We start from the raw sequence: 121,896 nt of genomic DNA, 5'->3' as shown, positions 1-121,896 counted from the left end.
AAGGAGTGCGCATGCGTGCGTATACGTCACCAGGCGGATCGCAGCCAACCACCAATCTCTGTTCCTCCTGCACCATGGCACGCCAGGCATGTCCCTGCCTCCCCCGCCGCCGGCCTCGAGCTCCTGGGGGCCGGCGGCGCGAGCTGCCCGGCTGCTGCTGAGGCCCCACCTCCCGCTTCCGCCCTACACGGCACTGCAAGACCCGGCCCTACAAAACGCTGAGGCCTCGCCTCCCGCTTCCGCCCTACACGGCGCCGCCAGACCCGGCCCTACACTCAGACCCGCGAGCAGGGTTGCCATGGAAACAGAGGGGATCAGGAGCTAAAGAGAGATTGAAAAAAACAAACAGTGGACAAGGAGAGAGACACACAGACACTCACAGAAGGACAGGGGGCTAAAGAGACAGATTGAAAAAAATAACAAAACACTAAGGACAGAGAGAGACACAGGAAAAAAATGACAAACAGACATACAGCAGCCAAGGAGACAGACAACAACAAAAAAATACAGACATATTTACATACAGCGTCCAAGTAGACAGACAGAGAGACAGTAGGCAAGGAGACAGCAAAAAACAAAAATACAAACAGCCAAGGAGACAAACGGAAAAAAATAAAAAATACAATGCCCAAGGATAAATTCAGGAAAAAAAGACATACAGACGTACAGTGGCCAAGGAGTTAGCCTGCAAAAAAGACATACAGACATACAGCAGCCAATGAGACAGACAGACTGACAGCGACCAAGTAGACAATCAGCAAAAAAAAACAAAAAAAAAAACCAGTGACCAAGGAGATAGACAGACAGACAAAAGTTAAGGAGATAGACAGCAAAAAAAAGAGACACAGCGGGCAAGGAGACAGAGAACAAAAAAATACAAACAACCAAACAACAGCCAAGGAGATAGATGGAAAAAAAAGGCACACATAGCCAATTAAAAAGACAGAGAGACAGTAAAAAAAACCAACCATACAGTGACCATGTCAACCGTGCCTCAGAGCGGCCTGCGAGGTTCATTACTGCCAGTAGGCTGTTTTAAAGAAGAGGAGCCGCATGCTGGACAGGGGGAGCAGGTAAGGAGTGCTGCTGGATAGGGGGCGCAGGTAAGGAGTGCTGCTGGACAGGGGGCGCAGGTAAGGAGTGCTGCTGGACAGGGGGAGCAGGGAAGAGGGTCAGGGGAAGAAAGTAAGGAGTGCTGCTGGGCAGGGGGAGCAGGGAAGAGGGTCAGGGGGAGAAAGGAAGGAGTGCTGCTGGACAGGGAGAGCAGGGAAGAGGAACAGGGGAGCAGGGAAGAGGAACAGGGGAGCAGGGAAGAAGTGCTGCTGGACAGGGGGGAGCAGGGAAGAGTGACTGGGGAGCAGGGAAGAAATGCTGCTGGACGGGGGAGCAGGTAAGGAGTGCTGCTGGACAGGGGGAGGTAAAAGGAAGGGAGAAGGCCTACTGCTGGACAGGTGGAACAGGCAAAGGGTGATGGTTGACAGCCGAGGAAAGAGAGAGACAGAAAGCGGCCAAGGGGAGAGAGAGAGAAAGAGAGAAAGAAAGAAAGAAAGAAAGATACACACATCTATTCTAGCACCCATTAATGTAACGGGCTTAAAGACTAGTATTAATATAATTGCAGTAGAGATAACAGCTGTTTTCACCTATGATAGGGAAACCTCAAGATCAGAGCAAGCTATTTCAATTACCAGATGTTGAACAGACAGACACCAGTGTTGATAAACCAATTCATTTATTTACATTAGCTAAAACTGGTCCCTAAGAGGGAGTCAGATGGGTTCAAGCTATTTAATGGAAAGGTATTTTTATGTTCCCTCACAGCTGTTTAATACCGGCATTTCTGGAAAGGATAGAATATGAAACCTATCTAAATTAGGGTGTTTTCTATTTCACAGTATTTTACAGAAGATTTTGCTTGTTAAATTTGTGTTTCTAGAAAAATAAGAAATAAAAACTCTATAAAAAAACCTCTGCTGTAATACATCTTAGATCCATTTATGATACATGCTTAGTCAGGCACATTGCTATCTATCTATTTCTTCCACAGGCGTTATGATTTATTCAGTCCTTAGAGCAAACTATCACCTAATTAGGGGCCCTTTTTACAAAGCCATGGAAGCAATTCCCATGCAGCAAATGCAACACTGCCCATTCAATTCCTATGCATAGCATTAAATTGGCTTCACCAGGAGCCATTACTGCAGCATTGTAAAATGGGCCCTACGCTTTCCCACTGACCAAAGGGTTTGAAGCATTTCACATGAACTCCAGATTCAGTTTTCTCAGCTATAAACCTTGTCTCCATGATGGAACAGCTCTACAAAAAAAAAAAAAAAAAATTTTAACATGCCATAATGAACCAAACAATGCAAACCAGAGCGTTAGAATGCAGAATTTGCTTTTATCCCTTACCTATGTGGAATATGCAGAAGTGGTCCTGAACCCGCTGACCCTGGATTTTTTGTCCTTTCTTCCCATCCCTTAGTGAGTTTACATAATCTAGATGCGTCTCTTTTTACATGAATTTCAACCTGTCAAAAGTTACAAGTTATAAGCTCACTATCGCAGCTGTCACTTAAATAAAATAAAAATTACCTGCATCTGTAAAATCATTGAAAGGAAACATACCACAGACTCCTATATAGGGTGAATATTTAATTCTCCCCAATTTAGACAATGCTTTGGAGTCTATGAGGTTAATTACCAATGTGCATTGGGAGAATAACCTATGATTCCTGCCAAATGATACATATTAACTGATAAAATCAAGCATTATTATTGCATGTTATTTTACTGTAACCTGAGCTAAATGATGAGATGTATAGCAACTAATGATAATGCAAATCAAGTAACACAGCTTGCATTTTAACTTCAAAAGCTGCACTATTTATAGAAAAAACAGCTTTAGCCAGAGTTAATAGAATTCTCAAATCCATCTCTAAACTCTCCCTAAAAGAGGCCCTCTAAAGACAACCCACCACCCCTGAAGAGAGAGATCCCCCCCCCCCCACTGAAGACACCTATTCCTAGTATATAGTATGTAGCAGGAGGGGGAGGGGAGCAGAAGCAAACGCTACTAGCATCAAAATGGTAACTGACCACGACTGCTAGAGGGTAAGTTGTCAGATAAAGGTGCACTCTTATTTGGCAGTGTAAACCCTAGTAGTACTAGACGGCTAGCATTAATGGTTAGAGGCACCTCTCATACACTGGTAGTCAATAAGGGAGAAGGAACAAGAATTTATCCTGCTCTCCTCAGCTAGACATCAGTGATAGGTAAAAAGGGTGGGATTTACTTCCAGAGGGGGGTGTGGGTGCAGGAATTACATTACCTCTATTCCCTTTAAAACATAGCAGGCCTGACTAAAGTATAACCTTCCAAAAAGGACATGTGCACTAAGTTGAATTTATGTGGTATAATTCCTAGCAAGTACTGCATGCTGATGGCATTAATGCATGACCTGAATTTTAAAGAAGTTGTAAATGCCCTAAAAAGTGCTGCTTTAGATTTGCGCTCAACACCTTAACACAATTTAGTAAAAGGGTTGTATATGCATTATTGCTGTCTTCTGACCTTATTAACATTTTCCTTGGATAAAAACCACAAGAATTGTTGATCCCAGAATGTACCTTTACCAAAGGAAAGGGTAGGCAATTTGCAGAGAGCCAATTTACCCAAATAAAATAGTTTTTGAAAACCATCCTTTTCAAATAAGCAACTAGAAAACTACTTATTTGATGCTACACATCTTAATCTTAAATCCTAAGTCTATTAAAACTTTTTTTTTTAAATTCTCTTTATCAAGCAATATGGTAGTTGCATTACCTTTTCTTTTAATTTTAAGAGTCTTTTTTCTTTCTCTGCTAGCTCCTCGTCTTTAGCCTGTTTATTTAGAGCTTTTAGCTCTAATTTACGAAAATCCTGAAACATATACCATGAAAGCAAAACTCAGCAAGATGTTCAGTGGGGAAATACAAGAGCAGAAACAGCAACACAGGAGAAAATGGAATTGTTCCAGTGGAGCCCTTTGAAAGTGGTGCACATTTTCAGGCTGAAACATGCTTCAGGTTGGAGAGTTGAATACCAGATGTGAATAGCAGCAGTATGGTATGTATTGGGTCCTCCAGACTGGTTCTGGTTGGAATGGCGACTCATTTTTCCTCTGAGATTAAACCATGTTCTTAGTATCAAGAAGTCTTGGTTATATAAAGAAAACAGAATATTAGCTGATACATGGAAAACCTTAAGAGTGGTGAACAATTTAACATCTAATCCAATACATAAATCAACAAATCAAACTATATGGCTCAATTTCAAGATTCAAATTGGCGGAGTTAAAGTCATCTGGAAGCATTGGATGATGGCCGGTATACGGATTCTAGATGATGTTATATCTACAGTGGTACCTTGGTTTAAGAGCATAATTCGTTCCAGAAGCATGCTCTTAAACCAAAACACTCGTATATCAAAGCAACTTTTCCCATAGAAGATAATGGAAACTTGAACAATTCGTTCCACCAACCCCCCCCAAGGCTACCGGCGCTGCTCCATCACCCCCTCCCCCCGCTCTAACCAGCATCGCAACCACACACACCCCCGCGAACGCCCCCCCGCGAGAACCGCAAAGCGCCCCGTGCTGAAAGTGGCATCCGCCCGCCCTTCCTCCCAAGCGCGGTCCTTACCCCTTCTGCTCATTGTAAGGGTGAATGCGAGCTCCTGCTTCTTGCCTAGGCTGGGCCTTGAGCATCTGCGCATGCTCAAGGCCTTCTGGCTCTCATTCTCTCGGAGATCTCAATATAGTTAATCAATATAGTTTGGAATTCTTATGCTTTCAGGTAGACTTCCTGGGACACCAGGCCGCACAATAGTATAAATTGATATCTGGATTTATGAATAAAAAACCTAAAACTGGTCTGAGAGACATTTGGAGCATTGAGATAAAGCATCAAATTACTGCATCTCAATGGTCACAAATTTGGTCTTGGAGGATGAGATGTACAATGTCAGCATCTATGAGACAAACTTGTTTTTTTCTTTTACATAGAGCATTCTGAACCCCTGTTCGTTTACAAAAATTAGATAGCTCTAAGTCTAATAGATGTTGGCATTGTCATCTCGAAGCAGGGACTCTAGATCATTTATTATTCTATTGTCCATTCATTTTGGCTTTTTGGAAATCGATATGGGGCCAAATAAACTGTTTACCGTATTTTCACGCATATAACACGCGCGTTATACGCGTTTTTACCTACCGCGCATACCCCTCGCGCGTTATACGCGTGAGCGCGGTATACAAAATTTTTTTTACATAGTTCCCACCCCGCCCGACGCCCGATTCACCCCCCCCAGCAGGACCGCTCGCACCCCCACCCCGAACGACCGCTCGCACGCGCTCCCACCTGCACCCGCATCCACGATCGGAGCAAGAGGGAGCCCAAGCCCTCTTGCCCGGCCGACTCCCCAACTCCCCGAAAATATCGGGCCAGGAGAGAGCCCAAACCCTCCTGGCCACGGCGACCCCCTACCCCCACCCCGCACTACATTACGGGCAGGAGGGATCCCAGGCCCTCCTGCCCTCGACGCAAACCCCCTCCCTCCAACGACCACCCCCCCCCAAGAACCTCCGACCGCCCCCCCAGCCGACCCGCGACCCCCCACGACACCCCCACCCCCCTTCCCCGTACCTTTGGTAGTTGGCCGGACAGATGGGAGCCAAACCCGCCTGTCCGGCAGGCAGCCAACGACGGAATGAGGCCGGATTGGCCCATCCGTCCCAAAGCTCCGCCTACTGGTGGGGCCTAAGGCGCGTGGGCCAATCAGAATAGGCCCTGGAGCCTTAGGTCCCACCTGGGGGCGCGGCCTGAGGCACATGGTCGGGGCAGTGCACGGAAAGTCAGGGCGGATGAACGGAGAGTCGGGACAGCGCACGGAGAGTCGGGGCAGTGCACGGAAAGTCAGGGAGGGTGAATGGAGAGTCGGGACAGCGCACGGAGAGTCGGGGCAGTGCACGGAAAGTCAGGGAGGGTGAACGGAGAGTCGGGACAGCGCACGGAGAGTCGGGGTGGCCAGAGGAGAGTCGGGGCGGGCGAAAGGACAGTTGGGCTGCATGCGCGGTATACCCGTGAGCGCGGTATACAAAAGTTTTTGTACATAAAATCGTGGTTTCTGCGCGCTATACCCGTGTGCGCGTTTTACACGGGTGCGCGTTATCTGCGTGAAAATACGGTACTAGAAAATCCTGTGGCTTTATCATATGATACTATATTATTTGGAATGTCAATGAGGAAAAAAAAGTCAAATTTCTCCAAATAATAATAAGTTATTACTTATTATGACAGGAGTAGCCATTCAACAAATTACATTTAATTGGAAAAATTGGAGCAGACTTAATTACAGTTTCTGGTGGAACTCTCTGTGTCATATATTTAAAAAGGAAAGAACTTTAGCCACACAAAAAGGAAATTTTAATAGATTTCAGGAGGTTTGGAGTCCATTAATGGAATTTTGTGATGAGTAAATATCATTTTTCCCATATTGGTACAATTGTAAAGTGAGGGGGGGAGGGATTTCGGATTTGTTATTAGTGCAAGCCGGTGTGGTAAATGCTCCAAGGCTCATAGAATTCCTAGGAGCATCGGAGCACTTATCTTGTCAGCCCGTGCTAAAACAGTTGATAAAAGGGGGTAAATAAGTTTGTTGTACATAAAGTAACTTTTTTTTCCCATTTTATTTATGTACAACAAACTTTTATGTACAACTGAAATAGATTTTCTTTCTTTTAAAATCAGTAACACAATATTTGGTGACATCATCTAACACAGTGGTTCCCAAACCTGCCAGTCAGGTTTTCAAGATATCCCTAATGAATATGCATGAGAGAGATTTGCATATAATGGAAGTGACAGGTATGCAAATCTCTCTCATGCATATTCATTAGGGATATCCTGAAAACCTGACCGGCTGGGGGTCCCCCAGGACAGGATTGGGAACCACTGATCTAACATATGAATATGATTTTCTTAAAATATATTTTTACATTATTCCACAAAAAGAAAAAGAAATTGAGATATCTTCCACATAATCCACTTTAAGGAGAAACTTGGATCAGTAATAAGAAATAAACCAAGAACAGAAGAGGAAACATCACTGTCCTATGAGGGTTAAATGAAAAGTAATGCCTCCATCTCCATAACTTTTGTTTAAATGAAGATATTGTAATGACTAAAAACAAATACTTGAAATTTGCTCTTTATTACATGAGTTTAATTTTCTATATAGTCACCGTCATTTACCACACATTTCTGTCAATAATGGACAAGTTTTTGAAAGCCATCACAAAAGAACTACACATTTGTTTCTTCAGTCAGTTGCTCACAGTTCTTTCCACCTCTTCATTCAAGTTAGCTATCCCTGGAGGTATTTCTTCAATTTTGGAAAAGAGATGGAAATTGCATGGCACTAAGTTTGGGTCTATATGGTGGATGGAGTAAGATTCAGATCTATTTTCACAATTGTCTCTGTATTGTGTGCTGTGTGAGGCCTAGCATTTTCATGTTACAACAAAAATTTCCTTCTTGTGCTTCCCAAACTCCTCTTAATTATTCTTTCAAAATTTTCAAGGTTGCAGTGTAACACTTTGAGAGATCCTCCAATTGTCCTTGAGGAGTCTTGCATAAGAAAAGTCCACTTCATTTTTTATGACACAAATCAGTCCTTTCCAGACCAAAATCTTTACATTTTTTGCACCAAAGATGCACAGCACTCAATCAGTACAATCCTCATTATGTTGTGGTGAATTTCAATTAGAGGGACTCCCAAGTCAGAAATTCTATCAAGGTTTAAATTGCTCCAAATACTCATAGCATGCTTCCATTTCACAAGCAGCAGCACAACAGCCTCTTCAAAGAAATTTCAAACTGGGCCACATAAATAGCAGCTTTAGAGCCAACCTCGTAAAACCAGAGCCTGGACATGGCCTGGCACTGACTATCTGGAAATCCAGCCAGTGGGCAGAAATAAAATCCTGATCACTACCAGCCGAATATCGGCTAGAGTAAGACTATCAACCTCAAAGTAGGCTCAGTTAATCTGGAAAACAGTTGAGTCAAGATTTGATGATGGAAGATGAAATAGAGTATATACTTTTCTTGGTGAGCTATATCATTTTGAGATCAGTTACATTTGTATGGTTACAGGACTACTTCCACTTCTACTGGATTTTGAAACATGTGAGGAGACACTCTTCTTTTTTCTTTCTTTTGTGGTTATTACATTTATATTTTTGTCCTCTAAATCAGAAAATTTGCATATATACACATACATATACACACACTTATATACATACATTGGAGCGGAGATACGATACAGACTTTTAATATCTATATGGCATAAATGCGCATGAGGTGAGTATTTTCATTTGAAAGGAAACTCCGGAATGAGGGGGCATAGGATGAAAGAGTATGGTGTAGTGGTTAGAGCTATAACCTCATCACCCTAAGATTGTGGGTTCAAACCATGCGCCATGCTGCTCCTTGTCACCCTGGGACTGGTAAATTAATCCTCCACTGCCCCAGGTACATTAGATAGACTGTGAGCCTGCCGCCACCAAGCAAATATCTCCTGTAGATTGAGTAGGTCTACAGGAACCTAATGCAACAGCCATATCTGATTCTTCGACCCTCTCAAACTCTTTTGACTCATCAACCCCCTCTTCCTCCATCTATTCCCCTCCATCAACATGTGATAGGGTTTGCACAAGTGCAATTTTTGTTAGAAAAAAGTTATTAAGTTCCTCCGCTGAGAAAATATAAGGGGGGGGTTCTCAGTCCTTCCATCACAACTTAAATGCCTTACTATTTGAAATAATTCATGTGGCTTATTAAATGCCCTCCTCCACCCTCTGTTGATAGAGCTGTTTCTTTGTTGACTTCACTAAGGCTTCAAAACTCATGAGCCTGCAACAGGCACTGGGCTTTTGCTTCATCTGTTTTCTTTTTCTGCCAATTACGCTCCCACTTTCTTAGCTCCCTACGCTGCTCTCTTAAATCAGCTGACAACCATTTCTGAGTCTTCCTCCCCTTATTTAACCAGTTTATTTTGCACCAGAGCCACAACATCCAAAGCACTCGACAGAGAGGCTTGCCAACCCCGCATTGCTTCATCTGCACTACCAAACTGTAATGCTTTTAATCGCGATTCCCACTCATTCCACAATTTCATACCATCATATGGTGGCCTCACCTGTCTCACTACCCCTACCCTATGCCGCTTTTCAGAATTTAATTTTAGCCGCAATCCAATTAACACAAACGCATGATCTGTCCAAGGTTTAAAATGAAGATGTATCGTCATCACTGCTCCACTGGCACAAACACTTGATCCAATACATTTCCTGCAACATGTGTCAGCTAAGATATATATTTTCTAAACCCCTAACTCAGTCATTGCATCACAGAAAACAGCAGCACGCATCCCTCCTATACCTAGATGCACATTGAAGTCACACAACACAATCGTCTTAGCCAAATTTAACTGCTGTTCCAACAGCACATGCAAAAGCCCTGAGCTATCCTGTAGCAACAAACCAGGCAGGCAATAAACCAAACAGAACACAAATTCCCTATTTTATACTACTAGCACATCCATTCCCTCTACTGTACCCTGGTAAGCAGTCTCCATTTCAAGCCGCTTCTTGTGAAAGAGAATCACCCCACCTCCCTTCCTCTCTACATACCCAATGCCATGCATTTAAAGGAGGACAACAATCATTTAATAAAAATAATAATAATAACTTTATTTTTGTATACCCCCATTCCCAGGGAGTTCTAGGCGGTTCACATCAATTAATCAGATTTACAAGCAACGAAGTCGTTAAGTTGAGCATGAAAGGAATGTACAAGTGCTTGGAGTTAACAGGTTGGGAATGAACAGGAATTTGCCACTTGCTCCCTGTCTGTCTCTGCATACAATTCAAACTCCTCTCACTGACACTCAAGTGTACTCACTCTGCAGCTCTTCAGTATCTCTCCTCTCGTATTATTCCCTATACCCCCGGGAACTCCGTTTGTCAGACAAGTCCTCCTGTCAGTACCCTTCTATAGTACCCTACCACCTTTTCAGCCCCCTCCAATTCCCTACTTGAGTACTAAGTTCAGACTCCCTTTTTTGTCCTACGTGATTCTGCCTCATCAGTCCTCCCTCAAATTCCCTATATGATCACTCCTTTTTGTCCTATGCGTCGTCATAATTAGACTGCAAGCTCTTTTGAGCAGGGACTGTCTCCAATGTACAGTGCTGTGTGTATCTGGTAGCACTATAGAATAACAAATTATTGTTGTTGATGAAGATGTTATTCAGAAATGGTGACTATTTGCAAACCTTATGCAGTCTCTATTAGAACTTATTTTAACATTAAGGTGGGGGGGTGTGAATCTATAAATGGCACTCAAATATGAGAGCCGGAAAATATCGGTGCTAAGTCTCATGCTTGCTGAAAACTGGTGTAAATCCTAGAGCCTAAAATGGGTACGATGACTCATTATTCTATAAAAACTGCATGCAACTTTTTGGAACGCCCATGACCGCATCCCATTTTGGCTTTTGCGCTTTGGGGCTCCTAATCAAAGAAAAATATGTCTAAAAACCCGTAAAAGTCAGCACTTGGACGACCTAAAAGACAGGTTGTCCAAGTGCCAATAATCGAAACGAGTTTTTAGACGTATCCAGAGACTTTAGGCCTCTGAATCCCGCTGTGTGCCCAAAGCTGAAAGAGGCATTTTTGAAGGAGTAGTTAGGGTTGGATGAGGGCAGGATGCTGGCCGACCTAGATTTAGTCATACTGTAGGGATAATCGAAAGTTTGATGAGACTGCCTAGACGGAACTTATACGTTATGACTTAACACGATCTAAAAACAGGTCTAAGTGCCCAGAAGTTATCCAAAGTGACCAGATAACTATTGCAAACACAAAGTACAGATCCTCACATGCTCCCCGTGATCACAGTTCCCCCCAACGCCTTAAAAATTGGAATAAAAACGTACATACATGCCTCAAGAACATCAGCACCTGGCATAAGAGCTGCACCTAGTAGAGCTGCACAGAGATGGCTTACCTGTAAGTAGTCTTGGGGGGGGGGTAGTGAATCATAGAGAGGAGGACCCAGGCCCATAAGCCACTCTAACAACATACTGACCAGCCTAAATACCGAGGCCCTCTAAAGTACCAGCTAATCCCATAACAACCACTATCTACCACTCACACAATGGATACAAGCACACCCAAACTCATCCTTGCTCTACTACTGCTATCCCTCTTCACAGACAAATGGAAAATAGCAGGATACCACACACAGCCAATCCCAATCATAACAGTACCACACAAATCCTATCTACAAACCAGGAAACTCCAAACCCCTAGAACACAGGTGTCAAAGTCGGTCCTCGAGGGCCAGAATCCAGTCGGGTTTTCAGGATTTCCCCAATGAATCTGCATGAGATCTATTTGCATGCACTGCTTTCAATGCATATTCATTGGGGAAATCCAGAAAACCCGACTGGATTCCGGCCCTCGAGGAGGGACTTTGACACCCCTGCCCTAGAACCTTGATCCTCTGTTCATCACCCAACCAAGTAAGCATACCCACAATCTGGGGAAAAAGACATACAACAAAAGCCAAGACAAACTCACAAAGACCTCAGACATCACAAAAAATACTATCAAATATAGCTCCCACCCCTATCCCTCTCATAAAAATCACATCAATAGCATGTTCATACTTAAATATACGATCGGTAAGTCCAAAAACAGAACTAATCAAAGACTGTCTGATCAAAGATGATCTAGGATGCCTCTTCCTTACTGAAACCTGGCTCACATCTGACACAGACCCTCACATTATTGAAATTTGTCCTAACGGATACAAAATTGAATTAGTATGCCGAGCTAATAGAAGAGGAGGAGGGCTAGCAATCATAGTAAAAAACAACTTCAACATCAAAGTCCTAGCCAAGCATTCCACAGGTAATCTAAACTGCCTTCTATGCTACATCACCCCAGGAAAATGGAACACCACTAAACAAGAACTAGAAGAGTTCATCCTCCAGAACTCTCTTTCCTCTACAAATAACCTGATCCTTGGTGATTTAAACCTCCACCTAGAAGACCACACCTCCAAACAAGTAGTAGATATTCTATCTTACCTCAATACCCTATCGTACCAGATTCTCGATCCTGAACCAACACACGAAAAAGGTCATCAACTCGATATTGCAGCATACTCATCCCCAAATCTCAACACACAAACTATCCAAATCACCAACGGTGCCTGGCAACCCACCCTATGGTCAGACCACTACAAATACAACTTCACCATCAACTGGGAGCATAACAAAAATAAACCCACTCCTCCCAAAACAAGCTTTATGATCAGACAGAAAATAGACCCCAACACATTCTGGAGCACAGTGGACCCAGCAATAGATTCCAGCAACCCTAGAGAATTCATAAACACCTGGCGATCTCTCAGCGAATCGACCTTGAACAAACTAGCACCACTAAAAGCAAAAAATAAAATATGTAGACAATCAGACAAATGGTTTGACACTGAACTCCTACAACAAAAAAGGAAATGCAGACAACTAGAAAGGGCATGGAAAAAACAGAAACAAGATAATACCAAAACAGAATGGAAAACCCAAATCAAGCTATACAAAATCAAACTGAAGGAAAAACGAAAAGACTATTACTCCAACCTCAAGGCACCGACAAACCAGACACAAAAAAACTTTTCAACCTAGTAAGAAATCTTACCGACACCAAACAATGTCTAGCCACCCAGGGAAACCTAACACCTACAGCCTCTCAATTAGCAGATCACTTCAAAAATAAAATCATCACAATCAGAACAACATTCAATAACTCACAAAACAACATAGACGAGATTCTAATAAAACCTACAACAGATGAAGCCATATCAGCAGACAGGTCCTGGACCAACTTCCCTACAACCCAGTGGTCTGAACTGGACAGGCTCTACAAAAAATATTGCAAATCCTCATGTGATCTGAACAACTGCCCACCATACCTACTAGCAACAGCTTCCACCAATTTCAAAGCTAGTTACACGCTGTGGCTGCAAACCACACTCAGGTAAGGCCAGTTCCCACTAGACCTTGGTGAAATCATAATTACGCCTATACTGAAAGACCCCAAAGGCCTAATAAATAACCCATCAAATTACAGACCAATCGCTTCTATCCCAACATACGTCAAAATAATAGAAGGGCTAGTAGCACAACAACTTTCCATGTACCTAGAAGCCCACAACATCCTACATCCATCCCAATCCGGATTCAGAACCAACCACAGTACAGAAACTCTTCTGGTATCTTTACTAGACATAGCTCGAAGACACCTCAGCCAAGGAAACAGACTGCTAATCATCCAATTTGATCTCTCAGCTGCTTTCGATCTAGTGGACCACTCCATACTTCTCCAGACACTAGACGCAATAGGAATCTCAGGTAAAGTTCACAACTGGTTCCAAGGCTTCCTTAAAACAAGAACATATAGAGTCAAGTCAAAAGACACTCTATCTGAACCATGGTCCAACCTATGCGGAGTGCCACAAGGTTCTCCCCTCTCTCCCACACTTTTCAACCTATTCATAGCTTCCCTAGGCACCACCCTGGATGCCCTAAACATTACTTCTTTCAGCTATGCGGACGACATAACCATCATCCTTCCATTCGACATCCATAACCCAATCTCCACAGGATGCCTGAAAACCACATTGGAAACAGTAGAAAAATGGATGACAAATCATAAGCTGAAGCTGAACCCAGACAAAACTTAACTCCTACTACTAGAGAAGGACAAAAAACCATCCCTAACAGAACTGGAAGCAAACTCAATCAAGTACCCAATACAGAGCTCCCTCAAAATCCTAGGTATACATTTAGACAGATGCTGCACAATGCAAACACAAATCCATAAAATCACCCAAAAAGCATTCCTCACAATGCGAAATCTAAGAAAAATCAGAAAATTCTTTAATAAAGACCAATTCAGGATCATTGTCCAATCCCTTGTGCTAAGTATCGTAGACTACTGCAACAGCCTCTACTTACCTTGCCCTACCAACACAATAAAAAAACTACAGACCATCCAGAACACAGCCCTCAGACTCATATACTCACTCAACAAACACGACCACATTACCAATGCATACTTAGAATCTCACTGGCTACCAATAAAAGCACGAACACAATTCAAACTCTACTGTCTCCTTTTCAAAGTAACCCACGGCACGGCACCCAGCTCCTAAACAACCGTTTTCACTACTACCTCTCACCCAGAAGAAGGAGAACACAGAACCTTTTCACCTACCCACCTCTCAACGGTACTCGTCATAAGAAACTTTACGACAACCTTCTGGGGACACAGGCAGCTAAAATTGACTCTGACATCTCAAAACTACTGACCAAAACAACAGACATAAAAGAGTTCCGTAAAGAAATAAAAACACTACTGTTCAAAAAATATCTCCCATCACTCTAACCACCATCCAAGGAGTTCCCAATCAACGCCTTTGGAAACACCCACCTATAGTATCTCTTTGTTTGTGATCTAGAATTACTGTAACTCTTTTACACCCCACCTAACTTAACTTGTTTCAGTTGATATGTATTATCTTCTGTGATATGTATTATCTTCTGTGATATGTATTATCTATGGTGATATATATTATCTTCTGTGATATGTATTATCTTCTGTGATATGTATTATCTTCTGTGATATGTATTATCTATGGTGATATGTATTATCTTCCGTGAAATTGAAGTATCATAATTCTTTACGGTTCCTGTAACTTACTCTTATCCTGTAATGTAATTCTACTGGAAATGCCCAGATATCTTCTATATTGTAATCCGGCTAGAACCGCAAGGCACAGGCGGAATAGAAATCCCTAATGTAATGTAATGTAATGTAACCACTGAATTCATGGTGAAAAATGTGAGTCCACCCAAACCCTACTGTACTGCCCAAGAAAAGGATCTGGGTATCTTTGTAGACAATGTGATGAAACCTTCCACCCTATGTGTGGCGGCGGCCAAAAAAGCAAACAGCAAACAGGATGCTAGGAATTATTAAAAAAGGGATGGTTAACAAGACTAAGAATGTTATAATGCCCCTGTGTCGCGCCATGGTGCGACCTCATTTGGAGTATTGCGTTCTATTCTGGTCTCCTTATCTCAAGAAAGATATAGTGGTACTAGAAAAGATTCAAAGAAGAGCGACCAAGATGGTAAAGGGGCTGAAACTCCTCTTGTATGAGGAAAGACTAAAACAGTTAGGGCTCTTCAGCTTGGAAAAGAGGCAGCTGAGGGGAGATATGATTGAAGTCTACAAAATCTTGAGTGGAGTATAATAGGTACAAGTGGATCGATTTTTCACTCCATCAAAAATTACAAAGACTAGGAAACACTTGATGAAGTTACAGGGAAATACTTTTAAAACCAATAGGAGGAAAATTTTTTTCACTCAGAATAGTTAAGCTCTGGAACACGTTGCCAGAGGATGTGGTAAGAACGGATAGCATAGCTGGTTTTAAGAAAGGTTTGGACAAGTTCCTGGAGGAAAATTCCATAGTCTGTTATTGAAAAAGACATGGGGGAAACCATTGCTTGCCCTGTATCGGTAGCATGGAATATTGCTACTTCTTGGGTTTTGGCCAGGTACTAGTGACCTGGATTGGCCACTGTGAGAACGGGATACTGGGCTTGATGGACCAATGGTCTGATGCAGTAAGGCTATTCTTATGTTCTTAGGTGCCACCTGCAGCCATAAGGGCTATTGGGGTTGTAGACAGGTGGGTATAGTAGGTTTTGGTGGTGTGTTTTTTTTTGGGGGGGCACTCACCATGACCTATAAGAGAGTTCTGTGAGATGTTTATGTGGCACCCTTTTTGTGAAGTTTACAACGGTGCCCTTTAAGGTGCCCCACTGATCTCTTGCTTTATCTGGGTGGCCATTCCATCACATTGCTGGCCCCTCCCATATCCAAAAGGTCTTGTTCTGGGCATTTGAGACTTAGGCGAATACTTTGAAGAGAATATGGTATGGTACTGGCGGTCTGAATGATGAAACGCCTGGACGTATAGATAAACGATTTTCGAAGAAAAAAAAATTTGGACGTATTTTTCGAGAAGGGACATTTTGGTGCTGCCGACTTTGGGCGACTAGCGCCCTACGTCCAAATGGGACTTAGATGTTTCTTTTGATTGTGCCCCTCCATTATAAAATAGCCAGACACATGCACAATCCTAAATTGGTGCCAATTAACATCAGTAATTGGTTGTCAGCATCCAATTACTTGCATAGTTCAGGAACATGCCCAATTTTAGGCACCGTATAAAGAACTTGGGGATAAATACCAAGTTACTGTCCTATTCAATATTGTAGTTGGTCAAATAATGTGTAATAATTGTTATCACTAGCATATGCCATAGTCTAACTTTACAATCTCTTCATAAAGGCAGTTAAATAAATCCCAATTCATACATAAACCAACCATTAGAATGTTCTGTTGACAGCTGAAACAACGTAACATAAAATCTATTTCTAGACCGCATTACCTTTAAGTACTATGCGGTTTACAAAACATTAAACTAAGAATAGCCATCAGAACTCCCATTCCCATTTGCGCAACATCTCTCACCTTTCAACAAGATAATACACAAATTAAGCTACTGCCAACTGAGTGGAACAGCTGCCTAGTGGTCAGTGGAGCAAGCTAAGAACCAAGGAAATTAGAGTTCAGATTCTGTTTCTCCCAATGAAGCTCCTTCAAAAAGTCATTTTCCCTCCAGTACAGAACTAAGGTCTGGAATTACCAGCATGCATTGATGTGAGTTTTTGTGCTCAATAAATAGGACCTACTAAAAATAGGGTTTGCATTAAATCATGTTAACACACAGCAGTAGTACATTTAGATGTTCAGACTGCAAGTCCTCTGGAGGCAATGATATATCTACAGGATATCTGACTATAATTCACTTTGAACATGAAGTTTGGAGAAGCAGGTAGTCAAATCCAAATGCAAAAGAATACATTTATAAAAATGTGAAACTACGGTGGAAGACCTACCACTACTACTCACCCTCTGCTGAAACTTGCAGATTCCAGCTGCTGCGCTTATCTTCCTCTCTTCCCTTTCTGCTTCTTCCAGTATTTGGTTTTCCAGCCTCATAAACTCCTCCTGGGTTTTCCTCTGCCGCGTATATTCCTCTACCAAAAGCTTCACTTCCAGTTGCCGTTGGCGCTCTTGTTTCTGCCTCCACTCCCTCTCCTCCTCTTCTTTTTTTTGGGCTGCTTGTTTCTCAGCAGTTTCCAACTCCTTCTGCTGCCTCCATGTTTCCAATTTTTCCTGCTGTCTCTTTCTCTCTTCCTCTAGCTTCTCCCTTTGGGCCTCTAACCGTGCTAGACGCTCTGACTCCAAAACTTCCTTGGATTTTCCATGTTCCATTAATAGTTTCTCTCTCTCTTGTATCTTCTTTAGCTTCCATGTTTGAATAGACTACAGAGGAAAAGAAAAGAAAAAGTATGTATACATTTTGTTTTCCCTAGTTTTCCCTTCTCTCAAACCCCTCTCTAATGTTTTTCCCATAAATGTACAGTAATACAGTATAAGAAATAACTTAAATAAGACTAGAATGGATAAACATTCCCTGATAAGGCCTCAGAAAAAAGCTTGACCTTTTTATAAATCACATCAAGTCTCTTAATTGGAAAATGGGAAGACGAGCTTAAAGTACAGAAGAAATGATGGTATGTCTAAACATGGGGAATCCATGAAGGTGCCAAGTCCTGGGGAATGCATACGATTCTATGTAAATATTTAAAAACCTAGCAGAGCTCTATTAATTAATGCTTGTATCAGGGCAGCCAATCAGCTAGCGGCTCTGCAAGGGCAGGAGTGAAAGAAAGTTGCTCCTGCCCTGGTTTACCGGCTGGACCACCAGGAATACTAACGGTATACGGGGGAGGCGGAAGGGAGGTAAAAATTATTAGAATCGGCTGGGACAGGAGGCGGGAGGGATCCCTCCTGTCCCGCCCACCACTGGACCACCAGGTCTCACAGCAGGCCCATCGGAGGCCTGCAACAGGTTTGAGAGGGGGGGGGCGGGTCAGCACTGACCTGAATATAAACCGACACCCCCATTTTTGGGCCATTTTTTGGCCCCAAACTCTCAGTTTATATTCACGTATATACAGTAGCCATCAATGAATACCTTAAGGACTATAATCAGCATATGAGTCCCCCCCAAAATGCACTATTAATGGTGCTCTGAGTCAGGCACCATTTACACAATAGCACATACCACAGGAACTGTAAATTAGGCGCTGACCCTTGAATTCTATAATGTGTGTGAATCTTTAGCAAATGGCCCAACCTGCCCATGACTCTCCCAGAGCCATGTCTCGTTTTCAGATGCACGCTATGAGAATTATTCATACATCTTTATAGAATAGCGCCTAGTTTCCTGTTACGGCCCGAGGCAGCAGCCCTTGTTCTCAATAGAGTATTCCCACCTGAAGACGCAAGCATGCGAAACTTGAGTCGAGGGACCGGGTTCATGGCCACCTTCGGGTGTGCACAGTAGTTAAATTGGGTGTTTTACACTGATTTTATATTCACTTTCACTAAGCAGCAGCACGCCAGACTGAATAAACTACCTCATCTAAAGGTAAGTACAGATTCTCTTATCTGGTGGTGGTATTGTTAGGACGAAGGCTAATCTTGGACTTGACTGTGGCAATGATGGTCCCGGACCAGCGGCCCCTGCTTATTTTCATTTAAGCACTGGGGTTTAGCAGATCTGAGCACAGTATTTATATCTACACAGATTGAACCAGCATGAGTAGTTTAAATAAGAATCAATTTTAAGTAATATAAATAGAAATAAAAAGCCTGTGAATTTGAATAGAATAAAATAGCGCCTAGCAAGGTGTATGCATAAATCCAAATTGTTTCTAATTAGTGCCAATAATTGATAGCACCCAATTATTGGAGCACTACTCAATTAAATTGTGCATGAAAATTGGGCTTATGAAACTCTGAGTGGCATATATAGAATCTAGGGGTAAATTTTAGATTCTGATTCTTTGAACGCTTACCTCTTTCTTTTTCTCCTCTAGAAACAAGAATTCTTGATACCATTTCTCATGTCGTTGGATGTCTTCCTGTGTTCTGCCAGGAAGATACTCCAAGGCCTCTTTTACGCATACCAGCTTTCCTTTCTGCTTTGTCAATACTTTAAGGAAATTCTGATGGTCATAATCATCCCAGCCTCCTTGACGCCCCCCTGTTTGCTGGAGGAACCTTTCAAAGTCCAGTACCTCTTTTGGTAAATGGCTCACCATTTCATTGTCCATAACAGCCTTGCCTGCGGGTAATTTATAACCTCTCTCTGCAGCTGAATTATCCAGCATCCATGTCTCTATTCTTTTTTCCAAAGCAGTTAGTTCATTCATCACTGTCTTCTCTTCTTTCATAAGTTCTTCATAACTACAATCAATGGATAAACACAAGTTCTTAAATTAGAAACAGATCAGAGAAGGACAACCAAAAATACTAAATGGACAAAATGGCTTCCCTATAAAGAAAGGCAAAATAGTTCAGGGTTCTTCAGCTTGGAGAAATGTTGGCTGAGAAGGAATATAACAGAAGTCTATAAAATTATGAGTGGGATGAACAAGTAAACAGGACATGCCTTGAAACTAGTAGGCTGCCCATGTAAAACCAGAAGCATTTTTTTTAAGCTTTGGAATTTGTTTTCCTGAGGGTGTTGTATAGCTTTTTTCCTCTGCAGGACTCTATTGAACGATGGCACAGGTACCTTGGGCTATCTTGTCTAAACAGGAAGAGCTCAATAGGAGAAGAGAGGAGCCAAAATGCTTCGGTAGCTCAAGCTCTTTGCATGCTGGACCCATGATATATATCAGGCCTCCTGTGAGTTTGTTCTTTTGTTCCACAATCTGCTGATGATCAAATTTATGTTTATTGAAAGCTTCTATATTGCTACTAATGACTGGGGAGTAAATTCAGAGTGGTTTACATGAGCTTCTGTAATGGTGCTACAATACATAAGCTTCTGTAAAGGTGTTATAATACAGAATTAGTGTTTTTTGAGATGGTTTTCAATAGACACATTTATATCACAATCAATCATCCTACGTATATACACATATAATACTAGTATCATGTACTATGTTCATACTGAATCCTACATAATATCTATATCGTGTTCTATGTTGTGTCCTAATGGGGACTAGCCAGCTATCTCCTCTATGTTGCTTTATTAGTTACAGTAGTCTGTGAAGAGGATGGTCTTTATCCCTTTCTTGAACTTTCTGGTGCTCTTTTCTAGTTTTAATTCCTTCGGAAGGGAGTTCTACCACCTTAGAGCCATCACAGAGAACATTCTTGCTTTTTTATTTGATGTCACTGAAGGAGGGTATTTCCAACAGGTATTCTTGGCTCAAGCACAGGGCGCATGCTGCGCAGGGTTCCCCCCTATCCCCCACTCTGTTCAATATCTACCTGGCCTCCCTAGGCAACCTCCTACTTACCCTCAAGCTCAAATTTTTCATCTATGCAGACGACATCACAATACTCATCCCTTTTACCTGTTTCTCACCAGAAATACTTGATTACATTACAAACATCCTCAACCAGATTGAACTATGGATGCTAGCATTCAGGTTGAAACTAAACTCCGACAAAACAAAATTCTTCCTCGCCAGCCCCAACGACAAAATCAAGGACACCACAATTCAACTGAAAGGAAGGACTTTCCCCCTCGAAAACACCGTAAAAATTCTAGGAGTCACGCTGGATAAAAATTTATCCTTAGAAACTCACACCGACATCATCGTCAGAAAATGTTTCTCGGTACTCTGGAAACTACGCACCATAAAAAAATATTTCAACAACACCGCTTTCAGCCTGCTAGTGCAATCTGCCATTCTCAGCATTCTAGACTATTGTAATATTATCTACCTGAACTCCACAAAGAAAACTACCAGGAGACTAAAACTGATCCAAAACACCGCCGTTCGTCTTATCTATGGCCTAAAGAAATGGGAACATATCACCCCTTTCTATCACCAACTCCACTGGCTGCCTTTCGAATCCAGAGTACTTTTCAAATTTGCATGCTACTGCTACAAATCGGTAAATGGCCTCTCGCCAAGATACATCAACCCCCTCTTTAACCTTTACTGCAACAACAAGAAATCCCGCAGAATTCAACTGTTCGCCTACCCCTCGCTAAAACTTTGTCATCTAAAAAGATTCCTAGACAAAACTTTTGCCTTCCTAGCAACCAAGATGAACCCATGGCTTGCCCAAATGATACTCGAGGCCCCCACTTACCTCGGCTTCAGAAAAATACTCAAAACTTACCTATTCAACAAACAAGACCCGTAACCGCCCCCTTCCAGCATTACCTGCCCCAAGTTCGACCCTCCCCCACCTTCCTAAACGCTTTCTTCCCTCTCTTCTACCCACTCCCTTCTTCATCAGCCAAGTTCGTCTAAATTGTGTTATTAATCTAATAAATTGTTGTAAATCGGCATGTCAATGCGAATCCTAATGTAATTGTTGTGAACCGCCTAGAACTCGAAAGGTATGGCGGTATATAAGAATAAAATTATTATTATTATTATTATAAAAAAAGAGGGATATGATATGTCTGCTAGACCAATGTGAATACACTAGCAACAGTTTTTAAGGATGAAGGAAATTCCATTTTTAATAATTTACTCACTTTTCTTACTATATGTGTCTAAGTTTAATTTGCTTGGTTTTTTTTTCACTTCCTTTCCCTAGCCTCCTTGATTCTATCCATCCTCTTTTTTTTTACCAACTGCACACTCCACAGCTTCAATTTCTATGTTAATGTGTAGGCAACCTGGTTGGACATATAGGTCCTTCTCCAGCAGCTGTACAGGAAGTAGGAAGGTGCAGCAGAAGGACGCACCATGCAAACTTGTTCTCCTTCTCAAGGTTGATTAAAATGTCCTGAACTGGCACCTGTCTTTCTCTACAACACCCTGGACTGCAGAGTGGCAACACATTACCTTGCCACATCAGGTTGCACCACCATTTTTTTCTTCCCTTCATTACCTCTATATTGCTATATTTTCTTGCCCTGCTGGGCTGATATCACACAGATCTCTTCCCCTGGCAGCCCATACTGCACCATGCTAGGACATTTATCTTTTTTTCATTGGCAGTCTGCATCATGTCACACTTAATTGGTATCTCTTATTCCCATAGACATGCAAGAAAGTGTGTGTTCAGCAGGAGGAGGCTACAAGATCACATCTTCCCGAATGCAACTTGGCAGGCACTATCAATAATTAGCATTCAGAATCTTTTCCATTCATTCTATCCTTAATTGCCTTTTCTTTGCTATCTTTCACTTCCTGTGCATCTTTCAAAACGTCTGAAATACTTTGGCCTTTATATATATTGGGCAATCTAATTTGTACTGATTCTGAAGATTTTCATGTACAAATTATAAAGATTTTTTTTATTTTATTTTAAAAGGAACAAAGAAGCTTACACCAGTCGCTGTTCTTCTTTGAATGTGCTTATTGCAATTTCAATTTCTTCCATCATTTCCCTGAGCTTCTCAACAACTATAAGGAACACAAATCAAGAAGAAAATTAAGCGGTTCAGTATGGTCAAGATAATGGAAGATTAGGTTCTTCCCTAGATAATCTTCTTTCCGTTAATACACATAGGAGTCTATACTCTAGGTGAATATCCTCTGGTCATGAACTGTTGCAGAAGGATGTCCATCACATCTTTCAGTTCCTCCTCCTTCCCCAATGGAATATAGTGCCCTTTTCAGTTTGTACCAAAACAATCAATATCCACTATAGCAGAGGAAAGCAGGAGGAGGAGTACGGGAAACTTCCCCGAAACAATAGTACATTTTTGTTCTGCTCTGTAACTCATGAAAAAGAACAGTAGTTAGCATGAACTAATAAGATAATAATAATAAGTTTACATACCGCAGTAACGTGAAATTCTATGCGGTTTACAAAAGATTAAAAGCCATTACAAGTTGATTTAACTTAAAAGAGGTGAAAGAAAGTGGTTAATAGGTCAAAATAACCGTATTGAGGAGAAAAAGATGTACGGGTCAGCTGTCTAGATATTTCAGGAACAGATATGTTTTTAGGCGCTTCCTAAATACCTCATAAGTAGTGGGCGAATGCAATTTTTCTAGATCTTTACCCCATAATGCTGTCTGATATGAGAGAAGTTGTTCATGGTGTTTGAGCATGAGCTTCTCTTGTGTTTGTTGGCTGAGAAGGAGAAAAGGTCAGTTATGTATTTAGGGGCTAGTCCGTATAGTACTTTGAAGCAGAGGCAAGCGAACTTAAATTTTATGCGTGCTTCCATCGGTAGCCAGTGCAACTGCCGGTAGTAAGGTGTCACGTGATCAAATTTCTTCAGTCCAAAGATCAGTCTGACCACTGCATTTTGCATTAATTGTAAACGTCGCATATTCTTTTGGGAAATTGCTAAATAGGCGAAGTTACAGTAATCAAGTTGACTTAGTACGAGGGATTGTACAAGGATTCTGAATGCTGGCGTATCAAAATATGATTTGATGGATCTAAGTTTCCGGAGAGTGAAAAAACCCTTTCCGATTAAGGAGTCTACCTGGTCTTTCATGGTTAGGCATTGATCCAGAGTTACACCCAATATCTTCATGGTAGACTGAATAGGGTAACTAAGTTTATTGATGCATAGTGGTGTTTTGGTGTCAAGTTTGAGCTTGAAGTCAGTCATCCATTGCTCCATCAAAGTTATAGGTATACCAACTGTTGTATGCAACTAACACAAATAAATATGGAGCTCAGGAACTCAATAAACATATTGCTTTATTAGTCATATATGATTACATGCACTTGTAGCACAGGAGAAAACCTCCAGTTCTGGACTATGGATTATATGAGTCAGAAAGCAGACACATTGAAACTAAAAGGGAAGGCTTTATAGACTCCTGTGTGTATTAACAGAAAGATTATCTAGGTAAGAAACTAATCTTCCATTCTGTTACATAAACATAAGAGTCTATACCAAAGCAGTGGCAGACGCCTAAGGTGGGACAGATGAGCTTGTCCGCAAAAGCAGCGTCCTCCCTAGTTGCCACATTCACTCTGTAAAATTTGGTAAAAGTATGGAAAGTAGACCAAGTAGCTGCTCTACATTTCTTTGGGCAGTACTGCCCTGGTCTCCGCCCAGGAGGCTGCCATGCTTCTAGTCAAGCTTTTAGAGAAATAAATGGCTGTTTGCCATACGCAATGTATGTTGACAAGATTGCCATACAAATCCATCTAGTAATAGATGCCTTAGAAGCTGGTCTGCCTCGTCTTGATTGACTGGTTAGAACAAAAAGATGGTCAGAAAGATGAAAGTCATTGGTCCATTTGACGCAAAACTCTCTGTACATTCAGTCACTGCAATATTTTATTCTGCCTGGCCAAACCCGTAAACTGAAAATGTGAGTAGATAGACCGCTTGGTTGACATTAAAGGCCAACACAACTTTTGGTAGAAAGAAAGGTACCATATGTAGGACAATTCCTACCTGTGTGATCCTGAGATATGGTTTTATGCACAAGAGCACCTTCAATTCCAAGACCCTTCTTGCTCAGACATATGTCACCAGGAACATGGTCTTCACCATGAGATCCAGAAGGGACGTCTCTTGAGCGGGCTCATATGGAGGCTTACAAAGTCCCTTCAAGACGATTTTAAGATTCCACATTGGAAAAGACTGGCATAACGGAGGCCACAATCTGAGCACCCCTTTCAAAAATCTGGTCACATCTGGGTAAAACCTTTCCCACTCAGGCTTGAAAGCATGAGAGACCTGCCACCTGTACCTTGAGAGATGCCATTGCTAAGCCTCCCTCTAGTCTGGCATGCAGAAAGTCAAGAAACACTGGAATTGGAGCCTTGAAAGGCCTTTCAGTCCTTAGCATAGGCTGCAATAATCAAAGGATTTTTAGCTTGAAGGAGAGTAAAAATGACTACCTCCGAATATCCTCTCCCTATTAACCATGCCATAAGATCAAAGTGGTATGGGTTCTCTGTATGAATTAGACCCCGACTGAGTAGCCCTATATGAACCAGTAGCTTGATGCATCTGTCCCGCTGAAGCTGAACTAGATCTGCATACCATGGCCGTGAGGCCAATCTGGGGCTACTAGGATCACAAGTCCTGGGTGGGTCACAATTCTGCGAATGACCCGGTCCACCACGGACCATGGCGGAAACACATAAAGCAACTTGTCTTCACTTATCTAATTAATCACTTCATACTCTCTACGAACTCTACGACCCAGGCAGAAAATCTCTCTGTTCTCTTTCCCTACTCTAAAAGTGTGTATTCTAAAAAGGTTTCTGGACAAAACTATCTTACCAGGCCAGTACGTGGAGCAACACCTTAAGTGGTCTATTTGTGAACTCACTACCATACCAAATGTAGAAGAAATCTGTGAAATCTTATCTGTATGATAAATTTATTTTAAGAAATCTCAGCCATACAAATAATATAATTCAGAATTGTATTTGTTTTGACAAATCTGTTTAAGAACTTCAGCCATGCAATTAATGTAATCTGATATGTAATTCATCTGCATCTGGCAGATCCTTTTGCTGTAAACCGTTCTGAACTGTCAAGGTACAGAGGGGTAATAAATAAATTTGAATCTGAATTCCAGCCAACACTGAACCAACATATCCAACCCTATGCTTCCTGGTTCATCTCTTCAGCTGTAGAAGCGAATCACCTTCATGTTCTTGGTTGAAGCCATCAAGTCCATTGCTAGACTTCCCCGGCGTTGCACAATGAGATGGAATGCTCTTCGAGACAGTGACCACTCTCTCGGGTCTAACGTGTGCCTGCTGAGAAAGTTGGCCTGCACATTTTCCACTCAGCTATATGGGCTGCAGAGAGCATCTGAAGGTGTGTTTCAGCCCACCTGAACATCATCTGAGCATCTAGATGTAATGGGACACTCTTGGTGCCTCCTAGTCTATTCATATATGCTACCACAGTGGCATTGTCTAAAACACGCTACCTTTCCTTCCAGATCTTTCTCCAAGGACCTTAAGGTTAGCCGATCGGCTCTCAGTTCCAGATGATTTATGGATCACTTTCTCAGATGGAGGAGACCATTGGCCCTGTACTGGATACCCACCGCAATGGGTCTCCCAGCCTGACAGGCTGGCATCGGTTATTAGGATCACACATGGGATTCAGAGTGGGACGCCCCTCGATAAGAAGTCTTCTAGGAGCCACCTGTGCAACTTGTTCCTTCTTCCACAGACCAAGGAAGCTGCATCTAGAGGGAATGATGCTGGGGGAACCACCTGGAGAGGAGGAACTTCTATAGGGGATGTAAGTGCTCTCTCACTCAGGAAACCACTTCCAGAGTGGCTGCCATCAAGCCCAGGACCTGAAGATAATGCCAGGCAGTGGGCTTTGCATCACTAAGAAATCTGCAATCTACTTCCTGAGCTTCTGTTTGCGTGGCTCACGAAGAAAGATGCAGCCCTTCGCTGTGTCAAAACAGATGCCCAAACACTCCAAGTATTGGGTCAGCTCTAGAAGACTCATCTTGAAGTTGACTATCCAGCCCAAATCCTGAAGGAGATCTACAACTTGCCACACCGCCTCCTCTCCCTCCACTTTTGAAGGGGCTCTGACCAGCCAATCATCCAAGTAAGGGTATACCTGAATTCCCAACCTGAGAAGGTGAGCTGCAACCACAACCATCACCTTGGTGAAGGTGTTAACCTAAAGGGTAAAACCGCAATCTGGCAATGCCTTTAAAGGACATGGAACCTCAGGTATCTCCTCTGGGCCAGGAAGATAGAAATAGGAAGGTATACCTCTGTCAGTTCTAGGCAGGGTAAGAATTTACTTGGTGCCAGCGCCGCAATTACTGAATGGATCATCTCCGTGTGGAAGCGTGATACTTTCAGGACCGCATTCACAGATTTCAGATCCAGAATCGGTCTCCAGTCTTTAGTGCCTTTCTTGGGCACTATGAAGTATATGGAGTATCTGTCAGATTCCAATTCTTGTTGGGAACTGGTTCTATGGCTTGAATGTCTAATAGTCTTTGCATCATTGCTTGGACTCTGGCCTCCTTTGCCGGCTGGCTAGCTAGAGAATCCACATACAGATCTGGGGGAGGGTGATAGAACTCAATCTTATGACTCTCCCGAATAAGATCTAGAACCCAGCGGTCCAAAGAAATTTGCTCCCATGACTTCCAGAACACCAACAGTCTCCTGCCAATGTGAAGGAGCACATCTGCTGCATTGGCATCATTGCATTTTCTTGGAGGCCGGGCTGATGCGAGACCCCAAGGGTTGCCAGTGTCTGGAGCTAGAAAATCTCTGTCTAGATCCCTGATAAGATCTCTGAGCAGAGGGACCTGTGTAGTACTGGTGATAACATTGTGAGGAATGAAAATTGCCTCTGCTTCCCCTGGCGGATCAGCATGGTCTGCTGTCTGGCAAAGACTTAGGACGGTGATCCACCACACTGGCCATGAGGTCATCCAATACCTTTCCAAATAGCATTTGCTCTTTAAAAGGCAGTCTGTTTAAGGTTGCTTTGGAAACTGAATTGCCCTCCCATTTTCTGATCAAGAGCATCCTGCAGGCAGCAACAGTGTACGCCGATACCTTGCTCTGCCACATAATCCACCCTCTCCAACATTAGTTGGGGGAATGCATTTTCCTCTGCCTCAGAATTTTGCTACAATCTAGTGTGGCAGGCACATGCCACAAACAAGGCTACTGCTGCAGCTTTGATTCCCAAAACTAGCACTTAAAGTTGCCTCCTAAGCACCACGTCTACCTTATGGTCCTAGGCATCCTTTAACATCACACCTTCCTCATTAGGGATTGAGGTATGCTTTGTCACACTTTTAGCTGAGAAAACAGCTGCTGAAATTATTGAGCCATAGTATAAAGTTTGGACATAGTCTTGGCTACTCCTTAAAGGAGCCTTCCGGAGATTCCAATTCCTCAGTGATCTGCAAGGTGATGTCCGGTGTGCAGGGAAAAATGTAGTCTGGACATTTATGCCGCTCATTTATTTATTTATTTAAATTTTATAACCCGTCCTCCCCAGGAGCCCAGAATGGGTTACAGTGTTACCTTCACAATATTTTGGAGATACTGTACATGATTTGGGTAGATTCACAGTACTGTATACTGGTTACAGGGTTGCAGTTACAATATTTTGGAGACACAGACTTTGGGTGCATTCACAACATACTGTAGGAATTTGTTAGGGTTACAGAGGTGCCTTTACAATTTGACTGGAGATGTTAGACTAATGGTAGGCATTAGATGCAGTATATGTTAGAGGGGTACATTCATAGTGCATTGAAGGCATATAGATATAATCACAAATAAATGGGGGCACTAGATTGGTCTATTCACCTTATTCTTGGGCTATGGATTAAGGGTCTTAGCGGTACATTCTCATCTAAAATGGGGACAAGAGATTGATTTGGGACCTTGAGAGGTATTGGAAAAGGTGCCCTTATGGAATAGTGTGCTGTTGTCAGCAATTAATTTTAGGTGAGTGGTTTCAGATTTAGGTCGCTAAAGTCTTTAAAGTCTCAAGGCTGGTATGTGATTGTTCGAGAACAGTCTCATTTTTACCGATTTCCAGAAAAGTAGTACGCTATCTATAACTTGAATGTCCAGGGAAAGTTGGTTCCATAGTTTTGGCACACTGTGGGAGAAGGAGCGCTTCTGAGCGGTTTCTAGCTGAAGCTGATGAGCCGATGGGATACATAGTCGGCATTTTAGTTGCAATCTGGTTGGGTGACAGAAAGGGAGTTTATCAGCAATATAGAGGGGGGGGGGTCCATTTTGTGGAAGTGCTTAAAGGCGATAGTCAGTTGTTTGAAGACGGCCCGTTTGCCTACGGGCAGCCAGTGTAGTTCATTCAGTGCTGGGGTAATGGGATTGAAAGGACCAAGGTTTTTCAATAGCCTGACTGTGGTGTTCTGGACTCTTTGTAGTCATTGCAGTTCTTTCATAGGAAGGCCAGCATACAAGCTGTTACAGTAGTCCAGGCAAAATAGTACAAAGGCGTACAGCAGTTGAGTGAAGTCTGTGTCTGAGAAGTATCGCCGGATGTGTCTCAGTTGGCGTAGGTGGTAGAAGGATGAAAATACCACCTTGGAGATCTGTGTGGAAAATGTGAGGTTGGCATCTAGGATGATCCCTAGACTGAATACTTGCTCTTTGGGTATGAGAATGGTGTTATCTCAGGTGAGGGAGAGTCAAGGGGTCATACTGGTTTCCTTACAAATCCATAATAGCTCAGTTTTGGATGTGTTTAGTTGGAGTTTGTGAGATGTCATCCATGATTTGATTTCATCCAGGCAGGATCTTAGCTTTTCAAGTTGGGAGTTCTGTGTTGTTCCTAGTGGGATGTAAAGTTGGATATCGGTGAACGAATGGATGTGGATTCCATGATTTGAGGCAATTTCAATGACTGGTTTGATGTAAAGGTTGAAAAGCCATGAGGATAATAGTGCTCCTTGGAGTACGCCATATTTTGGTGATTTTGGTGTCGAGAGGCAAGAGTTGACTAGGACACTACTGTCTCTTTGTCAGAAAGGATTTAAACCAGGATAGTGCTGTGTTGCTAATCCCAATCTCTGTTAGTCTAGATCAGTGGTTCCCAACCCTATCCTGGAGGACCACAAGCCAGTCAGGTTTTCAGGATAACCCTAATGAATATGCATGGAACAGATTTGCATGCCTGCCACTTCCATGATAAGCAAATCTCTCTTATGCAAATTCATTAGGGCTATCCCAAAAACCTGACTGGCTGGTGGTCCTCCAGGATAGGGTTGGCAACCACTGATCTAGATAGTAAGATCTTGTGATCCAGTGTGTCGAAGGTTGCGCTCAGGTCTAACAAGACAAGCAGCACATCTGTGCCTTTATATCTAAGTAGGTCCAACAGTCGTCTACGATGTCAAGTAAGACTGTTTTGGTGCTATGATGTTTCCTGAAGACCGATTGTTTTGTGGCCAGGATGTCTTGGTTTTCCTTGAATGTGGTTATTTGGTTTAGGACTGTGTAATAGTTTGGACTTGAAAGGGGAGGTTGGACACTGGTCTATAGCTGCTAGGTACTGATGGATCCAAGGTTGGTTTCTTTAGTATTGGTTTGATTATTGATGATTTCCAGGAAGTTGGTACCTCTCCTTTGTGCAGTGAGGCACTGATAAGGGGTAGGATCGACTTAACTGATTTTAGCAGGGTGGTCTGGCAAGGGTCGTGGTTAGAAGTGGTAAGGCATAGTATGTCCAGTGACACTTCTAGTGTGTGGTGAGACTTCCTCAAAGTGGTCAAGGATACTGGCTGGGATCTGTGTGTGGGAAGTAGAGATCAGTGTTGGTCCTCTTGGTGGGGGCCATTGGTTTGTCAAGATTTGAACGGATGCTGTCAATTTTATTCTGGAAGAAGGTAGAGAGAGTTTCTGAATCTATCTGAACTCCCTATTCTCATTACTTTTCTATTTTACACCTAATCTCTCTACCTTTGGATATGGCAGGGAGGACGCGGAGTACCAAGACTACCATCCAGTTCATCACGCCAACGTCCGGCAGGATCCAGGGGATGGTGCAGAAGGAGGAGGGTGGCACTGGACGGTGGGCAGAGGTTGCTGTGCAGACCGACACCGCCCCCCCAAACCACGCTACAGTTTCTACTCAGACAGAGGAGATGGAGCAGCTGAACAAGGACATCCTACAGGAACTATGGAGCCTCAGGGAGGAGGTGCAGTGCTTAAGGAGCATCAGGGAGGACGAGGCCTTCATCGACGGAGCCATCAAGGAGGTTTCCCATTTGGCAGAGCTGACCCACGACAGATCCATCCTCGAGACACCCAAGTCTCCAGTTATAAATTCCACGATCGGGGTGCAAGAAATGATAGGGGATGCCGGTCCCTGGCAGCTGGTGATCTCCTCCACGGGAAAACGGAGAAACCCCCCCCCCTTTTCTCACTTCCCTTTTCTTCTTTTTGTCCCAAACAGGGTAGCTCACCACAACTAAGCCTGAAAAACAGATACCACGTATTGCAGGACATTACTACCGAGGAGGTAGCGGAAGAGGCTCGGGAAGATACCCTGCGCACAACTTGGACTCCAAAGCACGCTGATCAGAACCCCCGGAAGGAGCGCAGAGTGGTAGTCATTGGGGACTCCATGCTGCGAGGAACCGAGGGTCCAATTTGCAGACCAGATTTGCATTCAAGGAAGGTCTGCTGTCTCCCTGGAGCCAGGATTCGTGACGTCACCACCTGTCTCGATAAACTACTAAAACCTAATGACCATTTCCCTATGCTTCTTATCCATGTAGGTACAAACGACACTGCAAGAAACACCTCAGAGAACATACCCGATGACTTCAGAGTCCTGGGTAGGAAGCTGAAGCAAACAGGTGCACAGGTGGTCTTCTCATCCATCCTCCCAGTTAGAGACAGAGGAAGAGCCAGGGAAGAACGCATCCAACGTACCAACAAGTGGCTTCGCAACTGGTGCATAGAGATGAACTTTGGATTCCTGGACCATGGAAAGGCACTCCAGGGACTGCAGGGACCGGACGGACTTCACCTGACCAGAAGAGGTAAAAACGTACTTGGACACCGTCTAGCCCGCCTACTTCGCAGGGCTTTAAACTAGGTAAGTTGGGGGAGGGTATCCACTCACATTCCAGAGCAGTAAGGAATCATCCGGTGGAGTCGAGACACAACCGCCCTTCTGAGCCCAAGGTAAGCACCCACAATACGCATGACAGCCCTAGCAAACACAAGGGATGGAGGGCCATGTATGTCAATGCACACAGTTTAGGCAATAAAATTCTGCAATTGGAGACCGAGATAGTGAATGCCGACCTAGATGTGGTGGCGATATCCGAGACCTGGTTTACGGACTCTCATGAGTGGGATATGGCTATACCGGGTTACAATTTACTTCGTCGAGACAGAGAGGGCAGGTTAGACGGAGGGGTAGCGCTATACATTAAAGAAGGCATCAAAACCACCAGAATCACGGATGTTAAGTACACCGGGGAATCCCTCTGGGTGAACCTGGCCAGAGGGAGAGAAAAATGCCTGTATCTTGATGTGGTATATAGACCTCCAAGACAACCGGAAGACAAGGACACGGAACTAATCGAAGACACAGAAAATATCGCTCTACGGGGGGATGTTGTACTTATGGGAGACTTCAATATGCCGGACGTAGACTGAAGCACACCTTCAGCAACAACCAGCGGCAGCAAGAGGCTATTAGCCTCCATAAGAGGAGCACGCCTCAATCAAATGGTAATGGAGCCCACTAGGGCCCAAACGATCCTTGACCTAGTACTCACCAATGGGGAAAGCGTCTCAGAAGTCTTCGTGGGAGATAAGCTAGCCTCCAGCGATCATAACATGGTATGGTTCCACCTGAGGAAAGGTTTCCATAGATCAAACACTAAAACAAAGGTACTCAACTTCCGAGGAACAGACTTTGCACGCATGGGAGTTTTCGTCCATCAGGCGCTCCAGGTCCAAACTGAGACAGGGAATGTGGAGGATATGTAGTCATCCCTGAAATCTGTCATACACGAGGCAACCGGCCGTTACATAAAATCATCACACGAATGGCGAAGAAAAGACAAACCCCAGTGGTTCACCGCAGAGATCTCACGTCTCGTTAAGGAGAAGAAAAACGCATTTGCTTCCTTCAAACGCACGGAGAAAAGCGAAGATCAACTGCTACACAGGATCAAGTCCACAGAGGTCAAAACGGCAGTCAGGGAGGCCAAACTTCGAGTGGAAGAAACTCTAGCAAACAACATTAAGAAAGGGGACAAATCCTTTTTCCGGTATATCAGTGACAGGAAAAAACACACAGACGGGATAGTACGCCTGAAAAAAATGGACGGGAATTACGCAGAATCGGATCCCGAAAAGGCCGAACTACTAAATGAATACTTCTGTTCGGTCTTCACCTGCGAGGCGCCAGGGTCCGGCCCTCAATTGAAGCCACAGTCAAACACAAAAGACCCGTTTCGGAATTTTAAATTCACACCCAGCGAGGTTTACTTTGAGCTAACAAAACTCAAGGTGGACAAAGCCATGGGACCGTACAATCTGCACCCCAGAGTGCTCAGGGAGTTAGGTGATGTCCTGGCAGAACCGTTAGCCGTGCTCTTCAATCTCTCACTGAGTACAGGGACAGTCCCCCTTGGACTGGAAAACAGCTAACGTCGTTCCTCTACACAAAAAGGGTTGCAGGACAGAGGCTGCAAATTACAGACCGGTGAGTCTGACATCGATAGTATGCAAACTCATGGAAACACTGATCAAACGCCAATTGGACACGGTCTTGGACGAAGGGAATCTACGGGACCCCAATCAACATGGATTCACCAAGGGTAGGTCCTGCCAATCAAACCTCATCAGCTTCTTTGACTGGGTAACAAAAAGACTGGACGAAGGAGATTCACTGGACATAGTGTACCTAGACTTCAGTAAAGCTTTTGACAGCGTCCCACACCGCAGACTGTTAAACAAGATGAAATCGATGGGGTTAGGAGAGACTCTGACAGCATGGGTCAATGATTGGCTGAGTGGCAGACTTCAGAGGGTGATGGTTAACGGTACTTTCTCTGAGACATCGGAGGTGACCAGCGGGGTGCCGCAGGGCTCGGTCTTGGGTCCGCTCCTCTTCAACATATTCATAGGAGATCTGACTCAAGGGCTTCAAGGTAAAGTAACGTTATTCGCCGACGACGCCAAACTATGTAATATGGTAAGCGAGGGCAATCTACAAGATAGTATGGCGCAGGACCTGCGTACATTGGAATGCTGGTCCTCAACCTGGCAGCTTGGCTTCAATGCTGGAAAGTGTAAGGTCATGCACCTGGGTAGCAGAAACCCGTGCAGAACTTATACCTTGAACGGGGAGATCTTGACCAGGACTTCAGCAGAACGAGATTTAGGAGTAATCATTAGCGCAGACATGAAATCTGCCAATCAGGTGGAGAAGGCTTCCTCAAGGGCAAGGCAGATGCTGGGTTGCATCCGTAGAAGTTTCGTCAGCAGAAAGCCTGCAGTCATAATGCCATTATACAGGACCATGGTGAGACCTCATCTGGAATACTGCGTGCAATTCTGGAAGCCACATTATCGCAAAGACATGCAGAGGGTCGAGTCGGTCCAAAGGATGGCCACCAGAATGGTCTCAGGGCTTAAAGGTCTCTCGTACGAAGCAAGACTAAACAATTTGCAGCTCTACACTCTCAAGGAACGCAGGGAGAGGGGAGACATGATTGAGACGTTTAAATACGTCACCGGACGTATAGAAGTGGAAGATAACATTTTCCTTCTCAGAGGCCCCTCAACCACAAGGGGGCACCCGCTCAAACTCAAGGGCGGAAAATTTCACGGCGACACCAGGAAGTATTTCTTCACGGAGCGAGTGATTAATCAATGGAACAAGCTTCCAGTACAGGTAATCGAGGCCAGCAGCGTGCCAGATTTTAAGAATAAATGGGACGCCCATGTGGGATCCCTACGTGGGTCAGGGTAAAACATTGGCTAATCTTAAGGGGAGGGTCTATAGAGTGGGCAGACTTGATGGGCCTTGGCCCTTTTCTGCCGTCATCTTTCTATGTTTCTATGTTTCTATCATCTGTAGTTGGTTTTGGGTGGTCCCTTGGGTGGCTGAGAATAATTTCTTAGTTAGGAGACGATGCCCCTCGATCGATTTGGAAATTTAGCAATGAATTAGGCATAGCGTTTTTCTTTGGCTTCTGTTATGGATTGCTTGTAAAGTTCTGATAGTTATTTCCAGATGTTTTGTCTGCCAGCTGTTTGGATTTACACCATGATCGTTCTGCTTTCTGTACCTTCCGCTTCAGCTCCCTGAGTTCAGTAGTGAACCATGAAGATGAGCAATTCCTGTTTGTTTGTTCTTTGCTTTTTTTGTGGATGCTAAATTTTCATAGAGATTACAGACCCGTGTGCAAGTTCTCTGCTACGTCTGACAAAGGTCGATGATTGTCAGTTTAATCAATTTGATCTATGTTTGGTGAGGCCAGTCTCTAAGGTGGGTAGGTCTACTGAGGAGGGATCTAGGGTGGGTTTGGTGGTGGCATGAGGTTGTTGACTATTTTTCCCTTTAACTATGTCGCTATTGAAGGTGATGAGATAATGGTCATGGTATTGGGGTTATGGCTTCTTTGTTGTTGAAGTGAGTAGGAGAATCATTCATAAAGAAGATAAGGTCCAGGGTGTTGCCTGAGGTGTGTGTGGGATGGTGGATTGTCTGTTCAAAGCCTAGGTCGTATATGGTATTGACAAAGTCCAGTGGTTGGCTGGTCACATTTGGAAATTCGGGGAAGTTGAAGTTTCATAAGAACATAAGAAATGCCCGCACCGGATCAGACTGTGGGTCCATCTAGTCCGGTGGTCCGCACCCGCGGAGGCTCAGCTAGGTGTTCCCGAACGAGGACCTTAGTCACTCATATCCCTCAATGTGGCTTGCAAGAAGATGTGCGTCCAACTTGCCCTTAAATCTTAGAATGGTAGTTTCCGCCACAACCTCTTCCGGAAGTGCGTTCCGGGCATCCACCACTCACTGTGTGAAACAGTATTTTCTGACATTTGTCCTGGTCCTGTCTCCCTTCAGTTTCAGTCCATGACCTCTTGTCCGAGTCACATTTGACAACGTGAATAACGTTGTTTCTTGCTCTATTTTGTCGATTCCTTTTAGTATTTTAAAAGTCTCTATCAGATCCCCGCACATTCTTCTCTTCTCGAGGGTGAACAATCCCAGTTTTCCCGAGGCGTTCATTGTAACTCAAGTTCTCCATATTTTTAACTAGCTTCGTCGCTCTCCTCTGCACCCTCTCCAATATTGCTATATCCTTCTTTAAGTAGGAAGACCAGTGCTGGACACAGTACTCCAAGTGTGGTCTGACCATTGCTCTATAGAGTGCATTATGACATCCTCTGATCTACTCGTGATTCCCTTCTTTATTATGCCCAACATCCTGTTTGCCTTCTTAGCTGCCGCCACCGTGCATTGAGCCGACGGCTTCAGGGTCCTGTCTATTAGTATTCCCAGATCCTATTCTTGCACGTACTTTTCCAATTTTACACCTAACATTTTATATTCGTGCTCCTTGTTTTTTCTGCCCAGGTGCTTCACTTTGCATTTCTCTATATTAAACGTCATCTGCCAGTTTTCTGCCCATCTTTCTAGTTGGTTCAAATCTCTCTGGAGCTCTTCGCTGTCTTTTTTGTTTCCCAGGATCCATATATATCTATGGGAGAGGATCAGATTTCCTATTAACGCTAGTAGGTTTTCCAAGATGTTGGATGGCGAGTGTGGGGCTCTGTAGATCAAGACGAAGATACTTTTCTCATCTTGGCCGATGGAGAAGGTCAGGCATTCTAGACCATTAAAGGTTGGTCCAGGACTCGTGGGGTTAACTGAGATTTCACAATGGCTGTAATTCCGCCCCCCCCCCTGTTTAAGCGTCAATGCGAAGGCTTAGTAGTTGTCAAGGCAGAGCTGGCCTAATGGAACTCCGTCATTGTCAGATAGCCATGTTTCTGTGATGACAAGCATGTCGTAGTTCTGATTAGACAAGTGATCTCGTATGAGGGGAATTTTGTTGTTTACTGATCTTGAGTTGATCAGTGGATTTTGATGTTTCTGTGTTGAGGCAAGGGATTACGATTAGGCATGGGTTCCCCCTGGCATTTTTCCACTTGTGTGATCTCTTTATGTTACTGTATTTCCCCTGGCCCGTGATCATTGGGATTATTAGCGGTGTGGTGGCAAAACACATGGTGGGTTTTGGGGATCTGTAGAAGTTGTGCTTTTGGTGGTGTAGGAGTGAGGCAGAGGGATCTCTAAATTTCCTCATGACCATGCACTATGAAGTCAACAGTTTCAATTCTCTGAACACATCTGTAACATAAGGCATTGTAGCCGACTTGAAAAGCCACAGCACAGAGAGATCCTCTCCCTGGTCAAGCAGGACTATCACATCCTGAATTCTGGTCCCTGAAAGACAACTGGAGTCCTCCAGGCAAGAAACTGCACTATGGGAAAGTAAACGTATGGAGACCGATCTCTAATCCTCATAGTCCTGGTCCACATGGTCACTCAGGCTGGGCACCGGATTCCTTAGTGGCAGGGAGGCCTCCTGGGGAGGAATCTTTCCCTGGTCTACATCTTTCCCTGGCATGCACATAGGCAGCGCAGAGCGTCCTGGACCATTCAAATAAACTTTCCACAGGAGATTCATGAAGTTTTGTATAAACTCCTGAACAGGAGGTCCCATAGACCCTGCAGACCTCAGACTGGATTCTCTTGGGCTCCACCACTCCCGCGCACTTATGTTTCGCGTAATCACTGTTTGGGTTCTCTGGGAGGAATTTCTTTCTAGTCACCTGGAATCCCCTGTGGTTCCCCAGCCCTAGAGGACTCAGAGGAGGCTAAGCCTGAGACTCACAGCACGCAGTATACGGACACTCTTCAGCCAGTCATCCAGCACATAACTGGCATGATATAGGGACAGAACAGGCTGAGGAGTCCATCCCAGTCGATTTTGAGGCAAATCAACGGATTCTGAGGCAGTTGAAGGCTTTAGAAAAAAAAGATAATTTAAAATCCAAGTTGGCTGCTGCCAGCAAATTTGTACTAAGAATGGCACGTAGGGGCTCCTCTGAAGATTAAAAAATTCAGTGAAAGGGAATCTGGAGGTGAGGGACCCTATCTCTGGCCCCACAAACCTTTAAAACAAAATTTTCAGACACTCTCCCTCCCAATTTTCCCCATAGGAAATAATAGGTAGAAAATGACATGGGGAAAAAATGTGTCCCTGTCTCCACCCCGTCCCCACCCCCTTCATCGTCCCGTCCCCGCGAGTTCGGTCCCCGTCACCGCCCTGTCCCCGCAAACCTAGAGAGAAGATTTTTCTTTAAGTAGAAGGAGTTAACCAAAGTGGATGGGACTGGGGAAAGGGGGTTGGGATGGTAAGGAGAAAAGGCAGGGGAGATTGATATGGAAGAGTCAAAAGGGGATAGTGATTCAAATATTCTTAATCTAGCCTCTTTCCCAGCGTCTTCTTCCCACTCTCTCTTCCCCAGCGTCTTCTCCCCATTCTCTCTTCCCCATTTCCCAGCATCTCTCCACTTTCTCTTCCCCATTTCCCAGTGTCTTCTCCCCACTGCCTCTTCCCCATTTCCCAGCGTCTTCTCCCCACTGCCTCTTCCCCATTTCCCAGCGTCTTCTCCCCTCTCTTTCTTCCCCATTTCCCTTCAGGCTGCTTCAGCGTCTTCTCCTCTCCATTCCCCCCAGCACCTTTTGCGCGGTCCAGCAGCTCCCTTCCGCAGGCCATGCATCTCCCTCCCTCCCCCTTCTCTTTGTGGCGATTTTTATAAGTCTATGCATTGTATTGCAGCCAGAGCCTTGAAGTCATGTTGCGTTGGCTGCTAGAAAAGTCTCCTCCAATGCAACCGGAAACAGAAGTTGCGTCAGAGGAGACTTTTCCAGCAGCAACACGCGACGTGACTTCAAGGCTCCGGCTGCAATACAATTGCCACGAAGAAAAGGTAAGGGGAAGGGAGGGAGATGCACGGCTGGCGGGAGAAAGGGGGCTGCTGGACCGCACGCTCGTTCACCACACGTGCTCATTCCTTTAACTGCGGAGACAAGACCATTCACCACTCCGTACTCACAGTGACCTTTCTTTTTGTCACCGTTTTGGTGGGTAACAATCACCGTCCACCGTGTCATTCTCTATTCAACAGATTTATCTCCTAATCAGTTACCAGTTCTAAACGATTAGCTCCATACTGATAACTTGAGAAATACATGTACTGTACAAACTGTAATGTATCGTATTGTATTTTACTAATTGTAATCTGTAATTCACTGACTGTACTGTATCATCCTCACCATTGGTATTCTGTAATTCGCTGACTGTCCAGCTCTCTTCACTGTGAACCGCCTAGAAGTCGTAAGATTATGGTGGTATAGAAGAAATAAAGTTATTATTATTATTATTATTATTATTATTAATAATAGGATGTACTCACTGTGTCGTGTTGGTACTTATCTGTGTCAGCCTTCTCTGCAACTTGACTGAATGGAAAAGACTTTCTGCCTCAATTTCTGTCAGAATGATCCAAAACTGGAGATCTTTGGACTGCCAGTTGGTCCAGTATCGACTGTAAGCTCAACCCCCAATGATTCTCAAAGTGTAACAGGGGGAGCGAGAAATATAGCCAGCTCCCTGAAGCCCAAAGAGACCAACACGGGGCCCCACAGCCTGTGCTCAATCCTCTGATAAATCAGAAGGTGAGCTAGATCTCAGGGAAATGGTCTCCGAACTTCCAAAATGCACAAGGCAAGCTAGCTCAGTAGGTATACCTGGGGGTTGGCCCCATAAGCTGCAGATCGCCTGCGTGGAATATGCATCCTCTCCCAAGCAGAGTAGTCTCCAATTGGGGACCTCAAAGCACCTAAGCTTCATGAGACGGATGAAAAATACTCAAACATAATAAAACCAAACAGAGCAGATCAGAACATAACTTTTCAGTTCTCTTGCAGAAGGAAAAACTGAAGAGGGCACTATACTCCACTGAAGGAGGAGTTGAAAGATGTGATTGACATTCTTCTGCAACAGTTCATGACCAGAGGATATTCACCTAGAGTACAGATTCCTATGTTTATGTAACAGAATAAATGTTATAAAACACATGTTTTCAGTATTACTAGCAACATTGAATTGACTGCAATTAAAGCAGCATCCAGGAATACTCAATTCCCAACCAATTTATCACCAGCACAGCCACAAGGAATAAAGCAACAAAGGACCAGATGGGTCACAGTAGGCTCAGGCAGATTACGACCTATGTTACCAAGGCATTGACTCTCCCAGTCTTTGCACCTATTTAATTCATTTTCTGCATTGATTACAATATTCAAAAAGTACTGAGATGGAGCCAGAGACAAAGACTAACACCGACATCTGCTCAAAGCAGAAAATTCTTACTGCTAAGAGATTCCATTATCAGAGGCATTAAATTAGGAACACAGTTCAAGGATCCCAACTTAGTGAAATACCTTCAAAGATCCTCTGTTACCAGAAATACCAATTAAATACTGAATGTGGTCAGAGAAGAGAGAGTAAGGATTCTAATAATGGTATTGTAATCCACCTGGGAACAAATTACCCGGCCAACAATAGCAAGTTTGGCACACAGAGAAATTCCAGAAGTTTGGAGAGGACTCAAGTCTCTGGTTTGGATACTCTCCTGAACTGTATTGTTAGAATCTTTCAAGAGCTCTTTTGTAGCAGCAGTTGGAGGAATTATGGCCACCCACATCCTACAGTAGTAGAATGTAAGCATCCAGGGACAGAAATATATCCCTAGAATGCTGAGGCTCTAAGCTCTCAGCAAGTATTTATTATTCTCCCTCAGTATTTGTGATTATTGTCATGTAAAGATAAGTTCCCTTACTGATAGCCCACTCCTATAGGAAAATTAACTAACCCTGCTTGGTCTAGGACTATGAAATTAATCCTAGAGTTAAAATATATTAAGTCTTTGAAAATACCCATCCTATACTCAAGAGATAGGATTGGATTTAGCTCAAACCTTTTCACTAGTTTACATAGGCAAGGTACACTACAATGCTCATGTTCTTATGTTCTCTTACTTTGGTGACACAAGCAGAACACCATTCATTGGGTATGTGTATCCTTCTCCCCTAGTTGCGCAGAGACAGAAATCAAACCCGTTCCCGGTAGAATCAAACCCGTCTCTGTCCGTCCCCGCTAGGAATCAAACCCATCCCCACCCGTCCCTGCTGGAATCTAAGCCGTCCCCGCCTATCCCTAAAAACTTCAGAAGTAGTTATTTCATTTAATTATGCTACTGAATAAGCAAATAAGCAAAGACGCTTTAATTAATTTGGAAATATTAATTGAGAAGAATACATACTTTGTAAATGGGTTTCTACCAGAGCTTCTAATGTAAATATAAAATATAAATACTCAGCCGATGAGGACCCTCAAGCTGTCAGCTGAGGACTTCCTCTGCAGTTGGCCGGGGGTCCCTTTTGCCAAGCTCAGCAGGCAGCAGTAGCGTCCGAGTCACAGATGCTTGCACCTCATTGGCTCATGGTTGCTGCCAGCGACTACCGCGCTTGGTGGAGGGGAGTTCTGGCCATCTCTAGAGGTCCTCTGCTGGCAGTGCTTGGGTATCTCACCAGCCACAGCAAGGGTCAGCAAGGGTCAGCAATAAAACCAGAAATGCTTTTTATTTTCTTTTGAACACAATACAAAGAAATCTGATATATATATTTCCCAAAGCTAATATATTTTAGTCAACAAATTCAGTTTTTTACCTTTGTTGTCTGGAGACTTATTTTTCCATCAAGTTCACCCCAGTTTCTTTTTTCCGCTTTTCCGTCTTCTGCAAATTCTTCTGTTGCTGTCCATTGGTTCCTCCTACCATGGTCCAGCATTTATCCCTTTTTCATCTTTCGCCCCTGTCCACCAGCCCTATGCCCAACATTTCTCCTTCTATCACCCCTCTCCAGCACCATGCCACATCTCTCCCTCCATTCCTTTCACCACTATGTCCAGCATTCCTCCCTCTTGCATCCCTTTCAATCTGTCCTACTGTTTCCTTTCCACCACAATATTTCTCCCTCTCATCTTTCTCTTCCCTATCATCTGTACCTCATTCCCTCCATATGACCAAAAATTCTCCTCTTTCTTCCATTCCCCGTGTACACCACCTCCCATGTCCCAATGCGCTTCCTCTTTGTTGCAACTTGTGCATGATCTCGCTCCCTCCCTCTTTTTCTGCCCCCCCACACCAGGATCCACCAGCTCTCACTTTCTCTTCCCAACAATCCTCCTATCCAGTGTCTCTATCCCCCTATCCCTTGTGTCCAACTTCTCTCCCTTTCTATTCCTTCCCTCCCTAAATCCCATTGTCCACCCTCTCTCTCCCTCTCCTGTTTTCAGAGCCATTATTTCTCCCTCCCAAGCATATGCAAGTGGACTCCCTTCCCCCCCTTCTTTGTAGCATCCTCCCCCTCCTCTCCTTTTTGCAGCGTCCTATGGTTCCCCCCTGGCCTCCCGGTCTCACCTTGAGCTAATTAGGGCAGCCTAGATCCTTTTCCTGGGCAGCGTCTCCTCTAAAGGGAAGTTTTTTCTGCCCTCTCTTTTCTGTAGTGTCTCTTTCAGCACCATATTCAGCTTGTCCGACCCCTTTAGAAACATAGAAACATAGAAATTGACGGCAGAAAAGGGCCATAGCTCATCGAGTCTGCCCATACCAATGACCCACTCCCTGATTCTTACTCTCCTAGAGATCCCACATGAATATCCCATTTTCTCTAGAAATCTAACACGCTGCTGGCCTCAATCACCCGCTGAGGCAGCTCGTTCCAATGATCGACCACCCTTTCGGTGAAGAAGTACTTCCTAGCATCACCCCGAAATTTCCCTCCCCTGATTTTCAGCGAGTGTCCTCTGGTTACCGAGGGTCCTGTAAGACTGAAGATATCATCTTTCACCTCTGCACCAGCAATCTTTTTGCAGGCTGCTCTAATTACCGTAGCTGAAGGGCAGCACTATTTCCAGCCGCACTTCTTTGCAGGGCAGTGGGCCCTGCACGTTGCACATAGCTGAGGCGAAGACTTCCCTCCGATGTCTGCTTTGACGTTGGGGAAGACTTCCGGGTCAGCTACTGGAGGCGTGCTGAGATCGCTGCAAAGAAGACTACAACATGGAGGGCAGTTAAAGGTGCGTATTAACCGAGCTCTCTCCAACCCCGTGGGATTCCAGCGACCTGAGGGGGCGACCCCACTGGATTCCCATGACCCAGAAGGGGAACCTGCGGGATTCCCATCATCCCCATTCCCATGCAGCTCTCTACTGACAGCTCCAGACTCTGTCCCTTCTATCTACTTTTTCAACTCCTAACTCTTACCAATGCCTGTTTGATCATTCCCTCTGAGATTCCCTGACCCCAATTAGATCGTAAGCACTATCGAGCAGGGATTGTCTCTTACATGTTTAATGTAGAGCACTGTGTATGTCTAGACATTTAAACTAGGTATGCTTCTAGACATTTGAACTAGAGGGTGGGAGTGACAAAAGCAAGGAAATTCAGAAAGTTATCCCCAGCAAAAACATGGCAGCAGTGGGGAAGATAATGTTAATATAGAAAACCATCTAAACAACTCACTTAATAACACAAGAAAAAAAAAAAAACAATGAGCATAAATGCTCATAGTCTAAGTAAAAAGGTTCATGATTTCCAAGCCCTGATGTTTGAGGCAGATTTGGATATTGTTGCTTTTACAGAGATATGGTTTAATGATTCCCATAAATTGGATGCAACCATACCAGGCTATAATAAGAACATAAGAATTGCCGCTGCTGGGTCAGATCAGTGGTCCATCATACCCAGCAATCCGTTCACACGGCGGCTCTCTGGTCAAAGACCAGACTGATTTTCTCAGCAGACATATTCTGGATCTGGGGGAATGGTCTCTGTCCACCACTCCCCCAGATCCAGTCACATTTAATCCGTATGCATGACTTGCTAATTTGTGTTTTTCCATATGCAGATGTGGAATTGATGGGACGTGATTTTGTGGCTCACCTGTTCCCTAAATAAAGTAGGAGATGAGGTTATCCTTCATATCACAAACATGTTTTATACTTCTTATTATAGAAGAATATATTTTTCTTTGGTGTAAACCACTTTATGGGTGATATCTAAGTAGAATAAAAATATAAAATGTAATTTAAAAATGTAAAGTTTAAAAAATAGTCCTTACATTCTGTAGTAGGTTTCACATCTTTTAATTGTTGTTGAAATCTCTTCACATTATTATGTATTTTTGAAAGCTCCTGTTCAGTTTTGACTTCTGTGAAAAATTAAGCAGAGGTATATATGCATTTATGGTTTTCCATAAAACAATTGAGTTCTCTAATCCTTAGTGTGCTTTATTGTCCCCAGTATCCTACTCAATATGGCCAACACAAAGAACACCAGCCTCACTTAGCAACAGATCTGAAAACCAGATAGTTGCTACTGATTCCAAAATATACCACATGTTTAAGTTTCTATAATTCTACTTAAATGTGAAGGGATATTCAATGACAAAAAGCCTTGTTATCTCCATTGTCATAGATGCCCAGTATAAGAGTCTTGAAGAATGCTAAGTTTTCCAAAAACCCACACTGACAGGATCTAGACCATTCAATAATTATATGAAATGCTGAAAACATGGCAGGTATTAGGAAAGTGACTAAAGCAGAAAGCAAAAAATCATTATCTGCTTGCAATACTTCCTAATTCTCTACTTTCTGCCTTTGACTAAACTTCTCCCTCCGTATTTGTGGTTTCAGCATTAGCGGTTTCGATTATTCACGGTTTTTAGCTTGCTGGCTCCTCCCCCCAAACTACATCAGCTTGCACAGAGAAATCGCTGATTCCAAGCTTTTACCGAGAAAATCACTGATTCCCAGCACTTTCTTCACCGTGTTTTGCCTCTCCTTCAGAAACAGGCCAGGTCTCCCACCATGTTATTCACAGTTTCACCATATTCACGATGGTTTTTAATAGAAAACAGCTAATAACATATAAAAAAAAGTTATTTGCGGTTTTCCAGTATTTGTGGTTCTGTTAATCCCCTATCACAGTGAATACAGAGGGAGAAGTGTAGTTGTGAGCATCAGAATGATTCAGGGCTAGATGCACAAAACACGGTCGTTAAGACCGTGTGAATCGCTGTTGGCCAATTTTTTGGCAGACTCTGGAACAGCAATTGATGTTCCAATGAACCTTCATGCAAATTATTTGCATGGAAGTTCATGGTAACCCCCATCCAATCAGTCGCTATGAGAGCGACTTGACACTTGTGCAGAGTCAATTTGGGGAAGTCCTAATAGCTGAGTGGCAAGTGAAGCCCAAAGCATTTGGGGCTTTTTTATTTTTTTTAACAACACAATATCTGCCCCATTAAAAAAAAAAAAAAATGCAGTGCTCCCCCCCCCCTCGATGATGGCCCTCTCCAACACCCCCCCATGCAAAACAAATTGGCAGAAGGGATGCCCACTCCCTCTGGCCACTGGATGCCACCTTTTCCTCGCACCAGTCCATTCCCCCAAACCGTCCCCTCCCTTTCCAAAAAAAAAAAAAAATCAGCAGAAGGGATGCCCACTCTCCTGCCATCGGAGGTGGGGAGAGGGGGGTTAAAAAAAGAAAGGGAGAAATATTTGGCTGTAGGGTTAAAGTCCTTGTCTTAAAATGTTTACAAATCGAAGATGCTGAGCAGATGATTTGGGGAGAGAGGGGGAGAGACTTAATAATTGTTGATTTTATAGTGCTCTTGAGGTATGCAGATGATGATAATATTCAGGTATGATAAGCTCCTGCCTGAAGAGCTTACAGTCTAAGAAGCTGAGCAGAGCATGAGGGGAGGGAGAAGGCAGCAGTCTAGGGCATAGAAAGGGGCAAAAAAACAACATACAACTACAAACTATGGCAAATCATCTATGAGGTAATTAGAGACAAGCAAATTAAAGACAGGACTGCCACTTCCCCAATACCAGTCAAATAGGCGGTCCAACCCTGGTTTTGCCCCCACTACATGCATGGGTTTTCTTATTTATTACCTAAAAAAATCAGAAATACAACTCCCTGCACACAATAACGAGAAAGGGAGAATTAAAAAAGACCAAAATCAGCATGTTTGATTGACTTAGATGAAGTGGCATGTGATTGTGTGTCTTTGGAGATGTTTTAAGTTATTTTATATGTATTTTTAAAAACTGTTTCTAATTTTTTAGGCAAGGTCATTTTCAAGGGTAGGCAAGACTGAATTACCCTGAGCAGGGGCATTCCTGGCTTGATGGCCATCCTGGCTGGAGCACCCCCTCCTCCAGATAAGTGGGGGGTGCATGGAGTGGTTGCAGGGCTGTAGTCCACATGTACACAGCTGTCAGCTCTGGTGGTCTCCTGCCCTGGAAAAGGAAATTGATGTCAGAAGGAGCGATAGCCAACGGAGCCAACAGTCGTGTATATGTAGACTGCAACCCTTCAACTGCTCCATGTACCCCCCCTCCCCATCCTTGGTACATTAACAGCCAGGGGACTGATGTGCCTCCACACTGCTGCTGCTAAGTCCCATTTGCTAGTATGTTGCTATACTTCAGTCACTGAAACTTCCGTCCCAGAGGAAAGGAGGCCTCCTCTATCTGGGGTGCTGGTTAACCCATGCAACAGCTTTTCTTTTCTTAAATTTATCCTACAATATTTAGCAAGGATTTTTTTTAATGATTTTTGACAAATTGTTTGCCTGCAGAGTATACTGTATACTGTAACTTTTGCTTCTATTCCAAAACTATGTTCCTGCCTGACTCCTTAAAACTCAAACTGAAAGCCTGCTCCATCCAGCAACAAAAATTATTCGATACACCTGAATCTTCCATGTCATCAGAACACATCGCCAGCGGTTCCTGCATCATTGTCTCCATCAACGTCTGTCGGTACCGGCAGCTATGAAGTCACCTTCCCAGCAAGCATTACAGGCATCTCCAGCATCGAGCCCTCAATTGATGCATGCCAAGCGTTGATACCATCATCCTCCATTGGTGCATGCTGTGTTATCTGTGCATGGCACCGCCTCATCGAGGTCACCATCACCCCCACATCCTGTAGTAGAAGAAGTACCTGTGCAACAAACAGAGCTGTTACACCAAAAGCTTGCTATGAATCTACAAACGCAAGAGGCACCAATGCAGTTACAGTCTTCATCGGTACTGGTCCAGACCGAGCATAGCACATCAAGGCCCCAGGGTACTGCATCTCACTCTCCTTCTGCTAAAGCCAGTTCTCAGAGAGCATTGAGGTCTATCGGTACCGAATCTCAGACTCCTCAACATAAATCCTCCTTGATGCACTCACGACGTCAATTCCTATCTTCATCATTGGATCGGTACCAACACTGGCATCAGGGTCCTTCTCGACGTCAAAGTCGCCATCAGACTCCGGCCACTTCCAGTCATAAGCACATCTCCCCACCATCTTATAGAGACTTGTTGGGTATGCCCGAGTACAATACTGACCATTCTCAGCATAATGACACTGAGCCAGAGCCTGACTTATCAGCTCCAGAGTCATATGGCATACCTTCTGACCCATCACCTCCTGAACTTAGGCGTTGTTCTCCTCCAGAAGGTCTGTCATTCACCAAATATGTCCAACAAATGGGGAAGGCTTTTCTTGTCCTCATGGAAACAGATACAGAACCAAGAGCGTAACTTCTGGAAGCCTTGGATTTTGATGAACCTCCTTAAGGTCATTAAGCTGTCTTTTCATCATCTCCTGCTTAAAAACTGGGAGACACCTTTAACTTTGCCAACAGCTTCCAGGAGAATAGATACTCTTTATAGAGTTCAATCCTGTCCAGGTTTTGATCTACTGCAGTTGCAGCATCAGTCCCTACTAGTTGAATCTGCCTTGAAGAAGTCTTCTAGCACTCAAGTATATGCCAGTGCATGTATGGGCAAGGAAGGCTGCACTCTTGATAAGTTTGGGTGGTGTCTCTTCCAGAATTCCATGCTCACTAGTAGGGCACTGAGTTGTACTTTTCATATGTGTTTCTACTTGAAACAATTCATTAAATCTCTTTCAAACTTTGAACAATTTATTCTGTATGACAATCTCAAACAATTTCAAGAGATTACACACAATTTGTTTCAAATGAGAAAATTCATGGCTCATTCTGTGTTCAACGCTTTCAATGTGACATCTCTAGCATCAGCTATGTCCATTGCCATGAGACGGCTGGCCTGGCTCCAAGTCTCTAATCTTGACGTCAACATTCAAGAACGTTTAGCCAATATTCCCTGTTTGGGGGTGGAATTATTTGGTGATAAAATAGGAGGCCACTCAAAAGATAGCAGCAAATGAGCAGAGCATTGGGGTTGGGCTGTGAGAAGGGAAAGTACCCAGTCCATGACTCCAAGGCAGGGAGCACTGCCGGTACATAGATGAAAGTGCGCAGGACAAGCGTGTGAGGACAAAGGAGCTCAAATGCGCACAGTATGTCAGCACGCCGGATTAAAAGTTAAATGTAAAGCATTCTGAGGTGAGGTATGGGGGGGACCCGCCCAGTTTACTTAGAAGTGTTGGCGCTGCCATTGGAGTGTTCGGGGGAGGGGGGACACCCCCATTACAAAGGAAAGTGTAATTTTTCCCTGTATTAGGGAAAAATTAAAGTTTCCTCTCTAAGGGGAGGGGTGTCCCCACCCCCCATGGCAACGCCAACACTTCTAAGTAAAGTGGGTGGGTTCCCTCTCTCAGAGTGCTTTAAATTTAACTTTTAATCCAGTGAGCTGGCGTCCTGCGCACATTTATCTGAGATCCTTTGTCCATGTGCGATTGTCTGGCGTGCTTTAGTCCCATCACCGCACTGCTGCGGGCCACATAAAATGGCCAGGCAGGCCAGATTTGGCCCGGGGCCCTTGTGTTTCACACATATGCTATAGACTAGTGTTCTTCATCCGCCGGTCCATGGACTGGTGCTGGTCCGCAGAAATTTTCTGCCGGTCCACAGGGCCAGCACATCCATCGGACAGAAGACAGTGTTCTTGTCGCCGGTCCACAGTGCAATCAACTTTTAGTTTTTGGTCCTGCATTTGCATGGGGTTATCTGTTTTCTGGTAGGAATGAATGTTGAAAAGCATACAGTGTGCTTTGTGTATTTTAAATTTTGTGGTTAACCATTATATTGTGTGTGTGTATATATGAAAAATGAGTGGAAAAAGGTGTTACAATTAGTACTATTATGGGGGCGGGGTCTGGGGCAGAGATTGGTGGAGATGGGCACGACTTAGCTCAGTGTTCCTCAACTGCCGGTCCGCAGACTGGTGCCAGTCCACAAAATAATTATTTTATTTCTGCCAGTCCATAGGTGATAAAGGTTGAAGAACACTGCTATAGACTGTACAACTGAATACATTGTTACAAAATGAATCTCAATTACTTTCTGCCTTCCGATTGTTGGTCAGCTTATGTTCATGATCTTCCAGGGTGCTGTACTCAGCCCTAAAATCACTCTTCTTGTTGTACAGGTGGCCATTTTTGTTTTTTTCTATTACAGCAATTCTGTGGAGAAAAAGATCAGATTTAGAGCTTTCACTTTCAAATTTTTTCTTGGTTATATTGTTGAAATATTATAGAAAATACATACTGTAATAGGTACAGAAATAGAGAAAACAAAGAAAATAAACAAAATACAAGTGCAAATCCTGGGGACAGTGATCACTATACAATGCAGTTTGATATAAAAGCTAGTCACATCAAATTCAAAGGCTTTGATTTCAAACATATTGACTTTAGTAAAACAGGAGAAAAAAGCTAACAGGATGGAAGGAGAAAAGGGAAATGGAAAGACAGTGGACTAAAATGAAAGGGTCTTTAGAAAGGAAAGCAGGTCTTTATGTATGAAAGGAAAAAAAAATCAAGAGCTCTTTTTAAAAGCTGCAGTAGTGAGTCCTGGTGCAACAAATGTGACGCAGCCCATAGGAATTAAATGGGCTGTGTCGCATTTGCCGAACGAGAATCACTATTGTGGCTTTGTAAAAGAGGCCCGAAAACAAGAGAAAAAGGAAACCGAGATGGTTCTCCAAAAAGTGATTGCAAAAATAAATGAAAAAAAAGCAGCATCCATAAAAAAAATATAGATCACAAAAAGAAATGTAAGAAAATAAAGAATACCACACAAGGTTGAAAGAATCAAAGAAAAAAGTCATGATGGCAAAAGCATAGACAAAAAATGGCTGAAGATGTAAAGCAAGGTGACTTTTTGAAGTATACTGGGAAGAGAAGGAAGGCCAGGGGTGGAATTACAAGATTTGAAAATATTGAGAACCAATATGTGAAAAGTGAGAAGGAAAAAATAGAAATGCCCAACAAATACTTTCAGTGTTCATGAAAGAAAAACCTACAGGAGGAGGTTTGCAGATGATTGACATACACTTCTCCCTCGGTATTCGTGGGGGTTAGGTGCAGAGCCGGACCGCGAAGTGTGAAAAATCACGAATAACTTCTCGGCCGGCTCTGACCCACCCCCGCCTCCCTCCTGCGTCTCCGGAACCTTACCTGGTGGTCTAGCAGTGAAGCGGGACAAGAGCGATCTTCCAAGAGTGAAGGATGTGGCCAGAAGGATCACCAGGATCATAGACAACGCAGGAGAAGAGGACACTGCTGTGCTTATCCACGTGGGAACCAACGATGTGAGCGGACGGAAGTATGACAGGGAAGAACTGAAGGGTCAACTCCGCTCACTAGGAAGAAAACTGAAGGTCAGGGAGGTGAAAGTGGCCTTCTCCGAGATCTTCCCAGTACCGAGAGCGGATGGAAAGAGGCAGGATGAACTGCGAGCAATCAACACCTGGATGAGATGATGGTGCGATGAGGTGGGATTCGACTTCGTGCGCAACTGGACGGCATTCTGGGGAAGTGGCAGATACTACAGAAGGGACGGCCTACACCTCACCAAGCAAGGAGCAAGAGTCTTGGCTGAAAACATGAAGAAGACCATTGAGAGGGCTTTAAACTAAAAATCAGGGGAGAGCCGACAGTCAACAACCAGTCGATGGCCCGGGCATCAGGAGACCCCAAAGAAGAAACTACAAGCAACTGCTCAGACAAAGGGGAAGAGCATGCTGAAATCGAAAGTAACAGAGATAGAGCGCAAATGGATACAAAAAGGGATGTGGTCTAAAAAATCCAAGAAGGTACCACCAAGAGAACTCAATTGTGTGTATACAAATGCGCAAAGGGAGCTCAAATGTATGTACACGAATGCCAGAAGCTTGGGAAACAAAATGGGGGAACTGGAAGCACTAGCAAGACGAGAAGAACTGGATATCATTGGAATAACAGAAACATGGTGGGATGAGGAAAATGAATGGGACACAGTACTACAGGGATACAAACTATGCAGAAGAGATAGAATAGGGCAAAAAGGGGGAGGTATTGCCCTGTATGTCCAAGAAGAAGTAGAGTCTATCAGAGAAGGGAAGACAGAAGGGAAAGAAAAATTGGAATCCCTCTGGATAAAGATTCCTAGACAAAATGAAGCTGACACAAAAATTGGCCTCTATTATCGACCCCCCAGGACAGATGAAAGAAACAGACATAGAAATGATAGAGGAAATCAACCATGGATGTAGAGCAGGTAATGTAACGATCATAGGAAACTTCAACTTTCCCAGGATAAACTGGAACCTAGGAACCTCAAACTGCGGCAGGGAATCCAAGTTCCTGGAAATGATAGGGGACTGCTTCCTAGAACAAATAATAATAATAACTTTATTCTTCTATACCGCCATAGTCGTGAGACTTCTAGGCAGTTCACACTGAAGAGAGCTGGACAGTCAGCGAGTTACAGTATGTTGAAGTCCGGGATACAGTATATAGAAACTTACAAAAAGCATATAGAATCTTACAAAAAGTCCGAGATACAGCATATAGAATCTTACAAAGAGTATATAGAGTCTTACAAAAAAGGCAGTGAAATACAGCAAACAGAATCTTAAAAGGCAGCAAAAATAATGTTAGACATTTCAGTCTTAAAAACGGGAGTGGACATATGTAGTGTTAGGTGTAGATACTTTTTTAGGTGATAATTCTGTTGAATAAGGCAGTTTTTATGGCTTTTCTAAAGGCATTATATGTCAGTTTTGCTCCATTTATGTAGTTGTCTAACCAGTGTTGTTGTTTGTTTGTTTGGTACATAAAAGTTCTATCCAGGAAAGTTTTGTAACTGCAGCCGGTAATGCTTGGGTATGCAAATAGGTTGCTGTTTCTGGTTTGTCTCGTAGGGCTGTATAGAATGAAGTGAGGTAGCAGGTATGTAGGAGTTAGTCCCCAAACCAGCTTGAAACATATGCAAGAGAACTTGAAAATTATTCGTGCCTCCATTGGTAGCCAGTGAAGCAGTCTGTAGTAGGGGCTAACATGGTCGCTCTTTTTTAATCCAAATATCAAGCGGACTGCTGTGTTTTGGACAATCCTAAGTTTCCTTACTTATGGTGGGAGAACCGACAAGAGGAACCGCCACCTTGGACTTGGTCCTAAATGGCATAACTGGAAGGACAACAGATGTAGAGGTCACGGTCCCGTTGGGGACGAGCGATCACAGCATGATCAATTTTAAAATTGGCATCGGGAAGGGGAAACGTAGCAAGACTCAAACCACAACCTTTAACTTCAGAAAAGGGAAATATGACAGCATGAGAGTCATGGTTAAAAAACGGCTCAAGAAAAAGGCAGCCAAAATCAGAACAGTTGATCAAGCATTGTCCCTACTAAAAAATACCATCACCGAAGCGCAGAATCTCTACATTCTGAAGATATCCAAAGAAAGGAAAAATAAAAACAAAGGAGAACCAGCTTGGCTAACTAAAGAGGTGAAGGATGCAGTAAGGGATAAGAGGAACTCGTTTAAAAAATGGAAACGTGAACACACAACGGAGGCCTGGAACAGTCACAAGGTCGACCAGAAGAAGTGTCACAAGGCGATAAGAGACGCCAAAAAAGCCTATGAGGAAAGGATAGCACAAGAAGCCAAAAACTTCAAGCCCTTTTTTAGATACATAAAAGGGAAAAAACCAGCTAAGGAGGCAGTGGGCCCTCTCGACGACCAAGGAAGAAAAGGGTGCATCAAGGAAGACAAACAGATTGCGGATAGGCTAAACTCATTCTTTGCATCTGTCTTTACCAAGGAGGACACTGCATCAATGCCAGAAACAGGGAGAGCACTCAAGGGGATAAATTGAGGATAGCCTCACCACAGTGAATGTGGATTTGGACATGATATACTATCAGATCGACAAACTAAGAAGTGACAAATCCCCTGGTCCAGATGGAATTCACCGAGAGTGCTAAAGGAGCTTAAGGTAGAAATCGGAGAACTATTACAATCCCTAGCTAACTTGTCAATTAGAACCGGGCGAATACCAGACGACTGGAAGATAGCGAATGTCATCCCAATCTTCAAAAAAGGATCGAGAGGAGAACCGGGCAACTATAGACCTGTGAGTCTTACGTCGGTTCCTGGGAAGATGGTTGAAGCACTAATAAAGGATAGCATAGTGCAACACCTGGAAATTCACGACCTGATGAGAGCTAGCCAACACAGCTTCAGGAAAGGGAAGTCATGCTTGACGAATTTACTTCAATTTTTTGAGGAGGTGAACAAACAAATCGATAGCGGTGAACCGGTGGATATAATATACTTGGACTTCCAGAAAGCGTTCTACAAGGTTCCACATGCAAGGCTTCTGAAAAAACTACAAAGCCATGGAATAGAAGGAGATATACTAAGATGGATAGGCAAATGGCTGGAAAACAGATTGCAGAGGGTGGGCATAAATGGGAAATTCTCAGACTGGGAGGTGACGAGCGGTGTACCCCAGGGTTCGGTTCTTGGGCCCATCTTGTTCAATATCTTCATAAACGACCTAGAAGATGAAACAATTAATTTAATCAAGTTTGCAGACAACACAAAACTATGTCGGGTAGTTGGGTCACAAAAGGAAAGAGAAGAACTTCAGAGAGATTTGGAACCAGCTAGAGAAATGGGCAGAAAAATGGCAGATGAAGTTTAACATAGAAAAATGCAAAGTGATGCACCTGGGTAAGAAAAACAAGGAACATGAATATAAAATGTTAGGTGTAACATTGGGCAAGAGCAAACAAGAAAGGGACCTAGGGGTACTGATAGACAGGACCCTGAAGCCGTCGGCTCAATGCGCAGCAGCAGCAAAGAAAGCAAACAGGATGTTGGGCATGATAAAGAAGGGAATCACGAGTAGATCGGTGGACATCATAATGCCGCTTTACAGAGCAATGGTCAGACCACACTTGGAATACTGTGTTCAACACTGGTCTCCCTACCTAAAAAAGGATACAACCCTGCTGGAGAGGGTGCAAAGGCGAGCCACGAAGCTAGTAAAAGGTATCGAGAATTTGAGCTACAAAGAACACCTTGGAAAACTGGGATTGTTCACCCTTGAGAAGAGAAGACTGCGAGGGGACATGATAGAGACTTTTAAAATACTAAAAGGATTCGACAAAATAGAGCAAGAAACATCGTTATTCACATTGTCAAATGTGACTCGGACAAGAGGTCATGGACTGAAACTGAGGGGCACCAGGCCCAGGACAAATATCAGGAAATTCTGTTTCACACAATGAGTGGTGAACGCTTGGAACACTCTCCCGGAGGAGGTCGTGATGGAGACCACCATTCCAGGATTCAAGAGCAAGTTGGATGCACACCTTCTCGCAAATCACATTGAGGGATAAGAGTAATCAAGGTTTCTCAGCAGGGAACACCTGGCTTGGCCTCCGCGAGTGCGGGTCGCCGGACTGGATGGACCTAAGGTCTAATCCAGCGAAGCCATTTCTTATGTTCTTATGTTCTATGTTCCTGCCCCGTGCAGAGCCATCATCAGAATGGCTGCCGGAAGTTCATGTTGTAATCTCGAGACTACAACGAGAACTCCCGGCAGCCATTCTGATGATGGCTCTTCACGGGGCAGGAGCATAGGAAGATCGCTCCTGCCCCGCTTCACCGCTAGACCACCAGATAAGATTCCGGGGAGGTTTGGAAGGCTTAAAAAGTAGGCAAAAAATGAAGATTGGTTGTTTGTAAAAAAAAAAAAAAAAAAAAATCGCAAATAACCGAATCCACAGATACTGAAACTGCAGATTCGGAGGGAGAAGTGTATATACTTATGGGACTGGTACATATTCAGTACCACACTGTTCATGGAAGAAAGTATTTTACGAATACCTTGCAAAACTAACCCCTCTTTTACTAAGGTGCGCTAACCGATTAGCACGTGCTAATTGAATTAGCGCACGCTAACTCATCCATAGAATAACATGCACGCATTAGTGTTTAGCGCGCGCTAATCAGTTAATGCACCTTAGTAAAAGAGGGCCTAAGAGTAGACAAAGCACTGAGACCTAATGAGATACATCCAAGCATATTGAGGTCAGAGTTTTAAAAAGCCTGCTTTAAAAAGCGACGGTCTGCTAATGCAACCATTTTGATAGTGAATTGAAAAAAAGCGAGACATTCTCAAAAAATTGCGCATGCAAATGAGGTCGACGGACAGCAACAAAGATTCACTAAATTTGCACGTGCCCATCGCTGGTGACAGCGAAGGGCACATGTGCAGAAAAAACACGTAAATTAAAATAAATAAATAAATTAAAACACAACAGCGAAAGAGATGTTCAATCAACCAACAAAACCCCCCCCAGCAGCGGGAAATACTGATTCTCTCTCGCTGCCAAGAAACCCATGTCACCGGCAAACACCCCCACCCCCCCGGAACAGAAGCGACAACCTCCCTGCAGCGGGAGAGATGACCACACTCTCCTGCTGGCAAGAAATCCTGGCCGCGCACCCCCCCACCCCCATAGCAGGAGAGATGCCCACTCTCTCCCACTGGCAAGTGACCCCCCCTGCCATATAACACCTCTCCCCCCGTCTCCCCAGTTCATCTAGATTGAGTCATTTGCAGGATCACGAGTCATCTGGGGCTGTTTGTCCTAGTAGTGCCCGATTGGGCCTACTGACCATGGTATGTGGACATAGTTCACCTACAGAGAGATGAAAGCATCAGATTGAAAGTTTCAAGTGGATCTCCTAACACAGGGTTCGGTTCCCGTAGTGAATCCGGAACACTTTGGGCATACAGCATGGCTCTTGAGCGTGTGGCCTTAGTAAGGAAGAGATACTTGGAGGTAGTCATTTCCACTCTGCTTAGAGGCAAGAAGACATTGATGGTGGCAGCCAAGCCAAAGTTTGGAAGTTTCCGACAGTGGTGTGCCAAGATCGAGGCGGAGCCTTTACAAGCCCTGACCTCAGTAGTCCTAGAACTATTTGCAAGAGGGACTTGAGAAGGACCTGTTGGTTGGATCACTGAAAGCGCAGATAGCAGGCCTTTCATGCTTCTGAGCTCAGGGAGAGAGAGAGTCTCTGGCTTCTCACCCAGATGTGGCAAGATTCTTTAATAGGGCTCGCAGGTTGTGCCCTCTGGTGCATCTACCATTCCTACACTTGAACTTTAATACCATTTTGCAAGGTTTTACTAGATTCTGAATGTCAAGATGGTGTTCTTGGTGGCGATTACATCAGTGAGACAAGTCTCTGAGTTACAAGCTTTCCCATAGGCAGGACCTTAGGTGCCTGGGCCAATCTGAGCCATAGGCCTCTCCACAGTGCATTGAAGAGGAAGGCTCACTATTTTGTTGAAGAGGTGGGCCTGCTGGCTGGAGGGTGTAGGTATCTTTCTGGATGGCCTGGATGCCCCATAGGAGAGGCCTTTGGCATCCAGGCCAATCAGAGCCTTAAGCCCCTTCCCGGTGCATCCCAAGATGCACCTTTCTTAAACCCCAGTACCGTACTCTGCCCTATCACATCCTCTGGAAGCGCATTCCAGGTGTCCACCACACGTTGGGTAACAAAGAACTTCCTAGTATTTGTTTTGAATCTGTCCCCTATTAACTTAACGGTATTGCAGTATATAAACTGTTATTATTATTATTATTACTTCTTAAGTTCTCAGTAACAAAGAAACTTTTTTTTTTGTTGACCAGTGTAAGTGATGATATTCTTAAAGCAACTTGTGGATTCAGATGCATAACCCTAGTGTTCAGGACTACTAGACACATTGCACTAGAAACATAATTATCCTATTTGTTATTCTCATCTCTAGATCACTGATATTTGTTAAAAAGCAGCGGTCCCAGATCAGACCCCTGAGGAACCCTACTATTTACCCTTCTTCACTGAGAATATTGACCATTTAAACCTACTCTCGGTTTTCTATCTTTCAACCAGTTGTTATTTCATAATAGGACATTACCTCTTATCCCATGACTTTTCAAATTTACTCAGAAATCTTTCATGAGGTACTTTGTCCAAATGTCTTTTAAAAATCCAAATACACAATATCGACCAGCTCACCTTTATCAACATGTTCATTTACCCCTTGAAGAATCAGAGCACCTTTTTATACCTAAACATGACTGAAACAGGTCTGTTTCTTCCTCTTCAATAATCACTATTGCATGTCCTGATTTTAGGCCCTCCCTAGTCCCACACAAAACAACACACCATTCCCCCTTGCTATGAGGACATGTTGCAGTGTTGGACGTCCCTTTTCTGCCTTTGCAAAATGGGGATTTGGATGTTTCAAGCACACGGATGTCCATATGGACATTTTAAGATATCCATATGCTTTGAAAATGAGAACGATGTTAAAGAAAAATAATTCCTGGGCCCTTTTACTGTCTTAATTTTATCAGGATGGTTGTCCTGTTAGTGGGCTGAATATTATCTCTATCCAGTTATTCAGGTAGAGGTCACTATTGCCCCAAGTATGTTAGACAGAGTGAGAGCCTACTGGGACAGATAGGGAAAAATGCTTGAGTAACTGAATATAAACCACTTAGTATTTATATATCACTTACAGACTAACTAACAAAATAAATATTTGAATTTCAGACATAACAAGATGCATTCAAAAGAGCAAAAAATCAAACAAACCCCACCCAAATCAGGGCCAGTCTCAAAGCTCATACCACAGTGCTGCACATTATATGATGGAAAATCTGGGGTCTCATCTCCAGTCATTTGGCTTGACAGTGCACGCAAGCCAAGAGAGAGAAAAGGCTCATGGGCTGATACGATAGCTTGAGTTAGTACTGTGGATGCACTTCAGAAGGATCTACAGGACATTGGGCCAGCAAGGGTTCCCCCCAAAGGTACTCTGACAGATTGACTACAAAGAAGATTCAACAGTGGAACACTGAAAAATGATTAAATAAAGCTTTCAACTGCTTCTTATATTGTGATTGCACAAGTACGGTATTTTTACAACAATATTCATGAGATCAAAATTAAACATTGCCTTCATGCCAACATCACCAGAACTAAAAAATAAAGCAAAACACTGCCCATTATGGATATGTTTTAGCTCAACATTGGTGCTGAATCTTGAGTGTTAGAAGAAGAAACCCCCCCCCCCCACACACACACTTTTCACTTTTGCAACTTACTGATATTTAAGTTTTTCTGCTTCTCGGATAAATGCTGTTTTCTTTGCTTGATCAGCTTTTATCTTCCAGTTCCGGGCATGAAAATTAGAATCACCCCCAGAAAGCCTAAGGGAGCTTTCATTCTACAAAGTCAACAAACAAATGTTATTAATAACAATATTACTCATATAGACAACCCCATTCCCTTTGGTAAAACTTTTGTCTATAGAAATTAGAGCTTTGACTATTGTCCAATTTTTTATCCATGCACTCATAGTTCCTCAGGCTAGAGGAAAGAAAAATGCACATAGATTTAATTATTTTTAAGCATGCAGTTTGCTCATAAGTTAACATACACCTGGAAGAATTTGTCTAAGATGTGTAAAATTTATAGAAAATATGAGTGATCAGACAAAACACATTTCTTTTACCTTTAATGTGTTTTAAATAAGGAGATTAGGTTCTTACCTTGATAATATATTTTCCAGTAGATATGGATGATATGCTAGAACAATAGGGTTGACCATGTCTGTTTGCAAGCATTCTGCAGAAAATGTCAGTCACAGATTTTCAGCTCCTCCTCCATCTCTACAGTCTCTACTGCCCCCTTCAATTCATACCAAAGCCAGCAACAGCCCTACAGAAGAAGACAAGAGAAGGAGGGGTACGGGGAATTCCCCGACACCAAGTGTCTGATCTGCTCAGAGGAATTTTAAAACAAACACTGAACAAACAGTAATGTAGTGAAAACATTAACAAGACTGAGAGGAATGTAAGGGAAAAAAATACAAGTTAAACAAGAACATAACAGCAAAGGAGGGAACCATCCGCAAAGTCACTCCTGCTTCCGTGATCGAGAAACAGCTCTTTGCATGACAGGACCTGGGATTCCGAGACTCTTCTGGCAGAAGTAATTGCCACCAAGAAAACTGCTTTAACCATCAGATCCATGAGGGAAGCTTCCTGTAAGGGCTCATACAGTGCTTTGCTGAGTCTCTGTAAGACTATATTAAGGTTCCAGTGTTCTCCCCAGGGCCTTTTAGACGGGTGCTCCGCTCAGCTAATTTAGATGACCGCCCGGCTGTCATCTATTGGGAATCCTGCTGCTGCCGCTGCTCAACATAACCCTCCCCCCCATAAAAAAAACACCTCTCACCGGCTTGGAGATGCAAACTCATGCTTCAGGACTCTAAGGTATGCGTGCCGGCTTCCCTTCTCTTCACTCTGAAACCGGAAGTTATGTCCCGGGGAGGGGGGGAGAAGAGAAGAGAAGCCGGCACGCATACCTTAGAGCTACGAAGCATGAATTCGCTACGGGCTAAGGCAGGAGACAGGCAGGGGACTGGTCAACAATGGATGGAATCTTACAACTTGCTTCGGGCCTTCTTCGCTGCCGGGTCCTGCCTACTTTCTGTTTCCGCAAAGGCAGGACCCGGCAACGAGGAAGGCCTGAAGCAAGTTGTAAGCTTCCCTCTGTCGCTGACCTATGGAAGATAGGTCAGCGTTGGAGGGAAGCTTACGACTTGCATAACGACTTTGCCGACGGGTGTGTGAGCTGGGAGGGAAAGAGCGGCTGGGCAGGGCTGATGCTGTCAATGCTCATCTCGCTGCCCTTGTTCTCGTTGAGCGGCCAGTGGCGGAAACAGTGTAGAGCTAGAGCTGGCTGCCGTGGACCGGGAGCGGGCGTTCCTGGCTCAGTGGCGGCAGTTGCACATGTTTTCACACGCTACGGTGACAACAGCTCGCTGACAGTGCAAGGCTTTCGGCAGCTCCTGCGCAGCATTGGTATGGGCCAAGTCAAGTGGCTACCAGGGGAAGAGGAGGAGGAAGGTGCCTGCAACCGGGGCTGGCACCATGGCGGCCATGGCTCTGGCTGCTTGGCTCCTGTTGCCCACCGCAGCTTGGCTCTGGCAGCGCCCACAAGCCCCGAACCGCTAACCAGTCACAACTATCCCAAGGCCGTTACAGCTGGAGCCCCAGGAGGTGAGACTCCGAGTGCCACTGTGACTAAACTGATTCATTATTTGCCTGTGACTTTCTGGTATTTAGGATTAACTCTCTCCATTCAACCCTTGACTTTAAACACACAAGTCTGGAAGTCTAAGCACATTTATTTATTTATGTTTACAGGTATTTGGGAACATAAAACATAGTGAAAGCTAGTTCCGACCGGTGATAGGACAAAAGCGCGCGAGACTTTGGCGCGCAAAACAGTGTGACAAGACAGTGGCTGCTGCCAGAAGGATTCTGGGCTGTATAAAGAGAGGCGTAGTCAGTAGAAGGAAGAAGGTGTTGATGCCCCTGTACAGGTCATTGGTGAGGCCCCACTTGGAGTATTGTGTTCAGTTTTGGAGACCGTATCTGGCGAAAGACGTAAGAAGACTTGAGGCGGTCCAGAGGAGGGCGACGAAAATGAAAATGATAGGAGGCTTGCGCCAGAAGATGTATGAGGAGAGACTGGAAGTCCTGAATATGTATACCCTAGAGGAAAGGAGAGACAGGGGAGATATGATTCAGACATTCAAATACTTAAAGGGTATTAACGTAGAACAAAATCTTTTCCAGAGAAAGGAAAATGGTAAAACCAGAGGACATAATTTGAGGTTGAGGGGTGGTAGATTCAGGGGCAATGTTAGGAAATTCTACTTTACGGAGAGGGTGGTGGATGCCTGGAATGCGCTCCCGAGAGAGGTGGTGGAGAGTAAAACTGTGACTGAGTTCAAAGAAGCGTGGGATGAACACAGAGGATTTAGAATCAGAAAATAATATTAAATATTGAACTAAGGCCAGTACTGGGCAGACTTGCACGGTCTGTGTCTGTATATGGCCGTTTGGTGGAGGATGGGCTGGGGAGGGCTTCAATGGCTGGGAGGGTGTAGATGGGCTGGAGTAAGTCTTAACAGAGATTTCGGCAGTTGGAACCCAAGCATAGTACCGGGTAAAGCTTTGGATTCTCGCCCAGAAATAGCTAAGAAGAAGAAAAAAAAAAATTTTAATTGAATCAGGTTGGGCAGACTGGATGGACCATTCGGGTCTTTATCTGCCGTCATCTACTATGTTACTATGACATTTCAGCACAGACAAATCGGCGCAAGACCCCAGCGCGCCGCCTAAAAAGTTACTTTTAAAGGGCTCTGACGGGGGAGGGGTGTGGCGGGGAAACTTCCCCACTTTACTTCATACTCTTCATGTTGCGGTTGGGGGGGTGCAACCCCTCCATTATAGAGAAAACTGAACTTTTTCCTAAAAAAGCAGGAAAAAGTTAAGTTTACTCTATAATGGAGGGTTCCAACCCCACAACCCCCCCTCCCCCCATGGCAGCGTGAACAGTATGAAGTAAACTGGGGGGGGGGTTTCCCCACTCACACCACGCGTCGGAGCTCTTTAAAAGTAACTTTTTAGGCGGCGTGCTGGAGTCTTGTGCTGATTTGTCAGCCCTGAAATGTCGGCACACTGAATGACTATCGTTGCGAATTTGCCACCCCCCACACACACACACACAAATAAAAAAGATTCTGCAGTGGGAGAGTCGTAACTGGTGTTATTTAATAGAGCAGGGACTGGATGCTTGAAGAATGTGATAATTTTTAACTGCCCAATGTGAGCTTTAAACAGTATATAGGCGATATGAGGTTTTAAGGCATTATGGTCTTAGATATGCTGATTTGTTGGAGGCAAGGGATGGCAAAATGTTTTTGTGCTTAGTTTTATAGTTTATCTGTAGCAGGTTGTTTTTTCTGAGTACCATGAAAAGAACTAGTGTGCATCTTTCTGCTCTGCTGCACCTGAATGAACATGTTTTCTCCTTAGTATCCTTTGACTTATTCCAGGAAGGTATTGTTTTCCTAGTATGGTAGTCCTGGGGTTATTGATGCAGTTGCAATGCTGTAGAGAAACACTATTCTAGATTATACATCTTATTGTTTGGGGGTGTATTTAGGGGTGCTTATCCTTGCTTTTAAAGTTGGACTTATAAATGTATTCTGAATTATTATTATTTTTGTATTAATAGGATTTTTATAATTTTGACATTGGGGAGAAGTATTTTAATGGTTGTACAGTAGGGTTGTGTGTACATGAAAAATGAATGGAAGAAATTGCATTACAATTAGTACTATTATAATGGGAGTGGGGTCAGGGACAGAGCTTGGACTGAGGTACTCAGTTAGTATTTGTTAGATTTAGGGGGGTACTTGGCTTGAAGAAGTTGAGAAACATTGGTCTCTAGGTGACTAGTATGGAGTTCACTCAGTAAGGGTCCCTTTTACAAAGCCACAGTAGCAATTCTCCCATGGCAAATACACCAAAGTCCATTCAATTCCTATGGACTTCAGTGCATTTGCTGTGGCAGAATTGCTATCGCCCTAAGGCCCTAAGCCCTTTGTCTTAAAACACAGATTGCCGGGGATGCAAAGCATTAACTGATTCAACATGAGTTTGAAGTTGGTTGCATACCACTCTCAAGTATGGTAGTTTTGAAAGAAATGGAAGGTTTGATACTGGCCAGTAGTTATTCGGAATAAGAGGATCTGCATTACTTTTTTTCAAGGATGGCTTAAATGCTACTGGAACACTGCCTAAGTGTCAAACCTTAAAAAAGAAAGTCATATTGAGCATTGGAAAATAATTAATAACAATTAACTAATAAAAATAGTGCACATTTAGTGATCTTTTTACTAAGGCATTAGCGTGTGTTAAAATGGCTAGCACGCCTTAGTAAAAGGACCTTTTCATTTTCCCCACCCCGCCCCACCTGGCTACTTTTTCATGCCACCCGGCTGGAAAAAATTTCTGGGGAGAACACTGAGATTCCATCCGATAAGTATTGCTACTGTAGTTAAATTGAACTCCAAAGGAAATGTCCATCTGTAGCAAATCTGCTCAGATCGTAATTTTGACGTAAATTTGCCAAAGGAATGGGGAACCAATGAAGTGACTTGAGGAGAGGGATAATATGACTGTAGCAGCTCTCACGGAATACGAGTCATGCAGCAGCATTCTGAACAGATTGAAGGGGTGAGAGATGGCTGAATGGGAGACCTGAAAGAAGTACCGTATTTTTCGGTCCATAAGACGCACTTTTTCCACCCCCCAAAAAGGGGGTGGAAAAGTGGGTGCGTCTTATGGCGAGAAGACCCCCCCTCCCAGTACTCTTTAATAACACCACCCGCCCGCCGGCCCTCCCTTTAAAACATCCCCCGCCCGCCCTTCTTTTAAAACATCCCCTGCCCCACAGTACCTTTTTAAACACCCCCGAAGCCTGGTGGTCCAGCGGTGTATGAGCTGGCAGGAGCACGCCGCCTGCGCTGCTACCCGGGCCCGCCCCACTCTCTGTATGCTGTGTCAGTTCTCGCGGGACTCACGAGAATTGACTGCAGCCATTCAGAAAGTGGGGCGGGCCCAGGCAGCAGCGCAGACAGTGTGCTCCTGTTGGCCCATACACCGCATATACCGGGGAAATTAAAGGGCTTCTTTTATTGTGATACCCTTTCTGGAAGAGCGCGGCTGTTGGAAACGGAGCCCGGATGAGCATGCGGTATGGAGCGCATGGGTGATAAGTCGGCTGCATGTGCCTGCTTGTGGTTGCTCCACTGTGCTGGAGGGGGCGGGCTCAGCACGAAGATGACAGGTGGGGGCACAAAAATGGGGCTAGGTCAGTTCAGTGATGGGGTGAAGATGGTATACTAAGGAGATAGGATGTATCTGTTGTGTAGACGCAACAAGGAATAGGGTAGCACAAGGAGAGGATGGTGATGGAGGTATTCAGGAAAGCAGTGGGGTGAAGGAGTTGAAAGTACAGGTTAAAGATGGGATGAAAGAGAGGATTAATGCAACTGCAAAGAAGATAAGACTGTGCAAGGAGCAGATGGGGAGAGGGTACAGGGCAGGACGGTGGGACAGAATACATAGCCTGGCAGGGAGGGGGGACAGGATGCAGAGCCTGGCAGGAAGTGTGGGGGTTGGTTGCAGAGCCTGGCAAGGAGTGAGGGAGGCTGGGTGCACAATTTGGTTTTTTTCTTGTTTTCCTACTCTAAATCTAGGGTGCGTCTTATAGTCCAGTGCATCTTATGGAGCGGGAAAAATACAGTATGTGAGGTGATGAGAGCATGGATAAGGGTTTTGGTAGTGTGCTCGGAGAGGTCAGATTTTGGTAATATTAAGGAGGAGGAAGCGATAGGTTTTAACAGTTTGTTTGATCTAAGCAGAGGAGAGAGAGGAGTCAAAGATTACCCCAAAGTTAGGAGCTGCTCTAGCCATTAGGTACAGATAATACATATTCTTAACATGTTTGTCAGCTGAATAATAAACTAAAGGCCAACAGATCTGAAGCCTGGTAGTCATTTGCCCATCTACCATAAATATTCATTCATACCGTGTTTCCCCAAAAATAAGACACTGTCATATTAATTTTGGGCCCAAAAAAGGCACTAGGTCTTATTTTCGGGGATGTCTTATTTTTTTCATGTATAATGATCATCTCTCCCTTCCTCTCCTCCACCCCAATTCTTCCTATTTCCTTTCTCTCCCCCACATGTGCAGCATCTTTCCTCCCCTCTCACCCATCCCCTTGTGCAGTATCTTTCTATCCCTCCCTCCCATCCCTTGCAGCTTCTATCCCTCCCTTCCTCCCATCACCCCCATGTAGCATCTTTCTATCTCCTCACCTGCCAACCCATCTTTCCCTCCCATCTGAACCGGGAGACTAAATGTATTTATAACAAACCGGCAGCAATCTAGACAGGCTCCTTCACGTCCTGGGCTGTTCCTCTGCCGCGTTGTTATAAGGTACATTTAGTCTCGCAGTTCAGATGAGAGGGAGAGATGGGTTGGCCGGGGAGAGGAACACTGCTGCTGCTGCCGGCGACTAGGGCCTATTTTCAGGGTAGGTCTTATGTTCAGGGAAACACGATAGTTGGGCAAATGGTTGAAGGCAGTGTTGAAAGCCCAGTTAAAAGCCCTCCTCTTTGACTCCTAACTCCTCTCACCTTGGGTTCTGCATCCCCAACCATATATGTCATGTCTGTCTGTCCACCCAAGATAGATTGTAAGCTCTTCCAAGCAGGGATCGTCTATAAATGTCAAAATGTACAGCACTGTGCACACCTTTCAGCGCTATATAAGTGATAAGTAGTAGTACTGGTAGCCATAAGATTTCTGTTACAATGCTGCTGAACACCACTATTCACATAGCCAACAGGAAGATGCTGAACTTGGAGCCAAGTACCTGCACATAGTACTGCAAATAATATTCTGTTTAATATGTTATATTATTTTGGAGCATTATTTTGATTTTTTTGGGCACATAATTCCCTGGAGTGTATTCAAAGTGAATGTTACAGAGGTAGCAGGAGAGGCACCTGATGTAACTGCACCAGAATAGTGTTCAAAAGTGACCTGCTGCACATTTACTGCTGACATAGGTGTCATCCCTCCACTCCAAGGATTTACATTCCAGCTCCTCCTCTTCAAATGCTCCTGCAGGCAGACCCATGCTTTCGGGGTTTTTTTTGTTGTTGTTGTTGTTTAATCTTCCAGCTCCTCCTCCTGGGCAAAGCCAGCCCATCCACTAGGTTAAATTAGGTACTGTAGTTGCCTGGCAATGGCTCTACCCCGGGCTAAAGCCTCCCCTCTGGTATGTCACTGCTCCCTGGACACTCCAGGGAATAAGTTTGCTCAATATTTGAAGGTATTCGAGCATTCATTGCACTCACACAGCTGGCATCCAGCGGGTGATTAGCCTTTCTTGGGCCCTTGCATTTCATAAACAGGAACACGCTACAGATATGAGTTAACTTACATTGGTGGTCGGCGATGTTGTTGTCCCTTTAACTGGGGGTCTAAAACCTTGCAGTCCTGCTATTTTCTGGCTTGTGAAGCGAGAAAAGCAGCTCTGCTGAGCCGGGGGTTTCGCCTCCACCGGAGCAACCCCGTTTTCCATGGACCGGGCGGAGCTGGCAGCGGACAGGCAGACTTGGCCGTAGCGATCAAAAACCTTCTGGGTCTCGAATCCGGAAGTGTCGCCATCACCACCGCCACTTGCACGGGATGAGCTCTCCAATGACTGAAGAAGGCATGGGGCAGAGGCAGGAAACATTTCAGCTAATTCCCGCTGCCGGTTCGGTGCAAGATAAGGCGCATAGAACAAGTGCAACAAGTGCCACTGCGAAACAGCAGCAGAGGGGGGAACTTGGGACTGTGTGCGCGCGCAAATGGAATCCGGGTGGAAACAAAGGAGAGACGCACGCGTGGCTACTGAGGGAGCGTCTCGCGCTGGAGGCGCGAACGGCTGCCCCGAGCGCGGTGAGAGCGGTTGTGGTGGGTTGAATGATCAGAGGAAGAAGGAAGATGTGCGTTGAAACTGCACTGTGATGTTTCCTGTTAAAAAAAACAATATATGGGCTGATAGGGGCGGGCTGACCATCGGGACAATAGGGCAGTGCCCGAGGTCCCATACTAGTAGGCCGGGAACCCAATCCATTCTCCCCTAGTCTCTGACTTTAATCATGAAAGTTAGGAGCCCATGAAGTTTGTTTCTCATTGTATACCAACCACACTCAAAGCAGTTTATATACGCCGTTCTCTATGTTTGTGGATAACACTCTCCTCCTCCCTGTCTAGTCAGCTGGCAACTTCGGGGTGATCTTTGACTCCTGCTCAGATCCAACAACTGATAAAACCTGTCCTTCCTCCTCTATAATAGTACCAAAATCCGATCCCTCCTCTCCAAGTCAGTGGCGTACCTAGGGGGGGGCGGGCCGCCCCGGGTACCAGCCCTAAGGGGGTGTTCCCGGCCTTGCCGTTCAGTCCCCCGCCACCCCCGAAGGACCGCTCGCCCCCCTGGCCTCCCCGCACCACCTATGAACAGCCGCAGCAGGATCGCGAAGTCAGCGTCAGCATCCCTGCGCTGCTTCCTACGACGCGATCCCGCCCCTCCTCTGACGTCAGAGGAGGGGCGGGACCGTGGCGCAGGAAGCAGCAGGGATCGCTGACGCTGACTTCGCGATCCTGCTGCGGCTGTTCATAGGTGGTGCGGGGAGGCCAGGGGGGCGAGCGGTCCTTCGGGGGTGGCGGGGGACTGAACGGCAAGGCCGGGAACACCCCCTTAGGGCTGGTACCCGACGCTGACTTCGCGATCCTGCTGCGGCTGTTCATAGGTGGTGCGGGGAGGCCAGGGGGGCGAGCGGTCCTTCGGGGTGGGTCGGGGCATCAGGCCTTCAGGGTGGGGCGGGCGGGCAGGCAAGCAGGCTTTCAAGGGGGAGGGGGTGACAGGCAGGCAGGCAGGCCTTCAAGGGGGGACAGGCCTTCGGGGGGGGGTGCAGACATTCAAGGGGTGCAGGCCTTCAAGGGGGGCAGGCAGGCCTTCAGGGGGGTGCAGACCTTCGGGGGGGGGGGTGTAGGCCTTTGGGGGGGTGCAGACCTTCAAGGGGGTGCAGGCCTTCAAGGGGGGAAAGGCAGGCAGGCCTTCAAGGGGGGGTGCAGGCCTTCAAGGGGGGGTGCAGGCCTTCAAGGGGGGTGCAGGCCTTCAAGGGGGGAAAGGCAGGCAGGCCTTCAAGGGGGGGACAGGCCTACAAGGGGGGGGGGACAGGCCTACAAGGGGGGGGACAGGCCTTCAAGGGGGGGGGCAGGCCTTCAAGGGGGGTGCAGGCCTTCAAGGGGGAGACAGGCCTTCAAGGGGGGGGAAGGGCAGGCAGGCAGGCCTTAAAGGGGGGACAGGCCTACAAGGGGGTGGGACAGGCCTTCAAGGGGGGGACAGGCCTTCGGGGGGGTGCAGACCTTCAAGGGAGTGCAGGCCTTCGGGGGGGGGGTGCGGTCCTTCAGGGGTGGGGTTTAGGCCTTCAGAGGGGGACAGACCTTCGGGTGGGGGGTAAAGTCCTTCGGGGGGTGCAGGTCTTCAGGGGTGGGGTGTAGCCCTTCGGAGGGGGGACAGACCTTCGGGGGAGGGGGGTCCTGGTGTAAAAGTACACAGAGGGAGAGAGGGAAGGGGGGGTTCAAAGATACATGCATATGCCAGACTTTGGGGGTTAGAAATAATGGGTCTAAAAACAGAGGAGTGGGAGAGAGATGGTGCATAATGGGATTTAGGGAGGGAAGGAACAGAAAGGGAGAGAACTTGGAAACAGGGGATGGTGTGGAGGGGGGATAGAGATACTGGATAGGAGGATAGTTGGGAACAGAAAGGGAGAGATGGTGGATCCTGGGGTGGTGGGGAGTTGAGAAAAGGTGAATCTGTGGATGGAGACAAAAAAAAAGGAAAGATGCCAGATCTCCGGGAGAGGGAAGGGAAACGGAAGGGGAGAACAGAGATGGCAGACGGATGGTTAGCACGGAGAAAGGAGACCCTGGCAAGCAAGACAACAAGAGCCTGGGACCAACAAGATTTGAATATTGATCAGAGAACAAAAGGTAGAAAAAATAATTTTATTTTCTGTTTTGTGATTACAATATGTTAGATTTGAAAAGTGTACATGAGACAGCTTGAAATGGGAACTTTTCTATTTTTGTGAATGGCAAGGCTGAGTTCAGTTAAAATATATGCTTTATAAGAAAATATAATAATGTGTTTTATAAAGTTTATAAGCATTGCTGGCATACTCGGTGAGGTGTTCCTAGTGTTGGTGGTGGTGGTAGCATGTCAGTGTGTTGAGAGGAAGAGGTAGTCTGGGAAATTCTGCTGAGCAAACTCTGGGCCCATTTCCACCCCCAGTTAGTCCACTCCACTCAACTGGTTCACACACTGAGTGGGTCTTTGGGTGTTATTTCTGGGTAGTTGTTTTAGAATCTCTTCCAGTGGTTTGTCAGTATCTCCTTCTGGTCCAAGGAAGGAAACTTTGTCAACCTTAGCATTGACCTTCAGAATATGTTTGTAACAGCGCTGCTTGTGTGGCATTAGGCTATGTAGTGATCGAAAGAAAAAAACAGACCTTTGCACATTTTTGCACTATATGGTGGGTGTATGAGGAGATTCATTTCCTGCACAGTTAAGTCCATTTTTTCTACTGAATAATAGTATAGGTACAATGAAAGTAAATAGCAAAAATGTTTGAGTAGATAATTAAGGAAATCTTTTTCATATTGCTTGCTTATGGACTGGGAAAAAAGACTGTTCAAGCAAATGTCTCCAGAACTGCTTTAATGGAAAAATGTGATTTTTTTTTTTTAAGTACTTTGTGAAATTTATTGTTGTTGTGAAATTTATTGTTATACTTTGTTTAAACTTAAAAAGCGGTGTCATTAACAGTGAATCTAATCGAAAAATCGATTCAACAGGGTGAATCGGATCGAATGAAATATTTTTCTCTGAATCGGGCAGCACTATTGGCTACCATGAGAATGGGCTACTGGGCATGATGGACCATTGGTGTGACCCAGTTAGGCTATTCTTATGTTATGTTCTCATCTGTAGGGGCCTTTGTTTTCACTTCTTATTTTAATGTATTTTTTTCCTGGGAACTTATCAGTGTTTTTTTATAATGGGAACAAAAATGGAAGAGAATTAATGTGTGTGGAATGGGGGGGGTAACTAATTTCTTCAGCTAAATAATTCAATCCACTTCAAACAGACATAGGAGAACTCACGCACCATTCACACACCCTCCAACCAAAAACGTCAAAAGAAAAAAACTGTTCGACAACCTCCTAGCCATTCGAGCTGCAACACTTGACCCCCAACTCTACAACCTATTGACCTCGACCACAAACTACAAAACCTTAAAAAAAGAAATAAAAACCCTTCTATTAAAAAAACACATAAAACCAAACTAACATAATCAGAACTGTCCCAAGCATCACCTGCAACTACTCCATATGTACTTCTGATGTCATGACAATTCAGACATAATTTATGTTATGTTATGTTTGGAATAATGGTTACATAAATGAGGTTCAATAAAAGAAAATTTTCTGTGGGAGCATTTGTTGGAACTTCTGTTATCCTGATTTCTTCTATCTGTGGGCTTTCTTTAGCTAACCTACTTATCTGGGGCTTTCCACTTCTGCAGCTGCCCTTTTCACGGTCCACTTTGCGCTTGCACTCTCTGGGGAGGGGGGGTTGGGTCTGGGCTTGGTGGGGTAGGTGTGTCTGGTAGTTTTGTCTGGGTGGTGGCTGGGTGTTTCTTGGGTGCTTGTGCGGATTGGTGTGTCTGGTGAGCGGTCTGGGTGTTGTTGCTTGTGGGGGTTTTTTTCATTATAAAATATGGCTGAGGGTCTAGTCCGGCTTATTATTCTTGTGGGTTCTGGGGTGGGATTTGTTTGCTTGCCCCAAGTTTTGGCCTTTTGTTGTGTATTGCTATGCCTCTCATTGGCAATTTTCTCTTGGGAGAGGCTTGTTCATGCTTGTTGTTGCTGTTACTCTCATTCTGTGTTCTTTTTGATAATGTATAAGTTTCTGTACAGACCATGGTTGCTTGTCTGGACCTTTTGCCATTCTCAATAAAAATACTTTGGAAAAAAAAAAAAAAAAAAAAAGAAAATTTTCACTGCCTGTTTCTATTCTGACCATTTATTCCATTTCATGGTTATTGCAAAAAAAAAAAAAAAAAAAAAAAATTTTACATGAGGGGGGTGGGGGGTGTCAAAAAATGATGGGCCCCGGGTGCCACATACCCTAGGTACGCCACTGCTCCAAGTACACTACCAAAATCCTTATCCACGCTCTCATCACCTCTCACTTAGGGGTAGATTCACTAAGCAAACCGATGGTGTACCAATCGATTTGCGACCCGATTTCCCTTCGACCTGATTCACTAACCTGTGTGCTGACCATCCTCCGATCTGCACATGCAAGTGAGGGGGATCCGCATTCAAATGATGGCAGGCAGCGATTCACTAACCAAAATCCTGCAACAGGGACTGGGCTGGCCCATCACAAACAAGTGACTGCTGAGGACCAGTCGCTCAGGTCTTTTCCGACTGCCCTGCCTTCTGCCGCCCTGCTCTCTGCCCTGTCAGCCCCGAACTCCTGCAGCCCCAACTCTCCCACCTGCCCCGACTCTCCTGCCTGACCCGATCTCCTGCAGCCCCAATTCTCCTGCCTGCCCCGATCTCTCCCACCCTTCCCTGCAGTGCAAGCCTGTGGTTTTAACCCGCGGGCTTAATGCAGGTTAAAACCACGGGCTCCAAAAAAGTTAAAAAAATAAAAATTCTCTGTCAGGCTTGGAGGGCTAGCGCAGATGGTCTGCGTATGTGTTTGGATCGCTATAGAGCGATCTGGGCAAGCAGTTGGGAGCGTGATTCCGAATACCCTCATTTGCATAAGAGCGATTCGTGAATCAGCCCCCTGGACACAGATCCAATCCGTGCCCTTAGTGAATCTAGCCCTTAGACTACTGCAATATACTTCTCTCAGGTCTCCCGCTCAGCCCTCTCTCACTCTTTCAATCCATTCAAAATGCTGCACAGCTCCTTGTCTGTGAGAGCCACTATACTCACATTCACCCCCCCCCCTCAAATCACTTCATTGGCTCCCCATCCACTTTCGAATATAGTTAAACTCCTCTTACTGACTTACAAGTGCATTCACTCTGAAGCCCTGACTATCTCTCCTCACTCATCTCCCCCCAACCCTGTGAACTCCATTTATTGGGTAAGTCCCTCTTATCTGTTTCCTTTACCTCCACCGCCAACTTCAGACTCAGTCCCTTTCTTGCCATGTAGTATGCCTGAAACAGGCTGCCAGAATCAATACATCATGCTCTGTCTAGTACAGTGGTCTCAAACTCAAACCCTTTGCAGGTCCACATTTTGGATTTGTAGGTACTTGGAGGGCCACAGAAAAGAAAAAATAGTTAATGTCTTATTAAATAAACTAGTCTTTAAGCCCTTTACATTAACGGGTGCTAGAATAGATGTGTGTGTCTGTCTTTCTTTATTTATTTCTCTCTCCTTGGCTGCTGTCTGTGTCTTTCTTTTTTTGCTGTCTCTCCTTGGCTGCTGTATGTCTGTCCGTCTTTTTTTGCTGTTTCCTTGTCCGCTGTCTGTCGGTCTGTCTTTTTTTGCTGTCTATCTCTCTATCCTTGTCCACTGTCTGTTTGTTTTTTTTTCTTTCAATCTCTCTCCCTGGCCCCCTGTCCTTCTGTGTGTGTCTTTCATTCCCACCTACCTGTCTTTCAGTGTTTGTATCTCTATTTCTGTTAGTCTGTCAATGTCCCGTCTAGTTGGGGTTTTTTTCTTTCAATCTCTCTCCCTGGCCCCCTCTCCTTCTGCCACCTACCTTTTTAGAGTAACAGAGGTAAGAAAATATCACATCCAAGTATTGTGATAATCAGAAATCGTTTTGCCTAAAAATACAGCCTTATAGGTCTACCCATCTCACTGCAAGCTGTGGTCACAATCAATTTGCTGCTATTGACAAAGCTGGCTTCTGGGCATTTGCAGCCTGCTAGTAGAAACACAGTCTGCAGTATCATTTGGCTAAGCTTCTTTTATTCATTCTTGCCCCTCTTCTAGATAAGTTGTGCAGTAACCGCTGCTGGATAAAGTAAACCGCCACTCGTATCAAATCGTCATGCGCGCACGTGCCGAATGCATATGCCATGCGCCGCATGCTTTACAATTTCTCTGCTAGCTACGGATCATGGATCACGCAGGTAGGAGTGTGCATGCGCGCTTAGGGTTTTATTATTAGTGATGACAATTTTGCATGAGGTAAAACTCTTTATAGTTTATAAATCTTTCCTTCCTCCCCCCCATGTAAAATTTCTCTTTCCCTTCATCCTTTCTGCCCCCTGCAGTCCATCTCCCTTCCTCCTTTCTGGCCCCCCCCCTCCCAGTCCAACGTTTCTCCCTCCTTTCCAACAGTCCAACATTTTTTTCTCTCTTGCTCCTGTATTTTTCTCCTCATGTCCTCCTTCCCTCCCCCAACCAACATCTCTCCCTCCCTCCCTCCATGAGTCCAACTTTTCACTCTCTGCCTTCTCCCCCTTCCCCAGTGTAACATTTCTCCTTCCCTCCTTTCTGCCCTCCCCATCCATCTCACCCTCTCCATGTCCAACATTTTCTGCCTCCTGCACGCTTTCTCTCTGTCCTTGCCTCTTCCCTCGAGTGGCATCCCTCTTTCCCATTCCCCAACCCAACATGCTCTCTCCCCATAAACCATCTCACCCTCCTCTCCAGTGTATAGTACCTTTCCTTTCCCTCCCTTTCTGCCAGGTCCAGCAACACCTCTTCTCCCTTTTACCGCCCCCTGTCCAGCAGTACCCCTTCCCTGCTCCCCCTGTCCAGCAGCACATCTTCTCTCTTCCTTTTAGCTCCCCCTGTCCAGCAGTACCTCTCCTTTCTGTAGCCTAGCGGCAGCTCACTGTGTACTTTTGACTTAGTCACACAGCTAGCTTTAGTTTAGCTTTAGCCGCGGTTTCATCAGGCAGCCTCGGGGCTTTTGCTAGACCAGCCCACCTTGCATCATCAAAGTGGGCCGGCCTAGCAAAGGCCCCACGGCTGCCTGATGAAACTGCGGCTAAAGCTAAACTAAAGCTAGTGGCAGCTGTGTGACTAAGTCAAAATCACACTGAGCTGCTGCTGCTGGTTCGGGGGTGGGAAGAAGAGGAGTCCCAGCAGCATATAGCCGGCAGAAGGCAGGAAGTCAGTTGACGCCAGCGATCGGGGCAGATGGCAGGAAGTCATCCGGCACCAGCAATCAGCGGCAGAAGGCAGGAAGTCAGCTGACGCCGGCACAGGTGATCGGCGGCAGAAGGCGAGATCAGATACAGAGTGTGGGCCGCAAAAAAAGTACCTGGAAGGCCGTATGCAACTCATGGGCTGCGAGTTTGAGACCGCTGATCTAGCAATATTCAAATTCAAACTAAAAACTCACTTCTTGAATCTGCTTTCAACTCACTGTCAGATATCTATACCCATTGTATCATTCCTTCTACCAGAAACTCCCCAACCCTGAGAAGTCCTGTCTGTCCAAATTAGATTGTAAGCTCTTCTGAGCAGGGACTGTCTATTGAATATTAAATGTACAGCACTGTGTATGCCTTTCAGCGCTATAGAAATGATAAATAGTAGTAGAAGTAGATACTTCAAGCATTTTCCCTATCTCCCTGTGGACTCATAATCTATCTAATGTACCTGGGGCAGTGGAGGATTAAGTGACTTGCTCAGGGTCACAAGAAGCAGTGCATGGCTTGAATCCAAAACCTCAGTAAGGACAGGAGGAAGCAAAGTTGCTTACATATAATGGATTCTCCGTAGATAGCAGGGGAATGCAGCCATACTTTATGGTGAAGTCTCTAGACCAGAGTTTCCCAATTTCTTCAAGCCAAATACCCCTGCCTAGATTGAAAATTTTTCAGCTGAGTACCCCTGAGCTCCGAGCAGCAGATATTTTGAAATGGAAATTTTATGGTTAAACAGTGCCCAGATCAGCAGCCACCCACAAAAGCTGCGCTGATTGAGTGTCAATCACACAACGACGCTGTTTATAGAATCACGGCCATATCGCGGATAGGCACTGGAAATATAGGCCTTGAAAACCCTTGCCTACATTTCCGGCACCTATCTGTGACAAGACTCATGACTATCAAGGAGACAACTGACACCTAAGGGTACTTCTGGCATTAACCATGCCTATTTTACCCTTAGGTGCCTCCGTAGTCATGGTTCCAGCGCCATCTTTTTTTTTATGATGCAACCAATTACCGTGTTGATTAAAGGCAATTAAACTAATTAGTGGCATAAGGGTGGCTACCACTGCCTAACTTTCAGCAGTTGTAGAATCTGGCCCACACTAAGCAACATACATAACAAATACAGGGAAAAAGGAAAAAGAACAAGAGACAAAAAATAGTACTTATCTTCACAGATGATACATTACTCAGTCCAACACAATGATGTTCCTGCTATAGGATAGACAGCTTTGGAGTGAAGGGCAGGCATTACTAGGTATACATGCATGGTAGACCTAATCAAACACTTCTAGAAAATTTGCTAGAGTAGAGCTTCTTGTTCAAGGCTCCACTGGTAACGTCATGCATAGGTGAGGATTTATTAGTCCAACTTGTCCTTGGAGAAAAGAAATGTACCTCCTCCAAGTGCCAGGATTTGTTGGAGAAGATGATCTCAGACTCACTGCTAATTGTCTTCTCAGCACTTTTCATTATTCCAAAATATAGACAGTAAGTTTGAGGTCAGTGCAGGGCAAAATGGTAGAGACTATTATAAAGAAAAATATGACAGAGAATATACATAAGCATGGATTAATGAGACAAAGCCAACATGGATTTAGTCAAGGGAAATCTTGGCTCACCAACCTACTACATTTCTATGAAAGGGCAAATAAACATATGGATAAAAGTGAGCCGGTCAATATTATTTATTTGGATTTTCAAAAGGCATATGACAAAGTACTTCATGAAATACTTCAGAGGAATTTAGAAAATCATGGGATATGAGATAATGTCCATGGATTAAGAACTGGCTGAAAGATAGAAAACAGAGAGTTGGGTTAAATGGTCAATATTTTCATTGGGGAAGAGTAAATAGTGGAATTCCCTAGGGGTCTGTGTTGGGACCACTGCTTTTTAACATATTTATCAATGATCTAGAGATGGAATAAGTAGTGATAATTACCCACCCCCCTTTTCTAAAACTGCACAAGAGGTTTTTAACGTCGGCTGGGGCCCTTAATGCTCTGTGCTGCTCCAACAGTCACAGTTTCTATGAGCGTCAGAGCAGCGCAAAGCATTCAGTGCACCATCCAGCGTGAAAAACTTCTTGCGTGGTTTTGTAAAAGGAAGGGGTAAATTTGCTTATGACACAAAGTTGTTAAATCGCAAGAGGATTGTGAAAAATTGCAAGAAGGCTTTGCAAGACTGGGCATCGAAATGGCAGATGACATTTAATGTGAGCAAGTGCAAAAGTATGCATATGGGGAAGAGGATCCCAAACTATAGCTATGTGATGCAGGGTTCCAAGTTAGGAGTCACCACCCTGGAAAAGGATCTAGATTTCATCACTGAGAATATGTTGAAACCTTCAGTTCAGTGTGCGGCAGCAATGACTAAGAAAGCAAATAGAATGTTAGGAATTATCAGAAAAAGAATGGAAACAAAGATGAAAATTTTCTAATGTCTTCCATCCTAAATAGTGTAGAACAGGTACAAGTAAATCCATTTTTTTACTCCATCAAAACTTATAAAAACTAGGGTACACGCAATGAAGTTACAGAGAAATACTGTTAAAATCAATAGGAGAAAATATTTTTTCACTTAGGGCTCCTTTTACTAAGCTGCGATAGCGGTTTTAGCGCGCACTAGACGCTAATGCCAGCATTGAGTTGGCGTTAGTTCTAGCTACATAGCGTGGGTTTAGTGCGCGCGGCAATTCTACGTGCGCTAAAAATGCTATCGCAGCTTAGTAAAAGGAGCCCTTAGAGAATAGTTAAGCTCTGGAACACATTGCCAGAGGATGTGATAAGGGTGGTTAACATAGCTGGTTTTAAAAAAGGTTTGGACAAGTTCCTGGAGGAAAAATCAATAGTCTGCTATTGAGACTGAAATGGAGAAGCCACTGCTTGCCCTGGATTAGTAGCATGGAATGTTGCCACTAATTGGGTTTTTGCCTGTATTAGCCACCGCAAAGACAGAATACTGGGCTAGATGGACCATTGGTCTGACCCAGTAAGGCTATTCTTGTGATCTTATCTAAATATTGGTTTATGGGTGTCTAAAATAATTATTCTAAAGTAAGCACCTCAGTGTTAATACCCAGGGACTGACACTGATTATCCCGATCTAATTTAGCCAGAGTTTAAAGAAATAACTTCCCTTTTGTTTTACTATTATACGTAGAAATTTTCAACCTAAATGTATTAATATCTGTATAAGTAAGTTTACTTTTCTTACCCAAATTATTGTATGTCCGAATGATATGTTACCTATATTTTTGAACAATTTGTACATCGCCTAGAATTTTGAATAGGCGATAAATCAAGCTATTTAATAAACTTGTAAACTTGGAAATGCTAACTGTCACTGGCTGAATACTGCCCTCTACTCTGATAGTTCCTTGCTGCAGGAGATTGACATTCAGAAATACACACCAGCACAAATCATGACATGAGGATAAAGCTGAAAATCTTGTGTGCATTAGTTATCATCTAGCAACCTATAAGTAAGAAACAGTGATGCAGTGGCATAGCGAGGAAGGTTAGCTTCTGGGGCGGTAGCACCCAGTATCACTGTACCGTGCATTCCCCACTCTTCCCCGCTGCTTGAGTGCCCCCCCCCCACCACCACTCTTTCTGCCGCTTGTGTGTCGTCGTCGTCCCCCCATACCTCTTGAAGGGTTCATAGACAACAATGCGGAAGACAAAGGTGCGCGCCGACAACTGAGCGCAAGATGGAGGCGCGTGCCGAAGAAAATTACTGTTTTTAGGGGCTCCAACGGGGGGTTTTGTTGGGGAGCACCCCCAGTTTGCTTAATACAAATCGCGCCGGCGTTGGGGGTTTGGGGGGTTGTAACCCCCCACATTTTACTGTAAACTTAACTTTTTCCCTAAAAACAGTTACAACCCCCCAAACCCTCCACAACGCCCCCACACCCCCATCCCCCCGTCGGAGCCCTAAAAACAGTAATTTTCTTTGGCGCGCGCCTCCACGCTGCGCTCAATTGTCTGCTCGCGCCTTTGTCCCGGCGCGCTTTTGACCTGACACCCTCTTGAAATGTTCACCAGATTGAGCAGTATCTTCCACCTGCTGCCCGTGATGGCCACGGCTCCCTTCTGACATCATGTCCTGGTCCCACAACCAGGAAGTGAAGTCAGAAAGAAGCCAAGACCGGCACGAGCAGCAAGTGGAAGATGTCGCACACATCAGCAGATGTTTAAGGAGGTACGCGGGGGTTGTGGGGCAGGGAGTGGAGAGGCACCAGTGTCCCCACGAAGACAGTGCCCAGGTCGGTCGCCCCCCCCCTCCGCTGCCCCTTATTATGCCTCTGAGGTGAAGGCTGTCCCTGGGGTGGGGCAGGGATTGAACTGGGTCATATGCCCTCATTCCTGCCTTTCATGAGACTCCCCATGCTTAAATCGTGTCCCCTTTCTCTAGCCAGCAGAGGAAGAATACACTTCAATTTAGTTCTAATATTACTACTACTATTTATCATTTCTATAGTGCTACTAGATGTACACAGCACTGTACATATTATATGCAGGTACTTTTTTCTACCCATAATTTGGGCTCATAATCTAAGTTTTATATCTTGGTAGGTTGCAAATAAGTGTCTGATGGTGGGGGTCCTAAAAGGTCCACTAAGAACTATACAATTAGTGACTCATCTGTATTTTCAACTCCACACACCCATGTCTATTTGATCATTTCTTTTTTCTATGCCACCTTCTTTAGCTGAGCAAGTTTAACATATATGTAGCCTATAAAGCAGCAAAGCCTCCTACTCACTTCAAAGCTGAAGGCTGCAGTGAGTAGGAGGACTTAAGGGATCAAAATTAAATTTTTAAAAATGTTCCACTGGCTGAATTTTAAATAACAGACTAGGCAAAGCTTCAAAAAAAGAAGCATTTTAAAACTGAATTCTTTTAATCATCTGAAAACTTTTTGGTAGCATATCTGTCTCCTCCCCCTTTCTTCTATAACTCAGACACAGACCTTAATTTCCTCTTTTGTACTTTTCTCAAATTTTACTGTTCCTAACACATCGGGAAGCTGTTGGGGTAAGTTACCAGATGTCCCTAATTTCAGACCTCTTATCCCAAATTGCTCATCTTCGGTGACCTTCTGTCTCCACTGCCAGTAATGGGGACAGAGGTGTTATGTAAAAGGGCTATATTCACTTACCCCCGATTCCGTGTCCGATTGCATGCAGGCTGACAAATTCACAAAAAGGCCTGCATGGAAATGGGGATGATCATTGACAAGCCCCCTACCCACTGAACAGCGCTAGGGCATGATCCCGAAGCAAGCGAAGACCATCTGTAGATGGTCTGCACATGTGTCTAAGAGCTGTCAAAACCGCAAATTTTTTTTTTTTGTTTTACTAACCCAGCGAGCCCGTAGTTTTAACTCGCTTTAAACTTGTGGGCTCGCAGTGCAGGGACAGCCAGGAGAGTTGGGGGCAGGAGAGATTCAGGGCAGCAGGCAGGAGGGATTTGGGGCAGAACAGGGCGGCAATTCGGGGCAGCAGGCAAGAGAGATTCGGGGCAGAGAGATAAATATTTGGGGCAGCAGAGAGCAGGGCAGCAATGGAGCTGGAGAGTCAGAAAGGACATTTGCGACTGGTCCCCAGCAGTCGCTTCTTGTGTTGATCAGCCAGCCCAGTCAGTTTGCAAGATTTCTTTAGTGAATCGCATCCCTGCCTACTTTGCATGCCATTCCCCTCATTTGCATGTGCGGATCAGAATCGAATCGGCAGAGAGGTAAGTGAATCGGGCTGGAGTAAAATCGGGTCGCAAACCAATCAGTACATGATTGGTTTGCTTAGTGAATCTAGCCCAAAGTTAAGCATCAGTATATTACCCCCATTCCACACAAATGCTGCAGAACAGCATTTGTTTCCTGTCACCTCCTCCCACATGATCCAGCATTCCTCCCTCCCTTCCTTTGGTCTGTCCCTTCTCAAACTTTGTTTGGTGGCTTCTTGTTTGACCATTGTCAGTATTAAAAAAATAAATAAATAAAAGTGATGTGCTGAAGAGCCTGTGCTCATGCATGCTAGAAGTCTCTGCAAGATCCTATACCATGCCACTGATCAAATGGAAAACTGCAAAGAAAAAAAGGTTTGAAAGGAGAGTGGCAAAAGGTAGCAATGCCGGTGTGGAAGGAGGAGAGGAGAGTAGAGATGAAGATGCTGGAGTGGAAGGGGCTGAGGAGATATGAAGATTCTGCAGTGAAAGGGGGTGGGAGAGATGGGTGGTGATTCTGGGCTACGAAGGATGAGTTCAGAGGGGAGAGAGAGAGAGTGTATATGTATGTGTAAAGAAGTGTAATCCCTGGCCCCCTATGGTACTTTATGATTAGTTATGTGCACAGGAGGCAGGCCAGAAGAGCACTATCAGGTAAAAAGAGGATAAATAGGACAAACAGAAATTCCCCCTTTACCAGTTTATTCAGGGTTCTAGGGACAGTGATTCCCAACCCTGTCCTGGAGGAACACCAGGCCAATCGGGTTTTCAGGCTAGCCCTAATGAATATGCATGAGAGAGATTTGCATATGATGGAAGTGATAGGCATGTAAATTTGCTTCATGCATATTCATTAGGGCTAGCCTGAAAACCCAATTGGCCTGGTGTTCCTCCAGGACAGGGTTGGGAACCACTGTAGGACACTGATCCCTAGAGGTTTATGAATAGAGGTAGTTAGCTGCTTAGAGAAATTCTCTGCCAGCTCCTACAAAACTATTAACCAGAGAGAGACAGATTGCTTCTTCTGACTCCAAACTACTCCCTTCCCATTTTCACTCCTACTGCTTTCTGTCTCTCTCTACACTTTTCTTAGGTTGAAAAAAATTTGAATCTTTCAAAAGAGCCAATAGTAGCTTTCTGCTTTTAACAGTGGGAGAAGTCCACACAGTGTGCATGATAGCCTCCCCATTGTCATGACATCAGAGGACAAGTAGCTCCCTGCACCTTGAAACCTATGAAAGATTCAGTGATCTCCTCACACTCTCCCCCTGCCACAATTGGACAGGTTTCCAGGTCCAACTGTAAGGCCAGTGTTGTAAGTACAATTGCTACCTAATACAGCAGAGTTGTCCTGGCTAGCCAGTTGAACAAATTTATTCATGCATTCAAGAACAGTCAACCAATCAACAATGATTACATGATGTTGAATATGTTTTTTGGGATCCCATTCAACTGCAACAATTTCTAGTTGCACGTGAGCAGAAATAGTATTACTTTTTTTTGTATTGTTTCATTCCTAAGATCTTGAGGAGGAATGTATCCCTATAACAGTAAGGATTGATACAAGGTTCGCTTAGGCGAGCTGAGAATCTTTCCTTTTACTTTTTCTTGTTGTATTAGTACCCTGCCTCCCCGCTTTGTGGGCTTAAAAAGGATTTATGCATGATGAAATTATGTACTTTGATTGTAGATTTCTCATTTTTTCCTGTTATTAATGGATAATGTATTATTCAAATTATAATAATAAAAAACTTATTGAACTAAAAAAAAACCAATGACTGTCTTTGCAGAAATTTGAAGAGACTGATTAGAAGGGGTACCCAATTTATAATAAACAAGTTTTGTGACAGGCTGAAGGGTCCTGTCTGACCTGCATACCAATACAAAATCATCAACATACTGACCAGATGTGTCATCTGAAACAGTAGGCATACTTTCACTATCAGCTGTAGTTTCCTCAGTTACACCACTTAGGGCTAGATTCACTTACCTGCCCAATTTTGACTGATCCATGTCCGATCCGTGCAGGCTCGACCAATTCACGATGGGAAAATATTTAAATGGGGGATGATCAGAGTAACGCCTCCCCACCAACCACACAGATCGCTACTGAGTGATCCCGATGCATTCGCAGACCATCTTCTTTGCCTGTAGATGGTCTGTGCATGTGTTTGCTGTCCGTGCTTTTTTATTTTTATTGTACTTTTTTACTCACGAGCCTGTGGTTTTAACCTGCAGGTTTCAAGTGGGCTAAAACCACGGGCTCACGCTGCAGGGAAGGGAGGCAGAGCAGGAGAGTTAGCTGCAAAGGCAGGAGAGTCAGGGCTGTGCAGGGCGGCACGAAGGCAGGAGAATCGAGGCTAAGCAGGGCGGCACGAAGGCAGGAGAATCGGGGCTAAGAGCAGGATTTTTGCACAAGCGACTGGTCCTCGCCAGTCACTTGTTTTTGGATCGGCCAGCCAGTCGATGTGCCAGAAAAATGTTTAGTGAATCACATCCTTCCTACTTTGCATGCCATTTCCCCTCATTTGCATGCATGGATCGGAATCGGATCAGAGGAGAGGTTAGTGAATCGGGTCAGAGGAAAATCGGGTCGCAAAGGGGTCGCAAACTAATCGGTACAAGATTGGTTTGCTTAGTGAATCTAGCCCTTAAAGGTATTGGAGCATTAATGTCTGTCAATATTCCCTTATAAGGTCTGTTATCAATTGTGGAACTGCTATGGTCAGGTAGTAGGTTCAAATTCATTGGATGATTCGGATAAATTTGACATTGGTTTTGGCCTACGTATAGGAGGAGGTACATGAGGTGGGTCATGTGTATGTTGTGTGAGACAGGGGTCACCAAGATCCTCTGCACTTCTAGCATTTCTTTCAGACACTGTCTTAATTAGCATCTCGCCTTGTGATGTAGGGGGGGGGAGGTTCATACAGTATCCCATCTGAAATGTGGAATCCTCAGACTCCAAAAATTCTACAGAGTGGTCTGAGTGACAGCTGTCTTGTTCGTTCAGTGAACAAGTTTGATATCTTAACTTTTGTTTATATTTTTCTGTTGACCTGGATGTTGTAGAATTTTCAATTTGTGTCAATTGGACTAATTGACCTATGGGGAGTAGGTGATTTCTGTGTAGAATGTTCTCAGGACTTTTTCCACTTTCAGGTGTCAGCTTGTACACTGGCAGGTTTGGCAACTGAGTCACCACCACATAGGGCTCTTTGCACCAGCAGTTTGATAGCTTGTGCTTGCCTTGGATGCCTAGAGCCCTGATCAGTACTCTGAGTGAAAAAATATTTCCTCCTATTGGTTTTAAAAATATTTCCATGTAACTTCATTGAGTGTCCCTTTGTAATTTTTGACGGAGTGAAAAATCAATCCACTTGTACCCGTTCTACTCCACTTAGGATTTTGTAGACTTCAATCATATCTCCCCTCGGCTGTCTCTTTTCCAAGCTGAAAAGCCCTAACCTTTTTAGTCTTTCCTCATATGAGAGGAGTTCCATCTAGAGAATTACACGGGGACAGAAATCCCACCCATCCCCGCCCGTCCCCGCCAGGATCCTCTCTGTCCCCACCCGTCCCCATCAGGATCCTCTCCATCCCCACCCATCCCCGCAAGGAATTACCTCCATCCCCGCCCGTCTCCATAAAAAGCAGCAATTACTTCTGACAGGATCATCAATTCCACAGTTTCTTTTGTGTTTGTGCTGCTGTTTTCCTTGTGGAATCTCTTTGGTGGAACCCTTTTTTTGTTTTCTGTTCAGGTAATTAACTTATAAACCCCCTCTTATACTAAGGCTGATGTGTACATTATATTATATGGATGAACCCTGCTTCCAAAGTCTTCCATCCCCGTGAGAGTCCCTTTGGCTAGAGGGGGGTCCCCATGGGAGTCCCATGGGCCAGAGGGGGGTCCCCGTGGAAGTCCCGTAGGTTAGAGGGGATTCCTGTGGGAACGCTGCGGGACCCGCGGAATTCCCGTGATCCCCATTCCTGTGCAGACCTCTAGTTCCATCCCCTTTATCATCTTGGTCACTCTTCTTTGAATCTTTTCTAGTGCCACTATATATTTCTTGAATAGAATAGAATGGAATACTCCAGGTGAGATCGCACCATGGAGTGATACAGAGGCATTATAACATTCTTAAGGCTCCTTATACTAAGCTGCGCTAGTGGTTTTAGCACGCGCTTAGCATGTCCTACATTGCCGTGCGCGCTAGATGCTAACGACACCATAGAGCTGGCGTTAGTTTTAGCCACGTAGCGCTGGCTTAGCGTGTGCTAATTTTCTGTGCGTGCTAAAAACGCAAGCACAGCTTAGTAAAAGAGGGGGTTAGTCTTGTTAACCATCCCTTTTTAAATAATTTCTAGCACCTTGTTTGCTTTTTTTTTGGCTAGAGCATGAGAAATGGAGATGAAAAGTTGGTAGATATGTGAAAATTAAAAAAGAGAAGGGTAAGATTTGAGTAGATAGAGAGGAGAATAGAAAGGAAGGGAAGAGTTATAAAGGAAAGATCAGTATATCAAAGTCAGGTATAGTGAGGGAATGAAACATTGAAACATAATGACAGATAAAGGCCAAATGGCCCACCCAGTCTGCCCATCTGCAGCATCTACTATCTCCTTCTCTCTCTAAGATATCCCACGTGCCTGTCCCATGTTTTCTTGAATTCAGAAAACAGCAGAGATGAGGAAAGACAAATGGACAGCAACCACTGGAAAAGGAATTAGCAGAAGACACAGGAAAGCAGAAGTTTCAAGTGTATTTTATTTTGATATATCGCCTATCGACCAGTCTAGGCAGTGTACATACAAAATTAAAAGATTAATATTTTTGTTGAGGGGCTTAATCAATACATATAATAGACATAGATATGGTACATGAGGTAGGAAGGAGATACTAGTTATATTTGAATATTTAAAAAATAATAAAGGAAGTGAGGCAATTGGAAGGGAGACTGTGTCTGAGCAGTATGGGAAAAAATTGTAGGAGAATTAAGTAGCGAAAGCATCTTTAAATAGAAAAGCTTTAAGATGGGATTTAAAGTTAGGATGTTTTCCTTCCTAAGGTATGTGGGAAGAGCGTTCCATAAACCGGGGGCTGTAACAGAAAAGATTGTTTTTATTTATTTAAGAAATTTATACACCGCATATAACTTACACGGTTTACAAAGTAACATACATAAAAATTTGATAATACAACATCATTATTATTAAAACAAATCCTACATATCATCAAATAACATCCGGGAGGTGTCATAAACAAACTGGAACCAACATGATGGAAAAATAAAATGTCCAGACAACATAGAAAAAAGTGTTTTATTTTGAATGTATTAACTGAAATTTGTTTGCTTTGGGATATATGTATCACAGATATTTGTATTGTGTTCAGCAGCTAATCAAGTTCAAAGTGGATGGGCAGATACTAGATTCTCTCACCACCCTCCCCCTTGCCCCTTGTCCAAATGAAATATATAAATAATCTGGTGGGGATCCCAAAACCTGCCCAGCTGAAGACTTCTTCCTTCAGTCCAGCAACCAGAACTCTCTGAGCTCTGCTTCTGGTGGCAGCTCAGGGACACTGCTACTAGCTGTAGAGCTTAGAGATTTTTGCCTGCTAGACAGGAGGAGGTGGTCTTTAACTGGCAGGGCTTTGGATCCTCACCAGCCATAGCAAAGAAAGTGGCTAATTTGGGAGGGACCCAGATCTGGGATCCCTGTGTTATCAGTACCAAAATAAAGTGCATATCTGTTTTTATTTCTCTAGTGTAATAGTACTTGCTGAGTTTAATTTCTTGGCGTTTCCAGTTCAATGTCTATTTGTGATCCCTTGCTATGTATTTGGTAAATGCCTGTCTATGTGTTTTGTGTTAAGTCATTTAAAGTTGTTTTATGTGTGGTAGCAATGGCAGGTGGGGAGATCAGGAGGAGGCAGGGAGAGGAGGGATCAGCGCAACCCGCCTTAATTTCTGCCCTGGGCCCCAGCATGTCTAAAACCAGCCCTGCTCATCATCAATAAGTTCTGTGTCATGATTCATGTCACACAGGCCATGGCTAGTCTGTAAAAATAACTAAACATTATTTTGTCATCAGATAAAGAGTTTTAAAGAAGAGCAGAGGACAGAACTAACTAGATTATGAGGCTATTTATTGCCAGGAATTTAGTAATACATTATGTATATATAAATGGCGTGTGATACAGTTGGTTATATAAATGTCTGTATTATTTATAGGGCTCTACCTACTGAGTTTTACATTTCTGCATAGGCAGTCATATTCATAAGAACATAAGAAGTTGCTCCCGCTGAGTCAGACCAGAGGTCCATCTTGCTCAGCGGTCCACTTCCGCGGCGACCCATCAGGCCTAGTGCCTGAACAATTTTGTAATTTACCTCTAATCCCATCCCTATAATCTACCTTTACTCTTATCTGTACCCCTCAATCCCTTTGTCTTCCAAGTACTTATCCAAAGCTTCTTTGAACCCCTGTAGCGTGCTCCTGTTTATCACATCCTCTGGTAGCGCGTTCCATGTATCCACCACCCTCTGTGTGAAAAAGAACTTCCTGGCGTTTGTTCTAAACCTCTCCCCTTTCAATTTCTCTGAGTGCCCCCTTGTACTTATTGATCCCCTTAATTTGAAAAATCTGTCCCTGTCTATTTTTTCTGTGCCCTTCATGATCTTGAAGGTTTCCATCATGTCTCCTCTAAGTCTCCGCTTTTCCAGGGAGAAAAGCCCTAGCTTTTTCAGTCTGTCAGTATATGAGAGGTCCTCCATGCCCTTTATTAGCTTAATTGCTCTTCTCTGGACCCTCTCAAGTACCTCCATGTCCTTCTTGAGGTACGGCGACCAGAACTGAACACAGTACTCCAGGTGCGGGTGCACCATTGCACGATACAGTGGCAGGATGATTTCCTTTGTCCTGGTCGTGATACCCTTCTTAATGATACCCAACATTCTGTTTGCTTTCCTTGAGGCCGTGGCAGATTGTGAGACAGATTGAGAGAGGAGGGGCGGACAGGGGGAATTCCTTCATTAAGCTGACTGTCATCATTCAGGGAAGCAAAGACCACAAAATCTTCATACAAAATCTAACATACATATCATTTCTAGCTCTGGGGGATGGGGGAGGGGAAAGACAGGCTGATAATCTGAGCAAACTTTGACTTTAACAACTAAATATCAACTGAGCCCAATAATCAGCAGCCCACTTCTTCCTTCCCATCCCAGCTAGGCGGTTTTAAGCAAAATTATTTTTTTTTAAACTATTTTCAGCCTTTTTATGCAAATCTGATTTATTTTCTCCCTCTTCCTTCTTTGTTCTTGGCCTTTTTCATCTCCATTATATTTGTGTTTTAATCTCATTAGTCTATTTTCCCTTGTTACATTTTTCTGTTATTTTTATTCCAGTGGCTTCTCTCTCTCTCTTATACCTAGCCCACTTGTTATGCTTCTTTTAGGTTTCCAAATTTATTTATTTATTTGTTCATTTTTATAGCCCGTCCTCCTCAGGAGCCCACAATGGGTTACAATAAAATAAAAATAAAATTAGGTACTTGGAACTTTCCTAACTGTCCCGAAGGCTCACAATCTAGCTAAAGTACCTGAGAAAACAGTTATTAAAAAGTAAAGATATTACAGAGGAAGGGGTTATAAGAGGGTAGGGAGGGCAGGAAGGAGTGGAGATGAGAGAAGTATGTAGAATATTTCATAGAAATTCCTAACTTGGGGGGTCACGTGATGTAGCCTGTCTGAGCAGACGTGAGAACGGAGAGCTCCTGCCCCACGGGCACATAATCCGTTATTAAATCAGCTTTTTCTGCACCCGGGAGGGGACTGCACGGTTCCCGAGTTGGGAATTCCCCTTTGCTTTCAGGCGGCCCATTCGAGCGCTCAAATCGGAGCAGGGTATGCCAGTAAAATCAGCGAAAGGCACTCTCACCCCCTCCAAGATGGCAGCGGAATCGGCCACTTTTACCATACCCGCCGGAGACTGGATCACTGACATTTCACGATCGGTCTCGGCGGCGCTGGCGGACAGACTCAACAAGATTCAGTCGGCTGTGGATGAGATGAACGAGAAATTTGATTCCCACAGCCGACGACTAACGGACGTAGAACAGCGGGTGTCCGACCAAGAAGACACGTGCGCGGGCCTGACCGCCCAGGTGGCGGAACTGCAGAAAACTTCCCGGGAGTTACTAGCCTCCTTGGAGGAGCAGGAGAACCGAAGCCGCCGAAACAACTTGCGGCTGGTCGGGCTCCCGGAGACGGTAAGCGACCAAGACCTGTACACCGTCTTCAGCAAGTGGCTGCCTGAGCACCTGGATTTGGCGGGGGGCACCGAGGGCTTTGCCTGTGAACACGCCCATCGCATCAGAGCCCGGCCTGCGGAAGGGGGGGAGAGCGAGGATTGCCATAGCCCGCTACACCTTGCTGGAGGGAAAAGGAGATGATTCTCCGGGCCTTTCGCAGGGTGGGGGCCCTGGATTACAAAGGCTCTCGGGTTCTCCTCTTCAATGATTACTCCGTGCGGGTGGCGGCCCAACGCAAGACCATGGCGCCCTTCTGCCTAAGCCGGGCAAGGACTCAGATCTGGTAGGGTCGTTTCATCCTATTTCCCTCCTAGATCAGGACATTAAACTTCTAGCCGTGACTCTGGCGAGGCGCTTGAATCGCTTTCTCCCCGACCTCATTCACCCAGACCAGGTTGGGTTTGTACCGGGCCACTACGCCTCTATGAATTTGCTGAAGGTCTTGGGCGCGATTCACGACAGGGTGGGTCGGGGAGGCCTGGAGGCGGTGGCAGGACTGGATATGGAAAAGGCGTTCGACAGCATTTCCTGGGATTACCTTTTTTGGGTTCTGCGTAGGGGTGGTTTTCAGGGAGAGTTTCTGGCCTGGGTGACGGCTTTATATCATAACCCTAGGGCGCGACTACTGATTAATGGGGGTCTAACTGTAGATTTTGGCCTGCAGAGAGGTATGAGACAGGGCTGCCCTCTCTCCCCCCTTCTATTTCTTTTGGCTATCAAACCCCTAGCAGCTAAAATTCGGCAGGATGAGACTATTCAGGGCATTGTGGTGAGGGGGCAGGAATGCAAAATCAGCCTCTTTGCTGATGACATCTTACTTTATATGGACCAGGTTCCCCTGCACCTGCCCAGAGCTTTGGCAGTGATAAGAGCCTTTGGTGCCTTGTCTGGTTTACAAGTTAACTGTAGCAAGTCGGAACTCTTACTGCTGTCCGAGGGTCCGGCGGAGCCTTGGCATGCGGTGTTGTCTATTGCTCCCACGAACAAACCGATGCGCTATTTGGGAATATACCTTAGTACTGACTTGCCTACTCTTTACAATGCCAATGTTCGGCGCCCACTCGAGGCCATTGGCAAATTGTGTCAGGCCTGGCAGGAGCTACCGTTGGGCGTTTTGGGGCGGGTAGCTTTGGTGAAGATGGTTTTGGTTCCGAAACTTCTGTACCCCTTGCAGACTATGCCCCTCTGGCTTAGTCGGCGGGATGAACTTGCCTTTAAGTCCACTATTTCTCGCTTTATTTGGAGGTCCCGAGCCCCTCGGATAGCGATGACCAAGCTCACCTTGGACAAATGCCTGGGGGGCCTTAATGTCCCGGATATCCGGCTCTATAATGTTGCATCTCTCCTTCACTGGATCCATGAGGGTTACACTGGGTGTTATTGTTACTCTCACCAGGGCTGGTTGGCGGGCTGGAGTTCCCCTTTTCATTTTTTGAATACGCTACATCGTCAAGAAGACCCCGGGAGGTGGTACCTGGTCTGCTTTCGCTTTTTACGCCCGTTTCGGTTGGCATGGCGCTAGTGGCGGTGCAGACAGCAGCTGTCGCCGGAGGTGTCCCCTTTTATACGTCTGGAGGGCAACTCTAGGTTCCAGCCGGGCTGGGGCACATCAGTATTCAAGTATTGGGCAGTTCGGGGTTGTGTGGCAATGGAAGACTTACTTGATTTATCCCCCGCAGGTTTCCCATCCTTCCAGCAAGCACGTGACGCGTGGGGCCTTCCCTCTTGTTATTTATTTTCTTACTTTCAATTACGTCACTATTGGGATGTTGAGCGTAGGGGTGGTGACGGGGTTTGAGTTAAGGGCCATCTGGATACTCTCTTCTCGGCTACCCCACCAATAGTTAATTCTCTCGCCCACTGGTACCGAGTCCTTAAATCGTCTCTTTCCCTTTCGGTGCTTACTCCTGTGCGCTCTTCGTGGGAACGGGATTTGGGACAGGACATTTCTGAACCTCAATTTTTGGCCTGTTTTAGCACTTTATACTCGTACACTAAATCCGCTGACTTCCAAGAACTCCAGTATAAGATCCTCCACTGCGCCTATTTCACTGCACAGAGAGGGGCGCGCCTGGGGCTTTGGGGCAGTGATTCTTGTGTTAAATGCAAGAGCCGGGTAGGTACGTACCTCCACTCTTTTCTGGAATGCCCCTGACTGAGTATCTGGCAGGAGGCTCTCCCCTTACTGGAGCGTGCTGTGCAGCGCACTGTTGAATGGGACTATGGGTTCCTCCTTCTGGGTCTGCAGACCTCCCTCCAAGATCAGGGTTTCACTACCCCCCAATGCAGATTCTTTTATAATGTTATTCTCTTAGTGAAGAAATTGATTTTGACTTATTGGATGTCGGTGGAATCGCCTCCGATACCCCACTGGAGGAGTAGACTCCGGGAAGTGGCTCAGTTTGAAATTCGGTCTTATGCTAGGTCTCCGAGTGTGCTTAAGCAGCATTACGTTGGTCTGTGGGAGAGACTGAGGGACTTGGTGCCATCACGGGAACAGGACAGGGGATGGGCGCCTGATTAACTCTTTTCTGTGTTCCTTCTGTAGCGCCCTTGATATGTTCCACTATTTCTTCTTTTTGTCATGCTTTGGTGCCCTGGGGATGGGGGGAGGGAGGGGAGGGGAGGGTTGGTGATGCTTGGGGGAATGTGTGTTCTGTTGCGTGGTGTGGATGGTGCAGTGCGTGTGTGGTGATGCAAGTCCTCTGTGGTTCTCTTGGGTTATTTGTATATTACAAAAAGGTGAGAGGTCACTGTCCATGACGGGCGGTTTTTTCTTCTTCTGTTGTCCTTAGCTGCCTTTGCCTCCGATGACCTCGTTGTTTTCTCTCTAATAGTTACATTTTGTATTAATGTGGGGGGCTACTTTGGGAGGCATCGCCTCTGTTTCTGTATCTTTTGCTTGTAGTGGACAACTTTTGACTCATTGTTTGTTGTTGCGCCCTGTTGGGTGGTGTATTTTTCACTGCTAATAAACATAAGTTAAAAAAAAAAAAAAGAAATTTCTAACTTTACAGATAGGAGCACCATCTATGTAAATGATATGTAAATGAATTAAAGTAATATGTAAAAAGGAATAGAAAGGAGGAACCGTTAAACAATTGAATTCAGTTAATAAAATAAAAAAGAATAGGGGTAAAAACAATGGAATAAAATTTAAAATAATTCATAAACTGGAAGAAAAAATTGAAAACCAAAATCAACTAAGTCTGGCAGAAGTCCAATTTCCTGAAGCAGCTCTGTTGCCTCAGCATAAAAGAATAAAATTTCAAATGGAACTAGCCTCTACATGTGAGATACATCTCTATAGCTCTTCATTTGTAGGCAGTTTTCTTCATTTTTATAAAGTCAGTCCTTCCATTTATTCCAAACATTCCAGTGACAGCCCTCATCAGGATCCACATACCATTGTTCATTTTGGAACATGAAATGTATAAATGCAAAGGCTGAACCTGTCTTCCTTCCCACCCCATTCTCCCAGTCTCCAATGCTAAACATTTAGTTCAGTTGGCCTAATGAGCAAAAGTCAGGCTAGATCAAATCCAGCTATCATACATACGTAGGTGGCACTGAGTGTAAGTTACAAGTTCAGGGCTTCCTGTCATTTTGCCAGTCTTTGTATCCACTTTTTCTTTTCTATATCTCTATCTCTCTTTTTTTGATTCATCTCTACTTCCCAGCACAGTGTTTTTGTACCCCTCTTATCGCTTGATGAATCAAACATCTTTCTTTTATCTTATGAGTTAAATTCTTATTTCTGAACGATACACAGGTTGGTATTTAAACTGCATAGTTGGCATTTTTTTAAAACACTGGCTCTGGCACTGGCTATTATCTGCAAAGTGGAGAATGCCATCACTGTCCAGATAGTTGTGATATTCAAACCATTATCTGCCCAATTATTCAAAATGATTTAGCTGGCTGCTGAACTGTTAAATTGCTTGGTTGGGGCTAGCCATTAATTCAGTGGCAATTAACCAACTAAGTGCTGCTGAATATCATGGTTAGTGCCGAAGACAACACCAGGTATCTTGGAGATGTTCCGAGGCAGAGTATGCACTTGGCTACTTAAATGCTGATATTCAGCATTTAAGTAATCTAATCTGAGATTTGTGGATCGCTCTGTGCCTATAAAAGTTCAAGGTGATTTACAATTAAACAAGAGCCCATACAACATGGGGAACTTACAGAAGAAGCCGTTATAACATTTTACAATCTAAGAAGAGACTAGGCAAGCAGGGGGGGCTTGCAGGAAAACCAATACAGGCAGGGTTATAAAAGTCAGAGCCTGTATAACCCTGGGATGTCCAAAGGGTGATCCTGTTGAAAGGTGGTTGTTGTAAAGGAATGTTTTCAATTTTCTTCTGAAATCTAGGTAGTTGGTTTCTGATCTTGTATCTATGGGGAAGCTGTTCCAGTTTTTTATTGCGACATAGATGAACAAAGAGTTGAACATGCATTTGTATTTGACTCCTTTTGGCCAGGGGAGGATCATCTTGGAAGTGCTGGAGATTCTGGCACATGAGAATTGGAGTTCAGAGAAAATATATTGCATCTGATGAATTGGCGTGGCATATCTGGTACAAAATGCAGAATGTTTTGAAGTATATTCTGGGTGCTATAGGTAACAAGTGCAGCTTATGGAGGTAATCAGATATTGCAGGGTTAGCGCATAAATGGGACTGCAGGAAAGGCTGTCCGATCTTTATGCGGTAATCCATGGTTGTTTAAGTGATGATTATCGACTTAAATGGCTATGTCTTAGCTGGCATAAAATTAACCGGATATTCAATGCCAAAGCCCACACAGATCCTGGCTTTGAATATTCAGGAATAACGCCATCGGCGGTGAGCAAAACTCTCACTGCTGATGGCTGAATATTGATCCTCTATATGCATGTAATTGTGTGTCCCACTCATACTCCACTCATGTGTACAGTAGGTGTCATTGCATTTGGGTGCCATTGCATAGAACAGCACAAAGAGGCCAAAAAGATCTGCAGAGAACCAAATGCTGGAGAGAACAACAAACCTCACACATAGGATCACAGTATGAACTATTTATTGGAGGGAATTGTTTAAAGATCTCATAAGTGCAAAGCCCATCATGGCCACATTTCACACAATGCTGGGCTGTGTCAGGGGACACTACGAGGTTGATCTTAAAAAAAACCAAATCAAAACACCCAAATTTATTTCCTTTATATATTTCCCAAGTTCATAAAAGGTAGCAAGCAGTAACTCCAGCTATTCACATGGGTTAAAATTCAGATCTACGTTTGTGATTGGCTGGTCTCTAGCCATTGTACAGAATAGTGCATGGCTGGAATAATGGCATTTATGTGTATTCTTGGGTTCTAAGGGCTCCTTTTATGAACGTGCGCTAGTGATTTTAGCGCACGCACTGGATTAGCGTGCGCTAGCCGAAAAACTACCACCTGCTCAAGAGGAGGTGGTAGTGGCTAGCGCATGAGGCATTTTAGCGCGCACTATTCCGCAAATTAAGGCCCTAACGCGCCTTCGTAAAAGGAGCCCTAAATGTTCTTGGACTCCATGTTCCATGGGACTCTTATTAATATGGATCTAGGACAAAACCGTTGCAGCAATTTTCAATGCAAGCGCTGTACAAAATGGCCCACTCCTCAAATCTGTTCTACTTAGGGCTTCTTTTACAAAGGTGCGTTAAGGGCTTTAATGCACGGAATAGCGCGCGCTGAATTGCTGCACGCGCTAGACCTTAACACCAGCATTGAGCTGGCATTAGTTCTAGAAGGGTAGCGCGGGTTTAGCGTGCACTAAAAACGCTAGCGCACCTTAGTAAAAGGAGCCCTTAGTGTGTCTCTGCTGTAGTAAGAATCCCAAAGAGGCTTCCAACAATCTACTTGTTCGCTATAATTTGTAGGCTGATGTGCCTCTCAGATTGGCAGGCACCTAGATGAATCTCCTTCCTTTGGACTGGAAGCGACAAACAAGCTTACTTTCAGAACTAAAATTCTTTAGGGGAAATGCTGATGTCAAGTCACTGGGATGACTCTTTTGCAAGCTAATGTAATGTCACTTTTAACTTATAGTCTGTAAAATTAACTTAAACATAGCTAACAAGAAGGAAGGGCTCATACTATAGCCAAAATTAACTCAAAAGACCAGTGAAGAAACAGATAAGAGATCTTGCATCTACCAAACCTAATTAAAATGCCCACACAGTCACTAGGGGTCTCTCACTAATGTGGGATTTAGAAATCAGTCTTTGCAGCAACTTCCCAAGGGAGGAAGGGGGAATCTGAGTGGGACCCCATCCTAAGTTATAATCAGACAAACATAAACAAACTGAGGTAACATATTAGTGATCAAAATAACAGTGGGCACTGTCAAAACACCAGAACAAATCTGTTAAAAAACAGGCAATGTACTAATTAGACAAGTAATTCAAAAAGAGTCTGCGTAATATAATTAAACCAAGATTTTTAAAAAAACAAAACGTTGGTCAGTATTCAAATCCATTTATCCAATTAACTTCATGGAGTTAATTGGATAAATGGCTTATTGATTTATTCTAAAATCTGAGGCACACTGATCGGTTACATTTTGACAGGACTGCATAAATAGCAGCTCTAAATTAACTAAATACAATTATTTGGCAAAATAAACCCTAATTAACTTTCAGACTTCAACAACCCTAACTCAGCTGGTTATGTGGCTTTAATTGAATAAGGTACTGCTGAAAATTGACCCCCGAGTTTCTCGTATATTAGAAATGTAGGTTGTAAGTGACAAATCAGCGTGTGCTATATGATTGTTATGGCACTTTATAAATCCTGTTTCATTCTGAGAAAGATTGCTGGCTTCCTCCAGACAAAATATAGAGGGACATGATTCACAGAACATCCAATGCTACATTTCAAGTAAACAAATCATATTGAGTTGCAGGTTTGGAGTCCTATAAAAAAAGAATAGGTTGTAACAGAATCTGAGAACCTATGTCATCAGCAGCTATAACAAGCTGACCTTTAGCATGCCAGGAATATACTGCTCGTCTTAACTTGATGCGCTATGCAGCATTATCAGAGCAATGGAAGGAAAGATCAGAGTAGGTCAAAGTAATCACCCTAACTCACCATTCCACAGGCACAGGCCTAGGATTCCTGCCATATCGCTAGTAAGTCAAAAGGGGGATTTGATCCCTGATTGTTCCATTGCATGCATGAATTAATCATTAATCCATTTAACAGTATATCGTGTGTTAGAAAATTAAGTCTCTAGCAACCTGGGTCAATCCAAGCCTTAGACCTCTCCCCATTGCATCCCAGGATGCACCAGGGATGGGAAAGCCTGACATTTTGAAGACGCGGGCCTTCTGGCCAGAAGGAGTAGGCATTCCTCTGGCCAGCCATTGTAAACAAGGTAAGGGGGAGGGGCGGGGGGGTTGCATGGTGGCGGGAGGGAGTGGACATCTCTCCCACTGCCAGGGGGAGTATCATGAGGGGCGTTGCTTGGTGGTGGAAAGGAGTGGGCATCTCTCCCATTGCTGAGGGGGTGTTGTGGGGGTGTTGCTTGGCAGCAGAATGGAGTGGGCATTTCTCCTGCTGCCGGGGGGGGGGGCATTGCTTGGCAGTTGGAGGGATTGGGCATCTCTCCCACTGCCATGGGGGGGGAGGTTGCTTGACTTTGGCGGCGGGAGGGGATCAGCAATCCCTCCTGCCGATCTTCAATTTAGGTTTATTTTTTGTGCATTTACTCTGCACATGTGCCAATCGCTATCACCAGCGATGTGAACATGCAAATTTAGCAAACCTTCGCTACTCTTCGCCAAGCTCATTTGCATGCGCATTTTGGGGAGAATGACTCGCCTTTTTGAAATCACTACAATAACGACTGCGACAGCGGCCCATTGGTTTTTAACACAAAGTTTTGAGAGTCTAACCCTAAAACTGGACATACTGTAAGTGGAGCCACCTAGAGATTGAGCTCCAGACTCTGCTGATGATTTTGGCATTCTAATCCAGCTACTAGCTAAGTTATTGCAGCACCCCCTTGTGGATGTCCCTAGGTCCAGGAATCCGTTTCGTGCAGGCTCTGTCAAGGGCTCTGGTACTTCCACCTGAGGATGAAAGGTCCTCTCCCCAGGAGCATCCCAAAACAAGTGTGACTGTGAACAAGGCTGGTTGCCATTATTTGAAAGATTATTCAATTTATACAAATATAGGTTTATAGCAAGTACCAACAGTGCACTCAAAGTGGAGATACTGTATTAAACTCCTTGAAACATAACTTTTTGAAGCATTAGATAATCCTTCAGGAAAGCTGAGATACTAATCCCATCACAATATTACAAGCTAGATAAACAAGCTTGCTAAATTCCCAAATAAGTTCATTGTTTAGGGTTAAATCTTTATTTAAGATCAAAGGAAGTTTTTTGGCCAATGAAGTGACTGTCCTGAAAGGTCTTAGAAACATATTATAAACCTGGACTCTGAGGTCTTTTCTTCCTTGTAAAAATGCTTTCATAGTTATACTTTAATAATAATAATAATAATAATTTATTTCTTGTATACCGTCAAACCAGTAAAAGGTTCTAGGCAGTTCACAGCAAGATCCAGTCGATTTACAATACAAGAAAAGCTATTTCTAGAAGATACATAACGCCTATAGATTAAAAGCATTAACATTAGAACACTTAAGTTACAAATTTATCAAATAGTTCTGTTTTTAGTAATTTTCTACAATTATAGTAAGATGGAACTTCTAGCATAATTTTGCCAAACCAGGTATTCAATTTAGCTGCCTGAAAAGTGAAAGTTCTCTCTAAAAATATCTTAAAACGACATAATTTGACAGGAGGGTATGTAAATAATTGGATTTTACGTGTAGGCTTGTTTGAGTAATTTAAGGAGAAATGGGAAACGAGGTAACCTGGAGACATACCGAAAACTGATTTGAAGCAGATACATGAAATCTGTTAACAGCTTGCAATAACCAAGCATAAGCCTAAATACAATCAAAGAGGTAAAGCTTGGAGATGACAAACTGAATCCTTGCTATAGGAGTAACATGATAGAATATCAGAAATCTACGCATTAAACATCACAGTAGAACTGGATCGATCCACAGCCTAACAGCCCCCCCATGAAGGGCCGAACAACAACAATCTCTGCCTGAATCCGGGTAAAACAGAAATTTGTTGGGCTCCTAACCCAAACGTCAGCAAGATCTTATTTCATTAATGTTTGAAGCAATGAGTGGGAAAGTATTTTGATTACATGGATTTTGGTGTTTCCCCTACCTCATTCCTGCCTTTGGGGAAGTCATATTTCCAGGTTCCTACCATGCACATACATTATAGGAATATGATCTCTCCCCTAAGGATTCCAGATGAATCTCATGACCCCTCCCTCTGAACTTCACTTTAGAATATTCACTATCATACCTACTCTTTGCTTCACCGTGTGGGTACCCCAAACATTTGAAAGTAGGGTGAAAATCCTGTAGCATCATTGTATGAGGAATAAATGAAAAGTAATGCCTCCAATGATGTGCTACACATGTTCACTTGTTCTTTGAAATCTCTTCCTTCACCTCGGTTGGCAAAAAGCATCTGTGGTAAGAGGCGGTTTTGTTATTGCTTGTACCCCAGGTACGTTAGATAGATTGTGAGCCCACCAGGACAGATAGGGAAAATGCTTGAGTACCTGATTGTTAAACCGCTTAGATAACCTTGATAGGCGGTATATAAAAAAAACCTAATAATAATAATAAATTGAAGCATGCAGTGAACACTCGGTGTGATTTAAGCCCTGATAGAATTTCTGACGGTTGAAGGGGTCCCTCCAATTGAAATTCACAGCTGCATGTAAGCTGTTTATGTTGATGACTCTGTTAATACGAGTACTGTGTGTCACTGGGCCAAAAAATGTGATGACCGTGGACCAGGAAGGGCTGATCTGAGTGATCAAAACCAAAGTGGACAACCATGACTGCAACGGATGAGTCTCACATGACAAACCCATAAAGGACAATTGGAGGATCGCTCAAAGCATTACATTGCAACCCTGAAAACTTTGAGAGAGCAACTGAGAAGAGTACCGAATAGAGAGTTGTGCGGGGACAGAAATCAAGCCCGTTCCCGCTGGAATCAAACCCGACCCCGCTGGAATTCAAGCTCGTCCCTGCTGGAATAGAATCCGTCCCCACCCATCCCTATAAACTTCAGAAGTAGTTATTTCATTTAATTATGCTACTGAATTACAGGCTCTGGTAGAGAACCATTTACAAATAAGCAAAGACACTTTATTAATTTGGAAATATTAATTGGGAAGAATACATACTTTGCAAATGGGTCTCTGCCAGGGCCTCTAATATAAATATAAAATATAAATACTCCAGTTGATGAAGACCCCCAAGCTATGTCAGTTGAGGACTTCCTCTGAAGGCGGCTGGAGATCCCTTTTGCCAAGCTTGGCAGACAGCAGTAGCATCCCTGAGTCACAGATGCTGGCACCTCAGTGGCTCAGGGATGCTGCCATCAACTGCTGCGCTTGTTAGAGAGGAGTTCTGTCCGTCTTTGGAGGAGGCCCTCAGCTGGCAGTACTTGGGGATCTCCACCAGCCAAAGCAAGAGTCAGCAAATACTTCAGCACTGGAGAAATAAAACCAGAAAGGCATTTCCTTTTCTTTTAAACACAATACAAAGACATCTGCTATATATATTTCCCAAAACTAACATATTTCAGTCAATAAATTCCTTTTTTACCTTTGTTGTCTGGAGATTTATTTTTTCCATCAAGTTAGTCCCAGTTTCTCTTTTTTCCACTTTCCCGTCTTCAGCAAATTCTTCTGTTGCTGTCCATTGGTACTTCCTACCATGGTCTAGCATTTCTCTCTCTCTCTTCCTTTTCTCCCATTGTACAGCATCCTCACTCCCTTCTGTCCTGGATCAATCTCCCTCTTTTTCCCTTCCCCATTCCTGAACAGCATTTCTTTCTCACCCCCATGTGCAACAAGTCTTCCTCTCTCTCTCTCTCTCTCTCACTGTCTATCATCTCTTTATCTCTCATTCCCTCCCTTGCTGCAAAGGGAGTGTAGAAAGAGAGAGAGAGAGAAGAATCCAATCCAGGGTGCATCTCTCCCACCCCCACTACTGCTGCATCCAACATTTCTCCCTCTCTCATCCTCTGGATCATGTGCAGCATCTTTCACCACTGCCTACTAGCCACATGCCCAACATTTCTCCTTCTATCATTCCTCCCCAGCACCATGCCACATCTCTCCTTCCATTCCCTTCACCACTATGTCCAACATTCTTCTCTCTTACATCCCTTTCAATCTGTCCCACTGTTCCCTCTCCACCACATCCAACATTTCTTCCTCTCATCTTTCTCTTCCCCATGCCTCTGTACCTCACGCTTCTCCCTTCCTATGCCCCAAAATTCTCCTCTTTCTTCCATTCCCCATGTGCACCATCTCTCACTCTCATTCACACAATCATGCCCAACAATTCTCCCTTTCTATTTCCACTTCCACTTCAGCATCTTTCACTCCCGCCCTCTATCCTATGTCCGAAGTTCATGCCCCCTTTCTCCCTTTTCTATCTGAAGTTCATGCCCCCTCCCTTCCTTCCAGCCTCCTTGTGCCCCCCTCCCTCCTTCCAGCCTTTGTCCCAAGTTCATGCCCCTCCCATGTCCCAATGCGCACCCTCCTCTATCCCAAGTTCAGGCCCCCTCTCTCTCCCTTCTTTGGTCAAATGCGTGTGCACGTTTTGTGGCCCAACTACATCGGTGTCCCCCTTCCACAAGATTATACTGGAGCCATCCAGGTCAGCCACCTCTTTACTGCCTTCCAGATGCACTTTTCTGCAGGGCCACGAGCCCTGCACACTACACATGGCTGGCCCAGAAGCCTTCTCTCTGATGTTAGCTCCGACATCAGAGCGAAAGCTTCCAGGTCAGCTACTGACTATGTACTTGGAGCACTGCACGCTGCTTAGTAGAGGGGCAAATGTAGTTGGAGGGCAGGAAAAGGAGGCATGCAGGTATTGGAGTCCCTCGAGGTGCCTCCAACCCTGTGACCCGGGGAGGTCCCCAAGGGATACCCATGACCCTAGGGGGGAGTCCCTACATTACATTACATTATATTACATTACTGACTTCTATTTCGCCTGTACCTTGCAGTTCAAGGCGGATTACATTAGAAGATGACTGGACATTTCCAGGAAAAATTACAATTTGAGCAGCTGGTTACGTAATAGAGTCGTGAGGAGGGATTAAAAGATAGGTAGAAGAATAAGGGTTACGTTTCAGAGAAGTTACGTAGTGGATGCTGGATGCTTTGATGAGTTTTAGGGGAATATTACAGGAAGAGAGGAGAGGTTGAGGGGAGAGATATTGGGGGGGGAAGGAAGAGGGAGTTAAGATATCTGCTAGTAGGTAGTCATATATCCTTTTTCACTGAGTTCCTTTGAAAGGGGGATAGGAAAATGGGGACTGGGTTCTCCTTTGTCTGGATGAGAGATTCCGATTTAGGCGGTTGATTAGATGGGTGGATGCAGTTCCGTTTAATGCTTTGAATAATAGGCAGTAAAATTTGAATTGAATACGAGCTTGTATAGGTAGCCAGTGAGAATCTAGGTAGGCATTGGTGATGTGATTGAATTTTCCAAGTGAATAGATCAGTCTGAGGGCTGTGTTTTGTACAGTCTGTAATTGCTTTAATAATTGTGGGGCATGGTAGGTAGAGGATATTGCAGTAGTCCACTAGACTTAGGATTAGGGATTGGACTATGAGTCTATATTGCTCTTTTTTGAATAATTTTCCCCATGACCCAAGGGGGAATCCCGCGGGATCCCTGTGGCTTCAGCGGGATTCCCGTCATCCCTGTTTCCGTGCAGCTCTCTAATACAGAAGCACAAGAAGGAAACGTTGTTGCAACATGACAGTGTAAGGACTCATAAAGCATGAAACACCACAGAAGCAGTTGTGAAGATAAGAACTTAAGAATTGCCATACTGGGACAGACCAAAGGTCCATCAAGCCCAGTGCCATGTTTCCAGCAGTGGCCAATTCAGGTCACAAGTACTCATACCTGACAAGATCCAAAAAGAGTAAAACAGATTTTATGCTGCTTATCTTAGTAATAAGCAGTGACTTTTCCCATCTTAATACTGGTTTATGGACTTTTGTTTTAGGAGATTATCCAAACTTTTTTAAACCCTACTATGCTAACTGCTTTCACCGCTTTCTCTAGCAATGTATTCCAGAGTTTAATTATGCATTGAGTGAAGAAATATTTTCTCTGGTTTGTTTTTGCATGCCCCCTAGTCCTAGTATTTTTGGAAAGAGTAAACAAGTGATTCATGTCTACCCATTCTACTTCACTCAGTATTTTATAGACTTCTATCCTATCTCCCCTGAGCTGTCTGTTCTCCAAATTGAAGAGCCTTAGCTGCTTTAAACTTTCCTCATAGGGAAGTTATCCCATTCCCTTTGTCATTTTCGTGACCCTTCTATGTACCTTTTCTAATTCCACTATATCTTTTTGAGATGCAGAATTCCACACAGTATTCAAGGTATGTTCACACCATGGAGCAATACAAAGGCATTATAACATTCTCACTTTTGTTTTCCATTCCTTTCATTCTGTTTACTTTCTTAGCCACCCTGCACACTGAGTAGAGGGTTTCAATGTGTCATCAATAATAACATCTGAATCCTTTTCCTGGGTTGTGACTTCTAATGTGGAACTTTGCATCATGTAGTTGAGGTTCCTCTCCCATATCCATCACTTTGTCAGAAAGAGTGGTGAATGCATGGAACAACCTCCCAGTGGAGGTGGTGATGAAAAATGTGTCTGAATTCATTAAAGCTTGGAACAATTACATTGGATCTCTACAGGAGAGGACGGAATAGTAGATGGTATGGATAGGCCATATAATCTTTATCTGCCTTCATTTCTCTATGTTTCTATATGGAAGCTAGAGGGAGGCAGGAGTAAAAAGCAAGGCCTGTGAACATTCATTTATTCTGTCTCTACATTTACTGCCTGCTATTACTATTCCTAGGATCAGCCCCAACAATTTTTCTTCCTCTTAAAAGAGGTGAGATTTGTGGAAATTCTGGAAATATGATACCTGCATGGCATAAATGCACATGAGGCAAGTCTCAGTTGAAAGGAAACTCTGGAATGAGGGGGCATAGGATGAAAGTGAAAGGGGATAGATTCAGAGGTATCCTCAGAAAATACTTTTTCATGGACAGGGTGGTAAATGCTTGGAATGGCCTCCCGGTGGAGGTGATAAAGACAAAATGTGTATCTGAATTCAAGAAAGCTTGGGACAAGTACGTTGGATCTCTAGAGGAGAGGAGGGGATAGTAGATTTATTTATTTCGATTTCTATCTCGTTCTCCCAGAAGCTCAGAATGGGTTACAAGTAGACATTCACAATCGTTTGAAAACAGACTAGTCATGACAACAAATAGTTTACAGTAGACAATAACAGAGCTTATTCTAGAGACCAGACTGGTTATAGTGAAGAGTACTAGGAGAAGTATATTGAGGAGGCAGTTTTTAATGGCCCGATTGGTGGAAGAGGAAGGTCTTTACAGCTCTGCGGAAGGTCATTAGTGAGTCTAGCGACCTAATCTGTGTGGGATCTGTAGATGGCATGGTTAGGCAGATTAAATAGGCCATATGGTCTTTATCTGTCTTCATTTTTCTATATTTCTATTAACTGTTGAGTGAAGGTAAGGATGGCTTCTCAGAATCACCTGACTTCTCTCCACACAACCTAAGACTTTGAGGAGTGGGTAGGCATGATGATCCTGGTGGGGGTCTGGTAAATGTTGAATTGATAAATTATTTAGATAGGTTTGTTATTCTTCATGAATCTCAATCAGGCTTCCCCCCCCACACTACAGTACTGAAACAGTTTTGGCTTCTCTAGTGGATTACCTCCATCACTTATTTAGTTTAGGGAAGAGTACACGAATCTTACAGTTTGATGTAAGTGGTGCATTTGATCTAGTTGATCACAGAATCCTGCTCAATTGTCTTGATGCAATAGGAATCTCAGATTGTGTGTTGTGATGGTTTGAAGTTTAAAAAAAAAATGAACCTATCGGGTCTATTGTGAAGAAGTGTATTCTCAGGTTTAAAGCAACCTCTGTGGAGTCCCGCAAGGTTCTCCACTTTCACCTTCTCTTTTTAAAATCTGTTTGACTTCTCTGAGTATTAAACTGTCAAAGTTGAGCCTAAAGTTATATAGTTATGCAGATGACATCACCATAGTTATTCCTATCATCTTTTTATCTTCAGAAACCCAACATTTCATATAATCCATACTTGAGCTTGTAGAGCAATGGGCTAATGAATTTAGATTAAAATTAAATGCAGAAAAATTGAAAATCTTCTTTGCATGCCCAACAAATAGAATTAAGGAGACTTTTTTTTTAAACTAAATGGAATTGATTATCCTATCAATACTACTATTAAAATATTGGGAGTTATTTTAGATCAATCATTAACCTTTGATACTCAAATTGATGCCTTGGTTAAAAAAAGTTTCTTCCTATTGTAGAAACTTTGTACTACAAAATCTTAGGTAATATTATTTATCTTGGATCTTTTAAGAAAACCATTAAGAGGATGAGAATGATCCAAAACACGGCAGTACACCTAATTTTTAATTTGAAAAAATCAGTAACAGCTTATTATCAAAAGTTGCATAATTTTTAAATTTGCTTGTCTATGTTATAAAATACTGTTTGGTTTTGCTCCAAGTTAACTTTTAAATCACTTTGAATTATCTGAAATTAATCACCGTATGCGTGGCATTTTCTTGTTCTTTTTTCAACATCACTAAAAGGTTGTGTATATAAAAGATTTTTAGATAGGACTTTATCTTTCTAAGCAGGAAAATGGAATAAAAGTTTAAATAGTTTGATCATGACCTCTTCTTCTTCCAGGCTTTTAGAAGGTCTTTGAAAACATACAGTACTTGTTTGATAAATTTGTATAAAAGACACTTTTCAATCTTAATGAATGTGATTTTATCATATTATGCATTTCTGATGTATTATCGCTATATTTTTACAATTTTTTTACTTGTGAACCACATTGAACTGTGAGGTACTGCAGTATAAAACCAAAGTTATTATTATTATTATCATCCTTAATCCCTTTACAGAATTCTACTTTGATTACTTTGGGTAGCGAAACTAGAGAACGAGGCCTTCCCTATTACATCTATACCTGTACAAGTGATGGTCAAATTATATTACCTTGTGACATCTCAATTATTGATACTTATGATCAACTTAATCTTTGATTAAAATTAATGCTTGGATGAACCTACAATCACTGAAATTAAGGGCTCCTTTTACGAAGGTGCGCTAGCGGTTTTATTGCACGCACTGGATTAGCATGCGCTAGCCGAAAATCTACTGACTGCTCAAAAGGAGGCAGTAGCGGTTAGCACACACGGCAATTTAGGATGCGCTATTCCACGAGTTAAGGCCCTAGCGCACCTTCGTAAAAGGAGCCCTAAATATGGAGGTTAACTCTTATTTTCATGGTATCTGGAGTTGTGAGGGGATTCAGGCCTTTTGGAAGGCGCTGGCTTCCTTCTTACAGGACCTGGTGCAGGTTCCCGTGCCTGTATTGGTGCTTCCTATGTTATTTGCTCATTTTTCTATATTCTCTGTGTACACTTCTTCAGAAAAACTGTTTCTTAGCAGATATTTTATTTTGGGGAAGAAATGTATCTTATGTTGTTGGCTCTCTTCTGAACACCCTTCCTTTTGGCTTTGGAGGAATCGACTTCATGAACTTATGGGCTGGGAGGCCCGTTTGGCCTGTTCTTCTCGTCGCCGGAGCAGAGACTTTGTCAACACTTGGACTCCATACGTGAACATTTTGTCCCCTGCGAGTCGTAGCCATATCCTGAATAGACTCCACCTGTAATTGAGTATACCTGTTTGATGTCTATCTTCCCCCCGTTTGGGTGTTGTAGTATTTTTCTCGGAGGGGGTGGGAGGGAAGGGAGGAGGGTGGGGTTCTTTCTTGGTGGTAGGAGTGTTGCTCTTGATCGTGGAGTACATAAGAGTCCAGTCCTCCGCGGTTGCTGGTTGCTATTGTAAACCTTGTTTTCTGCTATTGTTATACCTGCTGTTGTCCCTGCTCAATAAAAAAGATTTCAAAATAAATATTGAAAAGACTGCTTTGTTATCAATTGGAGTTAAAAACTGCCCCAGACCTTTAGCGCTCCCTATTGTGGATAAAGAACCACTTCAGTTAAATTCTACTATTCAAAGTTTAGGCAAAATTGTTGATTCATCTCTTGAGATGCACTCTCAGATTAGATATGTGATGAAAATTACTTTATTTCATTTATGTAGATTACAACAGATTCAGGATTATTATTCATTTGAAAATTTTCAGAAAATCATTTATGCTTTCATTTCATCTTAATTGGATTATTGTAACATACATTATTTGGGACTCCCAAAGAAGTCTATAACAAGGCTTCAATTATTACAAAATACTGAAGCTAAATTAATATTATATAAAGGTAAATCTGAGAGTGTAACTCCTTTACTTACTACTCGCTCCCCCTTATACTAAGCCGCGGTACTTGTATTACAATGTCAACGGCTGTGGTAGTATCTATTACAATGTCAATACAATATGCAATAAAACATTTTTAATAGACAGCATAGGTTGTAAGCAGAAATGGAACATATAGATAGATAAAACAGAGTAACAGGAGTAAGAAAATAAGGGGCCTAATTCAAAGAAAGTTGCACTTGAGGTCAGAATGGTGCTTGAAATTATCTTACCTAGGAGTAAATAAACATGTCCTGCCAAAGTATGTGCAACAGATTCACTCCTTGTATTTGTGTGTATGTTTATCTTTATGTTTATGTCTACAGAAAGTTTCTTATTCGCTACTAATGACTGGGGAGTCAATTCAGAGCGGTTTACATGAGCTTCTATAAAGTTGTTACAATACAGAGTTGGCATTTTCTGAAATGGTTTTCAATAGATATTTATACCGTAATCAATCATCCTACATATATATACATATAATACTAGTATCGTGTACTGTAGGCAGCAGAACGCTTTTTTATTTGGGAGGGCCTGAAAGCTCCGCCCTAGACCCCACCCAATCTCCGTCACAGACCCCACCCCACGAAATAGTACTAATTGTAATATCATTTTTTCCATTCATTTTTCATATACATAGATACAATATAATCTTATTAACAACACATAATGGTTAGCTGCAAAATTAAAAAAACACAAAGCACACTGTACGCATAGAAAACGTTAATTATCATTTATATTTGGGGGGGGGGGGGTTTCAAAGATGTCAAGGCAGAGGACTTTAAAATATGCAATGTCACCTCAGTAACAACCAGGGCTGTGGAGTCGGAGTTGAGGAGTCAGAGACAATTTTGGGTACCTAGAGTCAGAGTCGGAGTTGTGGGTACCAGAAACTGAGGAGTTGGAATCAGAGACGAAGGATTTATCTATCGACTCCACAGGCGGACATGGGTGAAAAGGACCTCCTGGCTGTACCTAATCCATTTGTTAGGTGGACTTTGTGAGTCTGGAAAGGGGATGCACAACAGTTATTGGGTAAGGTTAAGGGGCTACATCATCTACCTTTGAGGTTTGCCCCTGATTTTATACCGGGTAGGGAAGGGGGGATATTTCGGAGATGGGAACAAAAAGGGTTGCAGTACTTTGGCCAATTCATGGAGGAGGAGTCCATTCAAGTACTTCCTGTGCTTCAAGCTCAGTTCCAGCTGGACTCATAGGGCTGTGGAGTCAGAGTCAGAGACAATTTTGGGTACCTGGCATCGGAATCGTGTACCAGAAACTGAGGAGGTGGAGTCGAAGAATTTATCTACCGACTCCACAGTCCTGGTAACAACTATAGAAAAATAGACAAATATAGTGCAAATATAGACAGCAGATATAAATTCTCAAAACTGACACATTTTGATCACTAAATTGAAAATAAAATCATTTTTCCTACTTTTGCTATCTGGTGATTTCATGAGTCTCTGATTGCACTTCTTTCTGACTGTGCATCCTTTCTTTCATTTCTTTCTGCACTCAGGCCCAACAATTGTCCCTTTCTATTCCTTCCCTCCTTCTTATGTCCTTAGTGCCCCCTCCCGAAGCCGCGCCAAAGCCTGCCTGCCCCCAAGCCAAACCGCCGCCGCTTCCTCCTCCCCCTCCCTACCCTGGTCTGTCGCTTACCGCACACTACCCGCTACATTAAATTACAGCCCCGGTGCCGCAACTGCAGGAAGGGAAGGGCCAGCACATGCAGCAATTGCACGCCGCCGGTCCACAGCCCTTCACCCCAATGTCAATTCTGACGTCGGAGAGAAGGTCCAGGCCAGCCAATCACTGGAGGGTTCTGTTACCAGTTGTTATCTTCTTTTAAGTATTATATATTTGATGAGTGTATTGTTTGTTCTCATGTATTTTTTATATTGCTATTTTAAGTGTTGCTCCTCAACTGTAAATTTCTTTGACATTTTGCTAGGACAGTATATCAAGGGACATAATTCTTAAAAATTAATACTTCAAACATAAACTAATGTCATTCCTGCTCTAAAGCACAGTTCTTGTTTAAAAGTATGAAACATCATTTCTATCAAGTTAGGAAAGCAAGGAGCTCAATTACATTTTAAAGCTGCAATTTCTTGGTTTGTTGCCACCTCCTCTAATTATTTATAACCAGGAAAGCTGACACTTCCTAATATAATAACATGACTCAGAGTTGCCACAAGATGAAACAGGTGCCTCAAGATACTGGGGAAAGTAGGCAAGAGAAAAGAAAGAAAAGTATTCTTCACATTAAATTAATGATCACAGGTGCAGGATAACCACTTTTTGGGCAGTCCAGATGTTTTAATGCTGTCTAACCATACATGCATTTTATTCTGCTATTAGACTCTATTTGGGAAAAATTGTCACCATTATAGAATGGAGGCTGTGCCACATTTAACATGAAAACCATTTTATCAACCAGTCAGTATTTTACAGAGTGAAAGAGCAGCCTAGTGGGTAGAGCAACAAACTGTGATCTAGGGATCAAATCCCACTGTCACTTCATGTGGCCTTTGGTAAATCACATCTCTTCATAGCTTCAGGTACAAATTTAAGGGGCTCTTTTATAAAAGCTTAGCAAGCACTAATGGACATTAGCACGCATTATGTGCCATGTAACCCATACATATAAAATAAGATGCACAGCTTTTAGCGCATGCTGTTAGCACATACTAAGCTTTAATAAAAGAGCTCTTTGGATTGTAAGCCTTCTGAGGACAGGAAAGCATGTAGTGAAAGACAAACTAAATGCTAAAATAAAAAGATGATCTACCATCACTGTTCTCTCTATGCCAGTGTATCGCAAACTGTGTGCCGCGGAGAGAGTCACAGTGTGCTGCAAGACACCGGCAAGGAGGAGAGGCACCAGCTGACTGCCCACAGGATGTGTCTCTCATGGTGAGAGGCACATCCTGTAGGCAGTCGGCCGGCACCTTTGCTTCTTGCCAACACTTCTTCTTTTCACGACTCTCCTCTTCCAGCACCACCACCACCACCTCACCCCCATTGGCGGCTCAGGACCCTGTCTGGAGGGCTTCCGTGCATGTGTGGATGTTGACATGATGACATGTCGACGCCCTCCAGCTGCGACCCCAAGATTAGTGTGACATGGCTCTGGAGAGTTTGTGAGACACTGCGATAAGCTGAGAGGGAGTCCTCCAATTGCATGGCTGCCAGTGGGAGATGGTGCTTCAATACTATGCTTTCAATCACTAGGGAAGCACCTCTCACTGGAATCCTGCAGAGTTTGCCTGTCCCAGATTATTGAGAATGTGATAGTGAACCAGCATCACACACTGTTAAGACTATAGATGGAGGACTCCCACTTAGCTTAGAGGAAACTGTGGCTACCATATGCAATGTCCTAACAGCAATGTGCAGGATTCATTCAGAGGCTGGAGGAGTTGCCGTACAGTGAAAGATTAGAGAAACTGGGTCTTTTCTCCCTCGAACAGAGGAGATTGAGAGGGGACATGATCGAAACATTCAAGGTACTGAAGGGAATAGACTTAGTAGATAAGGACAGGTTGTTCACCCTCTCCAAGGTAGGAAGAATGAGAGGGTACTCTCTAAAATTGAAAGGGGATAGATTCCGTACAAATGTAAGGAAGTTCTTCTTCATCCAGAGAGTGGTAGAAAACTGGAATGCTTTTCCGGAGTCTGTCATAGGGGGAAACACCCTCCAGGGATTCAAGACAAGGTTAGACAAGTTCCTGATGAACCAGAACATACTCAGGAAGGGCTAGTCTCAGTTAGGGTGCTGGTCTTTGACCAGAGGGCCGCCGCAGGAGCAGACTGCTGAGCACGATGGACCACTGGTCTGACCCAGCAGCGGCAATTCTTATGTTCTAGTTATAGCAGGTACTAAAAGTAAAAGGTTTGTTTTTTACTTAGATGCTAGAATAGTAACTATTAATCTCTATTATTACAAGATGTTTCTTTTTTATACTTGTTTTTTTATTGAATAAAATCCATACATCCAGACAACAGCTCATGATACAGTTTGAGATATCTTTATTACATGATGTCATAAATCATAAATCTTAGAAGGAGTCCATTGCATGCTGACTGTGAATTTTCCTAAAAACAATCCAATTAGGGAGTGAGTTTTGAAAAGTGGACATATTGCTGCAAATTGTGTCTGGGATTTCTGCCAGTAATCAAAGCCAAAATCTTCACAGGCCCCTGAAAATAATTGTCTACAGAGGTTGCATCTTCTTTCTCAGCAAATATTTTTTCTGCCCACAATAGGGTAGATTCAAGAAAGGACACCTACAGTTCTATAGGGATAGAGAGAGAGAGAGTGAAAGAGACAGAGCTCAGAACCTATGCACAAGGTGCCTGTGATCCTACAGCTCCTTACAAGGGCACATCCCACATGAACAGCCAGCACAGAAATACAACATGCATTCATGGCATAGATTTGCCCACAGTTGCCATTCTAGAATATAATGTAAGTCTGCATATACACATCTTACTTTAAGCACGAGCACTTATGCCATGTCAAAGACTAGTGTAAGTGCTTACGCCCAAATTTGAGTAGTTAGGCGCATAAATGCTGGCATTCTAAGCACATCTCTGATCTACTTATGCCCCTCCCACGGCTTTAAAATAGAAATGTTTTCCTGTTACCGGGGTGTTAAGTGTCATTATTTCAATGACCATGGTTGGCCTCTTCCTGGTCAATCTTCCCATGCATTTACATTGGTATCTAGCTCCTTTCAAGAGGAGAAATGAGGGCTATAGACCACTTTAATTACCCAGAGCTGTATGCCTATTCTCTAGGATTGCCAACTGGCTACAGATTCACCTAATAGGGTTGATCCAGTCCAGGTGTTACCCCATTGCATTCAGGGACTTGTAGTTCAGATTTCCAGACTACAAATCCCTGCATACATTGGAGTGACACCTAGAGAGGATCAACCCTGTTGGATGAATCTGGAGCCAGATGCTGAACCTACTAAACACTCAGCTAGCCCCATATTTACATTCTCTGTATGGGTTAAACACTGTGCCATTGTCCACCCTGCACAAAACACAGGCCCATATGTTTATTGTTACCTATAGAATGTGAATAATGTGCAACCGTACATTCCTCTGACTTTCCTCTTTCCCCAACCATGCCCAATAATGGATAAAGTGGACATTCTCCACTTCATACAAGGATGTATTAGCCTTTCAAATGTAAAGTTTTCATGACATGCACATGTACAGAACTACAGAGTATATTAACCTCTGCCACAGGTATCTGCTATCAAACAAAAACCATAAAGCATTTCTCCACCACATCACCCCTGCATAAGAAAGAGCAAATTATAGCAAACAGTGTGGATCTCGGAAAGTGATCGCTGACAATCTGCTGTTAAATGTACCGTATCTGTAACCGCATCAAAAGAAAGTTGTACAATGTTTTACCTGCCAGCGAACCTTCTCAGCAGGGCCGCCATCAGGGCAGTACTACCAGTCCTGCATTCAGAGGCCCGGAGCTGACAGGGGGCCCGGGCTCCCCCAGGGTCCTAGGTCACAGTTCTTCAACCGCCGGTCCGTGGACCGGTATCGGTCTGCAGGAAATTTTTGCCACTCCGCGCAGGGCCGGCAAGATTGACTCCCTTCAATTTCCTGCCGGTCTGCGCAGGGCCAGCAAGATCAACAGCTGAAGTCTGCGCTGAGCCGGAGAGATCTTGGGGAGCCTCCGACAGTGGTTTTCTCCCCTCTCTACAGCTCTCCTTTACTTCCCAGTGCAGCGATTCACGAAGGCAGCCTCGGGGCTTTTGCTGATTCGCGGCTGCCTCTGATGATGCAACTTCCTCTTTCCTCAGAGGTGGCGCGACACAACAAAGGACCCGAGACTGCCTTCCTGAATCGCTGCGCTGGGAAGTAAGGAGAGCTGCTGGGAGGGGAGAAAGCCACTTTTGGAGTCTGGGAAGCTGCTGGGCAAGGGGAAACAGGGAAAGCTGCTAATGGAGAGGGAGAAGGAAAGATGCTGCTGGGAGGGGAGGAGGGAAAGGAATCTGGGAAGCTGCTGGGAAAGGGAAAAAAAGGGACAGCTGCTACTGGACCTGGAGGGAAGCTTGTGGGCAAGGGGGAAAAAAGGGACAGCTGCTACTGGAGAGGGAGAAGGAGAGATGCTGCTGGGAGGGGAGGAAGGGAAGAGAGATACTGCTGGACAGGAGGAGGAGGGAAGGGATAATGAAAAAAGGAAGGAAACAGCTGGCAGAGAGATTAGAGGAGGGGAAGGGGAGACACAGGCATGAGAAAGTAGAGAGATTGATGATAGGAAGGGGTCAGCAGAAAAATAAGCAGAGAGGGACAACGATGATAGATCTGGTGTAGGAGAGATAAAAATGAAGAGAGCAGTGAAGCTGGAATGAATCATGTAAAAAGGAGAGAGGGGGCACAAGCTGGATGGAAAGGGGAGAGGGGCATAGAAAGAAGACAGATACCATATGGAAGGGGGAGAGGACAGACAATGGATAGAAGGGGCAGATGCTGGATTGAAGAGACAGAGAGGGCAGACGCTGGAAGGAAGAGAGTGAAAAGAAGATTGAAAGCAGAAACCAGAGATGACAAAAGGTAGAAAAAAATAATTTTATTTCTATTTTGTGATTAGAATATATCAGATTTGAAATATATATCCTGCTAGAGCTGGTGTTAGACATAACTGGGGATTGCAAAACCCAGGAAGTGCTTCTTTAGCTTCCAGCTGGCTTAGGGCGCTCTCTGACCAGGGGGCAGTTGCCCTAGTTGCACTCCCCTAAAACTATTCCTGTCATGTGTGACTGCAGTATTCTGTTAGCATGATATTTCTGTGCAGCATTCTGTAATAATTTGGCTTGTTCAGTTTTCTTGATAGTAGAGGGGATATATGTGAAGGGGAAGGGAGACAGGGGTTTTGTTGATCCTTGCTCTGAATTATTTGTATTTATAAAATGACAATTGTACAGAATATTGTTTCTTAGTTTTCAACGGCCTTTGAAAAGCACATGCGTCTTCTTCGCTCCGCGGAAACGAAGAAACTGGAGACCACGCACTCCTCCGTCGGGCGGGAAGGCACTCGCGCATGCGCGGTGCGGCCAACTAGAACTTTCTAGTTAAAAAGGTCCGTACCGGGGCTCCGTCGGTGACGTCACCCATACGTTAAGAATATGCTGCCTGCTTGTCCTGGGATAATTATTTGTATTTATAAAATGACAATTGTACAGAATATTGTTTCTTTTTATACTTTAATAAAATACATTCAATATAAAATCATAACTGAGGCTTGTGTGGATGGGATCAGATGATTTGTGGGGACCGAGCTCACAGAGATGGGGCGGAAATGGGTTTTTAAAATTTTAGTCCTAGTAATTTGCCGGTCCACAAAATAATTATTTTTTTTCTGCCGGTCCACGGGTGTAAAAAGGTTGAAGAACACTGTCCTAGGCCACCATAGCACAAATACCTGTATTATGCTTCTGCTGTGCACAACAATAAACAATAAACAGTGCTGTCATACTTTTTTTGTCCCCTGCCGATTTCCTTTTTTTTTTTTTTTTTAGTTCAATAAATTTTTTATTGAGTATTTTGAAAAATACAGAGAGCAATTCAAATACATAAAAAATAATATAACATTTTGTGTATATATATATATGGTTTATAAATATAGAATAAACTATAAAGGATCATAGTATTAAGAAAAGCTCAGAGTAATGGAGTTATTTGTGAAGACTGTATGAGAAAAAGATGAGATAGAACAGAATAAAAGTTAAGGAAAAAGGAAAGAAAGAGGAAAAGTGAAGAAAAGGAAAGGGGGACAGGGGGACAGGAGTGTCTACAAGTCAGAGAGTACATATGAATCTAAGAATGACCAGGGTGATTTTTTGCTTTTCAAATTCTTAGAGATTCGGTGTGTAATTTTATTCTCATATGCATATGATTCAAATCTATGATACATACATAAAGAGTTCCACCAAAACGTATAATCTAATAACGAAGATGATTTCCAATTTTTCAGAATGTGCATGAGGGCAATTACCAACATGGTATCAATGAGTCTAGGAGGACAATTTGATTGCGCAAAGCAGGGATGTTGAGATCGAAGGATTATAATGTCCATAGAAATCTCTTCTGAGCAGTTAGTGATAGATTGTATGGTGTTCCAAATTTGGGTCCAAAAAGAGCGGACCAAAGTACAATGTAAAAACATGTGATCAAGAGTTCCCTCCTCTTTCAAACAATTCCAGCAAACAGAGTCTTGTTTTAATTTGGCTTTCCACATGCGAAATGGGGTCCATATTGCGTTCCACATAATAAAGAACATTGATTGTGAAACTCTAGCAGATAAAAGTGGGCGGTTTGTTGAAGACCAAAAGAGTTCCCAGTCAATGTCAGAAAGCGGAGTGATGAGTATATTATCCCAGTGTTTCATAGAATAGTATGAAAAAGTGAAGAAATGATCTCTCAGAATATTATAAAAAAAAGATATAGCTTTTCCTTTTGATAGAGACCATAAAGACCAATGGCAGATAGTATTTTTGGAAGACATGAAGTCATATCGTATGTGCACAGAAGACAGCACTTCAATGAGTGTGATCCACTGTGAATAAGCAGAAGAGGTCAACATATATGTGGAACAAAGTAGTGAGAGTAGACAGTTGATGAGCAAACCATATACCTGCCCGCTGCCACCGTTTCCATGAAAGGGATTTGCCTTGGTTTTGGATTTTGGGATTATTCCAAAGAGACATGAGTGGGCTAACACTAATTGAGATCTCAGCTATATTATCTAAATAATGGACAGCATGCTGCGTTGAACTTAACAGAGAATACTTTCTCAAATGTCTGGGTATTGATATCGTTAGTAAGCAGGAGATGTGTAAAGGTTTGCATAGAAAACATTCCATTTCAAACCAAGTAGGAGGGTCTTGATAAAAGGAATCATTAATCCAGTAAGCTCCATATTTAGTTAATGAAGCTATATAATAATGGTAGAAATCCGGGATGTTAAGACCACCGTTAATTTTAGAGGCTTTCAGCTTGGCTAGAGCAATTCGAGGTTTTTTCTTGTTCCATATGAATTCAGATAGCTTCCTATTTAGCCAATAGAAGAATGATTTACGGCATAGAAGAGGAAGCATAGAGAGAATGTAATTTATTTGAGGTGCTAGAGTCATTTTGATGGATGCTATCCTACCCCACCAAGACAAATAAAGTGGAGACCATCTAGATGTAGTGTTAAGAACTAAATTTTTGATTTTAGATATATTAAGATCTTGAGCAAGGACCGGATCCTTGTGTATTAGAATCCCCAAGTATTTCACAGCTTCATTTGACCATGTGAATGGAAATTTAGCCAAATCTGATTGAAGAATGTTATTGTTCAGAGGAAAGATTTCTGATTTCTCCCAATTGACAGAATATCCGGAAAAGCGAGAGTATTGTTTGATGATATGTATAAGATGAGGAAGAGAAGATTGAGGGTTCCTAAGAAAAATTAAGACATCATCAGCATAGGCTGCTAATTTAAATTCTCGATCAGAGGAGGGAATACCATTAATTAAGGGGCTTTGTCGAATAGCAGAGAGAAGAGGCTCTAACACTAAATTGAACAATAATGGTGAGAGAGGACAGCCCTGTCTAGTGCCTCTATGAAGGGGAAATTTATTGGATAGAGAATTGTTAATTAGAATACGAGCGGATGGACTGTGATATAATGTTTCTATCCATTTCGTGAAAAATGAGCCAAAATTATACCCTTTCAGGACACAAAAAAGAAAAAGCCACTCCACTCGATCAAAGGCTTTTTCAGCGTCTATAGCTAGGCCTATTATTGGGTCTGTCAATGTTTTAGCGTGAGCATTAATATGGTGAAAGAGGCGCAGGTTATCTCCTATATATCTTTGTTTAATAAACCCCGTTTGATCTTTATGTATAAGATGTGGAATCACTTTGGTAAGTCTAAGTGCCAGTATTTTTGCCATTATTTTGTAATCTAAATTAAGGAGAGAGATAGGACGGAAGTTTTTAACCAAGGTGGCGTCCCTGTCAGGTTTAGGAATTACTACAATGGTGGCTTCAGTGAAATTAAATTGTTTATCTGGAGTGGAATGAAGGAAATCATAGTATGTAAGGAGATGAGGAGCTAAGATGTTTCGGAATTGTTTAAAAAATTCGTTAGTAAAACCGTCCGGACCAGGGGCTTTTCCAGTCAGTAGAGAAGATATGGCAGCTTCTATTTCTGTTATAGTTATCGGAGAATCTAATTCCAATTTAACAGAGTCCAATATGGTCGGAAGAGATAAGGAGGAAAGAAAGGAGTCTATATCTGAATCAGGAGCCGCAAAATCAGATTGGAATAATGAAGCATAAAAATTTTCGAATTGAGAAGAAATTAAAGATCTGGTTTTGACTAATTGTCCTGCTGGGTTTTGGATAGATGTGATATGTAGTCTTTTGGATTTAATTTTAAGGTATCTGGCCAATGGGCGACCCATAAGATTATCTCCCATATAATGGCCAGAATTGGAGATGAAGATATCACGTCTGGCTGTGCATGAAACTAAAGTATTATATTCATATTTAAGTTTTTGGATATTTTGGAGAATAATTGGGTCTTGTAAGTGATTAGACATATGTTGTAGTTCTAATGTTTTAATAGAGTTTTCTAATTCTTTTTCTTTTATCATGGACTGTTTTTTTTTCCAAGAAGCAATTTTTATCAATTCACCTCTAAGGGTTGCTTTGTAAGCTTCCCAGACTATGGAAGGACAAATTTCAGGATCTTTAGAGTTATTTTCAAAAAATTCCACTGTGAACGAGTTGATTTTTTCAACAGTTTCTTCATCTAAGAGTAGGGCGTTGTTTAAGCGCCAAGAAGGAGATTCTTTACGCGGAGCCGAGATAGAAATATATAAAGAAATGGCAGCATGGTCCATAAGAGATATTGGATGTATAATAGCATTTGTAAGATCCTGAATGAGAGAAGAGGATATGAGAAAGAAATCAATTCTCGAGTAGGAATTATGAGGTGGTGAAAAATGTGAGTATTCTCTACCTTTTGGGTGAAGTAATCGCCAAGGGTCCACGAGGGAGAAGGCATCATTTAGAGCCTGAAGAGCTGTGAATGACTTGGATTTGGAGGGTTTACAAGAAGAAGATCTATCAATATATAAGTCTTGGATTTGATTAAAGTCTCCTCCCAATATTAGAGAACAAGAACTGAATTCAATTAGCGCAAGCTGAATATCTCTAAAAAAATCCGGGTGATCTTTAACCGGGCCATATATATTTAGAAGAACGAAATCCACTGAGTGCAGCGCAGCATGTACCAGACACCATCTTCCCTCCGTGTCTGTTTTAATTGAATGAATAGTGGGAGATAGTTTATCTTTAAGAAATATTGAAACACCATTTTTCTTTTGATTGGTTGCAGGGGAGTATAAGTGAGCGGAATATCCCTTTAGTTGAAATTTTGTGGCGGCAGCGGGTGGGAGGTGGGTTTCTTGTAGGAAAATTATATCTGGATGTTTGTTAAACACATAATTAGATATCTTTTTTCTTTTAATGGGATGATTCAGGCCATTCACATTAAAGGAAAAGACATGTAGGTCAGCCATAATATATGAAATGCAGTGGTGAAATATGAGGTATATCCCCTTTATCAAAAAAAAATAACTGATATATTTGTAAGGTTAGGTAGACACTCCTGTCTAAGAAGAAAAATAGAAAGAGCATTAAAATAAGAAAGAAGAAGTCAGTAATGTCAGCGTAATATATGGTCAGAAAAGAAATAAACCATATTATCATGCATATCTTAAAATATTTTAAGGGTGCTCTTATGATCACAGAAGAATAACACATGTGAAGTAACTAACAGAGTTCACACCTAATCAGTGATATAAAATGTGAGATTAGTGTGCTTAACTTAGCAGACTATAAAAATTATGTATTTCATTACATAGAACATTGAGATAAGAGCTTATTGGCACAGTCTAAAATATCAAAATTGGAATTGATTTGATCAAACAAGGACCTGCACGGCTGATGTCAAGTAGAATTAGATCATTGGGGTATTATTGATCATAGTCTCAGGCATTGAGTTTATAAATAGTTGTGCGGCTACTTTGTCTGTGAATGTATGTGGTTTCCCATCTCTCCATATGCGTAGAGACGCCGGGTACATAAGTGCAAACTTCACTCTAGGCTTGCATGATGAGTTCTTTGTCTTTCCAGTTAATATATCTAGCGATTACTGCTCGCGAGCGGTTGTTATTCTCCATGCGTTGGCCCAAGCGGTGTGCCCGCTCGCATAGAAAACCAGTCTCAGGGGTCACCAGACCAAGTTGTTTTGGGAGCCAAATCTGAAAAAAACGGTAGAGATCTTGATCAGCACGGAGATCAGGTAGTCCTACAACTCGTAGGTTATTGCAGCGTTGATGGTTCTCTTGGTCATCCAAACGTATTGTCAATGTTGCTACTTGATTTTGCAAGGCAATCACTTTTTCGCGATCTTGCAATGTTGCATCTTCATTTTCAGACACCCTTTGTTCCACTGCTGCAATACGTCCAGCATGTGCTTCAAAACGATCGTTAATACAGTCTACAGCCAATTGTAATTTAAGAAGTTTATCTTCCAGGGCTGCGGTAACCATTTTCGAAATTTCTTGGGCCCAATCACCCCATTGTGCCGAGGTTATAGTTGGAGTTGGTGACGTCGCCATTTTAAGTATTGAGCAGGATGATTTATGTTTAGGCGTTTTCACCGATCTTATCGGCATTCCTATCTGATGCGCACTTGTAAGCGGCTACACATATACAAGAAAGCTCTTTAGGTGGGATAACGGTTGTCTGGATCGCCCGTCTGAATGGAGTTGAGTGTTCCGGCAGCAAAAATTTAACAGACTATGTAAAAAAAAAAAATTAAATATAAAAGCACAGTTTTATTTGAATTAGGCGTGTACAGGAGGAGCCGTTAGGCCATCCGTGTGTTCTCCGTGGCGATCATGCCACGCCCCCTCGACTTCGGCAGTTCCTGGGTTGGCTATGGATAGCAGAGTTTAGGTGAAAAGCAGGAGCAGGGCTAACTCCTGTTCGAGTGATGTCGGGCGGAGGAGGGAGGGACAGGATGGAGGAGGCTTCCTCCTTCCTCTGCCTTGAAGTCGCCGAAAAGGAACAGAAAAAAAAAAAAAATTTTTTTTTTTTCTTTTTCTTTTTTCCTTCCCTCCTTCCTCCTCGGCGGCCCGCAGTGGGCTGAAAAAAAGCTGGGTCAGGCTGGGAGATTGGTCTTTAGTAGCACTCGGATGGGCTGGGGAGAGCAAGGCTCCCAAATGAGCAGTGCAGGGCAGATCTCTCCTGCTCGAGGGGCGGAGGAAGGAGGGACTGTAAGAGGGCTTAAGAGGGCTTTAATGGCAGACCGGTGCCGAAGTGGCTGTTGGGGGCGGGGCAAACCGCCGATCTCAGGCTCCTCCGGTGCAGTGAAGGGGGACGACTCGATCTCCCTTCCCCTTCACTGTGCTGGATCTTGAAGAGAGGTCCTGTATGTAAAGCCCTTAAGAGGGCTGTAACGGCAGACCGGTGCCGAGGTGGCTGTTGGGGGTGGGGCAAACCGCCGATCTCAGGCTCCTCCGGTGCAGTGAAGGGGGACGACTCAATCTCCCTTCCCCTTCACTGTGCTGGATCTTGAAGAGAGGTCCTGTATGCAAAGCCCTTAAGAGGGCTGTAACGGCAGACCGGTGCCGAGGTGGCTGTTGGGGGCGGGGCAAACCACCGATCTCAGGCTCCACCGGTGCAGTGAAGGGGGACGACTCAATCTCCCTTCCCCTTCACTGTGCTGGATCTTGAAGAGAGGTCCTGTATGCAAAGCCCTTAAGAGGGCTGTAACGGCAGACCGGTGCCGAAGTGGCTCTATACCAGTGGTTCCCAAACCTGTCCTGGGGGACCCCCAGCCAGTCAGGTTTTCAAGCTATCCCTAATCATCCATGTTTATCCTGTTATGCTTGCCATGGCTAGAACCCCTGCCGATTTCCTGATAGCACCCCCCTGGACAAAAGTGGATCCGTCTACCCGGCCCGTGGCCGCAGCCGGCGATATAATAGGTGCGTGCCTCTCGTCTCCTGACTCCTTCACCAAGGCCCGCCCTGTCTCCACTCCGATTGGCTTGGGCTTAAGGTGCCTAGCCAATCAGGAGACACATCACTTGCCTGCCACTGAATCTGCGAGAGCGGGTCGGCCGGATGACGTCACCACGTCTCTAGGAGGACAGGACGAGAGGAGCAGCACGAGGAGCTGCAGAACTAGTAAGGCAGTGATCAATTTAAACATGCACCTTTCTTCCTCCATCCCATGCACCTTTCTTCCTCCATCCCATAACACACACAGCCTGGTGGTGATGATTATCAGATTGATTCATGAATATATAATGATGTTATGAGTGTGCACCTCTTCCTTCCCATCCTCCTTAGCATGTCACATACAGCATGTTACATTACACAAAGTCTGTGTAATGTAACATGCTGTATGTGACATGCTGAAGAGGATGGGAAGAAAGAGGTGCACACTCATAACTTCATTATATATTCATCCATAGCTGTATGTTAATGATGTGCTCATATGCACTTATTTATCATTATAACATATACATCATCATTAACATGCAGCTGTGGATGTGTAAGGACTGGCTGAGGAGGATGGGTGGAAAGGAAGGAAGGTGCACATATCAACATATCTCCCATTTTTAACATGCATGATGCAGCTATAGGCAAGCTGAGGAGGATGGGATCATACAGATGTGTATGTTCAGATTTGCGCTCAGATGTGTAGTTTTTTCTGATATATTTATTAAGCTTACAGTATTTATAAAAACACATTTAATACTTGTTACAAAAAATATTGTGCAATTGTGATCTACTTCTGGCCTGCAAAGGTCAAAAGAAATCCTTAACTGAGATTTTACATTCAAAAGTGAATTATAGCTACTAGCACTATTATTTATTAGTTATTTATTATGCAGATGTTTGTTAGTTTGTTATTAGTTCAGTATTAGACATATGTTAGTTTAGAATAGATAGGTATAGATTAGTTTAGGTTAGGTTAGGGCCCTGCTGAAAGAGTCTACCTTGACGTGGTTGCAGGCTTACAAATCTTTTGGTCAAAGAGTGCGGCGACAGAGAAAAGTATGTGTGTATTCGGCCCATGGAAGAAGGGGGGTCGGGGGGAGGGGGAAGGGGTGCATGGGGGGCCCAATAGGATTGCTCAGTAAGGGGCCCAGAAATTTCTGATGGCGGCCCTGCTTCTCAGGAGTAAGAGGGGCTACATCTAACTTAAAACTACTTCTACCTCAGGAAGCAGGCATAAGACTGGCTCCTCTCCCAAGCCTTTAATAAATGTAATGCCCCTGATACTGTACACATCCTGTAATTTGGAACAGTTCCTCATACCTTTTTAACTGTACATATAATTTGCTTTCATTTTAGCCACTCATCTGTTTATCCCAATTGACTCTGTACTACTCATCTTATTCTCTTTCTATATCTCAACTGCACTTGGCCCCTTAGCTACATAAATAAGATATGTCTTTGTGTTGTAAGAACAGCCTTAATACAAGTATCATATCTGAATGTTCTAATGCATGCCTATTAGGTGCTTCATTGACATTATGCTGATATTTTATCATATCCATGTTATATGAATGTTCTTCCATGCTATTATGGTATTGTTTGTATTGGACCAACATTTATATTTCTGGTATGTGAGAGTTTTACAGTGCTGTTAAATTAGAGAATGACACAGGGACAAATTTTCCCCGTTCCCCCTCCCCCCCCAAGTTCTTTTCCTGTCCCTGCCTCAATCTTACAAGCTCCATCCTCATCTGCACAAGCCTCAAACACTTTAAAATCATAAGTGTTTGAGTCTTATGTGGTTAAAGCAAAGCTTCCAGGAATGGGGCAGGGACAGTGATAGTGACAAAACTTGTGGGGATGGGGGAAACTGAGTGTCATTCTTTATGTTAAATGTATATATTTATGATACAGTTTCATGTTATTCTTATTACTAGGTTTCAACTTGTCATTTCCAAGTTTACATCATTGTATTCATGCTTATACTGTATTTGGTCATTTTACTATAATTTATGCTGTTTACAAAATTGTAAATTTTATGTTATGCTGCACCTGCTGTGCACTACCTCGGGTGAATCTCTTCATAAAAGCTGTTAATAAAATATACTTGGCCCTAGAAAAGACACTTAGGAGGTTGAAGCTCCCTCAGCTTGAAACAGCCCAAGTGCCTACCCTGTAACATGATCAAAGATAAACATAA

General features: G+C 43.8%; 1 protein-coding gene across 3 annotated transcripts; it reads right to left on the bottom strand.

Annotated features, from left to right (window-relative positions):
• Positions 1-1,715: 1,715 nt before the first annotated feature.
• On the bottom strand, positions 1,716-67,075 carry CCDC112 (coiled-coil domain containing 112). Of its 3 annotated transcripts, XM_033929077.1 has the most exons (10): positions 66,118-67,065; positions 58,341-58,462; positions 49,237-49,358; positions 44,020-44,109; positions 22,633-22,708; positions 19,178-19,568; positions 17,160-17,576; positions 3,827-3,922; positions 2,413-2,531; positions 1,716-2,317 (listed from the first exon to the last, which is right to left on the bottom strand). In XM_033929077.1, the coding sequence occupies exons 1-10, from the start codon at positions 66,412-66,414 to the stop codon at positions 2,287-2,289; spliced, it is 1,761 nt and encodes a 586-aa protein (XP_033784968.1). In that variant the 5' UTR covers positions 66,415-67,065; the 3' UTR covers positions 1,716-2,286. The 3 variants fall into 3 exon arrangements, with proteins under 3 accessions (XP_033784968.1, XP_033784969.1, XP_033784970.1); XM_033929078.1 differs by lacking the exon at positions 3,827-3,922 and having other exon boundaries at positions 66,118-67,073; XM_033929079.1 differs by lacking the exons at positions 1,716-2,317; positions 2,413-2,531; positions 3,827-3,922 and adding an exon at positions 3,947-4,197 and having other exon boundaries at positions 66,118-67,075.
• Positions 67,076-121,896: the final 54,821 nt, after the last annotated feature.

Source organism: Geotrypetes seraphini, chromosome 1, assembly GCF_902459505.1.
Source record: "Geotrypetes seraphini chromosome 1, aGeoSer1.1, whole genome shotgun sequence".
Classification (NCBI taxonomy): Eukaryota; Metazoa; Chordata; class Amphibia; order Gymnophiona; family Dermophiidae; genus Geotrypetes; species Geotrypetes seraphini.
This window is presented reverse-complemented; position numbering and strand designations above follow the sequence as displayed.

What these genes read in the sequence shown, in the direction of transcription:
- CCDC112 (XM_033929077.1), bottom strand. Translation starts at nt 66,414, where the DNA reads ATGTTTCCTGCCTCTGCCCCATGCCTTCTTCAGTCATTGGAGAGCTCA. An exon ending in GCAGAAAAACTTAAATATCA is followed by an intron (nt 49,359 to 58,340) that starts GTAAGTTGCAAA and finishes TTTTCTCCACAG; the next exon opens with AATTGCTGTAATAGAAAAAA. An exon ending in AAAGAAGAACAGCGACTGGT is followed by an intron (nt 19,569 to 22,632) that starts GTAAGCTTCTTT and finishes CATTGATTGTAG; the next exon opens with TTATGAAGAACTTATGAAAG.